Here is a 128,952-nt window from a genome sequence, read left to right on the forward strand (position 1 = left end):
AATGTTGGAATAATAAAATATAGGATCAATATACAGTATATTATTATTAAAACATTAAAATATCGTTATAGTATAATTTTTTAAATAAAAACTTTTATATTGAACCTTTCAGGTTCTACCGAAGATTTCGATTATTTTAATTATTCCTTAATTCAGCGTTTCCCAAAGTGGGTTCCGCAAATATTTGTAAAGTTAGCGAGCAATTATTTATTTGACATCGTCACAATGCCGAGCTGCAATTTTTAATCAATTTAAATTAATATATATGCTTTCCAGCTCAAATTAGTAGTGGCTTGCCACTGTAACTCATACTTTTCCTTTAACAACAGAGTCGTGCCGGTCATCTAACTAATATATTTCTAAAGAAAATATTTGAATTGAAAGAACATGACTTCCGGTTTGCATCGGACGTTAATCGGGGTCTCCTGCCTCTAAGGTTTCCATAACTGGTCTCGTCTTTCATCTATCTAATTCCATTCTCGAGATTAAGGAAAGACAACGGACGAACAAACGACAGTGGTAATTTAAAGGTCTTCAGTTTTTTCAAATGAATCGAATGCGCTATTTGTTTACTTTATAACTACAGTATTTTTAAGTGAAAAATTATTTATTTGAGTCGACCGTACACCTGAGAACAGTAGTTGCCATTTGCCCTTATCAGGCATCATTTGTACAGTGCAACTAATGTTTCATTGAATGATAAATATAAAATAAAGTATACAGTATATAATTGTTTATTAATAAACAGTTGTAAACAATTATATATATTTTAATTTAATAATTCAATGAAATAAGTTTAAAAATTAGTCTGGTGGCCTCATTCGTTCTTTCAGTTGTACAAATTTATAGGAAAAGATGCCAATGAATTGCGAGTGCTCCGCAAAATATGATCCTTGCTTAACGGCTCCACTTTACCAAGCTGTTTGGGAAATGCTACCTTAATTAACTTAGCGGGGTTTTGTTTGATGGGATAAGGAAACACAAGTCTTCCTGGCGGTACCTCCCAGGAAGACTTTCTATGAGAAACAAGCCCCTGTTTAGGAAATAGACGTGAAAAAATCCGGAAAACTCCGCACGGCCAGCCCGTTGGTCGGGCAGAAACCTGCGACCAACTTACTACGGTTTAGTGAATTTACCCACTTGGCCACTGTCGAGCAACTTCCTGGTGTACTTATAGTGTGCGCAATTAATTCGAAGTCCAGAAGTACCGAATTAAGTGTAGATAAAACAGACGGCTGTCTAAAGTTTTGTGCCTAGGAGAAATGTTTATAGTACTCAAACTTTTCACATTCCAGATTAACATTTTCACTTCTCTAGATACAGAACGGTAACTGAATCTGTATTCAATTAATCTTAATGAATCGAAATTAATTTAATTAGTTTATTTCTACAGATGAAAATTATATAACAGTGGACAACAAATTTTAACTTTTATAATTTTTCTTGATCTTTTGTACATAATTTCGTTTTCTCTGTTATTTCTCATGATTAAACTAAAAATAAAATATATCTATCACATCATACAATAAAGCCAATTTGTTTAATATTAATTTAATTGCATTCTAATAATAATAAAAAATATATATAAAATTAATAATACTTTTGTAACTTTTAAATCTGAATAATGATTTAACTTGCCAATATTAGTAAATTAATTCTAATCTACAGATTATTGCATGTGTTATTTGAATTCTACCAGTACATTAAACAACAAAGATGTATTTGATTTTTATGACAGTTTTAAGCTCTTGTAAGTTGAACATTTTCAGCTATATCGTAAATGATTAGCCTACATCGTATTGAACCGTCAGTCTAATAAAATTTTTACCCTTTCTTCCATTCAATCTTTACTGGTTTAATTGTAACAAAAAAAATTAATTCTTTACTGTAGTTTTGTGGTGTTATAATTTCTGGGTAACTGCTGGGCTATATCCCGTGTCTACGCGTTACTAAACTCATTTTTTATTATCTAAACACATTTATTTTACAGTACATGTTTATTTATTGCAATTAATTCTAATATTACTTGTCCCGAAATACAGCGTACTTCGAACGCTAAATTCGACAAAAATTCGCTTCGGAGTTCGAATTGCGTGCGCAGTGTATGTATGTATGTACTGTATGTACGTATGTATAACTTATATATATATAGTGTGTTAATTGTCGGGTTTTAACAATTTCTTCTGGCAATTTTTCTGCATCAACAGCTTTGGACGCCCCTAACGTTTTGTATCTTTTAGTTCAAAATTTCCCGAATGGAACTTTTAACCACACTTGACATGGAAGTTTGGGAGCACCTTCTCCACACACATTAAAAAAACTAAAAAAAAAAAGTTTCATAATGTTCGGCGTTATATCTTTTCCGAAATTCTTAAAGCATAATATGTCTGATATCCTTTTATCTGCAGATATTTGAATTTATTTAAACAAAATGTAAAGTGAAGTTTAAAATAAGCTTCTGAACAAAGAATACAATCTCATATTAGCAATGTGTTAAATTTCGCAACTGTTATAATTAAATCAAACATCTATGTTAAGTAACGACAGCTGTTGAAAATACGCAAAACCTTTCTGTTAAACTTAATTAACCATGGCATCCGAGAAGTTTGTGGAAGCAACGAAGTCTAAGAATAGATTGGAATATCGATGATTAAGATGAAAAAGGAACTTATCACGAAGCATGCATAAGTCTCACGGATCCGTCGGCCATATTTAAAATGCCAAAGTCGACGGTGTGTGACCAGTAAATGCAATTTTCAGTTTATTATATAGCATTTACATATTTTATTTATAGCTTTCGTGTTTTAATTTATTATTAGGGCATACTGCTATATAATTGTTGCATATTTTATGTAACAATTAAAAATTAGAAATTAAGTAATTTGGTACTAGAGGTAGACGTTCGGCGCCATCTAATTATTAATTGTTACATAAAAAAGCTTGATTAATTAAGGCTGTCACTTGGTTTGGTATTAATACATCGGGCTTTGGGATGTTATATATTTGTAAAACATCTTTTTGGTATTAATTTTAGTAAATACATTGTTTTTGGAGTTTTTTCATCTTTTTGATATCACCAGAAACATTCATTGGAAAGAGACTTTTGTGGACTGTTTTGGAGATTACTGCCCAAAGTGACCCAGGTCTGAAGGTAAGCAAGGATAAAATCACATTAGTGTTGCCACCAGGCCAGTTTTCACCTGGACAAGCCTGTTTTTAAATTCATGGTCCGGATTAATTATTAATTTGTATGGTTTTTGTAGAAATTGTGATAAAACAAATTAAATTTATAAAAACATTTGCTATTTTATTTTAACGGCTAAAGACTAACTTCACACCCCCACCCAAAGTTATCTCCATCTTATCTCTAGGCTGAGTGACAGAAAATGTACTTTTAAAATTCTAATTTGCAAATATTAGGTTTATTACAACACAAGTCCCTAACTGGTTTAAAACTAGCATATGCATTGTTCAGTTCTTGGCTGTAAAATGAAATTGCGCATGCCTGGTATAGTTTCAAATTCAAACCAGTTAGGGACTTGTGTTAGAACAAACCTATTGTAAAGCTAATGTGACAGTTTCAGTTTACAAGTTTATAATTTCTATTGTAATTATTTAATATGACAACTCAAGAAATTGAAAGCCCTAAAAAAAAAGGAAGCAAACTTGTAAATTTAATAAAGATTGGCTGGCACAAAACAAATTTCAAAAATGGTTATGACCTGTTCAAGACAATGTTGCCAATTTTTATAAATTTCTGACTCTGTCCGGGTCAACAATTTTGAAAAGGTGGCAACACACAACACTAAATCACATTCATGTCAACGCAACCAGAATACACGTTTGAATTGCTAGTCATTGGTAAAGCTAAAAATCCTAGAGCTTTAAAAATGCTACAGCTAAAAAATACTAGCTTTTTTACTTGCAAGTATGCTACAAAAATCAGTCAAAAAGTTCAGTCATTATGGAAGATTTTAGTGATATGTTCTATGAGTTCATTCCAGGTGTAGAATGTTTATGAAAATTAATAAATTACCTGAAAAGACTCTCTTGGTATTGGATAATACCTCTGACCATCCAAATGAAGTTTATCTCAAATCTAGTGATGGTATTGTTCAAGCAATGTTTTTGCCACTCAACTGCACACCATTATTTCAACTAATAATCAAAATGTCATACAAATGGTAAAAAGTTGTTACAAAAAGAAACTTCTATTGGACATAATCACTAAAGTTGGAGACATTAAGTTAGATCTTAACAAATTAAATTTGAAAATGCAGTTTTCTCTGATTCTTTGAACTCTATTCTTTCCAGTGAGATCAGGTCTTAATGGAAGAAACTGGCCAAACATAGATATGTTAACATAACATGCTAATGATAGTCTATTCATTATTGATTTGATGGAAGATTAAGACAACCACCTCAAAAAAGCAAACAAGAAATGAGAGATTGGTTGACAAGACACACTAAGGAGAATAATCAATCTATGACAGATAATGAAATATGTGAAGATCATTCAGCTGTATGTGAAACTGATACACCAAGTTCTATAATCATTAAACCAGATGTTGCCTTAAAAAGCTTTAATAATTGTGAAATCTAGATATAAGAAAATAGAGTTCCTGCTGAAGAAGCCATGCTTTTACAAAGATTATGAAAAGGTATTTAAGGCTAGGATAGTTGCAAAGAGACAAACATATATTGAAAACTGTATTTCTAAGCAATAACTTTTTTGATACAAAATACATAATAGCATATAAATGTACACTTTAACCTTAGAATACTGTATGAAGTTTTCTGTAATTAATTACTGTATATTAAAAGATTTAATAATACAGGTTATGGCAATTTGCATGTAATACATGTTTTTAATAAAAAGTAAAATACATCACAAATGGATACGAGTCCAATTTTGCTTGCCATGTCCAATTACCAGGAACAACTATTTCTATTGCAGAGACAACCTTTCTTTAGAGGCTATGCCTCTGCACGAATATGCAAAACAGTTTAAAATGTCCACAGGTGACAATCCCAACACAATTAAAAATATAATATAATATAATTATAAATTGTAATTCTGCCAGCCCTTTTCTACAAGACATACATGTTTTATTTACTTACTCTACACCTAAATTTCAGTAATCTTTCAATAGCTGGTTTATACTAGTGCCAGATTAGTAAGATTCTATTGTACTTGGTTTTCTATATATTTATGAATGTGTAATACACATTTTGTAGTTTTAGTCTACTTCAAAATCACTTTGCTCTTAAATTATTAAAAATTCAATTTGTACTTTGTATTGGAACTGTTAATTTATTTTTTTTGCATAAATTTTTTCATTTTAGAAGTAATGGAATAGATGAAAATACATTCATTTTTATTTTTACTTTAATCATAATTCAAGATCTAAACAACATTTTTCTAAAATGAAATTTTCAAAATAAGAAATTATTATTTAAAGAATATTTGCTTAAATCCGTCGGCCATATTTAAAATGCCAAAGTCGACGGTGTGTGACCAGTAAATGCAATTTTCAGTTTATTATATAGCATTTACATATTTTATTTATAGCTTTCGTGTTTTAATTTATTATTAGGGCATACTGCTATATAATTGTTGCATATTTTATGTAACAATTAAAAATTAGAAATTAAGTAATTTGGTACTAGAGGTAGACGTTCGGCGCCATCTAATTATTAATTGTTACATAAAAAAGCTTGATTAATTAAGGCTGTCACTTGGTTTGGTATTAATACATCGGGCTTTGGGATGTTATATATTTGTAAAACATCTTTTTGGTATTAATTTTAGTAAATACATTGTTTTTGGAGTTTTTTCATCTTTTTGATATCACCAGAAACATTCATTGGAAAGAGACTTTTGTGGACTGTTTTGGAGATTACTGCCCAAAGTGACCCAGGTCTGAAGGTAAGCAAGGATAAAATCACATTAGTGTTGCCACCAGGCCAGTTTTCACCTGGACAAGCCTGTTTTTAAATTCATGGTCCGGATTAATTATTAATTTGTATGGTTTTTGTAGAAATTGTGATAAAACAAATTAAATTTATAAAAACATTTGCTATTTTATTTTAACGGCTAAAGACTAACTTCACACCCCCACCCAAAGTTATCTCCATCTTATCTCTAGGCTGAGTGACAGAAAATGTACTTTTAAAATTCTAATTTGCAAATATTAGGTTTATTACAACACAAGTCCCTAACTGGTTTAAAACTAGCATATGCATTGTTCAGTTCTTGGCTGTAAAATGAAATTGCGCATGCCTGGTATAGTTTCAAATTCAAACCAGTTAGGGACTTGTGTTAGAACAAACCTATTGTAAAGCTAATGTGACAGTTTCAGTTTACAAGTTTATAATTTCTATTGTAATTATTTAATATGACAACTCAAGAAATTGAAAGCCCTAAAAAAAAAGGAAGCAAACTTGTAAATTTAATAAAGATTGGCTGGCACAAAACAAATTTCAAAAATGGTTATGACCTGTTCAAGACAATGTTGCCAATTTTTATAAATTTCTGACTCTGTCCGGGTCAACAATTTTGAAAAGGTGGCAACACACAACACTAAATCACATTCATGTCAACGCAACCAGAATACACGTTTGAATTGCTAGTCATTGGTAAAGCTAAAAATCCTAGAGCTTTAAAAATGCTACAGCTAAAAAATACTAGCTTTTTTACTTGCAAGTATGCTACAAAAATCAGTCAAAAAGTTCAGTCATTATGGAAGATTTTAGTGATATGTTCTATGAGTTCATTCCAGGTGTAGAATGTTTATGAAAATTAATAAATTACCTGAAAAGACTCTCTTGGTATTGGATAATACCTCTGACCATCCAAATGAAGTTTATCTCAAATCTAGTGATGGTATTGTTCAAGCAATGTTTTTGCCACTCAACTGCACACCATTATTTCAACTAATAATCAAAATGTCATACAAATGGTAAAAAGTTGTTACAAAAAGAAACTTCTATTGGACATAATCACTAAAGTTGGAGACATTAAGTTAGATCTTAACAAATTAAATTTGAAAATGCAGTTTTCTCTGATTCTTTGAACTCTATTCTTTCCAGTGAGATCAGGTCTTAATGGAAGAAACTGGCCAAACATAGATATGTTAACATAACATGCTAATGATAGTTTATTCATTATTGATTTGATGGAAGATTAAGACAACCACCTCAAAAAAGCAAACAAGAAATGAGAGATTGGTTGACAAGACACACTAAGGAGAATAATCAATCTATGACAGATAATGAAATATGTGAAGATCATTCAGCTGTATGTGAAACTGATACACCAAGTTCTATAATCATTAAACCAGATGTTGCCTTAAAAAGCTTTAATAATTGTGAAATCTAGATATAAGAAAATAGAGTTCCTGCTGAAGAAGCCATGCTTTTACAAAGATTATGAAAAGGTATTTAAGGCTAGGATAGTTGCAAAGAGACAAACATATATTGAAAACTGTATTTCTAAGCAATAACTTTTTTGATACAAAATACATAATAGCATATAAATGTACACTTTAACCTTAGAATACTGTATGAAGTTTTCTGTAATTAATTACTGTATATTAAAAGATTTAATAATACAGGTTATGGCAATTTGCATGTAATACATGTTTTTAATAAAAAGTAAAATACATCACAAATGGATACGAGTCCAATTTTGCTTGCCATGTCCAATTACCAGGAACAACTATTTCTATTGCAGAGACAACCTTTCTTTAGAGGCTATGCCTCTGCACGAATATGCAAAACAGTTTAAAATGTCCACAGGTGACAATCCCAACACAATTAAAAATATAATATAATATAATTATAAATTGTAATTCTGCCAGCCCTTTTCTACAAGACATACATGTTTTATTTACTTACTCTACACCTAAATTTCAGTAATCTTTCAATAGCTGGTTTATACTAGTGCCAGATTAGTAAGATTCTATTGTACTTGGTTTTCTATATATTTATGAATGTGTAATACACATTTTGTAGTTTTAGTCTACTTCAAAATCACTTTGCTCTTAAATTATTAAAAATTCAATTTGTACTTTGTATTGGAACTGTTAATTTATTTTTTTTGCATAAATTTTTTCATTTTAGAAGTAATGGAATAGATGAAAATACATTCATTTTTATTTTTACTTTAATCATAATTCAAGATCTAAACAACATTTTTCTAAAATGAAATTTTCAAAATAAGAAATTATTATTTAAAGAATATTTGCTTAAGAAACTGTAAATAGTGTTTATTTATTATTGTTTTAAATATTTTTATTTTCAAACACAATTATTTATTTAAAAAATACAATTTAATAATTAAAAACATTTTACAATTATTATTAACAAAATATATTATTCTGTTTAAAAATATAAATATTTTCAAAATATTATATTCTATTATATTTTTCAAATTACAATTACATATATAAAATTAATATTTTGAAGTAATATTATTAGACATTGCTACACCATTTTTCAGGAACTGTTTTATGTCATCGTCATTGTATCCGATTTTGGTTAATATGTCGATAGTGTGCTCACCATATAATGGCTCTTTTTCAGCTACAACACCAGGTGTCCTGGACAAAATGGGAGCAGGCTGAGGAAAATAATTCTGCCCATCTAAACTTGTGAAAGATTTACGTGCATCGTTATGAAAATGAAAAGGGGCTTCTTTCATTGAAAGAACTGGAGTTACACAAGCATCTTTATAATCAAATATTTTACACCATTCTTCTTGTGTTTTTGATTCAAATATTTCTGTAAACTTCTTTTGACTTTTTTCCCAGCTGCCAAATTGAGGATAATCACATTCTAATAGATTCAAACCTGTAAAATGAAATGAAAGATACAAAATAATTTTGCTGTTGAACTTTAAATTTAGACAAAGTGAACTAAAACAAAATTTTAGTTTAAATTTCAAGATATACACACTAAATATACAGGCTTAAACCTGCACACAGACTGTAAATATCCAAAATATACACATCAAAACAAGTAAGGAAAACTACACTCCCTAAATACACACAAACATTACCAAAACACATTCAACCAGAATCAATACTTTCAGACATGCATATATTAGTGTATTCTAATACAATCACTGTAGTTATAGTACATATCATGGCTGCTTGTGAGTGTAGTTTAAACTACATTCACAAACAGGCACAGTCAAAACAAATACAAATCATAAGCCAGCAGGGCAAAGAAGACTAGAAACACAAATACAAAACATTAGAAAGGCAGGTTGATACAATACACTAAAAACAACATAACACCAAACTTAATAATGAAAGAGATTAAGAAAATAATCAGGAAAATTAAAATAAACACACAACACAAACAACACAATGTGCCTATACAGGAATACATTGACATGCTCAAACTAGCAGCTAAGTCACAAAGACTGAAATGGTACAAAGCCCAAATGCTACAAAAACAATAAAATAAATTACAGTGGGTGATCGGTTAACGAACAGATCGGATAACGAACACTTTCGCGAAAGATTTTTATGATCGGACAACGAACATGTGATCAGATAACGAACACCCCACAGAACAAGAAGAAGCGACGTAAAATAATGAATATCGATTGGTCTTCCCTTGTCTTCGGGCAACAATTCGAAACTTTTCGGAGTGTGGGAGACGTCGAAATCGACGCTCAAGCCGGTATATACCAATTGGATAGCATTTCTTCGAACTTTGAAACTCTCCCTTGTAATTCCAGCCTTTTATTTTTCTGACAAAACAATTCTTTTATGTATTTGCGAGACTGTCGGGTAGGCACACGTTAAGTTTTGCATCTGTTTTTCTTTTCGAAAGGTGAGTATAATAGCAAAGGTAGAAAGTGGGCAGAAGATACCTAATGTTGCTGGGCAGTTTGGCGTGAACAGGTCTACAATAGGTTGCAGTTCAATCTTATCTAAGAAAAATACTGTATAATCAAGAAGACTCAAGCAGCTAAAGGAGTAACAAAAATCACATCTGAGAAATAAAGAACATCGAAGAGTTCATAATGGAACCGGAAACGGATCTGACGACAGAAGAACGCCAAGAACTCTTGAATGAAAAACACTAAGAAACTCGGCGAGATATACTTTCTTCTGAAAAAGAGGATTAATGACGATATCTGTTATTAATTAAAGATCCTTTGAAGAAGTGGGAGGATGTCAGAACAACGGTGTTAGAATGGCATCCAAACCAGGTTGAGGGTTGGGGATTTCTACAATTGCAATTACTTACGAAAAATCCTGAAGAAGAGATAAAAGCAATCGACATTAGACAGATTCAAACAGAAAAAAACATGACTAATAAAAACACAAGACTGTGTATGCATGTATTTTTATTATTACATATAAATAAACGTAGTAAGAAAGTATATATTTTTTTATTTTTGGGGGTCTCTAGAACGAATTAATTAAATTCGCATTAAAACCTATGGTAAATCGATAATCGGTTAACGAACAATTCGCATAGCGAACAAAGTCTTGGAACGGATTATGTTCGTTAACCGATCACCCACTGTATTCACAAACAATGAAAACAAATTCCACTTTTCTACAGACAACTACATACCAAACCCACCACATAATAACAGATCAATGGCACAACAATAGAAAAACAACTGACTATATGTCTGCTCTTTGATACAATCCACAAATAGTAAAAAGAATACAGAGTTGGAAGAAATCAGGTGCAGACAATATTCACAATTTTTAGTAAGAAAAGTTTATATTTCTGCAACAAGAACTAGCTAAACATTTCACACACACAATCAATAACCATAAGACATGCCAAAATTTCTTACGTGGGGCATCATATACATGAAACAAAAAATGACATCATCAAAGACCATAACAATATAGACCAGTGTTTCTCAACCTGTAACGAATCGTCACTCCCTTCAACGTAGTATCGCCCCCTTCACTTCAAAATTCCGATGCCGAGGGCTAAGGCTAATGCCAAATTCGTACTACATTGAATAGACTAGTGACTAGTATAATGTTATTTGTTTAATTATTGTACGATATAACGAATAAAATATCTAATTATTCTTAATATAATGTTTTACTATATCGCCCAGAAAATTGTTTTTCACCACCCAAAATATAAATTGTTACAAATCGCCCCCTCAACATGGAAAAATGCCCACATGGGGGCTATATCGCCCCCATTGAGAAACACTGATATAGACCAATCACATGCCTTCCTACACTCTACAAAATATTTACTTTATGCATCACAAATGAAATATACAATCCCAGTAAATAGAAATTTACACAGAGATACAGTACAACTAAAATATTAAGTATGGAATATTGTTTGAATAAACTACAATGCAAAATACACAAATTATATATATATTTTAAACCTGTCACTTCTTGTATATGATTAGTTTAAAGCAAATAAATCTAGTATATAAATAATAATTACATGAATACATTGACACTGAACAAATCACACAGGTTTGAGTCATTAGTTTCATATGACTATGAAAGGGAAAAATCATATTTTGTTATATTACTAAATATTTTAAAACTACAGTTTTAAGTTTATACTTATTTGGTGACCGACTTTAATTTTTGTATACAGGTAAATGTAAAAGTAATTTCAGTTTTAAAAAAAGGAACAAGGGAACAATTTTTTGCAACAATTTACAAGGGAACAATTTTTTGCAACAATTGCAAAAAATTGTTCCCTTGTAATCCCTGGCTATCACTGTACTGTCACATAGAGCAACACAACATTTGACTGTCACAGAATAACAAAAAGGCTGTCACAGAAGCTAAATGGGATGCAAACAACAATTATTCACAGATTTAGTCATTCTTCAACAAATACACAAACAACACAGAAACTTATATATGGATTATAGGAAGGCATTTGATAGCATCATACACTCATGGTTATTGCATACATTACCTCCATACAAAATACATCCAACATTATATTTTTAGAAGACATTAAGCAATACTAGAAAACAACACTACACATAAATATAAACGACTTTACTAAATCCAATACATTGCAATAACACACCATCAACTGCCATAAATCATCAGGCTACAATTTGGCAATAATAATAAATTACAAATAAATTTGGGCCTAGAGAGAAGCATTAGGCGCCATCTCATATTAAATTATAATTATTAAATTTAATACAAGATGGTGCCTAATGCCTCCCTCTAGGACCAAATTTATTTGTAATTTATTATTATTATTGCCAAATTATAGCCCAATGATTTATGGCAGTTGGTGTTACAACACTATACCTCAGACTTCACAGCACATGCATCAAAACAAACCAAATACACATAAGGCAAGGCATTTTCCAAGAAGATTCATTAAGATCACTTTAGTTTTGTCTGGCCATTGTTTAAATAATTGGTTAAATAATGCTAAATACAGTTACAACATCAAACACAACAGAACAACACAACACATATCTCATCTCATGTACTGTATATGGATGACAAACTACTGTGGTCGTTCATTATGTGACATAACATCCGTGAGGGAGACGTACAAAAGAAAGGACACACAAAAACTTCCTATTTTTATACAATCTTTTCTTTATTATTTTCTTTTTTAGGAATTCCAACTGTTCTTGTAAACTATACAAAGACCAAGGTACTGTACATCACGTAAGGATTCTTGTTTGGTAAACAAATTGGGAATATATTAGTAATTCACACACAGAATAGTCGTGTAACAATTTTTTTTTTTTTTTTTTTTTTTATGGAAGTTTACAGTCACCTGGGATTTGTTCTGTCATCTGCGCCGATATGCTCTTTGGGTAGGAGCTCTTTCAGAGGTTATTGTTCCTGCCGTCTTGATGATTCCTTTGGTGATCTCAGGATTCTTGAGTATCGGATCCTCTTTTCCAATTCAATGTCTAGGTACGATTCTTTCCCCGTACCAAACTATACAGTTTTCTTAGATTCTTAAAGGCGTCCTTGGGCTTTTCGCTAATGTAAGTTCCTTCTACACCTTCTTTCTTAACAGTCTTTGTCTTCTCATTCTTCTTGTTGAAATCTCTCTTATACCTTCTTAACAATACCTCTGACTCCTTCGGTCTCCAGTCTAAAACTGATCCATTCACCAGTTGTTTTTCCACCCAGTCACCTTATCTCCTATTGTTCTCTCCTTGTTCCTGGAATGGCTAATCCTACCCAAAGGCAATAATGGTCGTCCTGGAAAGTTCCAGAACAGAATAGAAGAAAGAAATAGAAATAGAATAGAATTACGACTATATACAAATATACATGTTTCAATATATACATATACAGTAATACCCCAAATTTATGCGATAGGTGGGACCAAACAATAACCGTGTAAGTTGAATTTGCATATGTCGGGGTATAATTTCGCAATGTATGTAAAATCCAAGTCGGATGTATGTAAGCTAATAAATGTTCTCGTTAATCTTATCTCGTCTTTTGATTCGTTCATTGTTACAAGAAATCACCACACAGAGTCTCTCGAGTCTCCGTAGATATAACAAACACAGAAATAGCTACAATTTATTTTGTGTTATTTATGTGTCAATTCTGCATGACATGTCCGAACATGTAAGTTGAACAATAGTGTGGAGGGAATGAGTAATCAAGAGTTGCGTGGTGCTCAAACAAAAGACGAATCGACGAGATTTGAAAATCGCATAAGTCGGGGTAGCGTAAGTCGAGGTATCACTGTATATATATGGCTGCCGGTCACACTACACATCCACACAAGCACAGCTAAATCACCTATTAGAATTTACATACATTTATGAGTTTGATCTAGGATCAGGGCTTAAACTTTTCCCATTCACAACCTCATTTGCCTGAGAACATTTTATGCAATCCCAAATATATATCATAGATACATAAAATAAATCTATACATATAAAATTACATGTCCTGACTGACTGACTGACTGATTCATCATTGCCCAGAGAAAACCGCTGAACCTAAAGAACTGCAATTTGGTACACAGTTAAGGTATGTCATGAAAATGCACACTAAGAAGGGATTTTTCGAAATTCCTCCCATACGAAGAGGGAAAGGATTAAGGCTTAACCAGAAGAACAGCTTCTACTGTACTATTTTAGATACAATTTTTTGTTTTTAACTACGTTTTAGTAGGGTATGTCATGAGAATGCACACTGAGAAGGGATTTTCAGAAATTCCTCCTGTGGGGGAGAGGGAGAGAGTTAAGGATTACCCCAAAGAACTCAGCTTTTACTGTACTATTTTAGATGCCATTTTTTTTTTTAATTTTTGCGGGAAATCAAACATATTTTTATCCTTCTAAAAATTCTCAACAATATTTAGTGTTCCATCGTATTTAAAGTTGACATGGGGAGTACATGTGCATAAGTTTGCTGTATTCAAACTTTTCGTCTTAATGTTTGATTTTATGTTCAAATTTATATTTATGAATGATTCTGAAAGTTCCAGCTTATTTTTGGAATTAATTAAACCTGAAGAAGAACTCAGAAGGGGTTACGGAAACGTTTGTTATCCATTATTTAGTGGTACTATGAACCAGTTAGTGGTTGCAGTGAGCCTTAATCATCATTATTCCAGTGTGGTAAGCAGACATCTAAAAATTCCCTAATTAGTCTCAGAAGAGGAGAGACCTAATTCTTGCACCCAGTGAAAATGATCATCTATAATCTAATAATCTTAATCTTTGCTATCGTTACTTTTTGCCTGAGCAACACTGGGCTCATCTGCTAGTATACAAATAAGACATTAACTGATAATGAATCAAATAAATTTAATTCCAAACAATTCTTTGTTACAGTTATAATTTTACTACTTATTGCAATTTATTTGAACAAAAACAAATATTCATATTAATGGGATGGATGTGCTTATTTATTTTTTCATAATGAGTTAAACCTTGGATGAATATTTGATATAGCAGAACTCAGGACATCTTTAATGCTTTTCAGGCTTGATTGATATTTTGATTTTATAATTGTCAATGATGAAAATGTCACTTCTATAAATATATAGTACAAAATGGCAGAAGTGTGTTTAGGGCCATTTCAGAAATTATTGGAAATTCTGTCCTAACACAATGCCTTTTTTTTTAATCTGCAAGAATCAGTGGAATAGCTAGGGGGTGTGGTCCAGGGTGGTCCAAGCCTATGGGGTTATACCCGATAACAGTTACTGATCTTACAACAGGTAGGTGCGGTCTGCACTAGGCCCCTGGAAAGCGATAGGCCCATGGGGGTCCCAAAATCACAGGAAAAAAAAGAACTGAAAATTTTTTTCATGGCAATCAGAACAAAGCAAAATTTGGCATTTGGCTGACCAAGCTGCTGTGACCCCTATTACACAGGAAAACATCAACTCAACTCTAATCTAGTTATACACTATATAAAACACTACACAAAAATATTTTAGTCCATTTGCAGGGGCCTACAAATCTGGTTCTGCACCTGGCCTGGAGAACCCTAGCTATGCCACTGGCATGAATTTACAAAATGCCCTTTATATATGGATTTTGTGAGATTTCACAAAATCCATATATATATATTTATNCGGGCCCTTCCGCAAGTATGGTCGGAGGGCCTCCTACTTTGTTGTTGATTATAATAATAATAAAAAAAAAACACATACAAAAATTTTTATTCGAGTTCTGCCTGTCCTACAATGGAGGTGGTCCGGGATAGGTCGTCCTCGAAACAATGAAAAATTACACAGACCACGCAGATGAAAATTATAATAGTAATAATTACAATTCAAATTGTTAAAGATTTATTTCAACTTTTAATAACAACTTAACTTTTCCTTTTATTTCTGAATCATCTTCATAACAATTACAAATCTACATATTTACAAAATTACTTATACAATTAGAATTAATTGAAAATCATAATAGTAAAAATAAAATTAATCTGTTACAGGAAAAAATTAAATTATATATCAAATGCTTTTTTTATAGCATCTTTTGCACTTTTCATGAAGATACAATGCAAGCATACTCTTAGTTGTTTTATAACCTGATGATGAATGGAACAAATGCTCAAAAGATTCTATAATATGAATGAATTTATTTGAATAATGAACTAACTCCATAACATAAATGAAACATTATCTTTCTGTTTACAGGAGTCACTAATAGTCCTTTAAAACAAGGAAAGTTTAAGTGCTTTCAGGTGCTTAGTCTTTTATAACAAGAAAAGTTGTTTAGTGACTTTGTTCTTTACTAATATCATAGTAGTCTTTACTCATTCTTTACAAAGGACTATGTCATTGCTAATGCAATCATTTATAGTAAACAACAAGGAGAGTTAGATGATGAACCATTTCAGGATGAGTACAAACACAATTAGATCCGAATTTTGAAGGGCTTTTCCAAATATGGTAGAACATTCAAATTAGAATTTGGTAGATTTTTTGGATTCTGAAGTTGGACAGATAAAGTCCAAAAGGAAAGATTTTTCAATAACTTCTGTAAGCAGAATGGTAATAAATTTATTCATATATGCAAATCTTCTGATGTATGATTCATGATTAAGGTAATGGACATAATTTTAATTTGAATTTAAAATGATTTCCAAAAACAAAACATGGTTTATGAAACAATGTTTAATTCAATAATAATATTTAAAAAAATTAAAGTCTTATTAATATTTACATTGAATTTTCCAAAACATTGTTAAAGTGTAAGCTATTGTATCAATACAATGATGAATATATCTTAATTAATAATTTTGCTACATGAAAAATCAACTTAATAAAGTATAAAATAAGTTTTACTTATAAAACTATATCAAATTATGTCTAATTTACTCAACTAATTACTGCATCTTTAACATTGGGATATTAGAACATCGTTTTCAAACCAGTTAATGAGTCATCCTCAGATTTTGGAAGTCAAAACTGGCATTCTTCTAAGATCCCACTGTTGGTCCAGTTAGTTATCACAGTGGCTAGTATATCATCTTCATAATTAATATTTTTCTTATATTCATATTATTGAAATTTTAATGATTATATATTATATTAAATTTTCTTTAACATGAATAACACATCTGAATTTTTATAACAATTTCAATATTGAACTATCATACACATATAACAATTCAAAACAAAACACTAAAAACTTTTTTGATGCTCACTTATTTATTTTAATAACTTGTAAATAGGAACCAAGGATTATACATTGTATCCTCAGACTGGATTAAAAGTTTTCAATTATTATTATTATTATTATTTTTAAATTAGAAAACACTAAATAAAATATATTTATGTTAAACACTAGTTATCTATAAAAATAGTTGCGATTTAACAGAAGAGCAAACATTATAGTGAATTATAAATTATTAATTTATTTGAATATCCTGTCAGGTTAGAGTATTGATTAACAGACTTCCAGCATTGTAATAAAGTAATTGAAAAATGACAACACTATTTTATACTATATTATTATTATATATGTATTTGGTTCATATAAAATAAGACAACATTTTATCCTACCTGGTTAATATCCCATAGGACAACGATCGCTCCCAACTTTGAAAATTGTAAGGCTAACTCTTTTCCTAAACCATGTGCCGATCCGGTAATTAAGACGATTTCATCATTTACCGATTTTCTCGCAGTGGGAATGACAAATCTTATTAAACCACGAATTGTAATTAACAAGGATTTAAAAAGTAAGTCAATAACTTCGAATATTAAAGCGAATGCATCTCTCAGACCCATCTCAGATGCTCGATAGCCAACGTGTAACGCAAGTTGCCAAGTTTATGGATGAATCTTTCGGAGTAATGACCTTCGAAGTTTATGACCTATATTTACTTCCTCGATTGTTATTTGTTTACAAAATGGAAACGTAATATATTATTTTCAATATGGTGTAACTTGAAGTTCGTTCGCGTAATTTGAGTTAATGATAATAAGTCGATAAGATTATAACGAAATATATTTAGAAAATTTCAAGCTTAAAAATATTAATTTATGCATCATTTTAAGATTAAAACATAACTAAATTCAGATATAAATTTGTTTAATATAAAACTGCATGTACAATATATAGATATAATAAACTACAATTAGAGTTTTGAACATTTGAGAATTTTCGTGTAAATGCCGGTAATTTATTTTTGAATTTAGTTCCATTGAAATAAAATGTCAAAGGATCCAATTGTTATTTGTTAAAAGTAGACGAAATTTTAGTCTTATAGAATGTTATGTCGTAAGTAATTTTAGCAATTTTTAAAGATAAATTATTATTTTTTTTATGAAATATTCGTAGGAGAATTATCTCTTTTACATTAAAAGAAAGAGAAATCAGAATTATCGCTCAAATATGTATTTTATATAAAAGTAATTGCTAATTTTGTAATCAATTTGCGTCGATCTAATGTTGGAATAATAAAATATAGGATCAATATACAGTATATTATTATTAAAACATTAAAATATCGTTATAGTATAATTTTTTAAATAAAAACTTTTATATTGAACCTTTCAGGTTCTACCGAAGATTTCGATTATTTTAATTATTCCTTAATTCAGCGTTTCCCAAAGTGGGTTCCGCAAATATTTGTAAAGTTAGCGAGCAATTATTTATTTGACATCGTCACAATGCCGAGCTGCAATTTTTAATCAATTTAAATTAATATATATGCTTTCCAGCTCAAATTAGTAGTGGCTTGCCACTGTAACTCATACTTTTCCTTTAACAACAGAGTCGTGCCGGTCATCTAACTAATATATTTCTAAAGAAAATATTTGAATTGAAAGAACATGACTTCCGGTTTGCATCGGACGTTAATCGGGGTCTCCTGCCTCTAAGGTTTCCATAACTGGTCTCGTCTTTCATCTATCTAATTCCATTCTCGAGATTAAGGAAAGACAACGGACGAACAAACGACAGTGGTAATTTAAAGGTCTTCAGTTTTTTCAAATGAATCGAATGCGCTATTTGTTTACTTTATAACTACAGTATTTTTAAGTGAAAAATTATTTATTTGAGTCGACCGTACACCTGAGAACAGTAGTTGCCATTTGCCCTTATCAGGCATCATTTGTACAGTGCAACTAATGTTTCATTGAATGATAAATATAAAATAAAGTATACAGTATATAATTGTTTATTAATAAACAGTTGTAAACAATTATATATATTTTAATTTAATAATTCAATGAAATAAGTTTAAAAATTAGTCTGGTGGCCTCATTCGTTCTTTCAGTTGTACAAATTTATAGGAAAAGATGCCAATGAATTGCGAGTGCTCCGCAAAATATGATCCTTGCTTAACGGCTCCACTTTACCAAGCTGTTTGGGAAATGCTACCTTAATTAACTTAGCGGGGTTTTGTTTGATGGGATAAGGAAACACAAGTCTTCCTGGCGGTACCTCCCAGGAAGACTTTCTATGAGAAACAAGCCCCTGTTTAGGAAATAGACGTGAAAAAATCCGGAAAACTCCGCACGGCCAGCCCGTTGGTCGGGCAGAAACCTGCGACCAACTTACTACGGTTTAGTGAATTTACCCACTTGGCCACTGTCGAGCAACTTCCTGGTGTACTTATAGTGTGCGCAATTAATTCGAAGTCCAGAAGTACCGAATTAAGTGTAGATAAAACAGACGGCTGTCTAAAGTTTTGTGCCTAGGAGAAATGTTTATAGTACTCAAACTTTTCACATTCCAGATTAACATTTTCACTTCTCTAGATACAGAACGGTAACTGAATCTGTATTCAATTAATCTTAATGAATCGAAATTAATTTAATTAGTTTATTTCTACAGATGAAAATTATATAACAGTGGACAACAAATTTTAACTTTTATAATTTTTCTTGATCTTTTGTACATAATTTCGTTTTCTCTGTTATTTCTCATGATTAAACTAAAAATAAAATATATCTATCACATCATACAATAAAGCCAATTTGTTTAATATTAATTTAATTGCATTCTAATAATAATAAAAAATATATATAAAATTAATAATACTTTTGTAACTTTTAAATCTGAATAATGATTTAACTTGCCAATATTAGTAAATTAATTCTAATCTACAGATTATTGCATGTGTTATTTGAATTCTACCAGTACATTAAACAACAAAGATGTATTTGATTTTTATGACAGTTTTAAGCTCTTGTAAGTTGAACATTTTCAGCTATATCGTAAATGATTAGCCTACATCGTATTGAACCTTCAGTCTAATAAAATTTTTACCCTTTCTTCCATTCAATCTTTACTGGTTTAATTGTAACAAAAAAAATTAATTCTTTACTGTAGTTTTGTGGTGTTATAATTTCTGGGTAACTGCTGGGCTATATCCCGTGTCTACGCGTTACTAAACTCATTTTTTATTATCTAAACACATTTATTTTACAGTACATGTTTATTTATTGCAATTAATTCTAATATTACTTGTCCCGAAATACAGCGTACTTCGAACGCTAAATTCGACAAAAATTCGCTTCGGAGTTCGAATTGCGTGCGCAGTGTATGTATGTATGTACTGTATGTACGTATGTATAACTTATATATATATAGTGTGTTAATTGTCGGGTTTTAACAATTTCTTCTGGCAATTTTTCTGCATCAACAGCTTTGGACGCCCCTAACGTTTTGTATCTTTTAGTTCAAAATTTCCCGAATGGAACTTTTAACCACACTTGACATGGAAGTTTGGGAGCACCTTCTCCACACACATTAAAAAAACTAAAAAAAAAAGTTTCATAATGTTCGGCGTTATATCTTTTCCGAAATTCTTAAAGCATAATATGTCTGATATCCTTTTATCTGCAGATATTTGAATTTATTTAAACAAAATGTAAAGTGAAGTTTAAAATAAGCTTCTGAACAAAGAATACAATCTCATATTAGCAATGTGTTAAATTTCGCAACTGTTATAATTAAATCAAACATCTATGTTAAGTAACGACAGCTGTTGAAAATACGCAAAACCTTTCTGTTAAACTTAATTAACCATGGCATCCGAGAAGTTTGTGGAAGCAACGAAGTCTAAGAATAGATTGGAATATCGATGATTAAGATGAAAAAGGAACTTATCACGAAGCATGCATAAGTCTCACGGATCCGTCGGCCATATTTAAAATGCCAAAGTCGACGGTGTGTGACCAGTAAATGCAATTTTCAGTTTATTATATAGCATTTACATATTTTATTTATAGCTTTCGTGTTTTAATTTATTATTAGGGCATACTGCTATATAATTGTTGCATATTTTATGTAACAATTAAAAATTAGAAATTAAGTAATTTGGTACTAGAGGTAGACGTTCGGCGCCATCTAATTATTCTAATTATTAATTGTTACATAAAAAAGCTTGATTAATTAAGGCTGTCACTTGGTTTGGTATTAATACATCGGGCTTTGGGATGTTATATATTTGTAAAACATCTTTTTGGTATTAATTTTAGTAAATACATTGTTTTTGGAGTTTTTTCATCTTTTTGATATCACCAGAAACATTCATTGGAAAGAGACTTTTGTGGACTGTTTTGGAGATTACTGCCCAAAGTGACCCAGGTCTGAAGGTAAGCAAGGATAAAATCACATTAGTGTTGCCACCAGGCCAGTTTTCACCTGGACAAGCCTGTTTTTAAATTCATGGTCCGGATTAATTATTAATTTGTATGGTTTTTGTAGAAATTGTGATAAAACAAATTAAATTTATAAAAACATTTGCTATTTTATTTTAACGGCTAAAGACTAACTTCACACCCCCACCCAAAGTTATCTCCATCTTATCTCTAGGCTGAGTGACAGAAAATGTACTTTTAAAATTCTAATTTGCAAATATTAGGTTTATTACAACACAAGTCCCTAACTGGTTTAAAACTAGCATATGCATTGTTCAGTTCTTGGCTGTAAAATGAAATTGCGCATGCCTGGTATAGTTTCAAATTCAAACCAGTTAGGGACTTGTGTTAGAACAAACCTATTGTAAAGCTAATGTGACAGTTTCAGTTTACAAGTTTATAATTTCTATTGTAATTATTTAATATGACAACTCAAGAAATTGAAAGCCCTAAAAAAAAAGGAAGCAAACTTGTAAATTTAATAAAGATTGGCTGGCACAAAACAAATTTCAAAAATGGTTATGACCTGTTCAAGACAATGTTGCCAATTTTTATAAATTTCTGACTCTGTCCGGGTCAACAATTTTGAAAAGGTGGCAACACACAACACTAAATCACATTCATGTCAACGCAACCAGAATACACGTTTGAATTGCTAGTCATTGGTAAAGCTAAAAATCCTAGAGCTTTAAAAATGCTACAGCTAAAAAATACTAGCTTTTTTACTTGCAAGTATGCTACAAAAATCAGTCAAAAAGTTCAGTCATTATGGAAGATTTTAGTGATATGTTCTATGAGTTCATTCCAGGTGTAGAATGTTTATGAAAATTAATAAATTACCTGAAAAGACTCTCTTGGTATTGGATAATACCTCTGACCATCCAAATGAAGTTTATCTCAAATCTAGTGATGGTATTGTTCAAGCAATGTTTTTGCCACTCAACTGCACACCATTATTTCAACTAATAATCAAAATGTCATACAAATGGTAAAAAGTTGTTACAAAAAGAAACTTCTATTGGACATAATCACTAAAGTTGGAGACATTAAGTTAGATCTTAACAAATTAAATTTGAAAATGCAGTTTTCTCTGATTCTTTGAACTCTATTCTTTCCAGTGAGATCAGGTCTTAATGGAAGAAACTGGCCAAACATAGATATGTTAACATAACATGCTAATGATAGTTTATTCATTATTGATTTGATGGAAGATTAAGACAACCACCTCAAAAAAGCAAACAAGAAATGAGAGATTGGTTGACAAGACACACTAAGGAGAATAATCAATCTATGACAGATAATGAAATATGTGAAGATCATTCAGCTGTATGTGAAACTGATACACCAAGTTCTATAATCATTAAACCAGATGTTGCCTTAAAAAGCTTTAATAATTGTGAAATCTAGATATAAGAAAATAGAGTTCCTGCTGAAGAAGCCATGCTTTTACAAAGATTATGAAAAGGTATTTAAGGCTAGGATAGTTGCAAAGAGACAAACATATATTGAAAACTGTATTTCTAAGCAATAACTTTTTTGATACAAAATACATAATAGCATATAAATGTACACTTTAACCTTAGAATACTGTATGAAGTTTTCTGTAATTAATTACTGTATATTAAAAGATTTAATAATACAGGTTATGGCAATTTGCATGTAATACATGTTTTTAATAAAAAGTAAAATACATCACAAATGGATACGAGTCCAATTTTGCTTGCCATGTCCAATTACCAGGAACAACTATTTCTATTGCAGAGACAACCTTTCTTTAGAGGCTATGCCTCTGCACGAATATGCAAAACAGTTTAAAATGTCCACAGGTGACAATCCCAACACAATTAAAAATATAATATAATATAATTATAAATTGTAATTCTGCCAGCCCTTTTCTACAAGACATACATGTTTTATTTACTTACTCTACACCTAAATTTCAGTAATCTTTCAATAGCTGGTTTATACTAGTGCCAGATTAGTAAGATTCTATTGTACTTGGTTTTCTATATATTTATGAATGTGTAATACACATTTTGTAGTTTTAGTCTACTTCAAAATCACTTTGCTCTTAAATTATTAAAAATTCAATTTGTACTTTGTATTGGAACTGTTAATTTATTTTTTTTGCATAAATTTTTTCATTTTAGAAGTAATGGAATAGATGAAAATACATTCATTTTTATTTTTACTTTAATCATAATTCAAGATCTAAACAACATTTTTCTAAAATGAAATTTTCAAAATAAGAAATTATTATTTAAAGAATATTTGCTTAAGAAACTGTAAATAGTGTTTATTTATTATTGTTTTAAATATTTTTATTTTCAAACACAATTATTTATTTAAAAAATACAATTTAATAATTAAAAACATTTTACAATTATTATTAACAAAATATATTATTCTGTTTAAAAATATAAATATTTTCAAAATATTATATTCTATTATATTTTTCAAATTACAATTACATATATAAAATTAATATTTTGAAGTAATATTATTAGACATTGCTACACCATTTTTCAGGAACTGTTTTATGTCATCGTCATTGTATCCGATTTTGGTTAATATGTCGATAGTGTGCTCACCATATAATGGCTCTTTTTCAGCTACAACACCAGGTGTCCTGGACAAAATGGGAGCAGGCTGAGGAAAATAATTCTGCCCATCTAAACTTGTGAAAGATTTACGTGCATCGTTATGAAAATGAAAAGGGGCTTCTTTCATTGAAAGAACTGGAGTTACACAAGCATCTTTATAATCAAATATTTTACACCATTCTTCTTGTGTTTTTGATTCAAATATTTCTGTAAACTTCTTTTGACTTTTTTCCCAGCTGCCAAATTGAGGATAATCACATTCTAATAGATTCAAACCTGTAAAATGAAATGAAAGATACAAAATAATTTTGCTGTTGAACTTTAAATTTAGACAAAGTGAACTAAAACAAAATTTTAGTTTAAATTTCAAGATATACACACTAAATATACAGGCTTAAACCTGCACACAGACTGTAAATATCCAAAATATACACATCAAAACAAGTAAGGAAAACTACACTCCCTAAATACACACAAACATTACCAAAACACATTCAACCAGAATCAATACTTTCAGACATGCATATATTAGTGTATTCTAATACAATCACTGTAGTTATAGTACATATCATGGCTGCTTGTGAGTGTAGTTTAAACTACATTCACAAACAGGCACAGTCAAAACAAATACAAATCATAAGCCAGCAGGGCAAAGAAGACTAGAAACACAAATACAAAACATTAGAAAGGCAGGTTGATACAATACACTAAAAACAACATAACACCAAACTTAATAATGAAAGAGATTAAGAAAATAATCAGGAAAATTAAAATAAACACACAACACAAACAACACAATGTGCCTATACAGGAATACATTGACATGCTCAAACTAGCAGCTAAGTCACAAAGACTGAAATGGTACAAAGCCCAAATGCTACAAAAACAATAAAATAAATTACAGTGGGTGATCGGTTAACGAACAGATCGGATAACGAACACTTTCGCGAAAGATTTTTATGATCGGACAACGAACATGTGATCAGATAACGAACACCCCACAGAACAAGAAGAAGCGACGTAAAATAATGAATATCGATTGGTCTTCCCTTGTCTTCGGGCAACAATTCGAAACTTTTCGGAGTGTGGGAGACGTCGAAATCGACGCTCAAGCCGGTATATACCAATTGGATAGCATTTCTTCGAACTTTGAAACTCTCCCTTGTAATTCCAGCCTTTTATTTTTCTGACAAAACAATTCTTTTATGTATTTGCGAGACTGTCGGGTAGGCACACGTTAAGTTTTGCATCTGTTTTTCTTTTCGAAAGGTGAGTATAATAGCAAAGGTAGAAAGTGGGCAGAAGATACCTAATGTTGCTGGGCAGTTTGGCGTGAACAGGTCTACAATAGGTTGCAGTTCAATCTTATCTAAGAAAAATACTGTATAATCAAGAAGACTCAAGCAGCTAAAGGAGTAACAAAAATCACATCTGAGAAATAAAGAACATCGAAGAGTTCATAATGGAACCGGAAACGGATCTGACGACAGAAGAACGCCAAGAACTCTTGAATGAAAAACACTAAGAAACTCGGNTTGCTGATTTTTTCAAAAAAAAAAAAAAGGTTATTGTCCCATGTGTGACTCACCTAAAATTTTTAAATTCTTAATTTGCTCGAGATAGACTAAAGGTTGGGGAATGCGGACATAGACCATTTGAGAAAGCATTGCCCACATATTTTCTATGGGATTTAAGTCTGGACTACGTGATGGCCAGTCCATTACATCTATTTTTAGTTATTTAAACCAGTTTTTGTTGGATTTAGATACATGACAGAAAACATTGTCTTGCTGAAATATCAACTCATTTCCTCAATTAGTGGGCCAAATGGAATAAGTTGTTCAAATAACATATTTTGATATTTTCCGAAGTTATTTTATCATTAATTAATTAATTATGATAATATCTGTTTTTGTCATTAAAAGCAAATGCTGACCAAACCATGATTCCACCACCTCCCACTTGTCTGCTAAAATGTCCCTTTGGTTGCTTTCTTAAATCATTCCAATAATACCTATTACCATCTAGTCCATCCAGATTAACTTTTTTCATCTGAAAGCATTGCATTTTTCCAACTCATTGCTGATTTTGCCCATTCTAATCTGTTTTGTTTGAGGTCATTTGTAAGCTTAGGTTTTGCCTTGAGTTTATCATAGGCAACATTATCATTATTTTTGAAAACATTAGTTACTGTCTAATGAGACATTTTTTATGACAAACTAGCAGCAATGGCATTGGTAGACTTTCCTTGCCCATGATACAAAAAGATTTTTCTCACTTCTTTTCCTTGTGGCATTTTGTAAAAACTTAAGTCATAATGATACAATTATTATGTGAAAGAGCATAAATGGGCATTTTAATTTGCACATTGCTTATTAAGTATACTCAATTATATGTAATACACACTGTATGTATAATTATTTTACAACAGATCTGGTTGCAATTGTATTAATTCATCACTCAGAAATTTAAATATTTTTATTTATGAATATGATGTATTTAAGTAATTATTTATTATAATGAGTTTACTAATTGTTAAATTAGTATCAATAAATATTATGTGAAGTTATACACTAATTTCAAGTGTATGTATAATTTCTTTACAGACTTTATTAATGTATAAACAATGCAATTATCAAAATTTCTGTTTAAATTTAAAAACTCTTTTATTAGAATAAATTTTAAAGAAATTCTTCATATAATACTAGGGAAAAAGCTTCAGAAATAAATTATTGATATAATATTTAGGAAGCTAAAATTTAGAAAGTTTAGAATGTTTTCAGGACATTTAAGGCTGGTTCAACTTCATGAGAATGGAAAAGAGAGGAGAATGTGTGTCTTTTTTTTTCTATTATTCTCTTATAAGCATTCATCCTTCAAAAGAACAAAAGAGAAATGTACATATATTTTTGGTATCTGCAGTTTAAAATAAAATATTTGAAAGCTTATCTGAGTAACAAGTCTTTAAAACTGATAGTATATGTGATTTATTAATTTGAGAAGTAGAGAGTGCAGAGTTCTTTGGGATCATCGTCTTTAATTTCTTTTTAAAGTGAGTTATTTTTTAGGCAAGTTTTAATTTTAAATATATATAAATGTCAATATAATATCTATTTGGATTTGATTAACATAAAATATATAAATGATAAACTATGATTCATCAAAAATAATTCTGCTCTAGTTCTAATCATTTCAATTTTAGCAATCTCCATGTTGAAGGATGCAAAGGATTGTGAACTACCACCAAAGATAAAAGTAGAACTTCTGTCAACTTTTTTTTTCTAACCAAAAGAGAACAGAAGTATGTCACTAGTAATGTGCAAAAAGTGTTACATACTAAATCTATTTGATGTCATTTTCTCTTCTCTTCTCTGTTTTCTTGAAGTAAGAACCAGCCTTTAAATTTCGAACTTCAACTTATGGACCACAGATTAGCTTGACACTGTAATGTTTTATCTTGTTCACACACAGAACAGCATTACTTTCTGCCATTTTACAAATAAAATTGAAACTAAAAGACTGATATGTTAAGTCTTGAGATACTGTTTTGTCTTAACAAGACCAAAACATTTCTATGACATACTAATATTTTGGCCTCATCTTGATTTTGTGTGTATCTCAGTCTTGTCTTAGTCTTACTAGAAGTATCTTGTATTGATCTGCATTACTTTTTTTTAAGTATTTGGCATTTTATATCATTTTGTAACATTATAGATCTCTTTGGTACAAATGTTTTCCTAAAATGAAATTTATCTTGAATGTTTTAATCTAATCATAAGGAAAATAAAACATTTCTTATAGAGATTATAAATATTTTCAAACAAATTAATATTTGTTATTATTTTAGTTTTATAAATAATCAGTGCTAAAGAAATGGATTTTTTGTTGATCTGGTCATACAGAGAGCAGTCTAGTGTGGCAGTACTTTCCATCTTGACTTAATTATTTCTGAAGAAAAGTGTCTACTTTTCACAATAAAGTGTTTCTTTTTTATATAGTCTTTTTTGCTCTGTAAATTATATTTTATATATGGATTTTGTGAAATCTCACAAAATCCATATATAAAATATAATTTACAGAGCAAAAAAGACTATATAAAAAAGAAACACTTTATTGTGAAAAGTAGACACTTTTCTTCAGAAATAATTAAGTCAAGATGGAAAGTACTGCCACACTAGACTGCTCTCTGTATGACCAGATCAACAAAAAATCCATTTCTTTAGCACTGATTATTTATAAAACTAAAATAATAACAAATATTAATTTGTTTGAAAATATTTATAATCTCTATAAGAAATGTTTTATTTTCCTTATGATTAGATTAAAACATTCAAGATAAATTTCATTTTAGGAAAACATTTGTACCAAAGAGATCTATAATGTTACAAAATGATATAAAATGCCAAATACTTAAAAAAAAGTAATGCAGATCAATACAAGATACTTCTAGTAAGACTAAGACAAGACTGAGATACACACAAAATCAAGATGAGGCCAAAATATTAGTATGTCATAGAAATGTTTTGGTCTTGTTAAGACAAAACAGTATCTCAAGACTTAACATATCAGTCTTTTAGTTTCAATTTTATTTGTAAAATGGCAGAAAGTAATGCTGTTCTGTGTGTGAACAAGATAAAACATTACAGTGTCAAGCTAATCTGTGGTCCATAAGTTGAAGTTCGAAATTTAAAGGCTGGTTCTTACTTCAAGAAAACAGAGAAGAGAAGAGAAAATGACATCAAATAGATTTAGTATGTAACACTTTTTGCACATTACTAGTGACATACTTCTGTTCTCTTTTGGTTAGAAAAAAAAAGTTGACAGAAGTTCTACTTTTATCTTTGGTGGTAGTTCACAATCCTTTGCATCCTTCAACATGGAGATTGCTAAAATTGAAATGATTAGAACTAGAGCAGAATTATTTTTGATGAATCATAGTTTATCATTTATATATTTTATGTTAATCAAATCCAAATAGATATTATATTGACATTTATATATATTTAAAATTAAAACTTGCCTAAAAAATAACTCACTTTAAAAAGAAATTAAAGACGATGATCCCAAAGAACTCTGCACTCTCTACTTCTCAAATTAATAAATCACATATACTATCAGTTTTAAAGACTTGTTACTCAGATAAGCTTTCAAATATTTTATTTTAAACTGCAGATACCAAAAATATATGTACATTTCTCTTTTGTTCTTTTGAAGGATGAATGCTTATAAGAGAATAATAGAAAAAAAAAGACACACATTCTCCTCTCTTTTCCATTCTCATGAAGTTGAACCAGCCTTAAATGTCCTGAAAACATTCTAAACTTTCTAAATTTTAGCTTCCTAAATATTATATCAATAATTTATTTCTGAAGCTTTTTCCCTAGTATTATATGAAGAATTTCTTTAAAATTTATTCTAATAAAAGAGTTTTTAAATTTAAACAGAAATTTTGATAATTGCATTGTTTATACATTAATAAAGTCTGTAAAGAAATTATACATACACTTGAAATTAGTGTATAACTTCACATAATATTTATTGATACTAATTTAACAATTAGTAAACTCATTATAATAAATAATTACTTAAATACATCATATTCATAAATAAAAATATTTAAATTTCTGAGTGATGAATTAATACAATTGCAACCAGATCTGTTGTAAAATAATTATACATACAGTGTGTATTACATATAATTGAGTATACTTAATAAGCAATGTGCAAATTAAAATGCCCATTTATGCTCTTTCACATAATAATTGTATCATTATGACTTAAGTTTTTACAAAATGCCACAAGGAAAAGAAGTGAGAAAAATCTTTTTGTATCATGGGCAAGGAAAGTCTACCAATGCCATTGCTGCTAGTTTGTCATAAAAAATGTCTCATTAGACAGTAACTAATGTTTTCAAAAATAATGATAATGTTGCCTATGATAAACTCAAGGCAAAACCTAAGCTTACAAATGACCTCAAACAAAACAGATTAGAATGGGCAAAATCAGCAATGAGTTGGAAAAATGCAATGCTTTCAGATGAAAAAAGTTAATCTGGATGGACTAGATGGTAATAGGTATTATTGGAATGATTTAAGAAAGCAACCAAAGGGACATTTTAGCAGACAAGTGGGAGGTGGTGGAATCATGGTTTGGTCAGCATTTGCTTTTAATGACAAAAACAGATATTATCATAATTAATTAATTAATGATAAAATAACTTCGGAAAATATCAAAATATGTTATTTGAACAACTTATTCCATTTGGCCCACTAATTGAGGAAATGAGTTGATATTTCAGCAAGACAATGTTTTCTGTCATGTATCTAAATCCAACAAAAACTGGTTTAAATAACTAAAAATAGATGTAATGGACTGGCCATCACGTAGTCCAGACTTAAATCCCATAGAAAATATGTGGGCAATGCTTTCTCAAATGGTCTATGTCCGCATTCCCCAACCTTTAGTCTATCTCGAGCAAATTAAGAATTTAAAAATTTTAGGTGAGTCACACATGGGACAATAACCTTTTTTTTTTTTTTGAAAAAATCAGCAATAATATTTAAAAGAAAACAATACTATTACACTACTACTGTTTATTACTATTAGTAATATACTACAAATTAAATACAATACAGGACAAACAAAACTTATTAATAATCAATGTGAAGACTGACATTGCATGTCTTTGGCCAGTTTATTGTACTCTGATATATAAAGTGTTACAGCAAGAGTCATACAACCTTTCAGATGTTCATTTGTATTCTGGATCTGAACTTTGATTTAAAAAATTTCATTGTCAAAAAGCTGCTTTCACAAAGGTAAGTTGATCTAAAGCAGGAGCTTAACCTTTGAAACGTTTCTTTTATAAGTGAATATTTTCTCTCATCAACAAGTGTCTCAAAAATCAGTTTGTGATACTCTTCTTTTTAATTGTAGGTCAGATTGAAAATCAATTATTTCCATTTCTAAAATACTGACATTTTTACTTAACATACTTGCAATTTTTTGCAATATTTCATAAACATTATCAACAAATGGATTTAAAATGAATGAAACAATTTGATGAATTTTACGAAAATCATCAAATCTAATTTCGAAATTATTTTTAAGTTCAGCGAGATTTTTAGAATATTTATCTAATTCAATTTCCTTATTTATGATTTATATTTATTTTCAATTTCCTTATTTATGATTTATGTTTATTTTCAATTTCCTTATTTATGATTTATGTTTATTTTCAATTTCCTTATATTTATGATTATAGTTCTCTAGATTTGGAAAATGGTGAAGTTACATTCCTTAATTTGGATATCCACAAATTTAATTTTGACTGAAATGCATTTACACTTCCTATTAATTCAAAAAGAGTTCTTTGTTTCCCCTGAAGTTCAAGATTTGAGTTTATTCATTTTGGCTGTTATATCAGTAAGAAAGGATAAATCTGACAACCAGCCATGATAATTAAGTTCTTCATACATTTCGTTTCTGGATTCTACAAACAGTTTTATCTCTGGAAGAAACTCTACAAATTGTTGTAGGACTTTTCTCTCACTAAGCCATCTAACTTCAGAATGTAACATTAAAGTTCCATACTCAGCATCAAGTTTATCAGTCAATATTTTGAATAATCTGCTCTGAAGTGGTCTGGCTAGAATAGAATTTACAATTTTTAGAACAACTTTCATGAATGTTCATAATGCAATACTTTTGTACATAATGCCTGTTGATGAATGAATGATGCAGTGATAATGAAAAAAAATTTGGAAACTTTATTCTTATATAATGTAATGAAGTAAACTCCAGAACCAATCATGGCAGATGCTCCATCAGTTGTTATGGACACAAGTTTTTGAAGGGGCAAATTTCTTTAAATTAGTTTTCAATAACTTGGTATATGTCCTTTCCACGTGTATTTCCTTGTAGTGGCAAAACTGAGAGTATGTCTTCTTTTACTGAGCAATTGTTAAAGACCATCTTTATAAAAATATTTATTTGAGCAATATTGCAGATGTCTGTTGATTCATCACATTGTAAACTTAGAAAAATGTGTTTTTTTTTTTGTAATTTTATATTTTCAGACATTGCTTCTATTCTATGAGTGATTGAATTTCTTGATAACTAAACATCTTCAATAGCTGATACAATTTCCTTCTTATTTTTAAGTTCTTAAAATAATGTTTCTGATGCAGCAAGTATTGATTCTTTAATTATGTTGCAGTTGTCAAAGGGTTTTTTGTGCATTGCAAGTATATGTGCAATCTTAAATGAAGCAATTGTAGCAGCTCTTGATTTAGTCACAAACTTAATAAATATAGATTGTTGGACAACTAATGTGGTTTTCAATTCTTTCACTTCAGATTTTCTTAAACTACTGTTAATAGGATATTCAGTGTCATATTTTTTATAAAATGTCATTCTACATATCACTTTCTTCCAATAGCAACTGTTGAACAGCAAATCAAACAAATACATTTGTTGTTAAAATAAAAAAATATTTCTCTTCCCAATCTTCTTGAGAACTGTAAGTGTATGTCCATTTTTTTCTTTTTCTCCAGCTCATATTTAGACATAATTAGGATAACTATAGGATAAATATAATTGTCAGTATATAATATTAACCCTTAAAATAAATCAAACATATTTTTATTCCTGGTGAAAACCATCCATCAGTTCGTACACAAATTCAAAGTTCGCTCCGTGTAACTATAGAAACGTGTTAAATAGTACGAAAATAAAAACATACAACCACTATCAAAACTATATATACACTGCTCTCGCAGCCAATGATAACTTGCTGCATTAAAGGGGAAGGAGAGAGATGGTAGGTGTCAAGTGCACATCATTCAAGGCCAGCCAATTGTTAGGTGTCTCACTTGGGCTGAAAGAGATGTAGGACCTAAATGGCCACTAATAAAAATTAATTAATTTATATATATATATTTATATATTTATGTATAACTTTCTAAACTATTTTATTTTTAATAAATGTGATGAATCTGAATATGTGAGCAGCAAGCCACATGAAAACAATATATGAACAATGTGTTGGGTACAGTGAGTGTAATGTAGCGACAAACAATACACAATACACAGCTGGTGAGTTGACAGTTGCAATTTGTTGGGATAAAATAAACTTACATGAATTGTAGCACTTTCAGAATCAATGCCTAAGAAGATTTACAAACTAATTCAAAAGAAAGGATATTATATTAATTATTAAACCTTTATGTAAAAGGGTAAATTTACTATTGTATGTATAAGTATATTTACAGCAGATTTAGTTGCAATTTTATATTAAATCATCACTCAGAAATTTGAATATTTTTATTTTTGAATATGATGTATTTGTGCTGTATTTATAATAATGAGCTTATTAATTTTGAAATTGGTATAAATAAACATTATGTGAAATTATACATGAATTTCAAGTGTATGTATAATTTCTTTACAGACCTTAAATTTAAAAATCACTTTAAGTTAAAACATTAATTCATCATTAATAAAAATTTTTCTGTGATTGCAATCATTTAATATTAAAAATATAAGATTTGGCAATTAAGTTCTAAGACACCAGTTCATTGGAAACATTAAATAACATATGGTTTATGCTATATACTGTAATGCAAATTTTAACACATGGCAATATTATTTTGCTAGAGTGAAAAAACTCTAGCAAAATAAATAGACAACTGGCAGTAAATGATACATCTGTGAACTAACAAAAATTTTTTGAGATTTAGCCATTTTTTCACTCACTCCTTCATATATACAAATTTGTAATATCAAACAAACATCCAGATTTATTGGGCTATTAAGATGAAATAATTACTAAGTAATTTGGCAGGAAGTAGGCAGTTAGGCTGCCATCTCTTGTTAAATTTAATAATTATAAATAAATTAATTTAATTTTAGAATATTCTGAAAGAAAAGATGGGCCCAGAGCAGATTCGGATACACAACTCCTGTTTACTATGCAGAAACGTTGCAGATGTAGATTCAGGTAGCATAACTGGTAATACATCTGTACAGAAAGCAGGAGTTGTGGATCTGAGCCCTACCCCAGGTGACCTTTCCTTCAAAATATTCTAAAATTAAATTTTATTTATTTATTTATAATTATTAAATTTAATAAAAGACAATAGCCTTCCAGCCAAATTACTTAGTAATTATTTAATCTTAACAGCACAATAAAGTAATCTGGCTGTTCATTTGATATTTGAAGTAATTATGGGGTTGGTTGTATTTAATATACAAAACTGTAAAAAAAAAATTACAGATTTTTTTGAGATATTTTTACTAAATTATATACAACATTTTGTTTTTTACTATTTAGTAATAAAAATTTAAACATTTTAAAAATTATAAAGTTGTTATGATGGCACCATAATTTAACTACTAAGAAACTGAACAATTGTAAAAAATTGAGAAAAGATTACTGAAAATTTAATGTCATAAAGTCGAAATTTCTATTATAATTATGAGTTTAAAACATATTTATAATCATATCAAATGCCTAGACTTTGAATTTATTCATCCACAAAACGATCTATATTTACAAAGAACAATAAGTTAGCAAGCAATACTGTTTGCTAGTGAGTGAACTGTAGCAATTAACCAGTCAGAAGGAGATTCATGGCATGTGACAAGTTAGAATTGCTTTCAAAGCACCAACATTCATCTTAAAATTTCATATTTATTTCCACATTTTTATAAATATAGTGAAAAACAAGCTTACTTATATGCCCAATTATTATTTTTTTTTATCAAAAGTAAATCTAAAATATAATTTCCATTGGAAATATAATTTTCTGGTTAATTAGACTTATTCTAATGGGCTTTATCTGAAACAGATGCAACAAACCAAAAATACAAATAAAAAATTATTTATACTTGCCTACTATCAAAATAAAACAACTAAAACTGGTTTCATTATCAAATGCAAGTAACGTTTATTTGTAATTTTACACATTTTATAATGATGTAGTACAGTAAAACCTGTGTTAACCTGACTTGCATGGTACTGAATGTTTTTTCCAGTTTGGCAGATTCTGTTTTGAACAGGTTTTCTTTAACACAGAAAACTGATCTGTACTGAAGAATTCTTTCCTCTTAAGTTTCTATTTTATTAAGGTTCCATTTTAAACAGGTTTTACTGTATATATTAGTATGATATCAGTATACTTTTTATAATGTCGAAAATTTTTTGCATTTATGCAAATATTTAAAAAAAATTGTGCAATTTATGGAATCATACTGATTTTGCATAGTAATGTCAAAACTAAAAATTAACCAGTTTCATCCAATATAAATAAAAGCGACTAATTTATATAAAAAAATCAACTACAATTTGTTATCAGGACAGTTATTCAAACAACCATTTCCAATCAGAAGCATCAGTTATCTGCCACAAAAACCTGCTGTGGTCATGCAATCAAGCTACAAAGCTTCCTAAAAAATAAAATCAAAGTATGTTATAAAAGAAATAAAGCAAAAATGAAACACAAAATTTCAGTTTTGTTTTTGATAGTCATAAAACTGCAAGTACACTTTCCAGAACATAAGTGAAAAATGTAAGGAAACCTACTTCTCCTGGCTTAATATACAGTGGGTGATCGGTTAACGAACAGATCGGATAACGAACACTTTTGCGAAAGATTTTTATGTTCGGACAACGAACACATGATCGGATAACGAACACCCCACAGAACAAACACAAGAAGAAGCAACGTAAAATAACGAATACCGATTGGACATTCCTTGTCTTCGGGCAACAATTCGAAACTTTTCAGAGTGTGGGAGACGTCGAAATCTATACTCAAGCCGGTATATACCGATCGGATAGTATTCCTCCAAACTTTAAAACTCCCCCTTATAATTCCAGCATTTTATTTTTATGAGAAAATAATTCTTTTATGTATTCGTGAGACTGTCGGGTAGGCACTCGTTAAGTTTTGCGTCTGTTTTTTTTTTTGAAAGGTCAGAGTATAATAGCAAAGTAGAGAGTGGGCAGAAGATGCCTAATGTTTCTGGGCAGTATGGCGTGAACAGGTCTACAGTAGGCCGCAGTTCAATCTTATTTAAGAAAAATACTGTATAATCAAGAAGACTCAAGCAGCTAAAGGAGTAACAAAAATCACATCTGAGAAATAAAGAACATCGAAGAGTTCATAATGGAACCTGAAACGGATCTGACGACAGAAGAACGCCAAGAACTCTTGAATGAAGAACACCAAGAAACTCGGCGAGATATGTTTTCTTCTGAAAAAGAGGATTAATGCCGATATCTGTTATTAAAGATCCTTTGAAGAAGTGTGAGGATGTCAGAACAACGGTCTTAGAATGGCATACAAACCAGGTTGAGGCTTGGGGATTTCTACAATTGCAATGCTATTAATTACTTATGAAAAATCCTAAAGAAGAGAGAAAAGCAATCGACATTAAACAGATTCTTTAACCCTTTCAAACTGAAAAAACATGACTAATAAAAACACAAGACTGTGTACGTGTGTATTTTTATTATTATATATAAATAAATGTAGTAAGAAAGTATATATTTTTTATTTTGAGGAGTCTCCAGAACAAATTAATTAAATTTCCATTAAAACCTATGGTAAATCGATAATCGGTTAACGAACAATTCGGATAGCGAACAAAGCCTGGAAACGGATTATGTTCGTTAACCGATCACCCACTGTATATGCTGGGCAACATTCTACCTGGCACATAGGACATTGTCTCAATTTTGCTCTAGAATTTGTATTAATTTCATTTTTATTGATACTGACAGAAGCTGCTGCACATCTTATAAAAATCTAAGTAATTATCATACCTTTCAAAAATTCTTTATAAAACTGTGTTTCCACTGCTCCAACAGCCATAAATTTTCCATCTTTTGTTCTGTATGTTTGATAAAAAGGAGCACCTCCATCCAACAAATTTTCCCCTGGTGGATTTCCCCAAATTGGAAGATTAGATGAAGGATCTTGAGTCTTCCATATCCAGCTGCTTAGATATGAAGAACCTTCTACCTTAATTTTTAAAAATTATTTAACATATATAAAAAGTAAATACAGATTTTATAAGAAATCATTTTATGATTTATTGTAATTTTGTTAACAAATAAAAATTTCATTAACCATGTTTGCATCAATCACTTGTCCCTTGCCTGAAGAATTTCTTTCTATTATTGCTAAACATATTCCAAGAGCACATAACATTCCACCTCCAGCAAAATCAGCCAGTAAATTAATAGGAGGATATGGTTTTTCATTTTTTCTGCCAATCATATAAAGAACACCTAAATATGAAATTATTATAAACAAAAACATATAATAAAAAGTTTCATTTTAAATTTTGCATTCATTTTTATTTATAATTAATAATTATAATAAAAATGAATATATTATAATTAATAATAAAAATAAATGCAAGTCTATAATTAGAGAGCTGAGTCCACTTAATAGAGCATCAGACTTAATAAGATAGCACTCTTCCTTGTTCGCAATATTCCCCTATGTTTTATGTGTATTAGGACTTCTGTTAACAGAGCACTGAAAAGTAGAGCAGTTAATAATAAATAGTTCTATTATTTTTATATTTATAATTATATGCATCTATATTTTTAATGAAACTGAAACTAAATAATCATTGCTGTTATTTTTAACAATATTTTGATATTTTTTCTGTTGTATTGAAGTATAATATGCATTACATTAATAAAAAGTGATTTTTTAAATTTGTAACAGACTAATGAAAGGCTTATCCAAAAGGTGCCATATTTAAGTTAGCCCCTAGTACTAAATGCTCTAGCCATTGCCCTGAATTATTGTAATAAAATTTGATAGAAAATAACTTTATTCTTGCAGCACTATACTTATTTATTTTTTACTGTATGTCACATTTGGTCCAGTGCAAACTATGAGATATTTCAGTAAACTGGCTGGAGGCAGTGTCAAATGAAACTTATTCAATCATCGTAAGATCATCCATCAATTGCCTGGTTATTGGCTCAACATCACTCTGTCATACTCTTCCCTGACTCTCAGACCCAACTTGAAATTTTTGAGTAATGATCAGAGAAGTTGAAACACATTTGAAAGTTTGTGAGAAAGGAACATGTGCTGTAGGTCACAAAAGTCTTGCACATGTTTTGTGCTGTGATCTTTGTCACATTTCAGCCATGTCTTTGCTATGCTGGGAACAGAACAGAAAATTGTTTGATAGATTTTCATAGATGTGTGAGAATCTAAACAGGCAATATATTTTTATAATGGAAATTAATTATATTTAAATTAAATAACCCTACATCCATAATTTAAAATGAAAAATCATATTTTATTTTATTAATATTTTGTTGACTTGATTTAATAAAATATTAAATTAAGGCAACTTCCTGTCAAAAAGATGACACTTTTTCACTTTTATGGCAAGAGGGGAAATCTAAACTTCCTTTCACTAAAGCTTATCTTGATTTTTCCCAAACATCTGGTCATTTGACACACCAGTTCATCCCGTCAGATGATACAGATCTCAGATTGTGATTGGAGGAATTTGCATATAAAAAGAGCAATTTCCCATCATTTGAGGAAGTTTTTGCCGTTCCTGTTCAGACATCGAACTACCATTCCTCTACATTTTCCTGTCGATACCCTATTCCTGCCATCTCCTCTCTATCCCAGAGATATTAACTGTATATCAGTAGCAAGCCATAGAGGGATAGATGAAATGTTCATTGCTTCTTTAGAACTATGTCATGAGTGATATCACAAGGAGCAACATCACCAGATCATTGAAGGAAAATAGTCACATGACCATAGACCATAAAAATCACCTCTGATATCATGTCAAAGCAATGGAATCAACTAGTTTGTGCCAAGATTTAGAGAGCATTCAGAAAGTTTGAGCTAAGGGTGTTCACATCTTTTCAGCCAGGCCTACAACAATATTTCTGGGAAGAAGTGAAAATAATCTTATGGTTATTTATGTGTGTATTTATTGGTTATTTGATAAGTACAGTAAAATTATGTGATGGATTTGAATACTTCTGAGCTCATTATAAGTTATATAGAACTAAGACATGAAGTGATGGAGAGATTTGAATATGTCAATGCCCTGGGTGGTCTTGTTACTTTGTATAAAGGAGAAGTCCAGATAAGAGAGCATGATGCAGCAATCCCGAGGGTACTCTCTCAAGTGGGCTCAAGTATTTAAATCTGATTTATAAACATTTAATATTCCAATTCACATTCAAATATACACTACTTAATGGAGTTAAATGGAACAAAACTAAAACTGAAGTAAAAAACATTTCAAAGCAAAACTGAAATTTTATTTAATACTTTACTTAATTGCAATTCAAATAATAATTACCAGTGACAGTTTTATTTACTAGAATGCATTAGAGATAAATAATACTCTTGTTGTCTATGACTTCCTTGCCGTGAACTGAAATTAGATGTCTGAACTTTCAAGGATTTCCAAGTAGTCACATTTATCTTTGAAACATGCATATCACAAGAATATATGTGTACAACATAGATATCACACTTGATGTATAAATGTTACTCTCTCAATTGCCCTTTTATTAATCAAATTCTGCTTGAAAGTAGAATTTTTTTCTCCATAGAAATTTCATGACAGTGGGATTATTAACACAGTTTAATAATCCCACTGTCATTTAAATAAATCATATTTAAAATATATTTTAAATCACCAATATCAAAATGTAGCAATCACAAATCATATCACAATCAAAAATTTACAGCTTAACTCATCACCAATTTGTAATTAATAATATTTTTAAAATTTATATTAATAAAATCAAATTTTTAATTGAAAGAATAAAACTTATTCATTGTAAAGTTAATGTGGACTATGTAAACATACCTGAAAGTGCAATGTAATTAATATCATGACCAGCCATCTTAGAAAATGGCCCATTTTGACCAAATCCAGTTAATCTTGCATAAATCAATTTTTCATTCAAAGAGAGTAATCTGCTTGGTCCTAACTCTAATTTTTCCATAACACCTGTATCAAAATGGTAATATATCATTTCAGAAATCTTTAATAAATCTTCAGAAATAATAAAATGTTATTTTTAAATATACTGTATCTCAAGTTTGTATCAATTTTGGATCAAACAACTTTTTATTCTGAACATTTAAAATATATTGAAATTGTCATGGGGTCTGGCTGGAGGAAACTTGTTGGGATTGGAAGCTGATATGCAAATAAGATTTTTTGTTTCATAAAATTTCCTAAGAATGATATAAGCATTGTAAGGCCACTCTAATTGTCCTAAGATATTTTCTTGGAACAGTTCTGTAGAATGATATTTACTGTATAATGTTTTCTTTGTATTATTTTATTTATTAAAAGTATATTGACCATACCCTTGTTTAGTTATATTTTTCCTTCTACATAACCCTTGGGTATTCACATATTAATAAATTTTTCATAAAAATATTTTATTTGAATCATATCATAATGTATCAATATAAAGTATATACTGTATGTTTTAAATTGCGAAAACAGATTTTCAATTTAGCCAATGAACATGTATTTGTAATCAAAGACTATAATACACTTATCATCTAATAGTAAGATTTCATTTAAATTTTTTGATTAATAACAGTGCTTTAATTAGAAATAATTACAAGGAATATCCTAAAATGAATGGCAACAGTCGAATCTCAAAATGCCTCTACCAAAGAAATCAAAAACTAGGAAAGGATTGTGTTGTTTGCATGGTGTGTGTTTACCTGCAATAGGTATTTGATTAGGCAATTATAGTAATCTTAGAATCTGCTAAAGTTGACAGAGCAACAAAAACTGCAGAGGAATATTTAAGTAACAGGAATGATGAAATTTTATAAAAATCCAGGTAATGCATGATTGGTGTATGGCAAGGATTTATACCAGAGTAAAGGAAGCTTGCAAGAATAAAGTCTTGACCTATAAAACTGTAGTCAAGTGAGCAAAAGCATTTTGCAACAGAGAGAAACATCATTTAATAGGAGCTGGTCATTCCCTCAGTGCTATCAAAAAATCAATGTGCAGGCAGCCAAGGCCTTACTAGATGTTGACCAAAGATAGTTACATGAGAAACTGTCTGCAAAGATAGGTGTTTCTATGGAAACAGGTGTGTATATTCTAAGGGATATTCTTTGTAAATGGAAAGTTGTATTGACATCGGTTCCACACTTTGTCAGATACACGTCAGTAGCAATGCTATATGACTACAGTATAACAGTACATCTTGAGCATTATCAATGGGAAAGAGTAGCTTCCCTAAGATACATCTTAATCATAGCTGTAATATATGCACAAGTCTATCAAACCAAACTGAAGTAACAACAATCATGTGGCATGTATGATCCTCAGAGACCAAGAAAATTTAAACAAGAGCCTGTAGATGCTAAAGTCCTGAATATTGTAATGACAATGAAGGTGTAATCTTGTCCACACTGTACCAGATGAAACTACTATAAGTGTACAGAATTAGATTCCATGGGTAATCATTTTTACTCTGTAATCCACTAAAACTGATCAAAGTTGCTTTGCAGAAAATCATCACTTGCAGGATAATGTCATCTGTGACTTTGGCTTATTTCTAATAAAAAATTGTATGAAAGGAAGGTGTTTTTCCAGCAATGACAAGCACCTAGCAGTATGGGATCAAGAGTGTGCTGATTTTCCGGAAGAAAAATGGAAATGGTTTGATGATATTTTCAACATATGGCAAGATGTATTGAGTGTGGTGGAGAGTATTTTGAAAGACTATTAAAAGTAAGCCTAGAGGACAAAACTTTCCAAGTGATCCACATAAAGGTCTGTAACAGAAATAACATAATAAAACAATATACATGTAATAATGTGTTACTGTTGTCATTAATTTTTGAATTCTCTTCATATGCAATACCCTGTTTGTCTTACACACTCTTATTTCTGAAAATGAGTTTCTCCCACTTGACATCACCTCTTTCCTTTGAGGTGCCTTCCTCATGAGGACAGATTATATTTATCCTGTGTACAGTGGAACCCCGGTTAACGAACGTAATCCGTTCCACGAGTCCGTTCGTTAACCGAATTGTTCGTTAACCGAAGCAATTTTTCCCATAGAAATTAATGCAAATACAATTAATCCGTTCTAGCCGTCAGTATTTTTGTAATTTTATTTGTAAAATGGGTTTTCTTTAATGAAAATATAAGAAAACGTGCTCATAAACAGTCGATCTAGGTTAAATTTTCGGATAAGGGGGAAGATTTGACGGGTATAAAAACATCCCACACGATCGTTAAAGTTTTAAAATGACAGATAGCAGAAACAATAGGCTAAATTATGAGCGAAAGGCTTATAGGTTTATCAACAATCTCTGATCAGAGTCGACGAACAGGTGTCAAATAACTCCTCGGAACAAACCTTTCTCGTGACCTGATCTGGTTTCGGTTTTCACCTGGAGACAAAGAAGTAAACAATCGGGAAGCGATGAATGGGACGCAGGACTAATCATAAGATAATTCAAGGAAAAAATACTATAAAAACCCCGAATCTCAAGGTCAAAACGCAGTTTTCCTAAAAATTCTATGGCGATTAATCTGTGTCGTCTTCATCTGGATTAAGCCTGAAGTCGTGCCCGCTAAAATTTGTGTTGTGTCTCACGGACCGCTCCAGTCGTTGCAGCTCTGTCACCTACCATCGCTTCTGTAACCAAGCGAACCCATCTCGTCTGCTCTGGGGCTACGACTGATCAGCTTGCACTATCGTAGGACCAGCGATACGCCACTCCTCAGTGCTGAGAGAAAATACTGTAGATAAGCCATTTCCAACTACCTCAAATATGTAAGCATCTTCCCGTTCTAATAAACGATTTTCACTGTAAAATACTTGTCATCTTTGTCTCCTCTGCCACCACCAACGTACGAATGGACCCTAGATCATCACCGACACACGATTAACTGATTTTCCCTAAAAGTCAGCAAGCTTACAAATTTGACACAAAAAGCCGTTAAGTTCGTTATCCGAGACAAAATTTTTGCAAAATAATAGTTCGTTAACCGATTTGGTCGTTAACCAGGACGTTCGTTAACCGGGATTCCACTGTATATATTTAAATTATGGCTTTGAAAATGTTAGAATACTAAAATAAATCTTTGCCTATTTAGTATTTAGTATTAATATTTAGATTTACTCTTATTTGAAGATTACTTATTGATATTTTATATTCTCTAATGATGTTTATTTATAAAAAGCAGCTTTAAACATTCTAAGGTTTAAATAAAAGTGATAATGACATCATATTTTTGTTCCTTGCTGGGATAATGTAAATACCAATTCACCATTTGAAATGTAGAGGATGTTTGTCATTTCTGAGTAATAGTTTAACATTAAACAAATTAATAAAATTACACAGGAATTAATAATATACAGTGGTACCTCAGGATACGAAATTAATCCGTTCTGAAACTGAGATCGTATCATGAAAATGTCGTAAGGTGAATCATTTTTTCCCATACGATTACATGTAAAACCAAATAATTCGTTCCAACACTAAAAACACACTCAAATTAAAGCTAAGTTGTACATTAAAAAAAATAACTGTAGTAAGGAAAACACTGAAAAATGCATTTTGTAGTTGTAAATGTATAAATAACCATAATAGAATAATAATTGATTTAAAAAAATGTAGTTTTATTTGCACTTTACTTTTGAGGATAGACGATGGTGGAGGTGTAAACTGGTGGTGGAGGAGAGGGAGAAGGGAAATGATACTAAAACTTAACTTACATAACATAATGTAACAATAACTTAAAAATAACTTAGAAAAGATTAAAAAAATTTAGTGTTGTTTTATATATATATTTTTAAATTTTTATTCACTGCTTTTTGCTTTCTTTCCTTCACTTCCACCAGTACTTTCACTGGATAGAGGTCGCTTGGTAAAATATCTCTCCAAAGAGATTTGGCTTTGCCTACTTTTTAAAATGTTTCTAAAATGACTTAGGCAAATGTCATTAAACTGAGCAGCAATATGGCCAGTGTGAACCTTTTTGGGATGTTTCTTTTAAATAAAATCAGTCACTTTCTGATAATACCTCAAGATTTCTTTTATCGAGTGAGATCCTTCCATGACAAAGCAAACACGCGGACTGAGACCGATGAACAGAAGTAAATAAAAAATGGCGCTGCAAACTAATGTAACGTCGTATAGTGAGTTTTTGTTCATATCGTGGAGCAAAAATATGTTCGAATTTCATGTCGTCTCCTGAAAATTTCGTATGCTGGGGCGTTCATATCCTGAGGTACCACTGTAAAATTACTATACTATATATACAGTATATTTTTATGTAATTAGTAAGGGTATTGATTATTATGTTATTTAATATGAAGTTACGATGATATAATTTTCTTGAACTCATCAACTATTTTACTTTTTGGGTTTTACATTGTTTAATTATTATCATATTGGATAGAATAAATACTGAGTTACACTAAGATTTAGCACTGATTTGATGTTTGTTAGAATTAAATATTGATTTTACATTAGTTATGATGTAGATGCTACATTAAATTCTACATTAAGGCTTAAGCCTTACATAAAAAAAAGTAAGTAATTATTGGTACAGCAAATATTTCAAAATTAGAAAATTCAAATACAAATCAAAATAAAAAGATAAAAAACCAACATATTAAAATTATTCTGGCAAGTATTTTTAATGAACAAAAGCATTTTGAATTGAACATAAAAAATTTAAATCAAATTCTATTCAATTAAAATTTTGTGTTTGATTACTGTTGAATATTTTATAAAACTGATGACAATCTATCCACTGGGTCAAAAACATTTTTGTTCATTGGAAACACTTGCTAGAGTAATTTTAAGATAAAATATCAAAGATGTTGATATTTTTATCTTTCAGTTCTTTCTCCAGTTCCTCAAGTGATTTCTTTACAAATCAAAATAGAGTGTAACTTAACAAAATAACAAAAATTTTGTTTAGAAATTATTTTAAGTTATACAGTATTGTATCTGAATCATTTTAACTCATTTAATGCTTTAGAGTTGTATTTGATCTCAACTATTTTAGATTTTTAAAGTACCATTTGAATTTCAAATGTTTTTGCCTGAAGATGACAAATATGAAAACTGTCAAAAGTTCTTGTGTAATTTTGTAAATTTTTTCAATATAACTGTTAAACATATTGAAAGTTAGTTATTCTGTTAGTTATATCTTGTTTGATGTGGCATGCTATTGGTGTTAACTTTATGTTAAACTATTAATAATCTTGGATTATTGGATATTTAATTTACATTATAATAGCAACTTTATTTACACATATTAATTTAAAAATTCTCATCTTAATCTATTTTGAATGTTTATTTTTATTCCAAAAGGGTGGTTCAACTTCTGTCTGGAATTTCAGTAATGACAATGGAACTGTGTGTGTTACATAGTCCCAATTTTTTTTTTAATTATATTCTTCCTTGTTCTATCTGTGGAATAGCTTCTTTACCTGAGGAAGGCTCCTCAATGCTGCCGAAAATGTTTAAATGCTATCTGCTGGAGTAAATACATACAATGTTTGTGTCAGTGTCAATTAAAAGTATGATTTTTTGACTGGTGTTGGAACCACTACACGATGAACTCTCTTAACTTCAGAGAGTGGCTCTTCTCCTAAGGCTTCCTTTAAAGGGCCAGACATTTGTGATAATCAAATGATGGCAGATCTGGATTGCAGGCAAGGTGATCCAGAATTTCCTAACCAAGTCTATTGATTTCATCAGACACAGAGTTATGCTTTGACACTAGTCAAAATACTTTTATTCTCAGGCATGCCATCATTGTCAAAACAATGGGAGAAGCATCAGTGTGTGGAAGGGAAGTATCTAGGAAACAAAAACAAATTAGAACTATGTAACATGTACTGTACAGTTCATTCACAATTAATGAAATTCTGGATTGAAGTTTGGTTGTCCTTGTATTTACAATTATTTTGATTTAAGATGAAAATGTATAAATGTTAAGTAATTTTGATTAAGTAAAGGCAGATGATTAAATTACTATCTTGTATTATACTTAATCCTTAAAATTAAATAATTAATCTAAATTATTCCAAAAGGAAAGATCTTTAATGGGACATGAACAACAACCTCTGCTTACCATACAGGTGTGTTATCAATTATGCTACCTATCAATAGATCTCTGTTCAATTTTCACTTCCAGACAAATTAATGCATTTGTACAGAAAGCAGAAGTTACAGGCTCATGCCCACTCCAGATCAATCTTTTCTTCCAGGATAACCTGAAAATGTTCATTTAAGTAATTTTTGCTGGACTAGAAAGCGCACTTATATATGAGGCATATAGTTTCAAAAACAGTCAACTCCATTTTTTCTGCGTCTGGAACATAAGGGTTGTGAATGCAACTGATTTTGAAACTAACTTCCAACTTTCCTCCTTTTTATCCCTTCTTTCTGTTTTTTACTAGTTAAGAAATAACAATCGTCACTGAAGTAAGCAAAAAATACATAAGATCAAATGCTTAGTTAATGTTTTTAAAAGATGGACTTAGCTGTTTTTGAAACTACAGGTAACCCCCGTATAACACGGTACTTCTATAGCACGGATTCACTCTAACACGGTTAGAGAATTGGTACCATCCCCCGTAAACACGGTACTTTTATAGCACGGATTCACTCTGACACGGTTTGAGAATTGGGTAAAACCCTCGTACAACAGGAAATGTAATAAATTTTTACATACTTAAGTACTAATAGTTCACGAAAATTATTAGGACTTAAGTATGTAAATTTTCTCTTCTCATCTTCTGTCGATACACGTGGTCCTTCTCGAAACTTGTTTCAATGTTGCCAGATCGCGACGCTTCTGCTTCTGATGTTGCCGAATGTTTTTCCCTTATTCCATACTTGCTTTATTCTTCATAAGTGCTTAGCACCATATAAGGAAATTTATAAAGACCTTTTAACTAGAAGCAAGCAATCTAAAATTACACTTTTTGCAAAAGGTAAAGCATGGATCTGAAGATAATGCAGAAAAATGCTCAGAAAATAAGGATAACTTGCCAAAAAGAAAATGCTCTCGGTTAATTAATAGTGTTTTTAGTGATGACGAAGAAAACATTGTTTAATTTATATTAATATGTATCACTTAAAAAAATTTTAATGAAGATATTTATCTTAATTATAAAAATATACTAGCATGATTTTTAATTTTTGGAACCTAACCCTCCTTTTCGTATTAGTTCTTTGTTTCGTATAACACAGATTCGCATAACACGGCAATTTTTTGGAACGTAACTACCGTGTTATACGGGGGTTACCTGTATATGCTTCATATATTTATTAAATTAAAGTTATTTACTGTTTTATAATTCAATTAATAAAAAGGAAATTTATTAATTACTAAATAACAATACAAAAATATTTTTGTATGTTCTTAAATCAATATCAAGATATTTAAAAAAAATAAACTTTTAATTTTTTATACCTTTTAATTAATAGAGCCATAATACATAGTGTAGAGAATAATACATACATATCAGAAAACACTTAGAATTTATATTCTTACATACAATGTATTAATGATTAATGATGTTTTTCTATGTATATAACAACCTACCTTTACGAAATGGCTCTAACAAGACATCTGCAGTTTTGCATAACCGTTCTAATATTTTAACTCCATCTTTCTGTCGAAGATCCAATACAATAGACTGTTTTCCTCTAGACAATTTATCACTAACAACTGGAGAATTTGGCTATTAAAATACCAACAAATAAGTAAATACAACACACACATTTATGGATGTACATATCATAGTTTATACAGTAAAACCTGTAAAAACCAGAACTTCATAGCATGCTATAAACTTTCAGCTTAATCAGGTTTTCTAATTAGGCTAAAAGTTTATAGCATGTTTTCCATTGGCTTGTTTGTAGATTCCACATCAAACAGGCTATTTTGTAGAAAAAATTTTACTGTGATGCTAGCTAAAATTTTCTGGCTTTCACAAGTTTCCATCTTACAAGTTAGAGAAGTTCCATTCCTCACAAGTTTTACTATATAAATAATTTGAAAATGATGATAATTTAACTAATTATTTAATAAACCAAATTAAATTGAAAGATACAATATTTTAAAATTTTTATAAACTCAGTATAAGGATTTTAAAAATAAGAATTTATTGTTATATTTGTTACATCTGGAACATAAGGGTTGTGAATGCAACTGATACATCTATTCAAATGAAAGAAATAGATCATCAATAACTTCTAGGACACCTGAAGTTATTGACAGTTTCATGCTTGGAATAAAGAGGTTTCTTTGAAAAAATTTGTAGATTCAGTAAAGCAAAACCTTTACAATCCAGTAAATAATTTTAATGTAAAATACAACAAACATTTCCAATCTTACACAAGATCTGTCTCAGGTCAACAACATTCTAAATTCATTTCCAATCTAAATCAGTTATTTCGTAGATTAAAAATTCATAAAATTTAACTTTAAAACAATAATAAAAATGGCTTCTGAATAGTAATTATTCCACAGACTCAAATAGTACAATTTAGAAAAGATATAAATATACTGCTTAAAAATCCAGTGATAAAATTTTATATAAATGCTTCGATCTGTTTTCAAAACATCTTCAAGATTCATACAGAGAAAATGAAAATTTCTATTAAATGCTTTGAAAATGATCTCATTTTAAAACTAACATTTTCAAATGAAAGAAAATTCAGAAATTTTTTATATTATTATTATAGATTTAAAATAATAGAAAAATTAAAAACTCAGTTTACAATATTTAACTAAAAATTCAATATTTTAATAACCAATGTGACATCTATATTAAATACTCTTAAAATTTATGATGTTTGATCTGTCTACAATCAACAACACTAATCTTATTGGCTCATTCACATAACCATCACTGATATTTTTTTTCTTTTTCTTTTATACAATGGTTAATATGGAGTGTGCAGCTCATGTAGGCTATTTACTCCAAGAACAAGAATATGGAAGAATATGGACACATGCATCCGATTAGCCGGCCTTATAGACAGAATGGCCATACCTGCATGGGGGAAATAATTCCGGGAGGTCTTTTAAGGAAAACGGGCCCCTATTCAGGCGTTACAGACATGGAGAAAATCTGGAAAACTCCTGGCCAGCCCATCCAAGCAAGGCGCAAACCCATGACCAAACTCCCAGTGTTCAGGGACAAAGACCACTTGGCCACTGGCAGGCCTACTGACATTTTTAGCTCTCATCATCTGCTGTGTTAATTATTTTTTTGGCTAAATTTTTCTAAAAACACAATGCAATATGATCATCTTCAAATTTATTTACTTAAGAACTTTTCAAAAATGTTTCTATAAATAGATTGTATAACAGTAGGTGTCCAGATATTAATTGACTTATCGTCTCCAATATAACAAAATACTTCAAAAATAATATATGCCGTAAATGACCGGCTGAATAGCTCATATCTCTAGGAATAAAATTCTGCTATTATTAACCAGATAAGTTATAAAATTTACTTTGTCAACTCTAATAACGGATGCTCCAAAATCGCTGAGGATCATTCCACAGAAGGGAGCGGGTGCTAATCCTGCTAATTCGATGACTTTGATACCTCGTAGAGCCATTGCTGTACTTTGCAGTTTTATTTCCTTTGTTGATAACTAATTACGGATAACTTGTTCTAGATTTTTAACGTTATATTTCCTCCTTTATTCGATATATATTCTCGTCTCAACCACTAGAATGTAGCATCGATTTTATCTTTCAATCATGTGTTCTTTTTTATCGAAAGATTAAATCGTTTATTGACACGATTTAATCTTTCGATAACAAATTTAAGTATATGTATCTACAGTAGTGAATTTTTAAAAAAATATTCTTGCCACCTTGCTTAATCATTACATTATAAAATAATGTGATCTAAATTTTGACTTGTTTATAGAGGACGCTAGATGAGACATTTTAGTGGTGCCCTCTAAGCACATATTTAAATCTGTGCCTATAAGCGAATAAAAATATAATTCTCTATTAATTTCGTACTTCATTTTTATATTTTACTTGTAAAATAAAATACTGTATACTATACTTGCTTGATTATTATCTATAAAGTCACTTTTTTTGTTTTTTTTTTAAGAATGAACGATAATTTCTTGAGCTGCAACTTGTGAATCTGAACTTAGTGGCTGACGGCCGGATGGCCGAGCGGTTAAGGTGGCAGCCTACCGCTCTGGTGACCCGGAATCGATTCCGGACGGGTTTTCCGGAGGAATTTTCCGACATATCCGGGTTCCGGGTGGTGATGGACGGGGATCCGACATATCCGGATCCCCGTCCATCACCACCCGGACGCCCCATTGTGGGTTTGGTCGAACCCATAATGGACTTGCTAAAAAGACGCCCTCTTAGGGCCCACAGGGCAAAGGCGGATAGAGCAAAATAAAAAAAAAGAACTCTGACTGATGGTCAAGCTGTTAGGGTGGCAGCCTACCGCTCCGGAAGACAAACGTCTAGACTCTAAAGTCTAGACCCAAGGACAGATATGAAAACCTTTCTTGTTGAATAAAACTATAAGTATTTACAGACAGTGAAAAAGACAAAAGTGGCCTGTAGACCAAGATAATGCAGAGTGACAAAGGTTATTAAAGTACTGTCACATTACCACATGGGCTCAATGCTTGCAGTTAAGTTTGCGTGGTTACAATGTTAGATAACAGGAAAAGAGCGCGTTGCCAGTAAATTTTAAATCGCGTAGTTACAAATGGTTAAGTTTCGGTGCCTGCCAGTGATGCAAATACAAAAGATCGCGAATACAAATTACAAAGTTGTATGCGTTTACATGATCCATAAGTAGAGGTGATTAGCGTCTGCTGGCGAGATGCTGACGGTAGATGTCATTGCTAACCTAACACGGTCACTCACCATCAATTTTTTCATTAATCTAGTGTACTTAATGTTGATTTTGAGGCGGCGAAAAGTTGTTTCGTTTTGATGGTCGTAGCCCCAACGGCTCCGACCACTGATGGTGGTAAACTTGTGTATACAACTTCGGCGCTGGCGTGCTGTGGAAAGTTCATCCATCGCTTGACGGCCCGTTTGAAACACTTGTCGATTTTATCTAGGGATGACTTTGGTGTTGTACCTAGAGTTAAAGTAAAAGTCAATTTAGGGATTATGAATGTGTTGAGTGCCTCTATTTTTTGCCAGGGGGCAAGATTAGAGGCATCGAGCTTGTTGATCTCGTCGAGCACTTGATCGATGACTGAGGATGCTGTGTTGCACCTGGAAAAACCAGTAGGCACACCCAGATGCTTAAAAGCATCGTCATAGGAGCGGGTTGGGATGTTCTACCGTGGAGGGAGAAACGGTCTTTTCTTGTTGTATGTGTTTTACTAGATACCAAGAGGGTTGCGACGTTGAAGGCAATTCCATGTTTACATGCTTTTTTGCCCATGAAAAGCTAGTCTTGAGTTGATCCTTCAAGCCATTCGCCAAATTACTAATATACTAAAAGTATAGCCAGATTCCTATTCTATAATACAATCTTAGCCAGATGCGAAGTTATTGACGTCGGCACGAGACCTGTCTGCTTTGCTTAAGTATAGCAGCTTATGCATGTGTTTAATTTTTACTTTTATATTCGTCCAATTTTGTGATTAACGAAGTTGATTTATGTTAATATTTCTGCAATTGTTTATTTGTCTAATTTGTGTTGTGTAAGATGATTAAAATACAAATCATTAAATATTTAAAGCTATATTTTTATGTTAGGTGAAGGATAAAATGGTACAAGAATATGCGGCCCACCAGTGACTAACGGTTCCGTTCCTTGAACACTGGTAGTTCGTCGCCAGGACGGGTTGCCACTCGCCTCGCCAAGACAGGTTGGCCACATGGAATCTTCCGGGTTTTCTCCACGTCTGTAACGCCAGTTGCCCTTAATTAATTTAAAAAGACCTCCCTGAAGGCACCCTCTAGGCAGATCGCCTAAGTGTTGCGTTGCCGTAACTTAACAAAACAAACAAACTTTAAAAAAGAGTAAAAAGAAAGATTGTATTTTTCGTAAATTATTTATTGACACAAAATAATTTCTAATAAATAGATAATAATTAAAAATGTTATTTATTTTTCGGTTTATTATAATTGGACATTTAATGAGATATCTAATCTAAGAAAAACAATTAATATTAAGTCTTAATTTTTATTTAAAAAACGCTTGGTGGCGCAGCCTGGCCTATGTGGCCCTTGCGCCAAAAAACCTTTAATAACCAACCAACCAACCAAAAAGGCATGATAATTAATTGTCTTTAGAAACCTGCCCAATGTCCCGCTATTTCTAACTTGTAAGTTAAAATAAGTTGAAATAAATATGGACAATTATAGATACATTTTTGATTTAAAGAAAATTTCGTTTTAAATGAAATAACCCGGTGTTATGCACATATAATTTTGCTTATGAATATACATTTTTACTACATTATGTATATATTTATTTATTATAACAATGAAAAACTCGTATGATCAATTTAAAGAGGTTTTAATTTCTACATGCATACTTATTGTTCTTTAGACTTCTTTCGAAAATAATTTATTTAATAACCTTAAAAAATTTCCGCGGCACACCGATTGAAAATCGCTAGCTTTGCCCTGAGCTAGTATTAGTTGTAAATTATGTCGCTGCGGCAAACAGGCAATAGCGGAAGCTCGATTTGTGGTATTTTCTGATCATAATTACAAATTACGAATGTTTATTCGTAATTACTAGTAGTTAAAACTGGAAATAAGTTAAGCCCTGGTCACACTATGCGATTTCTAGCCGCGCAGGCGACTGCAACTGCAACAAGCGCGAGTCGCGCGCGTCTTCTCGTGGTCACACATTGTTCGTTGACGTTGCAACTCGGAAACACGTGACTCTATAATAAACCAATAAAATTACAGTAGCTTGTTTTTGACTACTTTCGTGAGTTTGCCGATATTTTACGTTCTACTTCAGAGTATTTACGGAATTTTAGCCACTTTTCTTATTAAAATAGCAAGTAGTTCTTTTCTGGAATGAATAAAAGAAAAAAGGCGATTATTTTAATAGAGCTGGCGAAAATACATGAAAAGATAAAATCTTCGATAAAACGAAGAATTGAAATCCCACAGGTATTCGTGAGCCTGAATAAGCTCGATCAATCTCGATTCTGTAAAAGTATTAATCCTCTGACTATCCGCCATGATGATGAACTATTTTCAATGTTGTCACTGTATGACGTGGCACAAAGGCGTTTGTTGATTGGATGCGCGTTTGCAATCGTCGCGAGTAAAACAAACTTTTTGTTTCTAGTTGCGATTGCAGTCGCACCGGTTTTCGAGGGGGGATTACTAGTTAACGGGAACAGCCGTCGCGGTTGCAGTCGCCTGCGCGGCTGGAAATCGCATAGTGTGACCAGGGCTTTAAACTTTTAGATAGACACCTTACTTATAAATGAATGATTTTTCCATAAAAAAAATTAATACAGTAATGTTTAGAACGGAATGCTCTAACTCATATGCCTCACCAACGGACTGGCCACGTGGAGTTTTTTGGATTTTTTTATGTGCGACGTATCTAACACATAAACAGGGGCCAGTTTTCCATAGTCCTCCTTGGAGGCACCCCTCTTAGCAGATCATCCAAGTGTCGCGTTATTCTTTCATCCAATCTCTTGTTTCAAGGTGCCTAGTGTCAAGTTATGTGAGTAACAACCTGAACGTGTTGAGAGTATCAAATGATAGAAAGTCGTACAGTAAGACCATTCACTGAAAGCTATTTATATTATGACGTTAAAATTTGTTTTGTAACTCATAATTATCAAAATGTTAAATTATTGATGGCAAATAACAATAGGATGGTTTAAAATGGCGGCATACTGTAGATGTATTGTGCGACTGTAGAGCATCTTTAAGGTTGAAGAGAGAAGTATACATATATTCCAACCATTAACGTTTTGTATTCTTCATCAGTGGACAGGCCGCTTTTCCTTTTTTTCAGCATTTTTAAAGAATTTGATATTTTCACATAAACACTCTATTTAACGAGTCTAATACCAACATATGCCAATATATATGCCAAAGATATTGTATGTACTGTATTTTATTACAAAGGACTGAAGCAAACCAAAACGATGTTCTCAGATTCGTTCAATTGGGAAAGAACCAAGATTGACATTTTTATATATGTATGTTGGTATACGTATGAAAATTTTAGCTCAAATATGATACAGTAATTTTAAATGGCAGATATAATAAATTGCATCTACAGTCTGGCAACGTTAGTGTCATCGCGTTGGCGTTTAAATCAACTATGGTCGACTAATCAGCGGAAGGAAACGAGTTACTTCAGTTACTTTTACAGTTAGACCAAATTATTGAGCAGCGCTACAATTTCTCAGTCCAAAATGAAGAAACATCTGATTCCTTACTTCAGAATATACAGGACATATGATATGAACTTTCTCAAAACACAGAAACCAGACGGTTCTTTGAGATTTGTGAGATTTTACAAAGATTTGTAAAATAGTAAGGCTGATGATGATTTTGCCACATAGCATTGCAAGGCCTCCCCTGTATTGCCATGTAGTGAAAGGAAAAGATATTCAATATGATAAGAAAAAATAAGAAGAGCAAATCACAACCATAAAAATCAATGTCCTTAATAATTGCAGTGAAAGGTAATAAACTGACTGATAGTAACAGTCACAAGTAGATTACACTTTAACAAAAATTATTAACTAAGCAAAACATCGCATAAAGGCTTATAACGGGAGGCACTCATCAAGCAGTATCAAGACTCATGACATGTCAAGATAGAACACATGATAAATGTAGGTATGGATATATGAAGTATCCCGTAAAATACTTCACCATTTATAAATTGTGATGTTAAAGATGATTGTAAAGCTCATGTAAAGCTATTGACATACTTTTGACAGTGTATGGCAATAGCTTTACATGATGTCGTATGAAGAGATAAAATTAAATTTTGTTTATTAAAAGTATTTAACATAAGCATTGTGCAATATCAATGTTAATAAAGAATTTTCTAGCATTTTATGCTGTCAACGTTTTTATTCAAAAAGCAGCGTTTTTCTACCAACGTCTCATCTATTCCTCATTCTAAAGGTTGGCAAGTATGAGTATATAAAACTCTAGAGCCCCAGCTATGCTGTATGGCTCCAGAGTGCTGGGCAGTAAAGAAGTCAGAACAGAAATTACATACTACTAAGATGAGGATGTTACGATGGATGTGTGGTATCTCCAGGAAAGACAAAATTAGGAATGAATTGATCCTTGGAACACAAAATTAATATTAATATCAATAAAGGAAAAATTGCAGGAAAGCCGGTTGGAGTGGTTTGAACAGAGGAGACCGACTCTGTTGCACACCAAGTGGAAAGACTAGAAATGGATGGTAGAAGAGCACGTAGACCAAGAAAGAAGTGGAGAGACTGCATAAAAGATGATGTGTAACAGTGCAAGGTAGCTGAAGATTTGAATTTGGATAGACAACTTTGGAGAAAAGTAATCAGAAAAGCTGACTGCAGTTAACTGGGAAAAGGGGAGGGAGAAGAAGAATATTTAATCTATACAAATAAAATAATTAGCAGTATTTCTGTAATGAATTTATTTTTATCAAAATTTATTTAAATATTTTAAGGCTTTAAATTATTAGTTTATTATTTAAAGAGAGAGAGAGAGAAATAAAACAATTTTATTTCTAAAAATTATATTTATACTTAAAATATTATGATTTATATTACATGTTGCAATCTCTGCTAAATATTTTCTTTATTTGAAATTTTAACTTGTATATTAGTATAACTTGTAACTTATTTTAACAAGGAAATTGTATTACTTTAAAGAAATAAAATTTTAAATAAATTTGTAAATGAAACATTAAGGAAATTACTATTGCTATTAAAGATATACATAAATCATTAAAGAATAATTTTTTCGGTCAATAATGACGTAACAAATGTTTATTGTTACTTTATTTCCAATAGTTTACCAAAGTAAACAAATGTATTTATAGTTTAGTGACATTCGCGACGGCGAAAAATAAAATGAAAGATAATGGAATATTGAGTAATAAAAAAAGTTGCTGAAAGATATAAAATTTTCAAAAGACGAAAAGAAATTTTGGATAAAGTTACAAGATAAATATAACATAATTTTAGTTGTCAGCATCAAACGAATCACTCAATAAAAAGTATAAGGAGTAAATTTGAGATATTTGTACAAAGAATATTTATGTAATGAAAATACACTTTTATGAGCAAATGAAGGTTACTAAATATTTTCTTTAACAGTATTAATAAAGTATTATTTCGAACAATTGTTTACTTTGTTCTCCAAAGTAAACAACTGTTCGAAATAATACTTTATTAAGTCAACTGAGATGATAGTAAATTACAAATATGTTTATCATTGTACTGTTTCTTTTTTCAAATAATTTATTATATAGGTTTATTTATTTATTTACTTTCTATTCTAATTGAGTTTCCTGTGTGTAATTAATTTGATGAAGTTACGTATTGGATTCATTTTAATCTGACTTATCAAGTGTATCAAATATTATTACATCCAATCTTTCAATTTGTATTGCAGGATTGGATTCGATTGATGGACTAAACAACGCAGCACTTTAGCTAAGGAACGATGCATTCCAAGAGGCCCTTATTTCAGTGTAGACATATGAAGAAAATCCGGAAAACTCCACATGACCAGCCTATTGGGGAGGCTCGAACCCGTGACCAACTACTAGTGCTCAGTGCTTTTATCCACTCGATCACTTGTCGGCGTTATGTATTAAAGAAAATAAACTTTATTTGTTTATCTATTTTAAATTAAATGTTATTATTTAAAATTTTAACGCTGTGGTATGTTTTTAATATACCAAGGGCCCCGAAAAGTTACGTAACTCGTGTCTATTTTGACTTTTAACAGACCTTAAATTTATTTTTCACATTTCCATTATTCCAAGATATCAGCAGAAACAGTTTGCTTTTCATAAATCGCATTTATAATTTTTAAATTGGAATTTCTTTGTTTTTCATTTATGAATTAAAAACAATTAGGCCTATATTATTTATTAATATTATATTTTTATATTTTACCTAAACATTTCACTCACACCTCATATCATAATATAAATAATATCATTTATATTAAAGAAATTGTGAGGATCGACTGTATAAATTATTTCCGGTATTATTTTAAAGAATATGAATCCGTTATTGAAATAATTTTCCATTTTTTTCAATAATAAATATAATTAATAAATTACTTGTTGGTAATTAACAAAATAATAGTTAACCGGGAAAAATTCGTCGAAATTTTTCTCAGATTAATTTATAATTATTAATTAATTAAAATAAAAAAACACTCAAATTTTGATACCAGGAAAAAATTGTATTTACCCACATTAATTTTAAATGTTAAAAAATTGTATATGAAGTCATTTATCAATTAAATTAATACTCTGCAGGTAAAATAGGAGAGATCATCAATAATTAAAAATTGTTCTTTTCAATTACTTTAGTTATGAAAATTTTTTAAAAAATAAAATTTTAAATTGGAGAGATGAAACAGCTTAAGTAATTTTTCTTAATAAAAAGAATAAAGATGCGATAGATTTTAATTAAAGTCCAATTAGAAAAGAACACAATTTCATCTACTGTTTTATAATTAGTGTAAAAATAATTTAAGAAATAAGCTTTAGTGGGATAAAATTTTATCCGAAAATTCTTATTTTTTAAATAATTAATTTATGATGATTTTTCGGTGTTTCAGTAATGCCCTATGATTGTTTTAATAGGATTAGGGCGAGATAATTGATAAAAGCACGAGTTAAACAAGAAATTTGACATATAAAAAAAGAAAAAATTACTTAAATGTTTGCATAACTTACTGTCATTTTGTTATTAGGCCTATTAATAAAAATAATTTGACATGAGACGTTCTGTTTAGGATAGAGCTCAGTTAAGTTATTGTAAAAATCAATTAGGGCCGTAAGAAGCATTATATTAATGGCCGTATTCACAACTAAGAATCAGGAATTTAATTGATTTGATGAAATAAGACCTGGAACAACACCTGGCGATCTGCCAAGGGGGACTTTCTATGAGAAACTACTCATACTTAAGTGTTAGACACGTGAAGAAAATCCGGAAAACTCTACATAGTTAGTTTGTTGGAGAGGTGCGAACCCACGATTAACCACCACTGTTCAGTGGTTTTATCCACTCGGCCACTGGTGGACAGAATCGGGAGTTAGAAGTTGACCGTTACCATTCACTTTATTTTCAGTCATGAACGCTTATTAACATTCTAACTCTCGATCGTTGATTGTGAATACGGGCTTAATTGATGGCCAGGTGCGGAGATGGTTAAGGAGCTCTGAATCCAGACGAGAAATCCCAGGAATTTTTCGGGTTGTGGTCTGTTCTGGATATGTCAGACTCCGTCACCCAACCATTGTGGGCCTGGCCGAACCCACGATAGCGCTGAAAAAGGTGCTCATAGTGTCCATAGAAAGGAAAGAGTAAAAATAAGAGAAAACAGGTTTTAAATCATTATAATTTATCAAATACAGAGAATTTATCAACATTTTTATTGAGGAAAAAGATGGAATAAATTGATTTCAAATTTTCCTTATAATTTTCTTAAAATAAATAAATATATTATTTAAATCTGTATCATCAGTAAGCAAACAATTTTAAAACTAAATTATAATTAACGTTTCTAGTTTCTATATACAGTATATATATTTAACAATTACGCTACTTGTTGATCTCCATTTTAGTACGAATTATTTGATTTTCTTTTTATAAATAAAAGTGTTTCTGTTAAAAATATACAACAGATTGCATTGAAAAATTATAATTTTTCATTAAATAAAATACAAGATGCTTAAAAAAGTGTTAACACTAATATTGAAATAACTTGTTATATAGAATTTGCAGCGGCAGGCTGCCCTCTGCAAGGGCTAAACTTAGGGCCCACCAGTGGCCGAATGGACGACACTGGTTCATACGTTCGAACCCTGACCAACGAGCTGGCCACATGGAGTTTTCCAGGTGTTTAACACATAAATTATACCCCGTTCGCACACAATCCACGACTCACTTCGATCTCGATTTACCCACAATCTGGATTGTGACTGTCGCCAGTGGAACGTCGTGCTGTTCGCACAGGTAACTCGCTTGAGAAGAACCCGGCTATTACACGCGATGATAAAATTGACATAACTACGCGGTAAGTCACGAACACCAACAAACAAAATGGAAGTTTTGGTTAGAAATAAATACTTTTTCTTGCCGTATATCTAATAATAAACAGATGTCATCGTCTCTCCAGATGTCTTTTTTATTTTTCTGTCGATAACCGGACACGTGTTCAGCAGCCATCTTGTATTTTCTCGCGCGCGTGGGATTGTGGGATCTCTCTTATAACTGGATCTAGTTTCGAGAACTCTCTCCAGTCGATCGCGATTTAGCCTCGTTTCAGTCGAGATTGAAACGGTCGAGAGCGTTCGCACCGCGGAACTCTCTCCGACTTAAGCCACAATCTAGATCGAAATGCTCGGTGCGAACGGGGTATTAGGGCCAATTTCCCATAGAAGTCCTTCCGGAATATATGATACGTTGCTTTATTCCATCAATCAATCCAGGGCTGAAATTTTGTTGTAGTCCTAATCTATTACATATAACAGGCCGTTATTCTATATCAAATAATGATACATGAAAAATATGAGGCCGTGTAGACTTAAAGACTCTTAACGCGAGGCTTTAAGCTACAACTTATTCAGCTTATACACAAATCTGGCTATGTACTCTGCATAGTTCTCTGTCATGTACAAGTAATCACCACATAATTGTGGAGTTCTCAAAGAAATTACGGTCCTGCATTCATTGTCGCAATGGCTGCGCAACTCCATACTTTGAAGTAACCTGTATATCTGTTAACTTATGTGTAGATTATTTTTCGATCTTCCAGGAATTTGTAGGGGAAAAAATGATTTTAAGAAGGTTAAAACTGAATTTTAAAACTGTACTTGCTAGAATTAATTTAATTATACCTCAAAATGCAGGTCTCTACAGTTTACTTGTGTGTTTATTGTTTTTATGATACAACAATAACAATAATTTCTTTTATATCTATACTATATTATTAACTGGTACCACAGTGTTTCGGTTGTTTCATCCATTCTCCTCCTTTGTACGTGCCACCCACTGGTACCATAATCTTTTAGTGCTAGTGTGTGCCATTCCACATTTACACCAGTACACATGCAAACTGGTACTCTGTATGTGACACTGATACCACAGTGTTTCGGTGGTTTCATCCATTCTCCTCCTCTGTACGCGCNCGTTGCTTTATTCCATCAATCAATCCAGGGCTGAAATTTTGTTGTAGTCCTAATCTATTACATATAACAGGCCGTTATTCTATATCAAATAATGATACATGAAAAATATGAGGCCGTGTAGACTTAAAGACTCTTAACGCGAGGCTTTAAGCTACAACTTATTCAGCTTATACACAAATCTGGCTATGTACTCTGCATAGTTCTCTGTCATGTACAAGTAATCACCACATAATTGTGGAGTTCTCAAAGAAATTACGGTCCTGCATTCATTGTCGCAATGGCTGCGCAACTCCATACTTTGAAGTAACCTGTATATCTGTTAACTTATGTGTAGATTATTTTTCGATCTTCCAGGAATTTGTAGGGGAAAAAATGATTTTAAGAAGGTTAAAACTGAATTTTAAAACTGTACTTGCTAGAATTAATTTAATTATACCTCAAAATGCAGGTCTCTACAGTTTACTTGTGTGTTTATTGTTTTTATGATACAACAATAACAATAATTTCTTTTATATCTATACTATATTATTATTTTGAAAAAATACATAGAAAATAGACTAAAATGTCTTGATTATTATTATTATTATTATTTATACGATTTTAATTATTTTGAAGACTTCAAACAAACAGTAATGATTAAATTTTTAACTAAATAAACAATAGTTATGTAATATAATTTATATTATTAATTCTGGCAGTTTTCAGCAGATGGCAGCTCCTGTCAGAAACATTACAGCGACCTTTTATAAGTATTTTATAATTTAAACTTTATGGTGTTTTAATATTAATGGTTAATTATTTAACAGTGTAACTGGAAGAGACTTTATCTAAATTTATCGTCCGAAATGAGTCTTGTGATTATTTGAACTTTGAAATTTGATAACATCGGCAAACAATAATATAAATTATAATGGAATGAAACAACTAATTTATTATAAGTAATCGTACGGCAGCTTCATACAAATCTGAATAAGATCGTTAAATATCATTAATGATCTGGCTTCTATGCATTGCAATGAAATTAAAAGGTGTTTAGTATATCGAAAATGGAAACATTTCACCTAACACTGCCTAATTTATATTTAAAAAACATGTTTAAAAGAATTTTTATGTTAATTCTAGGCCCACTAGTGGATGAGTGGATAATAAGTTGGGTTCCCGCCTCACCGCTTGTAGTTTACCGAATTTTCTCCACATTCCTGTTCCTATTTTCTGCAGAAAGTCTCCTCTTTGACAGATCTTCCGAGTGTTGCATTACCTTCTTCCATCACTCCAATCCATTAATTCTAATGTTTAAATTTATGTAAACAGCAGAAATTGCATTTGCATAAATTTCAACAAGTTTGTTTTTTCTGTTTTACTTTTTTTTTTTGGTCCAATTAAGGGGTTAGAGTGCACCAATAACTGATGCAGAATAATCAACAATCAATTTTTGTTTGCAAGTAACAAAGCAAAAAAAAAAAAATGTCATGTAGATGATCAATTTTCACGGAAGGGCGATTTTTATTCCAACCGCCTATTAGTTATCGTGTAGTTATTAGTTATTAGTTATCGTATATTATAATAAACAAAAGGTTTTACTTATCAAAGTTTTCAAAAATGTAAATAATTCAAGTTACTTATTTACATTTCTTATTTCATATAGTGCTGCAAGTATTTGCGTTTTACAGATACAAGCGGATGATTTCAGTCTATACCCTTTCAAAAAATAGAAAGTAAAATATGTTTACAGTATATTTTAGAATAAAATATTCATATAAAAATGTACAGATATTCAAAACATTTATAAATATTTTAACATATTGTGGATTCATAATTAATTTCACTTACAAAAAAAGAATTATGTCTATGTCAATGTTATAAAATTTAAATTATCTCCATTGACTTTTTATATATAATACAGTTCAAAATATCTAAAATTTTTAAGTCATGCATTAAATATTTGAAATAATTCTAGAAATATAGAATAAAATCGGGGCGAATCCTAAAATTTATCTCTTATACGTCACAATTCTTTATAACTGACATAAATACCGAATGCACCTTAAATTTTTTTTTGTGTGTTTGAACACAATAAAGTTTATTGTACGCTATCTCTTTGCCGCACAACGTTTTCCTGAAAAACTAAGTTTAGAAAAACAAACCATAAAATCTCTTATAATTTAAAAAAATATATATAGTACGTTCTCGCTAATCCGGCCTCTCAGTTATCCAACATACCTCCCATTATAATACTGTATATTTCTGTCTTATTCGTGTTTTTTAAAATACATAATATATAGCAAACTTTTAAAATTAAATTTAATACAGTTAAATTCTTATCACTTTACTGCACGTAATGTTGAAATGAAAAAGCGCAACACAGGTCATACCATTCTTTGTCTGTAGACGGGTTTAGGTTTACGAACTCTCAGTAATCTGGCCATTCCTTGTACAGAGAGGGCGCCAGATTAGCGAGAGTCTGTTGTATATATTTTAAACAGAGAAATTTATTATTAACGATAAGAGCTTCTGTTCAGAAACAAACATAAAATCGATTTATTTCCTTTTATATCAGAAAATTTAATTATTTTCCATTTTAGCTAAATTAATTTTATATATACACATATTTTTTTTTCTTATCAACTAAAATTCAAGCTTTATAAATATTAATATTCGCTTAATAAGAATGAATAACGATAAAACTCAATTGAAACATATAAATAAATAATTAAAATCTCCCAGACAGAATAAAAAACAATAAAAATCCGCTCATGATTTATTCCATTTAGCTTAAAGTAAGTAATTAATGGAGTATTTGATTTAAGTTATCTCTTGATAATACAAATGTTAATTAGGTACTGTTTGGGTTGTTTACTAAATTGCTTCGGTTCCTGTAAATCCGCTTTTCTGGTCAAACTTTGGTGTTTGTATTATAAACCGCATACAAAAGAAAATCGCATTTATTATTAAGAAATTAAAATTTTAATTAAATACACTTAAACATTTTCAAGGAAAAGATTAGCTTTACAGCATTTATATATTCCCAAAAACTGAAAATTAAAAATACTATAATACACTGGATAAGATGCCAAACTAGATAAATGGCTTAAGACGGTTATAAACATTTATATTGTATATTATACAAAGTAATCTGATATTTAAGTAGCTTATCTTATTACAGTTGCGTGTATTGCGTAAACAACATTATTTGTATGTGACACATTCAAACAGGTGATGTGTTGTGCACCACCCTTTAACAGAATGGATGGAGCCGCATCGAAGTGACTGAACTGTTCAGACGTCGTCTTATAAGCGAGCTGTTCGGGTGCTGCAAATAGTCCTGTTTCTTTTATAATGTACGACTGTTGTGTGTATTGAAATGAACACTTCTGTGCTTATTGATACTTACCCCTTGTATACGACCATGTGCACATTTCTTACTAATTCAGGTAATTTCTTCTCTTCTTCGTTTCTTTAATTACTTTATAGCAGCACTTGTAATCAATGCAGTTTTTAATTATTTAAATGATTAAATTAAAATTTTAATAGAATATATTTAAAATTATAATTTAATGTGAAAGCGAATTTTTAGATATTCATTATTTAATTATCATTTTTATGAACACGAAAAATTTCTGATTTTAAAATTTGTAATTTAAATTGTAGATTTACTTTTAAATGAAAATAATTATATTCGAGATATTTATACATTTAAATTGTAAATATACCTCAAAATTAAGGATTTTATTCGAGTGTAACTATTAATAATGATGCATTGAACTCGGCTGAAACGACTTAACATCGTTTTCTTTATATTTATAATATAAAAATATTTATGTATTTTTTAAAGTTAATATCTATAAATTGGAAGAAGAAATTTTATTTTTAAAATTGTAAGACAACTTCCTTAAATTACACGTAAAAATTTCACACCAACATAATTCTGGTAATTCTTTATTCTTTTATTACTTTCTCCAAACTTCAGCTTTCAATTTAAACCCATGCATAACTTCCATTTGCATATAAAGATCGTAGAATCTTTTTCTTTCGAAAGGCGAAGAGAATACTGATTGGTAATTTACAGAAAAACGATCTGAAAACATAAAGTATAGTCAGATTTTACAGGTTAAAAATAAAAGAATGCCATACGAGAGCAGATGCAAACGTCAACTTAACGCATGATAATATTGCATACAACACTATTTTTTACGCGCAAGGCTTTCAAGCGTAAAACACGTGCGGTATACAGCATTGTATGCGGGGTAGAGCGGTCCACAGGGTAAAATCTCCAGCTCCCCCCTCTTCACGGCCCCGCTTACGCGTGTTAATTTTATTTAAATATTTTGAATTCTTTCTAACAAAATTATATTTAAGTGTATTTATTTTAAAGCCGAGACGATATATTTTTCAGTTTTGCGTATTAATACGTTCAGACACAATAGAGTAACACGCAAACGAATGTTAATGAATCTTTTCTGATTCTATGCAAATGTACAGTAATAAGATTTTACGATCAATTAAAATTTTAGTCCGTTTATTAACAAACCAGACCTATAAAGATACGAAAATAGATAAGAGAAAATTACACACACAGATGCATATTTACAAATATATGTATGTAGCCTGTATATACGATATGTAAACATTACGGATAATTATCTCTTATTTATTTATATTATCGCTGAATTTTATTCTAAAATACAATTTTGATAAGAGTTACAGAAAATAATAAAAGTTAAATGAGTGATTATATCAGCAGCATTCCTGTTTTTTGAGATAATAGTAAATTTTTCATGTGTTTTGTCCAATTTGAAAATTTTCTAAGAGAAACGAAGCGCTGTATAAATAGAATTTCTAGAAAAATAAGAAAGAAAAAAAAGAAATGCTTGTATATAAAACTATTACAACAAACAAGCTTTTCTTTTCTTTTTCTTCATTTTATTATTACTTGTTCAGAATTATTAGACTAACGTAAAAGATAACAAAGTAAAAGAGGAGCATTTTACTCGGAATAAAATTGAAAATAAAACTGAAAACAAAGCGAAGTTTAAATGTATTTACTTAACTTATAAACATTCGCCTTTGCATTAGACAGCCGGGTAAACGAGACATTTATGACGTCATCCTACTCCTCTCTTGGATAGCGAGATCGAATTTTGGATGATGAAAAACCGAAGGATTTTTAAAGGGGTATGTCGAATCCTATCCTTCGTCACCCAGCCGCACCCATCACGAGCCTAGTCCAATGGCGGATCTACTATGAAGCTTAAGGTTCAGGCCTCCTAATGCCTGAAGGATTCCGAAGCAACTTCTTTTGAATGTTGACTTAATGCTGTTTGTTGCGAAGGAGACCTCATAACGGTTCAAGCTTCATGGTACTGCCACAGCGCCACTGGCCTAGCCAAATCCACGATGGACTTGAAAAAGGTCTTCTTAGTGCCCCACTCAAAGAAAAGAGCCGAAAATGAATAAAAACCTCTTTATTTCTTATTTTACTTATATAATGTTCTTGAGTAATATTGGAATTTAATTTTTAAAACTTGCCTTCGAAAATTCGTATTTTTGTTTATTTTTTTTACGATCGTCGCCTCCTTTTTTTTTCATTTTAGTTTTAACAAATGCTATCGAAATTGTCTGCTAAAACTTCCGAAATTTCCCTAGACTTCGGTTGCTCAATCAGTCACGTGATCCGCAGGGAATAGCGTGGTTATATCCAAGGTTCACACGATCAAAAAGAACAAGTAAAGTTGCTAGGTCGAAAGACGTGGAAAAAAAAAGATATTTTCTCCCATATCTTATTATTATTCCATTTAAAGCTTCTAGTGTTTTTTCATCGATAGTCTCCTTCCTTTTTATAGTTTATATATATTTTTAAGGATATTTCCTAAGGGGGAAAATGCAATCAGACTTTTAATGCAACGAAAGTTTATAAACAAAATAAAAAAAATTACACGATTAAATTCTATAATACAGTATTTTAAAAATTTATGTTCTGTCTATCATATTTAATGTAAAATTTAAATAATTCGTTACGGTTTTAAGCTCAAATTTTTTTTTTTGAAATTTATTTTTGTTTACTTCTAAGCGAACGTAAAAAATAAATAAATACCGAAAAACCTGTCAAAAAACAAAACTTGAATAAAACGAAAACATGCCTAAACGGAAAAAATTCATCGGAACGGAGCGATTTTCTATGTTAAAAAAAACCTGTTCAAAACGGAAACTTGCCAAGCCAATATTCGATATCGTGCAATTCCGGTTTACACAGGTTTTACTTTACTAAATATTGAAATTTATAAAATGTTTTAATATTTTATATTATCGTGTCTGACGCGTTTGAATTTTTTACACGAAAAAATTTAAATAATAAAAAGGTTGAAATATCAGAAAAATCCGGTCAGAATATTCTAGTTTAGATGACATTCTTTCAAAACATCATGTTGTTTTTTCGTTTTTCCGGAGTGTGTGGATCACATACATAAAGGCAGAGCAGTATCGAACCGAATAGTTTTCTGTATTCTCCTTCGATTGTAATTCAACCCATTGTATGTCTCCAGTGCTTAATAACTTAAAAAGAAAACCCTTCGAGTTTCTAAATGTAAAAAAAAAAAAAGTTTGATGATTTAACGGTTAAACGAGAGGATAATTATCCAGAATTTTGATACTAATTATCCTTTTTTTTTTTTTTTTTTTTGTAGATGGACGTAATGGATCGCCATCAGTGCTTTCGTGGCTCCGTCCGACGGAACTGTGAAAATGGACGAAGTTAATTGCAAGTTAGTGTTGGTGGGAGATAGCCAATGCGGTAAAACAGCTCTCATTCAACGCTTCATTACTGATAACTTCACCGAGGTTAGTGTTGCCTTTTACTGTTAGCTACAAATTATCCAATTAATTAATTAACGTGTTCGATCGGAAAACTTATTTGCTTTACCATTCTGAATATTTATCAGCCTATTGACTTTCATTGGAAGGAAATCAATGGGAAGTTTTGTCACCCGTATGTAGTCATGGAAACCGGACTAGCACCAATCACGTGATTGTCGCCCCCGTACCAATAAAACCCCCCTCGTGTGACCGCATCAGGCAAATGTGATTGCTGGATACTCTCGATGGATCAATAGGAGCAGCAGGTTGGAGCGAGTGGCCGATTTTTTTTTTTATCCAAGGAGACTGGATTTAGGCAAACACTTTTTCTTTTTTTTACTTCTTTTTAAGTCAAAAGGATGACGAACCCAATCCCCAGTCTAACGTTTGTTATTGCGATTTTCGTGAGTTTCGCAGTGCCTGCTTAACTTAATAGGAATTTTTTTTTTTAAATCCAAGTAAACTTTCACAGTAACCTTAGATTTCATTAAAATTGACTTATTTTCTTGTTACGAGTAATTTTGTTAATTACTTTTTTCTCGGCCACTCGGAGGAATTTAATCACATTCGTGCCTAGCAGCATATTTGTTCTCCGTAATACAACAGAAAAGAAGTTTAGTTTGAAGATTGAAGTTATTCGTAAACAATGAATCGGTCAACATCCGCCATAATGCGGTTTTTGCATACCCGTAACCAATCGATTCCTCAAACAAACGATCTCTAATTACTCGCATACGAAGAAGATTCCGGTTAATTTTTCGCATTTGTTTGATAAGATCAATAATCTCTCTACCCGTCGATCGATAAACGATCGGAATTACTATCGAAGTTCATCCAAAACAAGCCAAAAAAGAAGATTCTGATGGTACGGAAATGGAAAGACATCAACCCTCCTTCCGTATCTGGAATCATTATGAGCATATATCCATCGGTAATATCGCGATAGATTTTGGAGGATGCTCTTAGCTAGATCAGAACCCACACGCAAATTCCTACTTAAACCACTCTGTGTCAATCTAATTGTTGCAGCAATCTCGTTTCCTAAATAATCAGCGTTATTTGTTGTCTTCTTTTCGTCAAACCCATTTACTTAAACAGATTATTTTCTTTTCTTCTTCTTTTCTTTTCTTAAAAAAATTAAACTGCATAAAACCTAATGAAGAAATTGTCCTCTTCTTAGGTGTATTCGCCAACTGGTTTCGAACGTTACACGGCTTCCTATGAAGTGAGTGACTACAGAATTAACTTTACTCTTTGGGATACCTCAGGTAAGAAAATAAAAAAAAATCGTATAAATGGATTTTTTTAATAAGTGAAAAGCCAATAAAATAAAAAAAAAACGCATTAAGTTTCTAAGCACGTATTTGCTTTACGATCCGAATACAGCATTTGTCATTTTTATATCTTAATATTTATTTTCGATTTAGATTGATTTGCCGCTATAAAAAGTGATTATAAATTTTATGAGAGGGTAATCTGTTCGTTTCGAAGTTTTATTTCATTTTATTTTTCAGAGGTTAATCTCGTTTTCGGAATATGCGAGGCCTTCTATTCCCATGGAAACATAATGGAATATCATTATTTCTACCCGTAATCTCTAGGATGAAAGCGTAGATGCGAAAACTGTTTAACTGCTCCCCAGACCGGTCTATTCTCATATTCTGAGATCTCACCAGCTCTAGTTGACACGTCGAGCATTCCTATCTAACAACTCCCTCCAGTGTCACCATACAATTCTACATAGGAGGCCATAAATTACATCCGACTCCTCGTAAGGTTATATTCTTCTAAGCCCCGAGACATAAATTATCGAAGAAGCTTATGACTTGATAAAAACCCCCCCCCTCTAAATTCGAATAATAATAATTTTTATGGGTATACCCATTATATGAATTTTATTGTCTGTAATATGATAATATACGTATTAAAATTCTTTCCCCTTTAATGCGTATTTTATAACTCTTAAATAGCGATATAAACAATTTTTGGTGGGTTTTAAACGATGGCCCCGTTCCAATAATCGCGTTAATATAGTTCTAGGAGATATAAAAGCCTGGTTTATAGTACGATAAGTTATGTATGAAGACCGTCCTTATCTGAAAGAGGGGTGATTATCGAAACTCGAATCGAATATGGCGTCACGCTCCTAATATTCTTCACGTTTATGATATTTCGAAAAGGAGATATATGCGCATATTCAATACCCCCTTTTTTTCGATATCCAGAAGCTGGTCATTTTTCCTATTCGGTGTATTGGGAACGTTCGTCGATGTCGTGACAAACATTCTATTCATCCAGCTCAACTTTGACGTCACAATGACAGATAGTCTTAACTTCCGGACATGGAAAGATGACAGATGGTGGCTTGTCTATCTGACCATTTCCAAAGAATTTGTCGTCAGTCCAAATGGAAGAGTTTTTGTTGAAATGCTTTTTCTCTTCCCCCTGCTTCTATTCTTCGAGTTTATAAAAAATATTCCACTTTTTAAGATCAGATTTCAATTAAGTCTGGATAATTGGAACAATGAAAACTCATTTCTATCTACTTAAAACAATGTTTTTGTAACGAGTAAGATAATAACGGCAAACAATAACATAATCGTCTATCATAACAATTAATCAAAGAGGGGATTTCATATTTCAATATTTAATAATCTTCCGACCAGCTTGTTGTTGAAGGTTATTAAATCCTTTCTTTAATGACGACATTAATTCCACTTCGGCGAGTCGACCAATACATTATCTGCTTATAAAACGTGATAAACATAAAATGCTCCAGTATAAATTATTATTATTTTTACTTTTAAATCTTAAATGTTCAAAATAAGAGCATAGGAACCATTCAAGTATTACGTCAGCAGTTTATGGGGGGTCTTTGATGACGTCAAATTGTAACGGTCGTTTATTTTTCTACCCGATTTTCATATTAAAATAATTCCTGTGTATTTGCGAATGATTTAAACTTCTGGTCTGATGACATAATTGGCTTGATTTCTAATGAGTGGTGATAATGGGGAGGGGGGATCAAAAAAGGGCAAATTTTTGCTGATGTAATACTTGAAAATTCCTTCAATCCTTTAATGCTATCGACTGAATAATTAAGTAGATTGGTGACGTATATTAATAAGGATATTCTCCCTCTTAATCCATCAAATCGGGCTAAAAGCATACTTTTTGTTACCTAACTTTCCGGATTTTAACCAATCAATAAATGTCATCCAACTTGTCAAACTTTTCCGCCCGATATCCCTGATCTGTCTGACGATGTTAAAACACCGAAAATACTTTACAAAATGGATAAAAAAAATAGGGGAAAAAACTGCAGAAAAATTCTTTTTTGCGCCTTGCTCGATACGAGAATAAAATAAATAAAAATTTGGAATAGTCGAGGAAATTTTTTCTTCCAAAAAGTTTGAATTTGATAGAATTCCACTCCGGCTTTGATTCTAGTCAAAGTATTTTTTACGACTTTCATGACAAAAATAATGATTTAGAGAATAAAAAAAAATATAAAAGAGAAGTAAAATTTTGGTGTTTTTTAATAGAAAGTTTTGACATTGAAACCGAACGCTAGAGGTTAAATAAATGCTTTTTTAACATAATTTATAATTTATGCAAAAGATTTTTCACTAACGCCCAAGAAATCCATTAGGAAAATCATATATTTTAGTATTTTTCTGCCACTTATTAAGAAATTCTTATTTGCTGAAGCTTTAGACAAATATTTGACGAACGATAAAACAGAAGAATTTGTAAAACAATTTATTTTTATAGGGGAATAGAAGTTAGAAAATTTCTTTCTTTAGAAAGTTTTTTCCCTCTTTTACTGTAGGATAAAAAATGTTTATTCGCTTCCATTTGGACGAAACAAATCTGTTCGAGACACGAAACAGCGTTTCACTCGCACTTGTTTCTCTTTATGCATCATTTTGTTACCGAGATATGGGAGAATTGAAGTTTACAAGAGCGGAAATTATCGTTAATCTGATCGGTTTTTGCACTTTCTCCACTTTACCAGATTACCATTCGTCTACGAGTCTACAAAAGCTTAAATCTGGACACCTTAAAAATAGCTCCCGACGGAGCCATGGCAAAAAAAAAAAACAAAAAATCTTTGGGGTTGCAGCGTATCGGTAAAGAATTCGAGATTTTAAACCCGAATATTCTAGGCCCAACTTACTAAAAACTGCTTTTTGGTCAAATCCGATTATTAGTCTATGAGTGGGTTGTTCAGAAACTTAGTCTTCGAGTCACGGTTTTAACTTGAAAATATAAGCTACACCAATGCAATTTTTATGTAAAACCTGTATTTTGCACTTTCGAGTCTTGGTTCCTTTCATAAATTTATACTATTTCAGTTTTGCATGTTAACATTTATAGCAATAATGATAATCTTTCTGCTCCTTTGAAATTTAACAAAGAATTGCTTCTCTATTTATGTATCTCTTTCAAAAATATATACCTAAAAATTTATTTCTTATCTAATTTTTTTCGAAAAATTTACCATTTTCTGACCAGCGGTAATACTTTAACACACTATAATTTGAATTTACATGGAATAATGTTACGTTATATAAATTGATGTCATTAATGATGAAATTACTACGTTTTATCGGCATTACTTGCATACGATTCGAGATAAATTGAGTAAAATCTTAAATTGCAACTTAGAAAAATGAAGTCGGTCAATCTCGTAAAGCCAAAAATTATCTTTTATGTTAAATAATTTAGTAGACGACCATTACTATGATAATATCGCTACACAATTACCATTATCGATCGGCGATGATGAAAATTTGAATTCATAATCTTTGCTGCAAGTGTCTAAAAGACTGCGTCAACAAGTCATTTCCATTTCTTTAACATTTTCTTCTTCGTGTTGTTCTTGCTGTTGTTGTTTTTCTTGTTTTTCTTCAAATTACTCATCGGTTCTTCGATGTATACTATTTTTCGAATCGATTTTCTTTGATAGGTATTCTACTTTAACTGAATTTTTAAAGGATTTCTTTTTACATTTTACAAGAAAATAACTGTCGAAAGATAATATCGAAAGTGGAAACAATTTAAATTCTGAAAAGGATGCATTTATCATCAAAAGTTTAAGTGAAAAGATGTAAATCGCGCACATTGCTGCAATCAGAAACAGGAGAGATTGCTATATTAAAATATCTATATTATGAAATGCGATCGAAATGATAATATATGTACATCTAGTTCCTTCGAAAAATATATTAACTAGATATATATAAATAAAAGGAAATGGTAATACAGCTTTTACGCAATAAAATCGAGCATTTCATTAGACGATGACATTTAGAAAGGCTATAAAAAGGTAAATTTAAAGGGCGAAAAATGTTTGAATTTATAAAAATAACCATTAAAACTAACTATTATTCTTGTTTTTATATAAATTACAAAACATTAAATTCTCATTTATTAAAAAAAGATGAAAAAGCAATAAGATTTTAATGCATCAACGCGATTAACTTCCGCTTTTACGGAATTAATTTGGAGAATTCGTGTTATTTTTATTACTTATATTCTACAAAATTACAGAAAAAAGAGTAAGGAAGTGATTAAAAAACTTAGCGGATAGCAATTTTTTCCCCTTTTTTGCGGCAGCTCTCTGGAAAATAAACAAATCAAAATTGCAGCCAACGCTCAAATTACGTTTCTGGTCACGTCTTGTTTTGATCGATTAGAAGATGAGCAACCAATCACGTGTTACTATATTAATTGATATAATGGGAACATAGAAAAGAGATATAGAGATTTTAGCTACAAAATACGAATAGACCCGGGTGAAAGTTATTCTCTCAAAGAAATCCGGACATGATTTTTTTTTTGTATTTCGTTCATCGTCGATAATAAATGACTGAGCCAAACAATTATTAGCTAAGTTGGCCATAAACAAAAGGTGAATTTCAGCATCATTTGGGAATTTCACAAAGTTGCCTTTAAGGGAAAATTTTGTGAATAAAGCTCGGGGGAGTTACAACTTGGTTTCATTTCCTACCTATTTATTATGGTGTCTTGAGACCAGATGTCTGTGACGGTGTTAGAAGATAAGTCTGCAACTAATCAGTTCTGGTTGGAAACCTGCACACTCGCTGATTTTATATTTACAGTTCAGTTACCCGTATACCAAAACATTTCAGACTTTTTAAAAAGTTAGATAAGGGGTTTAATCAATCTTTTACAGAAACTTTTCCACCAAAAATAAGCGAAGAAATCACTTTATTTACCAATTTCAATGGGGAATAGAACCACCAATGACGATTGGATAAAACCACCGAATACTGGAGTTGGTCGCGGGTTCGCACATCACCAACAGGCTGGCTGCGTAGAGTTTTCCGAGTTTTCTTCACGTGTCTAACTCATAAATAGGAGACAGTTTCTCATAGAAAGTCTTTTTGAGAGCCATTCCTCCCCACGTGTTGCGTTGCCGTATTCCATCGAACCAAATCAAACCAATGAAGAAGAAGTGATTTGGCAAGCTCACGTAAGAAAATTCAAAACAAAAAAAGCTATTTTTTAAAAGTCAGATCGGAATTTTTGCCCCATAATATATGTTATCCAAATATTTTTGACAGAAATTGAATTTTTCTAACATTTTCTTTCAAACTTCATAATTCATGGTTTTCGGACGTGTCTCGGTGCAATCAAGTAGACTGTATTCCGCATTTCTATAAATTTTGCACCACTTAGTTCCAAAAATAATCGATATTTTGGATTTGTATAGTCTAAATTCATGATATCAGATTCATATTTTACGGATAAAAGAAATATTCCTAATGAAAACTTAATAGAAAATAAAAAATTTCAATGAAAATTTGAAATAATACTTAGTTTAATCTATTCACGTATATTTCCCTTAGGAAATCTATATATATATATATATATATNTATCTCGATTGGTAGTTGCATTTGCAAGTTTTATTATCCGGTGGCGAGTGAAGAAGCATTAAGGAATGCAAATGCTTTTAAACATGACACCTTTGTCGAACGCATATTACAATATCGATTAAGCGTTTGCAAAATACCTTATGTTACTTTGGATCGACTTTCTCTTTTCGAACAAGTCCTAAAGTTAAATTGCATTCTAATAAATATTTGAAGTTTCTATAAGTAAAGGCTATTTTATTCATCCAATACTCGACAACCACGCGACCGAATTGATGCATTGCGTCAGATTTGCGATTTTAATATGGATATATTCATCCAATATATTATACTTACGATAACAAAACTATTTTTATCCGTTGAAATATTTGAAATTAGTTTAACTAAACTAAAAAAAACTATTGATACTTTTTTAATAATAAAAAATAAAGGTGAAGAAATGCTCTTGTTAAATAAATGGAAGTTTATTAATTTTCCCCGAAAATCTCGCAACATATTGGATTGAATGACATTAGCCGTGGGTTCGCGTGAAGTTTTCGGGTTTTCTTCACATGTCTAATACCTAAATAGGTCCAGTTTACCATAGAAAGTTCTTCCGGGATACATCTTCTTGACAAATTGCCCATGTGTTGCGTTGCCTTATTCAATCAATCTAATTCAGTTCAATGCAGGGATAAGGCAATGCAACACATGGGCAATCTGACAAAGGGATGCCTCCCAAGAGGACTTTCTATAGAATATTGGCCCTATTTATGTGTTAGACACGTGAATAAAACTGGAAAACTCCACGCAGTCAGCTCGTTGGAGAGGCATGAACCCGCGACTAACTACCGGTGTTCGGTAGTTTTATCCACTCAGCCACCAGTGAAGTTCACAACAAATATTAATATATACTCAAGTATAAAAAAAAGGCTGTAAATTTTGTTCAAGAAGAAAAATATCTTCGTATAAATTTCCGAAAATAATAGACTCTTTAAATATTCTTTTATTTATTTAATTTTTATTACATTATCATTTCTTTAAAAATAAAATAATTTAATTTAATTTATAATTAAATAATGTCAATACTTTTGTAATTAAATTTAGATAATTGTGCATGCAGTCTTTTCAAATATTTTAATCTGGAAATATTATCAAAATGATTAGTTTAATGTAGTTTAGTGCGTTTAGAATTTTCAATAGAAAATATGCATGGTGAATGTAAATTATCTTTATTGATTCGTTTATATGTTTATAATTTCAATATATTTCTTTATCAAAATCAAATTGTCAAAAATTATATCTAACAAGTCTAAATGTGTACAGCGGTAAGTTTATGTCTTAACCAGCTACAGCTGTAGATTCAATTATAAACCTACCGATATAGGGAACCTGTTTTCGAATTCGGGGATTGTAACACTCTAGAATTTTTTCACGGGCCCGTCTCTCACCACCCGACAAGACCGTCGACAGGGATAAACTGATGATTTTTTCCTGGGCCCAAGAAAATTTAAGAGGCCCCTAGTGATTCCATAATTTAAAATGTATGCTCTCGATTTTAGTAGTCTCTTGCCCCTGTACATCATGCTTTTCCTGTTAACATAGAGTCATATCGATCATCTATCTAACTCCGTTCTGGAGAAAATTTTTGAATTGAAATAACGTGACTTCCGTTCCAAACTATAAGTTTATATATAGTTAATCGGGGTCCCTGATCTGCCCTAAGCTTTCCATATCGGGTCTCGACTTTTATCTAACTCTGTTCTCAAGATTAAGGATGGACGACAGACAGTCAGTTAGATAGACAGACTGACAGACGAACGCCAGTGGGAATTTATAGTTCTGCAATTTAAAAATTACAGCTGAAAAAAATGGCGAAAGGAGTTCACTCTACTCCATACAGCCCTCAACACTACTGCCATTTCGACACTCCATTATGGGTCAGGCCATTGTGGTCTTTTAATTATAATCATCGAAAAGGACTTTTTAATTATAATCAAAAAGCTCTCTTACGCCCACAGGGTGGGAAGAACCACTTTTTGGTTCACTATTCCCTCACATATTCCCCCACTATATACTGTATATATAAACACATACATAGAATAAAAAAGTAAATATTGAAATTTATTATTTAATTAATAAATAGCTTAAAAAGAAATTAAATATCTCTCGCTCTATTTTTTATAAACTTATACTCATTTAAATAAGAATAAATAAATTGTAACTAAATATAAATATTCATCAATTTTTTCCTATATGGGTTATATAAATTTAACATTTAAAAATATTTTAAAAATGTTAAATGCTTTCGAATTTATTCAATGACTTGGAAATTTTTCGTAATTTTTATTATAAAGAAATAAATATATCAAAATGCCAGGAATCAAATACATTTAAACTAAAATATTTTACTAGAATATATATTTGAATATTCGTCAAAATTATTAATTTATCGTGTCTTAATGTATCTTTTTAATTATGCTCAATTAATTTTCGTGTTTAATCTCTTCGTATGTTTATATCAGTTGTAATTATTTATTTGATATTAAAATATTCATTTAATTATTTAATAATATCCTCCATCCAGTCGACATACCTTGATTTCTTTCTTTCTTAACATGCCATTCTTCCTCGATTCTAAATCGTGCAATTATCTTTTCTTGACGATTCACTTAGCCTGTTGGTAATTTAAGTAAGTTATTTCACAGCTTGAACTCGTTTTTTTAAACTATTATTTATGTATAGGACAAGGATATTCAATGTATATTGTGAGCAGGATTGTAGGATTAATGGGATAAGGCAATGCAACTCGTGGGCGATTTGCCAAGGGGGAATATCTTCCGGGAGGATTTTTTATGAGAAAACTGTGAACACTGGTATTTGGTCGCGGGTTCGCGCCTCGCCAACTGGTCGCGTGAAGTTTTCTGGATTTTCTTGATAGAATACCCGAATAGGAATCAGTTTTCCATAGAAAGTCTCCCGGGAGGCATCCCTCTTCGCAGTTCGTCTATGTGTTGCGTTTCCGTATCCCACCAAACTAAACAATGGGAAAACATGTCCCTATTCAGGTGTTAGACAGGTGAACAAAAAATCCAGAAAACCCGTTGGTGAAGCGTGGATCTTCGACCAACTAACAGTGTTCAGTGGTTTTACATAGTATGATTATACTGTAGTATATAATAAGTTACTAGTAGTTTACTTCAATTATTTATCGGTAGATTAAAAAGTAGACACGATCATTTGGTATAATTACAATTTTAATTACTTAAAATTATGTTATGACAAGTGTTTTTAACTTCGTACCGAGCTTAAATTGCGTACAATCGTACGTGCTGACGAATAAAGACGATCCTACTTAAGATTCCATTAAGGAGAAAAGAATTCTTAATTTATCTGCAGATGTTTAATGAAATTCCTGATAAATTGCAGAGAGCAACAAGTTTCTATAACGCGTACAAGAGAATGCAGAAAACTCGTTATCTATAGTCAATATATCAGAACGAGGATCATGGGAAACGTTATTAATGGAACAGTTGCGGATGATAACAATGCACCCTTCTCCTGTGCTCTCCATAAGGTATTATACATGTTAAGCAAGTTTCTCTATTGTAGTAATACCCACAAGAAATATTACGGAAGAAAAGCTATAGTTGATTTTTTAAATCGTGATATTATGAATACGTTTAAAACAAAATTTCTTAAATATGAGCTTTATTTTATGTTCTATAAATAAATAATATTTGAAAATATAATATTTCGAAATGACCTTCGACATTTGAACAAATTGCAGACTTCGAAAAATTCTCTTTGGATTTCTTTTCATATTTTAATACAAACATTTGAAAATATTTTCAAGTAAACTACAAAAATTTGATTTTTTTAAAGTAAATATTTTCAAGTATTCTGGTAAGTCTATTTGTTTAGAAATTCATCGAATCAATTGTGAAAAATTATATTCTATATCTTGTATAATTTATGAAATTGTCTTATGAGCAAAAATAAAAATAATTCGGCATTTCCTTAATTAATTCCGATCTTTCTGCTATTTTAATAAAATGTGTGCGTGTGTGTTAGCCAATAATAAAGGAGAGAAATCAACGTTGTTTAAGCGAATTTTTAATGTAAATATTATAGCCGAAAAGAGAAAATTATATATATTGTTAATATAATTTTACACCTTATCCTCATCTTCCCATACATCCTATGATTTCACACCTTATCTTAAAAAGATCAAAATTACCGCGCTTATTCATTTAGAACAGAGGAATGTTTCAAGAGCATTTTTCAAAATTTAATGGATATGTTCAAATTTAATTTAGCTCCATACAATATTGTTATTATTCTAACCTAAAATTAAATGAAATAATATTCATTTAATTATTTAATAATATCCTCCATCCAGTCGACATACCTTGATTTCTTTCTTTCTTAACATGCCATTCTTCCTCGATTCTAAATCGTGCAATTATCTTTTCTTGACGATTCACTTAGCCTGTTGGTAATTTAAGTAAGTTATTTCACAGCTTGAACTCGTTTTTTTAAACTATTATTTATGTATAGGACAAGGATATTCAATGTATATTGTGAGCAGGATTGTAGGATTAATGGGATAAGGCAATGCAACTCGTGGGCGATTTGCCAAGGGGGAATATCTTCCGGGAGGATTTTTTATGAGAAAACTGTGAACACTGGTATTTGGTCGCGGGTTCGCGCCTCGCCAACTGGTCGCGTGAATTTTTCTGGATTTTCTTGATAGAATACCCGAATAGGAATCAGTTTTCCATAGAAAGTCTCCCGGGAGGCATCCCTCTTCGCAGTTCGTCTATGTGTTGCGTTTCCGTATCCCACCAAACTAAACAATGGGAAAACATGTCCCTATTCAGGTGTTAGACAGGTGAACAAAAAATCCAGAAAACCCGTTGGTGAAGCGTGGATCTTCGACCAACTAACAGTGTTCAGTGGTTTTACATAGTATGATTATACTGTAGTATATAATAAGTTACTAGTAGTTTACTTCAATTATTTATCGGTAGATTAAAAAGTAGACACGATCATTTGGTATAATTACAATTTTAATTACTTAAAATTATGTTATGACAAGTGTTTTTAACTTCGTACCGAGCTTAAATTGCGTACAATCGTACGTGCTGACGAATAAAGACGATCCTACTTAAGATTCCATTAAGGAGAAAAGAATTCTTAATTTATCTGCAGATGTTTAATGAAATTCCTGATAAATTGCAGAGAGCAACAAGTTTCTATAACGCGTACAAGAGAATGCAGAAAACTCGTTATCTATAGTCAATATATCAGAACGAGGATCATGGGAAACGTTATTAATGGAACAGTTGCGGATGATAACAATGCACCCTTCTCCTGTGCTCTCCATAAGGTATTATACATGTTAAGCAAGTTTCTCTATTGTAGTAATACCCACAAGAAATATTACGGAAGAAAAGCTATAGTTGATTTTTTAAATCGTGATATTATGAATACGTTTAAAACAAAATTTCTTAAATATGAGCTTTATTTTATGTTCTATAAATAAATAATATTTGAAAATATAATATTTCGAAATGACCTTCGACATTTGAACAAATTGCAGACTTCGAAAAATTCTCTTTGGATTTCTTTTCATATTTTAATACAAACATTTGAAAATATTTTCAAGTAAACTACAAAAATTTGATTTTTTTAAAGTAAATATTTTCAAGTATTCTGGTAAGTCTATTTGTTTAGAAATTCATCGAATCAATTGTGAAAAATTATATTCTATATCTTGTATAATTTATGAAATTGTCTTATGAGCAAAAATAAAAATAATTCGGCATTTCCATAATTAATTCCGATCTTTCTGCTATTTTAATAAAATGTGTGCGTGTGTGTTAGCCAATAATAAAGGAGAGAAATCAACGTTGTTTAAGCGAATTTTTAATGTAAATATTATAGCCGAAAAGAGAAAATTATATATATTGTTAATATAATTTTACACCTTATCCTCATCTTCCCATACATCCTATGATTTCACACCTTATCTTAAAAAGATCAAAATTACCGCGCTTATTCATTTAGAACAGAGGAATGTTTCAAGAGCATTTTTCAAAATTTAATGGATATGTTCAAATTTAATTTAGCTCCATACAATATTGTTATTATTCTAACCTAAAATTAAATGAAATTTTTAAAAAGTAAAGGAAAAATTTCAAAATACTATCGAGAACTTAACTGGTCGTATCTTCTGTCGAATGAATTTTCAGTTGTTAAAATTTTTTAATATCAAGTTTATGTTTTTTTAAAAAAAAGTTTAATAAAATGTCTAGAGAAGCATAACAAAGTCGTTTTGGCAAGTGTTCAACCAGTGCCAAATAATACACAGCGAACTCATTTCTTTGTGTTTTGTTAAATGTTCTATAGGATACAGTCGAGTGATTTTTCTCTTTGTTACTCGAAAATCGAAATTATGAAGTTTAAAAGTATGTTCGTTCTAAATCGATGATTATCTGCGATCTGCAAAAAAAGTATTATAAACGAGAAGAAAAGAGACTAAACGTGAACGAATATTCTTTTGATATTACCGGGCAAAGCTGAAAATGATTATTTGTTTGTAGGTGCCTCCGCGTACGATACAGTACGTCCATTGTCATATCAAGATGCTAAAGTGTTTCTTCTGTGTTTCCACATTTGTCATTCAAATTCTCTAGATAATACAGTTAACAAGGTAAGTAAGTAGATTATTTTATCCCCTCTTCTTTAGTCTTTTGTTTGAAAATAATGTAGTTATTATTATGATCAATAAACAAATTTGCATTTTTATGTCGAATCCCATAATTTGCATATTTTGAAAGATGGTGATGTGGGAATGCTTCATTTAAATTGTGTCAATGTTTTAACTAGGAGAAGACTGTGATAAATGATGTTTCTCATACCGTAACAATAGGTAATTCATTTTTCTCCTCCAAAGAATTTTCTTGATACCAACGTCGATTTGTATCCGTGATAAATCTTTGATGTTTGTTCGGAAAAATTTTTACTCTAGGAAACAAGAAAAATGATAAAAATTTAAGTAAATATGACAGAATTAAATATATATTTTGATAATTAGTCACCTTAATTTTATGTTCTTTACAGTAACATCAAAGTGTACTCGTCGGTGATTCATTGAAAGAAAAAGAAAAACTACAAAGAATTGAGCAATTCAACATATCCAAACTTTTCAATTTATTTCATAAAATTATTTCTATTTTTATTCGTCTTTTAAGTCAATTTTTTTCATTCTTCTCCTCAATTTTTAACTTACAAAAAGATTATCTACAATCAAAAAGATTAAATAAAACTCTTAAAATCACATCAGTTTTATGAAACTCCAAAACGAATTTTCACTTAGTTTTTGCTTTTGAATTTTTCACTTATAGTTTCTAGCCTTATAAAATATTTAATTTAATTGTGAATAATTTATATACAGTAAAAATCTAATTTCATTTTAAATGTATAGAAATATTTATTTTGTCATTAAAATTCAGACATTACAAGAATTTTAGTACAACGTTCGCGACAGAAAGGTAATTAAGCAGTTAGACTAATTAAAATATCAAACAGGCAATCAGCTGGGCTGATATTTATATTAATTATATTTTTTTCCTGTAATCGAATCGATAAAATTTATCACTTTTAGTCTAATTATATTATTTAGTACTCGAGTATTCAATAAACAATCAAGGAAGCGATGTTTGTCTCCTTTACTTCTACACCATAATTTTCCGCTTCCACCCAACAATGCGTAAAAGCAAGATTTAAATCTGTATTTCTATGAAACGTATAGGATTATACGGTAATAATATAAATCTGTTAGAATGTAAAGATGTTCAACGAACTTTAATTTGAAATATTCCTTCAGGACAAGAAGTAAAAATATATTGATCGATTCTTTTTACGTTAAAGAACCAAATAAATCAAATGCGGGTGCATAGTTACGAAGGAAGCTTTTTAAATAATTTAATTTAATTTTTAAGTGGGATTCATTCGAGCAGAAATTATTAATTTTATAATTCTTAAATGTTTATTATTAATATATATATATATATATATATTTTAAATTTAGTTAAATTTGCGATTTTTATCTTTGTTTTTCGTGTATAAATGGCATTTAATTTGCTTCTCTGAATATGATTTCTTTTAAAAATCGTTACTAAATAATTTAAAAAACTGTTAAAATTAGAAATATTTATATTTTAAAATATATGATTTATAACCGTTAAATTTTTATTTATGCTTATTTACTAAATCTGCTGGGTTTTTATTGGGTCATATTATGGTTAATTAATAATCAGATACAAAGCAATTTGGCTAGAGGTAGGCTACCTATTACCGAATTTATTTGTATGTGATTATTAATTAGCCATAATATATTCCAATAAAAATCCAGCAGATCATTTATTAATACAATTTGTATATATTATTATTTAAAAAATTTTTTTTATTTAGTAGTAAAGTGAGGGTGAAAATTTTTTGTGTAGTGGAATAAAAGAGTTGTCCAATTGTTATTCTTTAGAAGAAAACATCTTCATTGTCGCTATTAACAGTGTTGCTAAGGTGATAAGAAAAATAGTCGTAAAAATTCTGCAGTTTCTAGTCATAAAAGAGCCAGTTGATAGCTGACGGTCAACTAGATTAAGTCGGTGGACGGAACTAAAGCCATTTTGATTATTGTTCGTTTCCGCTTTAGCTTCATTTTTTTTTCCTTTTCTGTTTTTGTTTTAGTGGTGCCCGGAAGTGCGTCAGCATTCGCCAAATGTTCCCATCATTCTTTGTGGTTGCCAGAGCGATCTGAGGACGGATAGGGAAACTCTATGCGACCTCGGAAAAGGCAAAAAATCGCCGGTAACTTCTGAACAGGTTGGTTACGAATATATTCGAATTTTGGTAAGATTTTCTTTTCTTTTTTTTAATCAGTTAAAATGCTCGCATTTCGCGATTTTCTTAGACATCCAACACATTGATGGGATCGAAGAAAGTAATCAAACGATTGAGTGTGACAGACAGTAAGCAGACAGGCTACAAAATGCTATCATTCAATGTCACTCTACACTAAATGACACCGCACCATCCTGGGATTGAAAAGACTATCTTGTTTTTACCACTTTCCTTTCATCTCTAATCTCAAAGTTCCACACAAAAAAGAATTCTTTACACAAACAGCACGATGGATCAAGGTTGGATCTTCATCAGTGTTGTTAAAGAATCTCGGAAAATAATATAAAATCTTATCAATTTGAATGAGGGGAAACATTTAATCGATTAAAATAATATCAGATATTTAGTTTCCTCCATTAGTTTCACTCGGTGGGCTGAAACGAACTGTGAAACCACCAAAAGCGATAAATTCATTTTACTCGATATCGATCCACCCTTTTCTTTATACTCGCTTTTTTTCTCCTCCCCCCCTTTATATTCATAGAGTTAAGCTATATAAAAATTTGAATCAATATTCTAATTTCTTACAGGCTCTGGCGGTGTCTAGACAGATCGGAGCCACCACTTACGTAGAAACATCTTCCAAGTCTTGCAGCAGAAGCGTTCGAGATGCATTCGAAGTGGCTGCTTTGGCGGCTCTTGGTAAATTAAACAAGAACCACGTGACCAGACCGTATTTAAAAGTGAATTGCATGAGCAAAATCGACTTAAAGGACGAGCTGAGAGAAAAAGCCAGACATTGCGTCGTTATGTGAACGAGTATCCTATGGGAATCGATGGGGAGTGTTACAGTTATATAGGATTTTAAAAAAAGAGTTTGTCACGTTAACGGGCGTGTCCTGATCAAAAAGCCTTACCGCGTTGGACACAAGTTTTATATATATATAATATATATAAAAAATATATATCTTCTGTCTTGTTACTTCGTTGCTTAGCCTGCATCGTGTTCACTATGAAGAAAAAACAAAGAAAAAAAGAAAAAAAATGTTGAAAATGAAATCGTTATCTGGTGATAAAAAAATGTCAAAAAAATCTTTTTATAATTAAACAGATGATGAAGCATTTCCTTTATCTTTTTTCCTATTTTTTTCCTAATTAAGTTAATATCTAAATCGGGATTAAGACGGATTTCTTTATTCGCATTTTCATTTAAAAAAGGAAATAAAATAAATAAAGACTTCATTCGGTCGTGTAATTTTATAACCTTAACACACAAAGGTTACTTAATGAGGTGGGTGTAAAAAAAGGAACGTTTCTTTTCCCCTTTTCCGGATTTCTTATGTACAGATTTTAAGTTTAAAAAACAATATCGTTCGCATTTATCGCAATTAATTTAACGCTTTCTTTTATTACAATCAGCTAACAAATTTCGTTTAATAACTTTAGAAAGAAGATTAAAAAGCGGCGTGTTCGATTCTCTTTTTTGCTCGTTAACCTGCAATTAAACACACAAATCTGTGCTTTCTGACCTTTTTCTATATTAAAACTGCTACATTTAATTAAAAAAAAAAGGAGCCACTTTTGTTAATAGAACTCAAGAGATTAAACGAATCTTACCCCCAAAAAAAGTGAAAAAATTCCTTTCCATTAATTCTTTACGACTGCAATTATAATCTGTAATCATTTGAATAATCCAAGATAAATTATTTTAACCGATTAAGTTTTTAGGAAATTTCTTTAATTATTTTTCATACACTTGCTTCTTGAAAGACGTAAAAACAAACAACAGTTCTTTAACGTTACGGAGACTCTCCGGAGATGAAGTCCATTAGTCCAACAGCATTTTGACTAGAGAAGGGATGATCGGTGACGTGTGACATGTTCGATAGCATCGGGAATTGTCAGACACGTGACGTATTGACAGAACTCATTTCTCGAAAGTTTACATTGCGTAACGGATGGGACGACGATGCGAGCAACGATTTATGGAAACACAAGACAATGCAATTCTATATCTGTGGCATTATTTAATCGGTTATAATTTTGAAATTCGGTTAGCTACTAACCGAATACCGAATATTTTAAATATGCGTATACTATTCTAAAATATTGCCCACTGGTGCCCGGTAGATAAAAACCACTGAACTGACAACAACTGGCTGCGGTTCGCCCCCCGATCAACGGGCTGGCCATGTGGGATTTTCCATATTTTCTTCAAGTGTCTAACACCTGAATAGGGCCAGTTTCCCATTGAAAGTTCTCCCGGTAGGCATCCTCCTTGGCCGATCGTTCAAGTGTTGCGTTGCCTTGTTCCATCAAACCTATCCTATTCTAAAATATGCTATTAAAATTTTATTAAAATGCAATTAGAAGGAAATTGCATAGCACACAATCTTCTCATTTGCTTTTGTTTGGGGTCACGCTAGCTACTTTCTTTGTCTTAATGACTGAAATTTTATTTTCCCGAACTAATTACCTCAACTATCTTAAATCGATCGTCAGACCAGCAACCGATTATTCTGCGAATACTTGAAATCTAACTTGAACATTTGATCTTTGTTTTAATTAATTGCTTCACATTTACTCGGCGTTGATGAGATGGCAAGAATTGGTTCTGAAGTAATTATTGACCTCAACGTTAGTAACAGTTGGTAAGACGTATTATTACGAAGATTTAATTCAAACTTGATATATATACATAGGCCTATATCAAGTTTGAATATATCAATATATATATAGGCTATATATCTTATACATAATTAAATGTTTAATCTGAAAAATTGCCATTTGAAAAAATTGAATGAGGTAATTAACAACTATTTTCATATCTCTGAAGTGTTATGTTCATTTTTTCCATTATGACGTTTCGCATATTTTCAGGACTGGGCTTAGATTTGTTATTGCTCCAAAGTAGTGGTTTTCAACTTGGGTGCTGCAACGATACTTCGACTGGGAAACACTGTGCCGATATATTTCGCAGTCTGATATATGTGAGCAACACCATAACACTTCATATGTGTATCACTAAAACTACACCATAGCAATAACTCTACATTGATAAAGTAGGGTGTCGCAAGAAAAAATTACCAAATTGGAGTGCTGATATTAGAAAGATCTAAAAACACTGCTCTAAGCTATAACATATAACGGGCCCTTTTCATCCATTAAATAATGGCACACATCAAAATGTGAGACCCTAAGCTACAGACCCGTAATAAACTCTGTATACTTATTTGCATCCGTTTCTTGCTTTATATGTAATTTTTATGGGTATTTTTTGTAAATTTAGATTTTGTTTTACATTCAATAATTATCTAAACTTTGTAGCTTGGTTTGTATCTCGTTTATATACCGAATAAATTGTAAGTAGCTTAAATTCGATACTTTTATGAGACGATAGAAAATTAGGTAAACTATTACTGTAAATATACATTATCTCTAAGTTTATATGTGAGATATTACGCATGATTTAAATGAAAATTAAGTCGGAAATTTGATTGTCCTAAAATGATTAGATGAAATGTATAAATAGGCAAAAGTAAATGAATCTTCATTGATCTTCAATTTATTTGGCAAAATATCGTTAAGAAAACAATAATCATAACTTATCTTCTGTCAGTTTTTGTTCTAGTCCTTAAAATTTTGCTATTTTACTATACAGAAATAAGAATTGATGGACAGGATCGCGAGAGTTTATTGGGGCCTGGGGTAGAGCGGGACCTTTTAGTCCTTTGAGCAAATGAAATACGTAGAATGTTTATTTATTAATAAAAAAAGCAGCCTTAAAGATTCTGTTTTTTGTTAGTAAAAATAACATTAATTTTATAATGGTAGGAACCGCTATGAACCCTAAGTTTTCTCCGGGCCCAGGAAAAAATTCCCAGCTCACTCCTCTCGACGACCCTGTTGATGGGATAAGACAAGGCAACATATGAATGATCTGTCAATGCCTCCCAGGACTTTCTATGGAAAACTGGTCCCTATTTAGGTGTTAGAAACGTGAAAAAACACGGAAAACTTTATGTAGCCCGTTGGAGAGGCGCGGGAACAGCGACCAATTAATTACCACTGTTCAGAGGTTCAGTTGTTGTTGTTTGTTAAGTTATGACAACACAACACTTGGGCGATCTACCTAGGGGGATGCCTTCCGCGAAACTCACCCCTATTTAGGCGTTATAGACGTGGAGAAGCCCGGAAAACTCCATTGTGGCCAGCCCGTCCGAGTGAGGCGCGAACTCACGACCAAACTCCCAGTGTTTAGGGTACGAAGACCGCTTGGCCACTGGTGACCCGTTCAGAGGTATATGTTTCCTTTACTCAAGTGTTCAGATTATTTTACTTAATTACGGTTTATATATTAAACTATATTATTTATCTCTTGTTTTTTACAATTTTTATTTTAGTTAAAGCTTGAATTTAATTACAGTATAAAACAATTTTAAAATCTGAGGTATGCAATTAACTCTACACGTAATTTACTGTATTCTTCAGCCTACAGATTCTTCATTCACGAAATTTCCAATACAGAATTTGCTAATAATAATCAGAGTTAGTATGTAATTTATAATAGTTATTGTCCCGTACGTCATTCATTCTATACAAAATGATGAAATGTGGATATTGAATTGGAAGTGGGGAGATGCAGTATCCATCGAGTAATATAATTTAGAACAATACGGTGAGTGATACGATTATTATCTTTGCGTGTCATCAACTATCTTATTAACAAGTTTTATTAGAAGAAATTCCGTGCAAAATTAGAATTTTGCTCCCAAAAATTAAGTCAGTAAATGACGTTTTTAGTTGATGCAGCTAAGTTACGCTTTAATATTCCACATTCTGTCTCATTATTATTGCTCCAGTTGGCTGGAGTTGCCTTTTGTGAAGAAGATATTTAAATTAATGGAAAATTTACTGGAATTTCTTTTATAACCTATCATATTCGTTAACTCTGTCAATGGATTAAATTATATTAAAAAAATAATAATAAGAAGAAATTCTCGAAGAAACAAAAGGCTACGCGTAATCTGAAATTGGAATTAAGAGTCACGATGTGTAATTTTTTTCAGCTTCAAGATCGATGATCTCGCTATAACTTTACAGCAGCAGATGGTTAAAAATTTAATTTACAATCGAAGAATATTCTTGCCTAATGAAACTTATTCGAAATTTTGACATTCCGATTTAATTTGATTAATTATTTTATTACTTTTCCAGCTTTTTAAAAAAATTCAGCAAATTCTTTTCCTATATATCATCGGGTTTTACATTAATTTCTAGAATTTCATGTAACTTGCATCGAGATTCGAGTTTAGAAATGATTTAAGTAAGAAACGAATATATTGTTAATCTATATACGGAAATATTTAATTACATTTAGTTAATTAATGAAGAAATCGATTAGAAAAGTGAATTTTAATCCGTTAAATTATATTAATTAGGTTTAAACAGTTAAATTATTAAGTTAAAAGGAAATTTTAGATTTAATGCAATATACGAGATAATTTTTACCGTAATTGCCTTTGATGTCTTGTTATTTATTAAATAAAGATTATATCGATTTAGATCGTACTCATATATGTGCCTAAATGTCTGCCAATTAAATATGGCGGACATCGATGCTGTTAAAGCTTCAACCTACCACTCTGGGGGCCCGGCATCGAATCCGGACGAGCAACTCCACAGGAGTTTTTTGGCAGGTGCTCTGTCCCGGATATGTCGGGCCCATCCCTCACAACTCCAGCCGAACCCACGATGTAGTTGGTTTGATGAGATACGGCAATGTAACACCTGGGCGATCTGCCAAGGTGTGAAACTGTCTATTCAGGTGTTAGACACACAAAGGAAACCTAGAAAATTCCCGTTGGTAAGACACGAACCAGTGTTCAATGGTTTTATCAACTCTACCTCTGGTGGGCTCACGAAGAACTTGAAAAAAAGGCCCTTTTAGTACTCATAGGCTGGAAAAAGTTGTAAAAAAGCCATTTGGGCATACATTAAATTTAATATCGCACCGCTAAGTTAAATGTTAAATGAACTGAAAAGTGTTTGATATCATTAATTGTGTTTAACATTAGAAATTGAAAATTAACACGGGAACATAAAGACTATAAAAAATAATGGTTTCTTATATATTTTATCTCGATCAAAAGAACTGTTTCTGATGCTGTTCCGAATCTTTTTGACGAGATGAAAGCGTAAGAAATCTTGAATATTTGAATTTATTATTTTTGAATATTTATGCCTTGTTAAATGTAAAAGTTCGAAGAATTTTATTAATTACAAGAACTTAGTGAGTAATATTTATAGAATATAACAAGCACTAAGTGAAATATAATCGTAAAAAATTAATCAAAGTTTCAGGTATGCATTCATTTAAGGATCTTTTCTTGTTTTCAAGCTTGGAATGCTTTCGAGTGTGATCCAAGATGGGTTTAATGACTCGCATATTCATGAGTTATTAGTCTGTCGAGCGAAGGTGATGAAGTCGTCGCTGCTGTCGTAATAAGTATTCTCGATTTAAACACTAATTTTATATTCGTAGAAGTCGTGGCTGACCTTTAATAATCCAACATTTTGTCAGCATCTTGTTTCGGATTAAATTAAATACGCATCTGGTTTGGGGTTAATGAATTGTCGGTTGAACAAATTTTCAGCATGCTGATTTAATTTGTAATATTTTATTCGCATTAAATAAATTTAAACAATAAAGAAGAAAGAATTCTAGTTCTGTTTAAAACTATTATTTATTTTATGTATTTTATATATAACGCAAGCTCGAGATATATATTCTATATAAAGTTATATATAAATTGCTAAGTTCTTTACAGCAACTGGTCTTGGATAAGGAAATCCTGTTCCTGTTTCTCCTGTTGGTACTTTGACTTTTAGATAAATGGATAAAGTTTGAAAGTATACACATTGAATACTAAGTTCTGTTTCCTTAGAAAAGAAACTTGGATACCAAATTTGGAATAAGCAACTTATTTATTCGTGGTTAGACTAGTTACGAAAGATTAAAAAATTAATGTAATATTAATTTAAATAGTTTGCCTATTGTTTAACGTGGCCGAAGAATTATATTTTTAATCAATTATATAAGGTTGAATTGAAAGTGACAGGTTCCCCGTACAGACTATTTATAATCTTCCAATTTATAAAATGTTGAAGTTTGGTGAAATTGTCTCCTTCTCCATTTTTCTTTAAATCAATAAACACGGAAAATACATCTTGCCCCGAGTCTTTTATTATTGATCACAATCCTTGAATTCAGTCCACATAAACTATTTAATTCTCTCATTGTTTGTAAAGATGATTCAATCATCTATGATCCCATTTTTTCTCTTTTAAAAATAACAAAATAACAAACAGTTAAAAATATAAGCCTAAGCGATAATTCATAAACTAAGTTTTTTCTATTCCCCATTTTTGGCACTTTTCATCCTGTGGGCATTAAGAGGGAATTTTCCTCATAATCATTGTGGATTCAACAAAGAAGATGACCTGGTGGTGAGGGATTGATAGAATAAGGCAACGCATACATGGGCGATTTGCCAATTTCTCCCTCCTTGGACTCAAGGGTGCCCAATGACACCTCAGTTTAGGTGTTAGACACAATGTGGCCAGCCCGTTGGTAAGGCGCAAGCCTCAACCACAGCAACAGGCATTGGCTTTATCCACTCACCTATTGGTGACACATGGACCACCCATAAAATTCTTGGGTTTTTTCAACTGGCCAAATTCGATTCCGAGTCCCCAAAGAAGTAGGCTGAAGTAGGAACCGATTCATTCGTCTAACAAAGTTCTGTTAAGAAATAGTTTTTCTTTCGAATTATTCGGTTCGTTTCCCAAAAAATCGATATAAGATAATCAAGTTAGATATTCGTACATTATTTTATAAATATCTATTGAAGCAATTTATTTAATAGAATTTGTGATGAAAGAATTGAAAAATAAATACATCGTTTCGATTCCTAAGTTAATTTTATCTCGTGTATGAAGGTAAGTTAGTATTTATTAAAAATGTATATAGCAGTTGTAACAAGAAACAAATTTAATATAGATGTAATTGAATATAAAGTTCGTGTTACATGTGACAACTTAATTATAAGCACCGTAGCTGTCAGAAATATATTTATATATAATATTCGAATTACACAAATAGAAAACTATTTTCCAATTCTAATTTATTCAAAGCATCAATCTAAAAACTAAACGATAGTTAGAGTGTTAAATATTTTTTTAAATAAAAAAAAACAGATTTTTTAAAATTATTTTTAATCTACAAAAATAAATTCAGTAAAAATTAAATTTCAATTCAAAATATAATTATTATAGATATTTATTTTCAAAATTAAATATGTTCGACACTCGTAAAAGTTAATAAAACTCAAATTAGTGCCCATCAATGGCCGAATGAATAAAATCGCTGAACATTGGTAGTGGGTTCGTACCTCAGAATGTCCACTAGTGGCCGAGTGGATGAAATCACTGAACACTGGTAGTTGGTCGCCGGTTGGCGCCTCTCCAACGTGCTGACCACGTTGAGTTTCCGCGTTTTCTTCAAGTGTCTAACACTTAAATAGGTGCCAGTTTTCTTTAGGAAGCCCTCTCGAGAGGCACCTCCTTGGCAGATTACTCATATGTTGCGTTAGTCTATTCAATCCAATTCAAAATTTCAATTTTGTTTTTATCAATCCAAAGAAATGATCTAAAACTGTGAAAAAGATAATGGATACGAACTTAATATAAGATAATATTGTTAAAAATTTAAATCACACTATCTACAAATTTTCTTAACGTTTTTCAAAATTCAAAAGTTTAAATCAATCACGTTTATAGTTGCTGTCAAATAAAGCTAACATTTCCATTCATTGAGAGAAGATGTCACCTTGATAATAGTATTGGTAGGATCAATGAAAAAGGTTGCAACAATGGCTCGGATCAAGTGGCTCTTTTTCAACAATAGATACTTCAGTTTGACCGATGAGTTACTCAATTGCATTGTTATCCATTTAAAAGAATAATCTTGTTAAAATAATGGATCTTTTCTATAAAATAGCTTCAATTCACAATAAATACACATATTACAAAATAAAGCTTCTGTCACTTTTAGTCTGGAACTAGTTTGACCTAATATAAAAATTTTCAAAGAAGTAAATTGATTAGTTGGGAAACGACAGCCTGCCCAATAACCGAGTAGATAAAACCATACAGCAGGTCGCGAGTTCTCACCTCACTAACGATTTTATTCACGTGTGATTTTAACACACAAATAGGTATCAGTTTACCATAAAATTCCTCCCGGGAACCATCGCCCTTGGCAGATCGCCCACGTGTTGCGTTGCATTATCCCATCAAACAACACAGATTGATATAAAATATCGAATCCGGATTAATATCCTTTTGAATTAATGTCTGATTGTATTGAATTGATTAAATAAGGCAACACGACATGTGAACGATCTGCCAAGAGGGATGCCTCCCGGGAATACTTTCTATAGGAAAGTGACTCTTATTTAGATGTAGGATACGCGAAGAAAGCCTGAAAAAATTCACATCGTTAGCCCATTGGTCAGGCGCGAACCCGAGACCTATGTTCAGTGTTTGGCCACTGGTGGGCTGATTAATGTCTGATGCACGCTGTCAGACATTAATGCTGTTATAATAGTTACATACTGTGTTGAGAAATAAAATCTCGTTTATTCTATGTAAATTTTATGAATTTTAGTTGAAATATTCTCAATTCTTTCTCGTCTGTCTTCTCAAAGATAGCGATACGTCCTCAAAATGATAAATTAAATTCACAACAGAAAATTTTGTCTTGTAGAAATAAATTGCAAATATTTCAACCATTAAATCTATTTTATTACAGAAGAATACAGAATTATAAAAGCATAAATATTGATGCGGTATTTAGCAATTTATATAACATTTGAACAATAATCATTTACATTGATTATAATAGAAATGCTGAATTTCAAAGAAGGGTTTTCTATTTATTCGGCTTTACTTATAAAAAAATAATTATCGAACTATTCCTTATGTCGATTAATAATTCAACTTTCCCAACTTTATTGGTTTGACAGGAATTTTGAATTTTTTTAAATAATATTAATAAAATTCTATGTCATAAATATAAAAATCTATAAATATTTAAAACAAACTTAATATTTTTCAATATACAACAGTCAAAATTAAAAAATCAAAATAGAAGTTTAATAAATCATATATTTAAAACCTATTAAAAAATTATGATTACTTCTCAACTTATATATCTGATATAACATACAATTATTTTTCTCCATAAAATGTATCTTTTTAATTTATTTTTATTGGTAAAAAATTCCATTAAAAGTTTAAAAAAATTGCAATATTTATTTTTTTAAATATAGACTTTTTCTTACATTCCTTAAGTAAATAAATTAAAGTTATTTATTTACTTTTTAATGTATCAAAATAACGTTGAACGTCTATAAAAGTAATAATAAAGATATGAACATAAACGTCAACATAAGTATTAAACAGTGGCAAAGTGGACAAAACCACTGAACACAGGTCACAAGTTCTTATCTAACAAGTAAATAGAATAACTAGTTGGCCAAGCGGTTAACGTCGAAGTATCGCTCTAGGGGGTCCTGGATCGTATCTAAACGAGTCAAAAAGCCCCAGAAATTTTTCAGGAGTAATCCGTCTGGATATATCGTGTCCCGTCTCTCACTACCAGCCTCCCTATCCTGGGTTTGCTTAAAAAAATCTACAAGGCGAAAAGGAAATTTGCTTAAGGACTAAAAAACACGTAAATAGGGACCATTTTCTATAAGGTCATGGGTTTGCATCTGACCAAAGGACTGGCTGCCTGGAATTTTCCAAGTTGTCATCTCCTGTCTAACACCTAAATAGGGCCAGTTTTCTAAAGAAAGTCCCCTCAGGACGCATCCCCTTTGGTATATCGTCTATGCGTTGTTTTGCCTTCAATTCAATCCAAGTATTAAACATTTTCTATTTTTGTATTCATTGTTGGATTGAAATATTCTAATTCAATGGCGGTACCAAGTTTTTCAAAATTATGCATGTTTTTAATCCGAAAACTCATTTTCTTGCATCTTAATGCTAACGTTTTTCTCCATTGCGTAATTAACATCAGCAAGAAAAACAGCATAAAATTCTTATGTTATACTTTATTCGTGAATATTATTTTAATCATTTCTAAAAATTAATTTATATAAGCTCATTTTGCAGTTCATTTAAATGTCTCCACGTTTCATTACAAGAATTTAAGTAAACTCAGTTGATTAGATAAAACAAAAATAAAACTCCAAAGACAGATTTTTGTTATATTATACCTCGTAAATTATAGAATTTCCATTCAGTAGCGTAACTAGAACCGATATTATAACAAATTAGAACGTGGATTGGCTTGATGGAATACAGCGACCTGACAAGAGGATGCCTTTCGGGACGACTTTCTATGGAGAACTGCCCTTATTTAGATGTTAGACGCGTGAAGAAAACCCGAAAAACTCAGGTGAGCAGCTCGTCAATTAGGTTCGAACCCGCGATCAATATTCAGTGGTGTATCCATTCTGTCACGGTTGACGAATTAGAACGTGCAAACCTGTACCTATTTCTAACTTTTTTAAATTTATTTATTTATAAAAATAAGGGGATCCCGGCATTCCCTTGCCTTTGTAACCTACTGTTTCTATTAAAGTTTAAATTAAATTAAATTTGATTTAGTCTATTTTCGATAATATGACAATTCGCAATTGATAAGATTCCCTTTGGAAGATTTCCTCTACTTGCATTCAAAGATAGCCCAAAGCTAAGGCGAATACTGCCCACGGCTTTATCATGTGACTAGTATATTTTAAAATCGATGAACAATTCTAAATTTAGTAAACCAGCGAAATTTCCTGAAATAAACATTTTGAAAAAAACGACAGCTTAAGATATCTTCGCTTGGGATTTTGCTAACATTTTAAAATCCATATCTAGATTCATTTATCCTCTTATAAATGTCACACGAGTTATTTTGACATCATTTTGACAATATTTGATGTAATAAAACGTTTTCTCTTAAATAAAATATTTTTTAATACACCTTAAAAAATTTTAGTATAATTTAAATTGTCATATATAATTATATAGCTAATTCCGTTGGTTTCATCGTCATTATCTAATACTTTATGGGCCTAAAGGTAAAATGTAAATCGAAGTAGATCGAATCAAGAAAAAAATAAATGTAGACAATTCAACGTTATGACAGAATAATATAGTTAAACGGAGTATTTTCTACATCATACTCCACATAAAATAGCTAGAGACTTTGAAATAATGGAGAAATAGACCTACTTTCAGCTAAAAATGAAGGAAATTAATAAAAAGAAAGTTTATAGAAAGACATCATTAACTCAATTTGCAATGTAAAACTAATGAACACTGCTAGTTGGTCGCGGGTTCGCACCCAACCAACGAGCTGATGGCGTGTTTTCCAGATTTTCTTCACGTGTCTAACACATAAATAGGGACTAATTTCCCATAAATACTCAAATAGGAGCCAGTTTTTAATAGAAAGTTCTCCCATTTGTTGCGTGACCTTCCCACCAATCCTATAATCCTATATTTTGTAATCAACGATAAACATAACAGCTCAGAAGTATTTGATATACTATATCAAATAGCCGGATACATATTTATTAATAATTATAAATATAATTATTTATATTAATTCGCTACAAAAATAAAAATGTTACTTTTCAATATAAACAACATACCTTTGGCATTTTATAAAAGGCTAAACAAGTCATTTACTAGTGTACAATCATAAAAAGGAATAAAAGTTTTAAACGAGATTAAATAAAACTTAATAAATTGTATTCAATAAAAAATAATAACAACATATCGGCTTTGAAAACGTTATCAGGAAAATCTGCAGATGTTGACATTGAAGAAGAAATATTCCCCTCCCCCAGAGATAGATGCAACGTAGACATTTCGCTTCTTATTTCGTCAAACTTATCCAAGAAATATTCTATTTATGCTCACACAACTTACCTATTCATTTCAAAGAAGATGCTCCAGGCAACAAAATCATAAGAGTGTATTATTAACAGCGAATGCGCTTTTACAAAGAAAAGACAAAATTTCACTGGAAACTTAGAAATGTCATTGAAGTAAAGTTAAGAACGCAATTAATGCTTGAAGTGCAGTATTTTGCTGTCGAATCTGTTTAGAAGTTAGCAGATTAATGAAATCTTATTACAAATGGAAGCTTGTTACTGTAAAAAATAACGAGCAAAAATTATTGTGATGGCGGGCTGCAATTTTTAATCATAATTTTAATTTATTATAATTTAATGTATATGATCTGGATCTCAAGTTATTACTGTCTTGCCCCTGTACATCATACTTTTCCTGACAACAACAGAGTCATGCCGGTCATCTATATAACTTCGTACCAGGGAAAATATTTCAATTAAAATCACGTGAAGTTCGTATATAGTTAATTGAGATCTCCTGCCCTTAAGATTTCCATATCCGGTTTCGATTTTTACCTAACACCTTTCTCTAGGTTAAGGAAGAACAAACAATCGCGACTGTCTGTCTGTCCTTCCAGACAGACAGCATTTATATATCTATATATGCGCACAATAGTGGATCCAGAAATGTTTAGAGGGGATGTAGAAAGAAAACAATACGCATTACGAAATTTTTTACTACCTGAGGTATCCGGTATCTGGCTTTTCCACCCCCTAAATCCGTCCCTGTATGGGCATTAGTTTAAAATTACTATTGCGCCTCACTAAGTATAATAATTGTTTTTTATGCCTTCAACCGGTCATTTGTCAATATTAAACACTCGAATGGAAACACGGATAAAACAGAAATTGTATTTAGAAGAAAAATCTCACTTTAAAAATCAACTGTTGTTCTGATTTATGGATGTTTTCATTTCCGTTCTTTTCCCTGGGAATTAAGAAAGATCTAGGCGTTAAAATATTTAAATAAATATAACACACAATAAACAGCCAGACACTCTGAATCGATATTATGATATTCCTACCGAATATTTTATTGTTAAAGATATACTTTATATAGTTTTTAATGTAAATTTCCGTATTTATGGCGATTTTCATCGATCGCTTTATCTGGATTGCATAAAATTCATATTGTAATATGTAGTTTATGCCTGTAAATTGCCTATTTAATACAACTTACTTTAAGAAGTAGACTCTAGGGTAATTGTCACACTTTCCTTTTCCTTAGACTATATTATTCAACTGTTTCCACAAGTACGAAATAATTATTGATTAATTAGCATGCATCGCAATTCAAAGAATAATTTTTTTATTGAGATATGGCAATGCAACACGTGGGCGATCTGCCAAGATTCTCATACGCTTGCTATAACTTGTCCCTCTTTAAGTGTTAAGCCCCGTTCTCACTTGAAAAAATCATTACGGAAAAGTATCGAGGAAAAAGAATACAGAAAAATAATTTTGCCCGGAATAAACATCACATTCTCTTTAGATCCGAAAAAAAGAAATTTAAAGTATCAAGTAGCGGTTATTATCGTAAAGACATCACAACTCATATGGTCAACATGGAGGAAGAAGCGATTGCAACATTTCGTTCGTATAGTAGACGATTTATTTCTCTGTGCACCATAGATGAGGATATTTTTCGAATCTCTCCTATAAACGATTCGATAAAAATCCCGATTTCTCTTTCTCTTTTCTCCTCCATTTTCTTACAAAATTCTTGATATGTACTGTACATCCTCAAGTCGATTGCTATTGGTTTAAGAAATTCCTTTTCCGGATTCCGTAGGGAAAAGTTAGAACTTGCCCAACTCGATTTTCTGCACGTTTTTTTACTACGGAAAAGGAAAATTTCTCTAAATTATTTTCCGGATTACTTTTCCTTAAGTGAGAACGAAACTTTAGACATCTGAAAGACCTCCACATGGACACGTTGGTGAGGCGCGAACCCACGACATCGGTGTCCAGTGGTTTAAGCCATTCTGCCACTGGCGGATCATGAAAGAAAGAAGAAATTCAATTAAATTTGAAATATTTAAGGATAGGAATAAAGTATTTCGAGTTTTTCACGAAAGAAAAGTGTATATAGTATATCTTTCAATCAGACTCTTCTTTTTGATAGCAGACTAAAGACGGTCGTGGAGAATTATTTATTTGGCGATGCCAGAGAAAGAAATGCTTTCTTCTTAAAACTTTGCGATCATCTCTAACTTTATCGCTCAACAAGAATGGCGAAAGAAACATTGAAAAGTTAATATTTATTTTCTTCGTAGCTTCGCCGCAATAAATAATCGCCAAGACTATTTTTCAACTAACAGCTCCCTCCGGAGATAACGCACTCAGATAAAGAGAGAGATTTCTTTTGTTCGTCGATCTCAAATTTATATTGTTTTTTTTTTTTTAAATAGAATAATTAAGGAAAAGGTAAAGTGTAATTTAAATTTCCTTCTAAATTAAAAATAATTAGTAATTCTTTTAATATAAAGTAGAAAATTTTCTTTTTGTAATCGTGACGCATCTCGCCATATAAAATAAGATTATTAAAGTTGTTTATTGCCAGAGGGTGCAGTATCACTATCCTTTGGTTTAAAAGATGAATTTTAAAAAAAAGAAATTCTTTCAATTTTTTAAAATAAAAATATAAAATAAATTAAAATTATTGGAAGAATATAACATCAAATTTTGCAATTATTCTATTAAAATATTGCAAAAAATTCAACGTTTTCTGTATTGAGTTTCCTAAGTAGTAGTCAGCAGTAAAGCATCAGTATCAATCACCCGTGCAAATAAAAATTCTAGACTTACTGTAAAATGACCCAGTGTTTGCCGAACAAGTTTATAAGAAAAACGAAAGAAAATTATTTTGGCAAACAGGAAAAAAAGAGCCAGTGATACCGGAACTTGTAATTTTTCCATACTTAAGCAAGATACCCGACTAGTTGGTTCGTTTTCTGTTCTATTTTGATACAGAACTGGGAGTAAAGGCTCTGTAAAACCGGGACTGCATTCCTATCCAGCATCCGTTGGGACTTTGTCTATTTACTGGATTGATAGCCTTCCCTTGGGTTATGTTTTCGTTTGACTTTGAAAATCTATTTGCCGTCTTGTTTTCCGATTCCCCTGCAAGATGAGGAATCTGACAAGTAATAATATTTGGCCGTCGAAAATAGATTTAGATCGAATATTCCAGTTTAAATCTGTTCTCTTATTCAATCTATCGAAAAGAAGTAACCTATAATAAATAGGCTACTGTAAAAGAATCTATTTAAATAGAAAAAATTAACAATAAAATCTTAATTAGCTGAAAGATTGAACGGAAAGTAAAAATATTACGCTGTCAAACTTGCGAACAACGGAATAAAACAAAAATGGCGCCGTTGAGAGATGGCTATAATTGGAAATTTGACTATATTATTTTGTTTTAATAATAAATACACGATACAAAGATTACTCAGAAAGATATCTCCTGAAATTTAGTCTATGCTCTTTTTTTTTTTTTTTTTTGAGTTACATGTAACAAAATTTAAGGTTATATAGCCTTCGGGTATATAAACATTCTCTATTTTTTCTGCCTGGTTATATTTAATAAGTCAATCTACAACAACATATTGTTTATTATCTCGTGTGAATAGAAAAAAATATATATATTATCACCACTCAAGTGTAATATAGATAAAATGCTTTGCCTTCTTTAATTTGGTAATAGACAGAACAGAAAATAACTTATTTTATTTTTTTGTTTTCCTTCAGGCAATTATTAAAATTGAGAATTCACGGCGAAAATAATAAGATTTTTTTTTCCTCTTTTTTTCAGCTAAGTAAACATTGTTTAAGAAAATTACCACATTAAATAAAAGGAAAATTGTAAACAGTGGAAATGATTAACTAGAAATTGGAAACTGGAAACAGTTAACTGTTTTTAAATTATCGCCGCTTTTAGCCATTTTATTAAACCTAAAAAATATTTGCTACTAAATATTATAAGAGTATTAAATGAGGGAATTTAGTATGCTTTTCTTACATTTCAGGCTGGAGTGAGGTGGAGAATGGAATAAAGCAACGCAATATATGCCTCCCGGGAGAGTTTTCTATGGGGAACTGGTCCTTATTCAGATATTAGACACGCAAAGAAAACTCAGAAAACTCCATGCTGCTGAAGTTCGAACCCGCGACTAGCTACCAGTGTACAGTAGTTTTATCCACTCGACCGACCACTGGTGGACATTTTCGGGAACGATATAAGCCTATTGTATTTACGTACTTTTGTTTACAGTTCTAATGATAATACGTTTTTCCTTTTAGAGAAAGTTTTACTACAGTATTTGAATACAGGACCTTGGAAAAGCAGGGGCAAAGGAAGCACATGCCCAGGGGTGGGGGCAAAAATTCCAAAATTGTTACATGGGCAAAGTAATAAATTCATAGAAAACTGCCAGACACAAATATGAAAAATTATATTAACATAAAGTATTTTTTTATGAGTTTTGAATTTGTAACAGACTAATGAAAGGCTTATCCAAAGAGCACCATATTTAAGTTTGACCATGTTACCAAATGCTGTAGCCTGGCCCTGCTTAAATATATAGCTTTATTGAGGATATTTATTTATATATTACACTGAAAGCTTTTACAAAATTCTGTATAAACAGATGTCAAATGTAGGTGATGAAGAAATTAAGTGTATCTCTACGTTAAGATTGGATTAATTTTTTAAAAAAATTCAAATTTATTTTTGATATATGGAATAAGCTTATTTTAAATATATATTTTATAGAGAATAAAATATTCTAGTGGTATTCTGTTAAGTCTTGTTTCAGCCACATGGATTTATGTAGCCTGCATCTAAAATGGAAGGCCACTAGACGAATCGTTCTAAAATACAGAAATTTATTTATATAGTGGAAGTTTCTCGTTCCAGTTGCACTTAAATCATTCGAAAAAGTCCAAAGCATTGTTGAAAATGGAATGAATGAATATATCAATCTAATTGAATGTTGTGATACGTCATAACGTCACTATTTCGCATTACAATAAATCAAAGAGATTGAACGTATTCTCAAACTTTCAAGTTTTATCGCTTACAGAACTCCATCGATTTTTTCCTTTCTTTTTTAAAGCAACTATCTACCTAATCTGGAAGCATCAACCTGCCCGAGGCGGACACCAAAATACCTCAAAATTATTAGGTTTTATTCTATTTTTTGTTACATTTTTAAATATAATTCAACATATAGGATACGTCGGTTGACATTTTAATAGTTTATTTTCTCATCTAAAAATACATTTCTTATTTGGACATTTTCCAAAAGAAAATATCTCTTGATAAAGACCAAAGGAAGCAAAAAAACAAGAAAAAGGGGGGAAATACTAATAAACCGAATTGAGAAACAACTTTCTTATTCGCTACATTTCACATTTTGGACTAACGCCATGATTTTGGTTGAAATATTGCAATATTTTGGGCATTTGCAATGGATGTCCTTTGAATTTATATTGCTCTGATGGAGTGGATATCATTTCTTTATGTTGGCTGTAATGTAAAAATTATGCAAGAAGGGTAATTTTCCATCTGACAAATCTTACTATATATTTTTTAAATTTTAAACACGCTTAATTTTAAAAAATCTCATAAAACAGATTGACGAATGGGAAAGAAATTAGCATAAAAATAATTCTTGACGCCACGATTAAAAAATATTACACAATTATGTTAATTAAACAGCAAAATTTTTAAATTTAGTATATTAAATTTATCTTAAATTAATTATATTTGTTAACATTTATACAAAATGATTATTAGATGAATGATTAAATATTTTTAGAGCGTATAAGAAAAAGTTAATTGCTTATCTAATCTGATGATCCTATCTTTAATTTTGTTTCAAATGTTTAAATCAAAGTAAATTGAATAAATTAAAACGTTTCTAGTTTGTTAAGTTTTGTAATTATTTAAACGTAAAAAGCATCTTTCGCCATTGTTTAGAGTATTCTAATTAATGTAAACGATTTTCTCTGGCACCAAACCTTCAGAGAATACAATCATTACTATCAGTGGCGTAACTAAGATTTTGCTCTGTGGATGACTAGGAGAATGATAAAAAAAAAAAAAAAAATTACAATGAGAACAAAGAAAAATTAAGTGTTCCTTATCCCTCGCTGCTGAAAAATGAGCGCCCCTTATATACCTGCTAGACAAATGTTCTAGAATGTTCCCATACATCTAGAAGGAAACTTTGAGAACAAACTCGATATCCGAATTACGATCTTTCTTCTAGAATATCCACAGTCGCATGCGATTGATAACCAAGCAGTCATTTTTTTTCTTTGATCATAATAAGAAATGAAATATTGTAATTGATTGATACTGAAATATTCATTAATAAAATGTAATTTTAGATTTCTTGCTTAAGACGAATTTTTTTTAAATTTAAATTTTATTCCTAAAGCCTCTGGGGAAGGATCCAACACCTACATCACACCCCATAAATACGCTACGGATTACTAAACATTTTATTATTTTTCAACGTTTTTTCTGACTTGATATATTAAAATCTATATTTTCCTTCTCCCATAAGAAAATTATTTAGATTAATTTAATCTCCGGATTTGCCAATTAGGCATATTACATGTTAATATTACATGTGTATTACCAATTATGGATTTAGGGTGCTAGGCGTCCTGGACCCAGTAGGCTTTGGCACCTCTTCATTTAGGTTTCAAGACATTCAAATTACTGTATATTACTTTATTACAACTTGAGTTAATTCTTCAATGGATTTAAAATGTTTAATTATTCAGTTGCTAATTTATTATAAATGAGTACACTAAATAAGACATTAGTTTCAAACTTTTGCGGCCCACCAGCGGAAGAGTGCATAAAGCCCCTGTACACTGATAGTGAGTTCGCGCCTCACCAACCGGTTGGCCGTTTGTTCCGGGTTTTCTTCACCTGCCGAACACCTAAATAAGGGGCCAGTTTCCCCATAGAAAGTCCTCCCGAGAGGTATCCCTCTCTGGCAGATGCCCAGATGCCTTATTCCTTCAAGCAATCAGCCAACCAAAACTTTGCACTGTGTGAGGGGGATTTTTCCCCGGACCTGAAGAAAACTTAGAAAAAACAATATCAATAAATTAATGTTATTTTTACTAACAAAAAATAAAATCTTTAAGACTATGTTTTATTAATAAAGAAACATTCTATGTATTTCATTTGTTTAAATAGGGCCCGATCTACCACCGGACCCCATACAAGCTTTCGACGGCCTTGGCGAGGGGATTGCCCACAAATTACGTAATGCAGATATGGGTGGAAGAGTATGCAGGTAATCGTTACGATATGTTTGAAGAGAATGAAGATGTTTACAAAAACGTGACGTAATGCCAAAATTACGTAACAAGGATAAGCGTTACGAATTTTTGGGGGTAGGTATGTGCGACGATGTTACAGAGCGTTACGAGGTGGGATGATAATCGAAAAGTATAAAAATAGTGTTACGTAATTTATGGACGCAATACAATGCCCAGTGAGCCCATTTATAAATCCAGCATTGCGTATCACAGGATTAAAAAAAAATGATTTTTTTCTACATATATATTTTATTTATTAAAAATAAAAAATTATTTAACAGCTTTTTTTCCTTCATTCAATTTTTAAAATTTTATATAAATATATAAAATATTTAAAATATTAAACTTATATATTATTTACGATTATTATTTCTCTACAAAGAAAATGGCTTAAAATGTTACGAATTAATTATTATATAGTATCAATTTGTTTAAAAGTAATAAATTTACTAATTAAAAAGATATTTTTTCCTTTATTTAAATACTTTGTAAAATAAATATAATTAAAGATTTGTTATATTTTCTATAATTTTAATCATAGAATTATAGAATTAATAGTATAATTGCAGGAAATATGGCAAAATATAATTTATATTTTAACAGTAACGTTCTTATTCTGCGCTTAAAATAATATTTTATTATTTACCGAACTCATAAATAAATATTACGACTCATAAAAACTATAAATATTCTGGAAATTTTTCTTTGACATCTCGTTGAACGTAGAAGGAAAAAAAATACGTGAAAAATTACAATTGGTTCTTTAGAGGAGATTTTAATCCCTACTTTGCGACCACCAATGATTCCGGCAAGTGGTCTTTACGAGCGGGTGGTCGCTTTGAAGGGGTGGCCTTTTAGAGAGGTTATACCGTATATTATTATTATTATTATTATTATTATTATTATCTTGAAATGTATCGCCGTATAAATTTTATTATGAGGAAAAATGTATTTTTGGCAACGTAAAGAAGTCTTCAGACCAAAATACAATAGAAGAATTCTTCAAGCAGGTTGTTCCTGTCGCGATACAAATGACTTTGGATGAATTGACTCAAGAAAATAAATGACTGAAGTCAAGATACAGAAATTCCCAAAGTTTGCCCATTAACTAGTAACATTTTGGCTTCAGTCAATCATAATGTCAAGATATAACTTGGGATAATTAATGAATTCTCTCTCTCCCTATAGACTTTTAGGTGATTTTATCAATCTAATAACATCGTTCGAACCATTGGGAATTACTATTATAATCGATTAATTAAGTTTAATTACTTTAATCATTTAAAATCGAGTTTTTAAATAAAAGATTTTGATCGATTTCTAGAAAAATTATGGCAATATTTTACAAAAAATTAAAAATAATTGGACAAGAACATGTTAACTCAATTAACTCCTGGGACAGATAGGATTTCCAAACTCACAACCCATAATTTCTCATAGACTGGCCTATCAACCTTTAACATAATTAATTAATCACCTGTGACCTATTCTAAATATAGGGAAGATTCCAGAAGGTCTTCAATTAAAATGAATAATTAGTTATATAAAATATAATTACAATCTTTAAATTAAATCTTTATATAAATATAATTATTATTTGAATAACTTAAATATAATAGTAATAATGGGATTTGAAGTTTTGGATGTATTGAATGGATTTTTTTCCATATAGATTAGATAAGAATAAAAAAAGGTTCTATTAAAGATGTTTGGAGATGATCCAAATTAATTTTCTCACTCCTGATATATTCATTCAAATGAGAAATCTTATTTCACTCTTTCTTATTCGTCGCGTTTAAAAATAAAATGGAAATTAACACTTTCATTTTTTGTTTTTCCAAATATAGCGGAGCGGTCTTCGTTTTAATATTCGATAAGGAAATGACAAATTAAATTTTTAATGTATCTCAATTTAAAAAAAATAAAAAAACAACTTTATACAGACGTTACCTACCGCTCTTGGGGACCCGAAGCTCACCAGTGCCCGAGTGAATAAAATCAATAAGCACTGGTAGTTGCGGATTCGAACCTAACCAACGAGTTGGCCACGCGAAGTTTTCTGGGTTCTCTTTACATTTCTAACACCTAAATAGGGGGCCATTGTCCCATAATAAATACTGGTAGCTGGTGCGGTTTCACGCCACACAAGTACAGTAGAGCATCGATTATCCGACTCAATTGGGGACTCAGGTTGGTCGGATAACTGAAAAATCGGATAACCGAAAAGAAGAAAAAAAAATACATTATTAGTATAGTATATTATGATATTAGTATATCCCATGTAATTAGTTTATTAGTATATCGCTATTAACCAACTACGCGTTGAATTTTCATCGATGTTAAGCCTAACAAATTTTTTTAAAAATAATAATCGTCGCTATTGTATCGTTAAAAAATTATTTTTAAATTATTTTATTGCTCACGAAACAAACAACCACTCATAATTAGAAAATTAAGTCTCGTTTAAATATTGGCCTCCCTTCAATGGTCGAGCGGTTGATGCCAGCTAAAACACGCAAATATTTAACAAAAATAATATTAAAGTAGCCAAGATATAGCCAAATATTGTAATGCCACATCACTAGCGGACATTTGAAATTTGCTGACTAGAATGGTCGATTAACCGATGTGACGGTTAATCGGGGGTCGGATAATCGATGCACTACTGTATTCTCATCGACGAATTGGTCACATGGAGTTTTCTTATTATTATAATACCCAAGTAAGGGCCTGTTTCCTCATTAAAAGTCCTCCCGGGAAGCATACCCTTTGGCAGATCTCCCGTGTGTCTACGTGTTGCACTGCCTTATTCTATCAATCCTATCCTATTCTGGATCAGATTCGAATCCGAGCAGTTGAAAAACTCTAGAAAACTTTCGGGGATGTCGTGTCCGTCCCTCGCCACACCTATTGTAGGCCTGGCCGAACCACGATGAGTATAATTAAAAGGCCCTCTTAATGCTCACAGAAAAGTTAAAATAATAATAATAAATTATACATATAAAGTACAGTCAAAACTTTTTGAACAAAGACCACTGGAGGAAACACAAAAAATGGCCGTTGTTGGAGATTCGCTTGTATTTATCTTTTTTCTTTTTATCACGACAAACATATCCTCTCATTTGAAATTCATCTTATGTAATTCTATATTTAGTAATATACTTGCTTAATATTTTATTTCTCAGGAAGAATTTAATATCTATTCTCTTATAGAACATATTAAAAAGAGAGAATTTACTATATGTCTGTAAATCTCTTCTTTATAATTCTATATAAATCACATAGATCCATAAACCTGCGTATTTAAACTCAATTAATTAAATAATTTCTCGTTTCGTCAATAGATGGAAGCATTGATAAAAAAGACAAAAATAAAGTATTTAGCTATTTTAATTTTTTATATCCAATAAAAATATTTTAATAGCAACACACTTATTGATTGAACCATAAGAAACTTTTTTTAATAAAAAGTTAACCATCGGAAAATAAGACGGATGATAAATGATGGTCTCGGCTAATATTAAATTATTCCTATTCGTGTAGAATCAACGGTCTTAACAAAGTGCCCCCTAGAGAGAAAAAGCATTCGCTCGTTATGACGTCAGAAAGATTTAAAAATGTTTTTCGATCGGTCGCGGATGAATTTTTCTTCTTCAAGTTTAGGAAAAAAATATGCAAAAAAGAAAAAAAAAACAGCTTTTGTAACTGAAAGAAAATAATATGTCTGCTAAAATGATTTCTGACAGTTTAAAAAGTTTTCAAGAATTTTTTAAATAATTGTTAAATCTTTTATAATTTATTCTACTTAAAAAATTCAATAAATGAAATTAATTCATTTTTAAACAAAACTTGTTTTATCTTTATAAGATTTCTTAACTATAATATTTAGCCAATAACCTAATTTTCGCTGGCCGAAGCAACTCGGGGGCTCCTCCGAATAGCCTCGGCCAGCGAAAATTAAGCTAATTGGATCCAAGAGGACGAAAAGACTTCTGAAAGTTTCCGGGGTGATGCCTTCCGAATAAGTAGGGCCTCGTCCCTTACTACGTGGTCGCCCTCGTGTGGGCTTGGCCAAACCCACGATGAATACGTAAAAAGACCCTGTTAATGGTTGGATTGATAGGATGAGGCATACGCAATCCTTGGGCGATCCCGCCTTCCGGGAAGACTTTCTATAGGAAACTGGCCCCTATTCATGTGTTTGATACGTGAAGAAAACCCAGAAAACTTCACAGCCCGTAGTCAGGTGCAAACTTGCGACCAACTAGCAGTCTTCAGTGGTTTTATCCACTCTGCCACTGGCGAGCGTCTTCTTAATATCCCCAGAGTGAAAAGAATATAACAAATAGAAGTTAATTTTCAAGTAAAATTTTTAAATAGTTAACAGTTTCTTATAATTATTTCAGATAGTTTAAAATTTTCTAACTCCTCAAAACAATATTCCTTATTCAACTACCATTTTTGTCAAGCATGAAGAATGTTTTTAGGTGATTCGTCTTATAGAAATCTTAGAAATTTTGGGTTGCCAGACGTGAGGAGCTATCTAGTATAAATTTTAACATCTACCTAGAAATATTTATGTCTTTGTGCGTTGTTTATGTGTGGCGTTTGATGCTATATAAATTGAATCACAGTTTCCCTGTCAAAGAGGAGGAGGAAGATTCATTATAAATGTGAAAGTCAGAAGATGATTTTTTTCACTGAAATACCAATTCACCAGAAATCCCAGATAAATAAAATAAGAACTGATATTATTTTCATTCATATGCTTTAAATTGCTTTAAACGGTATAACGGGTTCATGTTATAGCCTATATAAAATGGAAAACTATAATCTTTCATTCGCGTAATAAAAAGTATGAAAAAAGTATTTTCAAAAAATTTATCAAAATCTATTATATATCAATCATTATAATAAAACTTCGGAAATAAGGCTTCTGAAATGTGTTCTGGGTGATCAAAAGTTTCTTATCTTTAGATGAGGCATCTAAAGGAGGTATTCTTAAATGAGGTTTTTTTCTAGATCTTTAATTTAAGCGAGGTATATTCAAATGGGGCTTTTCCTAGATCTTTGGATGAGGTATTCTTTAAATCACGCTTTATCTAAAGTTTTAGATGCTTTATAATATTTATCCTATCTAGAATTGAATTTAGTTCGATAAAGATTTTCTTGTTAATTACACGCTTGAATTTTCTCTAAATTTCACTGTCTTAATCGGACTATCAGCAAGAAATCATTTTGCTATATACAACATATACGCACGAAACTAAACACAATGCAGAAGGCATTAAACATAGTGTTCCATAAGTCTGGTACCATAGGAGTTATGCTTATCTTTGTTTATATTTTAACAAGCAAAGCTCAGCGCTGAGTAAAGGAGGAACAAAATCAAGCTATTTTGGTGGTTTAACAGACTGCATCTAGACTTCCCATACACATCGATCTGGATGCAGTTTATTAAACTCTGGCAATTTCACGCTGATTGAGAGTCCTATTATCAAAATAACTTAATTAAAATTATTCTTTACTCAGCGCCATCGTTTACTTGTTAAGAATAAACAAAGATTAACACAACTCCTACGGTTCCAGACTTCAGAGACATTCTATTCTATATAGGCCTATATATATATAGCAAAACATAGGCCAATCACACCTTATTGATGAAAGAGGTTGGTGAAAGCTGTATAGTATTGTGCAAAGAAACAGGAGGGCTATTGTGGTACAAATCTCACTGTTTCAATAGTGATGATGGATGAGAACGTTGAAACATACNGTACAGCTGAAGATTGGCATTCAACGTTTTAATAAAAGATGACATCCTATAACGACGTGTTAAATCATTAAAGACCAAATTGGCGGAGTAAAAGAAGGGGGTTGAAAACACATCACGCTTTATCTTAACAAAGAAATCAACTTAAGACACTCGGTGATCGATGACATCACACTTTAACAGTTTCCAAACACGTATCCTGCTCGCTGGAGATAAGGTAAAGTTACTGTTGGCACATTCCACACAGAGGACCATGTTGTGGTCACGTGGAAAAGAGATTGTTTACGGCCTCCCCCGATGACATTTTTATACATTTTTTTTTTTTTGTTAGCTTGTATCAGATTTTTTTTATTCTTACCAACGAAAATATAAAATGTTACGAAATATTTACGTTGCCTTTATCGATATTTTCAATGAAAAGTTTTCTTATACTGTAAGATATTACATGGATTTTATATATATATATATATAAATGCTATTTTTAGTACGTAATATATTGAATTATAACGTTACCCTTTATGTATGTTAGATTTCTATTTAGTTTATATTTGAATTATAAATTCTGCAAAATAAAATATTTTAATTATAAATTTTAAAATATAGATTTTAATAAACGAAATAACAATATAAAATTGTATTGTAATATAATTATATGTACTCGGTAACAGGGCTGTCAAGACCTGGTATGGGGTCCAGGTGTAGACGGCCCCCCTTTTTTTTGGAACAAGTGAAATATGCTTAATGTTTCTGTTACTAACAAAACGCGGTCTTAAAATATTTTTTGTTAGTAAAAACAGCATTACTTTATAGGTGTAGGGACCTGTAGTGGTTTCTGAGTTTTCTCCGGGCCCAGGGAAAAGTCTCCACCGCCTTCCTTTTGACGGTCTACTCAGTAAACGTCTCGACAATCAATTATTAAGCAAAAATAATTGTCAGATGCCTGAGCGGTTAAAGAATCAGCACACTACTCTGGGGACCAAGGATCGAATCCAGATGGTACGTTCCCTCACCATCCGGTTTTTCCTATTATGAGCCTGGCAAATCCACGATGAGCTTGAAAAGGGGCCCTCTTAGTGCCCACATAGCAAAAGAAATAAAATTAATAATTAGCAACTTTCTTTAAATCAAGTCATTTTTGAAGCGAATCTTCAATAAAATATTGAAAATTCCTTTTCTTTTTATTCAGTTCAATCTCAATTGCTGGGGTTTAGACAAAATGCCGTCATTATTGACTTAAAGTCCAAAAGCATTTCTATTGGTTCATAGAACAGGTGTAAGTTCACGCGAAACACGCAAAGGTAAAATATTGACGAAGGTGCAGCTGATGCATTGGCACCGAAATGTCCAGATGGAGTATCACAACAGCAGATTTATTTGATTTCTTTCTCCATTTCACCTGTCAACTATGTGAAAGGGCCAATTACACCGACTTATTTTTTTACATCTCCTTTCACGCCATTATTTTTCCGAAAAAAATGGCTGAATAACTTGAAGAAAAATTTTGAAATTAATTGTTTCTGTATGTGTTTACTGATACGAAAGCATTTCTCAATTAAATTAATATTTAAAAAATTAATTAAAATGTTTATAGGCCTATTTATTGCATAATCGTGTTTCTTTCAGTAAATTCTTTATTTTAAAAGTATTAAATCAAAATGTACAGCTTTATAACTTACTAATTTCTATATTTAGATTGTTTCCAAACAATCAAGGAATGCTGTTCGACTTGTTGGGGTAGTGAACGTATTACTTCAGTTTTACAATGAAAATTCTAAACAATTACATAAAACTGCACAATTCTAACCAATCGAACGAGCCTTATATTTCGTTAAAAGCATATTCGATGTAATTTTCTAAGCTAATATTTTAAAAATATGGTTACATTTTAATGCTATTTTTAAAATAATTATATTTAANGTGTATAAAGTAATTTTGCAGAGAGAGAGAGAGAGAGAAATAAACAGCAAGATGGGAGAGAGAGATTAAAGAGAGAGAGATGAAGAGAGCGAGATGAGAGAAATAAGACAGATAAATATGAGAGAGAGAGAGAGAGAGAGAGAGAGAGAGAGAGAGAGAATAATTTTTGTGAAGTCGGATTAATACAATTAAACAAATTATAATCGAAGCCATTTTCTCTAATCACAATTCTATCAAATCAAATACTTTGTAATCCAAACCAAATCGAAATCAACTAAACCCCTAACTGAACTAAATCAAACATAATATAAGCCAATCATATCTATTTCACGGTTCTAAATCAATCAAACAAAACAATCAAAAGTACGAAACCCAATCTAACTCGACTCCTTCCAATAAAGTCCGCAGAACACAATACAGGATTAACTATCCACAAAAGCATCCATTTTCCCTACGATTAATACTAATCGTTTTCTCGACAGAAACAAAAAATACATATATAAGTTATAAATCCACCTTCTAAATTTAAATAACTCAATCTGTTTACGTATTGGTTCTTGATTAATAATTTCTTCGAGTGGTACTTTAAGCATAAAATTTATCAATCGAGAATCTTTCTTGATTCCTTTCGTTGTACGAATTTTTACGTCAATTTGACGTCATCTCTTCAGTTTTAAAACAAAACAAAAATTGTAAAAAGTGACGTCAAATTTACGTAAAAATGCAGTGTTTTAACCAATCGAACGGACCTAAAGTGAATATTAATTTGCATTCAAAGCCAAATTTTCCATTCTCGGTTAGTCGAAAAAATATTTGAACGTAAGGCACTGTTTCTTCTATTCGAAAATCTCTTTTAAGAATATGTTTGCTATGTTTTGTTGAGGTTTGTTGTCGATGGAGCTATACAAAATGTATGACTCGAGTTAAATAAAAAAAATAGAGGAGACATCAATTATCCGAAACGTCAAATGTCTGAATTGAACAAAGATCGCCATATTTTCTAAACTGTCTTAAGTTTCTCCAGTTTATACAGCATTCTTTAATGGTTTTTTTTTAAAGAAAGATTTTTATATTGTTGACGTATAAAGGAATTTCTCAGAGCACCCTCACCAGAAAGCAACGAACCGAAATACTTCTTTTTTTTTTCTTACTTCATTTTTTGAAATGGTATTCTGAAAGAACTTCCGTTCGTAGAAAATATTCTGTGCTGCTAGATAACTCTTTAAAGAGGACAATATAATCTTTAAAACGAGGCTTTCATGTGAGCAGTGCTCTAACAGTTAATGAGATTAATCTATTATAAATTATATAATAGAAATATCATAGACAGAAATGCATAATCATGTGCTTATTATAATAAATATAAATAATTAAATATTAAAATTTGAACTATAAAGATAAGATAGCTGCCGGAGAATTGATTTTAACTAGAATTATCTACATTATCTCCTACATAATGAGGTTCTAGTAGAACCCATTAATATTATATAAATTACCTAGGATAGATTCTAATCATTAAAATGAACAACATATGATGACTCTATACATTTAATAAAGCGATATTTCTGTTTGTTTACGTTATAGAATAAAAGTTATGTGCTAAAGTTGCATTCTCGGAAATTAATAATGGAATCAAATAATTATAATTCCGATATTCGAAGGAAAAAAATTCTATTGCTTCTAACAGGGGGCAACTACTCTCTGTGAAACCCAGGAAAAAACTAAGATCGCAACGCCCTCTTACCTGACTCAGATGAATTATCCCTTATAATTTATTTTTCAAATGATTTAAGTAATTCAAATAACTAAACACGTCTCTTCCCTGCTCCATATTTGCGTCCTTCTTTTAATGACATTTTTAAGAAACGATCGGTCTAATCAATGCCATTGATATCGTTACAGAACAGAGAATACCGTGCTGTGTGTTCAATGTGCAGCATATATGCCTACTGTACAGTATCTATGCACGAATACTAAAGTAATTAATATTGCTTTTCTTACGTTAATTGCATAATATTTTAATTCTTATTAATAAACGTATAAAATTATTAATCGTTTTCTATAATAATCGACAGTAACACATCTAATGTATATATGCAATATCTAGTACATATTCGTGTTAATAAGTTTAACTAAACTCATTAATGTTAGGCTAAATGATGGAAAATTATATAATTTGGCGAATCGCTTAATTTTAATTACTTCTCTCTCTTAAAATAATTTACGATTTTTTTTGCTCCCCTTTCGTTCCTGCGGGAACTATAAGGCCTTTCTTTGTGTTCTGTCAGGCCCAAAACGGGGGAATGGATAGTGAGGGACGGAGCTCTCCATTAAAAATTTTGTGTATGCTCGCCTGGATTCGATTCAGAGTCTCTCTGAGCAATAGTTTGATTTAATTAGATGGGGTAAGGCAGTGCAATACTGTGGCAACCTGCCAAAGGGGTGCCTCACGGAAGAACTTTCTATAAAAAACTGACCCGATTAGGTGTTGGACACGTGAAAACTCTATGCGGCGCCTCCCCAACCATCTGGCTTGTTCATTCGGCTACTGGTGGGCCTCCAGAGCAATATGATAACTCAACCGCCTCAGCCATTAGGTAACATTTATTTATTACGTATTAAAATGTTCTAAAAAAATATTGATTAAAAATGTACCGTACATCAACATTCAAAAGGTACAAAAATAAAATTATATTAATTTAAATTTTCGTGATTTATCTGTAATTTCAAATATGGCTTATAATAAACATGAAAATGTATTAAAATTTACAATTATTTCTTCAGATAAAAGCAGTTTTTCATAAATATAAGTATATAGAATCAAGATAAATATAGGAAAAATGGAATCTTTCCACTCTATTATGATTATTACATTTACTGTTTGTCTAAAGTTTTAATTAGTTCTTAATAAAATTAAACATTTAAGTCATTTCAAAACATATTTAATCAAAATTAATTTATTAAATATTTATATATTAATAATCAACTTATTATAATGCTAAATTATGTTAGTAAAATGGTATATTTCATGCTGATAAAATTAATTAATCCCTCAATTTCTCTCTCGTCAAAATTTATTTATTTGGACATAAGTAACACATCTTTTAAATATAAATTTCGGATAAATTAACATTTATTTTTAATGATTTTATATAAATATTAAATTTAATATTTGAATTTCTAATAAAATCCAAAGAAAATTAATAAAATAATTAACTAAATCATATAAATTTCAAAATTAATGAGACTAAATGATCATCGAGTTAGATTCTATTAATAATTAACAATATTTAACTAACTGATTTGTAATTTAATGCTTTACACTATTTTCCTTTTCCAAGAGTCCTTCCAGCGGATGAGTGGATAAAACCACTAGACACTGGCAGTTGGTCGCGGGTTCGCACCACACTAACGGACCACTGGAGTTTACCAGATTTTCTTCACGTGCCTACCACCCAAATAGGATCGATAAAATAAGGCAAACGCAACACTTGAACGATCTGTCAAGAGAAGGTTTGGGAGGACTTTCTATACGAAACTGGTCCTCTATTTAGGTGGTATGCACCACTCGGCCACCGGTGCATACCACCTAAATAGGGGACCAGGTTCGTTTAGAAAGTCCTCCCTGGAGACAACTTCCATTAGCAGATCGCCCACGTGTTGCGTTGCCTTATCCCACCAATCCAATCTTTTTCCAAAAAAAAAAAAAAAGCAAGGGATGCCTCTTTCATTAACAAAAAAATTGATCATAGAATTGACATTTCACTTCATCTTTCTTTTTATAAAAGAAATTGATATTTAATAATTTATAATTTATCAGTTTGAACTTTCATCCATCATCAAATACGTCCACCATTCCATAAATCGATTTTGTAACAATGTATTTGAGCGGGTGGTCGTGTATGTATGTTAACAGTGACGTATGATTGATATCAGTTGTATTGTTGGCGAAAGATGATCAAAAATAAAATAAGAAAAACAAACGTTTATACGTGACCTAACTCTGATTCTTTCTGTATATCTCCACAGGGAGAAGTTGAAAATCATTTGTCCTACTCAGAACATGAGTCACGTCATTTCAATGACAACTCCATTGGACGTCATCGCATTTATTTGCTTCCGCGATTATTTGGGAACAATAAGGCTATTTTGTAAATATAAGAGTTTGTAAACTTTATTTTTTATTTTCTTCACTAATTTATAGGACAAAGTTTTATTTTGAAAAAAAAAATAATACTACTAAAATAAATTTCTCGACTGATACGAATTTATAACAATTACTTTTCTTTTCCCCCTTCCCTCGTAATAAAATCATATTTTAAATTATGTTAAACACTGCTAAAAAATCTCCATTTAAAACGTATTTAAGTTAAAGAAAAACACTGACATTAGCTCAAAGGCTCAAAGTTAAAATTGTGTGTGGCGCCATCTGTTACTACTCGTAGATGTTACTGTAATATAACTTTTATATTATTATTATAAAAAGCAAAAAGGGCTTAATTTTGAGGATAGAGACGCGTTTTAAAAAATATTGTAAATGCCAACAAGTAAAATTTTCATTAAGTCCGACCCCCTCTATCTCCCAACCCGTCGAATTCCGTACTCCAAAATTTAATAGCATCTATTCCCTTATATATACAAATTTCTTAATCTTAACCCCATCCTGAGATAGTAAATGAAACACAAACACACAATCTCCACTTTTTGACTATTTTGGGTTCAGGAGGTATCAAAATGTCGAATTTGACAGAACGCCCGGAGGGCCAAATCTAACACGAAACTCAAGAAAGTGTTGTAAAGTAAAACAGGAAAGTAAAATTACTTTAATTTAGAAGTAATTTTATTCCCCTGCTAATTTTACGCGGTAAGTTTTCCATCAATACCGTTTTCTTTAATCTATAAATTAGTTTTTAATTTAAATAACATTAAATTTTAAGTACGGAAATTTCTACGCTGTTTCGATTTTTAATTTAGTCAACCCCCAAACAACGACTACTGACGGAAATATATAACGGCCGTTGTTGGGAGGTTACTTTTATGCATTATTTGTTCAATGTTCCTGAAAAAGTGGCCGCCGTTTAGAGGTTCAAATGCACATAAATCGTTGGTTGGCTTTATATTGTATCGCAACAACATATAATTTAAGAACAACTGAATGAAAATGTATCAATGCTCGAAATTTTTAATTTCGATCAATTTAAATTTACAGCAGAACCTGCGTAAACCGGAATTGTACGTTACCGAATATTTTTCCAGTTTGGCAGGTTTCCATTTTCGACAATTTTATTGTTTTATTAAGCATTATCAAATTTTCTTAAGTATTAAAATTCGAATAACTCTAATTACTTATGCAATATTCTACGAATATTAATAAATACAAAATAATTATTACCCTAGGATAAGTTAACTATTTTTTAAAAAAATACTTCCAATAAACTAAAATGTATTATTTTATTACTACCAATTTACTTGTTTTTTTATGCAATAAAAAAAAATACACACAGTAAAACCTGTCCAAAACGGAAAAAATTCTGTACCGGTTTATCCAGGTTTTACTATGTATATATTATTCAACATCATCTATGTTAAATTGGAAATTATAATTAATTAAAATGGATGAGATTTTATTAAGAAGTTTAAATCTAATTAATTTCAGTCTTTTATAATTTCGAAAGTGAAACTATAATTAATTTTTATTTTCTAGACACCAATTGAATTTAGTGAATAATAAAATTTATAGTAAAGCATTTGCAAACGAGAAAAATATTTATCTAAATTCCAAGCTNAACTAAATTGAATTCGTCCCAGGCAGCGCCCGTCGCGAGTCGTGTCCCATAGGGATAAGGCTAAATGATAGCCTAAAGTTTTAACTTCATAATTTTATATAGTTTTTCCCTCTTACAAAATCGCACTTTAAACTACTAAAACAATGTAATCTTCACGTAACTATCTAACAACTAATTTATACAGATTATTATTATGTATTTATATGAAGTTCAGTATCATAAAATTCTCTATTTTATTATTATTTTTGGATTTTTTTTAATAATACTTTTTATATTCAGATTTTTCACAAAATTACAAAAATTTATTTTTAATGCTTAAATAAGTATATATCGAAACATACTTATTTAAGTATTAAAACATCATATCAAAAAATCAACAATATTTAAAATATGAAAAACTAACCACCACTCAGCCTTCTGGCCATCTAACTTTTTTCCATATTTCAACTTAATTTCCAGATTAATATGAAGTATATGCATCATATTATGCATTCCTTATATTAGATAAATAATATATTACATATATTAGATAATATTATATATATAATAGAGAAAATTAAAATTTTTTTTAATAATAATAATTATAAAAATCAGACCAACAGATTGATATAGGTACAGTACTGTATACCATACAATTACTGCAGCATTTTTCACTTTTAGTGTTTCCTTTTATGGGGGCACTAATACATATAGGTGTATAAGATGTTTACATTAAGTAGATAGACATTAATGAAAATCTTATAAATTAAGAAAACTAAACTTTGAAAAATTGTCTTTTTGTCGAGCAATGGTTCACAAATGCTGCTTGTTTCTTTGTGGAGCACCAGTTGAGAAACACTTCACTACTAAATGATCTTACAGAATTGTAATTCAAATGTAATTGTAAAAAGTTTTAAGCTTAACTAAATATGTAACTCATTCTCAGTATCCATATAGATTTTACAATTTTTACACTATTGGTAAGCATCATTGTTTTCTCAATACATATATGTACTGTAGTGTACATTTAATGGCAGATATATTCTCAGAAATTGGTTTAAATATTTTGTCATTAGCAACCATTGCAGTGTACTTAGACAAGCTGTATATGGTATAGTCATACTCATAAAGGTTGTAGGTAACATAGCTGTAATGCAATAAGTATTTATGTATCTAAACATAGAAAAACTTTTCTAAAAACTAAACAGGCAAATTTTTCAGTTCAATTATGATCTTATGAGACCTTTATTGTTAAGCAATGCATGACTAAATGATCTGATCTGTATCATAAAATTGGATCATCAATAGATACATAAACAAATTCTATAAAATGAGTTCAAAAAAACTTTATATTTTCAAATATATGCATTAAAAATAAAATCTAGCAAATTTCTACAAATTAAGTTTATTAAAATACACTTTATAAGTGATTAATAAAAATATATATATAATATTATTTGCTTAAATAAAGATTATTTTCTATCAAAATAATTCAATTAAGCACAAATTCTTATATAATCATCTGGTTATATTTCAAATATAAAATAATACCAAAGTTTTTGAACTTTTATAACAAAAATTTGTTTTTATTCATTGAAACAAAGTATTTAATGATTTTAAAAAAATCAAAATTATTATTAATAACAAATTAAAATATATAATGTACAGTAGAAATTATACATGCTTATAAATATTTTAAAGAATAATATTTACTAAATGCACAAATATTTAAGGAGGAGTTGGAGGGATTGGTGAAAAAAGATCATCACTTCCTTCTTCACTGTCACTAGTTACTACAGTTTCTTCCTCAGTTTGTGCATTTAATGATTTATTTTCACCTTCTGGAATTATATAAACAACATTTAGTATATGTTATGTTAAACATTAAACTTTATTATTGAAACTTACCACAAACTGACGTTTGCAGTTGAATTTCCATTTGACGTATCTGTTCCTTCATCTGTTGTATATCTAGACGTATTTTCTCTCGAATCTATTGAATATAAAATATATATAAATGAGATACTAATTCATATTTTCATAATTCCAATAGTCATAGTTTTAAATTTTATTTAAAATACATACATTTGATTGGTTTGAATATTCTCTTGATGCTGTATTTTCAGAATTTATTGTAAGAGAAACTTGACTAGCTGAAATAATAATAATATATCTTAATGAAAATTTTAAAATAATAATAGCAATAAATTTAATTTATTTCATTAATATTTTAAAATATAAATATTAAATCAGATATTTAACTTACCATTATTTTTTAGCAATGAATTGGTCTGACATATCAAGTTTTTATTCTCTGGGATTATATTTTGTATATTTGTATCTTTTGGTTTACTATCTTCTATTATTTCTTGAGACATATCACTGTCAGATTCACTATTGGAATCTGATATATAAGTTTTTATGCGTTGAAAATTTTTTTGACATTTAAACTTTTCAGGGGTGATCTGTGCTCCCATATCATTTGATACATTAAAGTTCTTTCGTGATGTTAAACTATTTGACAAATGACTATTTACTTTCAAAGAAAATGATTCTTTCTTAGGACTGTCATTAATTTTATTTTTTGTCTTTTTTGCATCATTAAATGTTTTTGAATTATAGAGATCATCTTGATTTATGGTTTCATCTAACTTATTTTTATTTGCATTCTGAATAAATTCATTTTTATCTTGACTAACAGTAAGCTTGACATTCAATGGATGAATACCTTTAATCGAATTTATTTTAGTTGTTTGATTTTGTTTTGGATGTTGTAGATTTTTAAGTGGTGCTACAAGACTTTCAGCAAATATCATATCTGGGTCACTTGAAGGGCAAGACATTTCATTCAAAAATCTTTCTAAGTTTCTATTTGAAGATGTAATCAAAGTATCATTTTGACCTAATATTTGATTAATTTCCTCTGGAGTATCTTCTTGACTTATTCTGTTAATTTTTTCTAATAAATTATTTTTATCATTTTGTAAATTGTTGCATTTATTCGGAATTGAAGAAACTAAAAACTGTTCTGTATCTAACTGTTCTGAAGTTTCATCACTGATTTCAATTACTTGTGAAGTTATTTTTAAATTATTTTTATCATTGTAAGTCTTTCTTCTATTAATTTTATTTGCATTACAGTTTTTTCGTAAATTGGTAAGATCATCTGTATCCAAAGCAGATGTGTTGATTTGAAAATTGTTAATTTCTGTGTCAACTTCATTTATATTACAATTTTCTTCTGATGATACATTTTCAAGTACCTTTTCATTCTCATATTCAGTTTCATTTATGTCAATACAATCAATATTTCTTGTTTGTGTCACTGTTTTAATATCATCATGTAGGTACAGTACTGTATACCATACAATTACTGCAGCATTTTTCACTTTTAGTGTTTCCTTTTATGGGGGCACTAATACATATAGGTGTATAAGATGTTTACATTAAGTAGATAGACATTAATGAAAATCTTATAAATTAAGAAAACTAAACTTTGAAAAATTGTCTTTTTGTCGAGCAATGGTTCACAAATGCTGCTTGTTTCTTTGTGGAGCACCAGTTGAGAAACACTTCACTACTAAATGATCTTACAGAATTGTAATTCAAATGTAATTGTAAAAAGTTTTAAGCTTAACTAAATATGTAACTCATTCTCAGTATCCATATAGATTTTACAATTTTTACACTATTGGTAAGCATCATTGTTTTCTCAATACATATATGTACTGTAGTGTACATTTAATGGCAGATATATTCTCAGAAATTGGTTTAAATATTTTGTCATTAGCAACCATTGCAGTGTACTTAGACAAGCTGTATATGGTATAGTCATACTCATAAAGGTTGTAGGTAACATAGCTGTAATGCAATAAGTATTTATGTATCTAAACATAGAAAAACTTTTCTAAAAACTAAACAGGCAAATTTTTCAGTTCAATTATGATCTTATGAGACCTTTATTGTTAAGCAATGCATGACTAAATGATCTGATCTGTATCATAAAATTGGATCATCAATAGATACATAAACAAATTCTATAAAATGAGTTCAAAAAAACTTTATATTTTCAAATATATGCATTAAAAATAAAATCTAGCAAATTTCTACAAATTAAGTTTATTAAAATACACTTTATAAGTGATTAATAAAAATATATATATAATATTATTTGCTTAAATAAAGATTATTTTCTATCAAAATAATTCAATTAAGCACAAATTCTTATATAATCATCTGGTTATATTTCAAATATAAAATAATACCAAAGTTTTTGAACTTTTATAACAAAAATTTGTTTTTATTCATTGAAACAAAGTATTTAATGATTTTAAAAAAATCAAAATTATTATTAATAACAAATTAAAATATATAATGTACAGTAGAAATTATACATGCTTATAAATATTTTAAAGAATAATATTTACTAAATGCACAAATATTTAAGGAGGAGTTGGAGGGATTGGTGAAAAAAGATCATCACTTCCTTCTTCACTGTCACTAGTTACTACAGTTTCTTCCTCAGTTTGTGCATTTAATGATTTATTTTCACCTTCTGGAATTATATAAACAACATTTAGTATATGTTATGTTAAACATTAAACTTTATTATTGAAACTTACCACAAACTGACGTTTGCAGTTGAATTTCCATTTGACGTATCTGTTCCTTCATCTGTTGTATATCTAGACGTATTTTCTCTCGAATCTATTGAATATAAAATATATATAAATGAGATACTAATTCATATTTTCATAATTCCAATAGTCATAGTTTTAAATTTTATTTAAAATACATACATTTGATTGGTTTGAATATTCTCTTGATGCTGTATTTTCAGAATTTATTGTAAGAGAAACTTGACTAGCTGAAATAATAATAATATATCTTAATGAAAATTTTAAAATAATAATAGCAATAAATTTAATTTATTTCATTAATATTTTAAAATATAAATATTAAATCAGATATTTAACTTACCATTATTTTTTAGCAATGAATTGGTCTGACATATCAAGTTTTTATTCTCTGGGATTATATTTTGTATATTTGTATCTTTTGGTTTACTATCTTCTATTATTTCTTGAGACATATCACTGTCAGATTCACTATTGGAATCTGATATATAAGTTTTTATGCGTTGAAAATTTTTTTGACATTTAAACTTTTCAGGGGTGATCTGTGCTCCCATATCATTTGATACATTAAAGTTCTTTCGTGATGTTAAACTATTTGACAAATGACTATTTACTTTCAAAGAAAATGATTCTTTCTTAGGACTGTCATTAATTTTATTTTTTGTCTTTTTTGCATCATTAAATGTTTTTGAATTATAGAGATCATCTTGATTTATGGTTTCATCTAACTTATTTTTATTTGCATTCTGAATAAATTCATTTTTATCTTGACTAACAGTAAGCTTGACATTCAATGGATGAATACCTTTAATCGAATTTATTTTAGTTGTTTGATTTTGTTTTGGATGTTGTAGATTTTTAAGTGGTGCTACAAGACTTTCAGCAAATATCATATCTGGGTCACTTGAAGGGCAAGACATTTCATTCAAAAATCTTTCTAAGTTTCTATTTGAAGATGTAATCAAAGTATCATTTTGACCTAATATTTGATTAATTTCCTCTGGAGTATCTTCTTGACTTATTCTGTTAATTTTTTCTAATAAATTATTTTTATCATTTTGTAAATTGTTGCATTTATTCGGAATTGAAGAAACTAAAAACTGTTCTGTATCTAACTGTTCTGAAGTTTCATCACTGATTTCAATTACTTGTGAAGTTATTTTTAAATTATTTTTATCATTGTAAGTCTTTCTTCTATTAATTTTATTTGCATTACAGTTTTTTCGTAAATTGGTAAGATCATCTGTATCCAAAGCAGATGTGTTGATTTGAAAATTGTTAATTTCTGTGTCAACTTCATTTATATTACAATTTTCTTCTGATGATACATTTTCAAGTACCTTTTCATTCTCATATTCAGTTTCATTTATGTCAATACAATCAATATTTCTTGTTTGTGTCACTGTTTTAATATCATCATGATCTCTATAAACTTCTTGTTTATTTTCTTCAGATAACTCGTAAATTTCTGAATGATTTATTTTATTTTTTACATTTTTCATAATTTCTTTGTTTACATTTGCAAGCAGATCTGAATCTGTAGTTATTGTACTGGTTTGAAATTTATCACTACTATTATGAATCTTTTCAGTATCATTGGCATCATATTTTTTATCCAAAGATGTATTTTCACAACTAATTTTGTTTACATTATCAAGATTAATTTTGTTCCTTTCTGAAGATATTTTAGAATTATCACTTAGACATCCATGAATTGATTCTTTGTCAATTTCATTTTCTTCATTAATCTCTGAATAATATATTTTATTTTTAATTGTTGTATCTAGAGAGATCTCTTTATTTAGATCAGCAAGAAGATCCTCTGAATATGATATTGGTGAATTTTTGCAAATCTTGTAATCCAAATTTTTATTTAATTTATCGATTTTAATACTTTCTAATTGTGTAAATCTATTCTCATTATTAGAAACACAAGATATAGTTTTCTCTTTATCCCAATGAAATTCTTCATTGAAATTTCCAATTACTGCATTTTCATTTTGAATTGTTGTTTTCTGCATTTCATTTATAATGCTAGGACTCAACTGACAATCTTGTTTATTTTCAATGTCAACAGATCTGTGATTTTCTGTTTGCACTTCTCCACTATTTTTAATGAAAGTAATTATTAAATTATTCTCATTCTTCTTTATATCAATTTTGCACTGACATCCTGGACAATTTGTTTCAATGAATCTATTTTCTGTTTTTGTAATTTCCATTAAATTATCTAATGGAATAGTAATATTAACAGTTTGTGTATCTTTAGAAAACTCTTTAAAAATGCCAGATTTTCTAGTTTCTAATGATAATGTGGGAGTTGAACTTGAAAGAGTTTTGTGCATGCCAATACTTTGAGTGCTAGGTTCTTCATGAAGCTGAAATAAATTACCTGTATTTTCAGAAATATTTTTATCAAAATTTATTAACTGTTCACATGTTTTCTCACATTCAGTCATAATTTCATTTTGAGGGAAATTTGAATAATTTTTGCCTTCTTTAAATTCAGATTTTCTAATTAATTCCAGATCTGTTTTGTTTGCACTATCTAAAGTTTTACAAATATTTTGTGTCTCATTTATTGTACTTTTAATTTCATCAGGTAAATGATCTGATTTCTTATTACTATTGGCAAATTCTGAGCATACTTCAGTTAATAAGTCAAGAGTATTTCGATACTCAACTAATTCTTTTAAATCTTGTGTTTCAATTTCAAGACAAAAAGTTTTTCTTTTTGGTTTATCAGAGTTTATCTTTGGTGTGTATAAAATTTCATCTTCTGAATCATCACCACCATCATTATTATTTGTTGTTGTTACAGTTATATCAGTAAAATTTTTTGATCTATTACATTCATTAGATAAATTAAAACTGGAGAAATTAACTGCTGAATCCATTTGTTTCTGAGCAACTGTAATATTTTTGTCTTCAGTAATAAATGATTTTTTATTTGAAGAAACAATTGGTTGTAAAGTTTCTGGAACTGTAGGAGGAGGAAAACTTTCTTCCAAATTTACTTTATCAGAAATTAAAGTAGTGGTTTTACTTGAAATTTTATTTATTTCATTTTCTTGAATATTCTTTAGAAAAAAAGTGTGATTAGTATTTTCTTCAACTTTGGCATTTTCATTGTTGTTTTTACAAATACTTTTGTCAGTTTGAAATTCATCATTTATAAGACATTTTTCAGTTTCAGATTTAGATAATTTCTCATTTAAAAATACTTCAGAAGAAAAAATAATTTTATCATCATTAAAATTGTTTTCATTTTTTAATATATTATTGACTTCAATTTTTGAAGAAAGTTCATTTTTCTGAGAATTAGATTCATTTCCATAATTAGTTTCAATATCAGAAGTTTTATTTCCTGGAACAGTAGGAATTTTTTGTAATTCAACATGTGTACTTGCTTTCTGTGTTGAAAGATTTTTATTTATTTCATCAGTTTCAATACTTTCTAATTGTGTAAAATTAGAAACATCAGAAATAGCCCCCTTTGTGCTTAAATCAAATTCTTCATTGAAATTTCCAATTACTACATTTTTACTTTGAATAATCATTCTCTGCGTTTCATTTATTACACTTGGACTCAATTGACAATCTCGTTTATTTTCACAATTTGTTTCATTTTTTATAACTAAAGCATGTGATTCTGCCATTGAAATCTCTTCGATCCAATCTATATAATTCTCTTCTGAATATGATGTTTGACTTTTTAAGCTATTCTTTCTTCTCTTGACACTTCTAGTTTCCATTTTGGATAAGCTAATGGATAAATCCTTTTTTTTACTTTTTAATTGTTCAATATTCAAAGCTGGTGTCAAAAATAAATCACAATCACTATTTTCATTATGATTTTTGTCATTACTATTAGTTGAAATTTTATCTTGCACTTTGCAATTGTCATCTACAATGATACATGAATCAATGCTGTTAATAGATTTATTATTTAATTTATTATAAGATTTTATATCTGATTTTTGTAAATCAGAATTTTTATCATTTGAAATTAAAATTTTTGATTTAAAGTTTTTTTTCTTTTGTTTTTTGGGTGAATTTTGACTAGCTATGAATATATACGGATCTTCAGTTTCTTCTACAAAAAGTTCTGAAACATCAGCAGAATCAATAGATTCATTTTTTGATGTAAAAACTTTCATTTCTTTTTGTGAATATATAGTTGATTTATCTAAATTATAAGATTTTTGTTCTTTGGGTATTAGTTTAGACACTCTTCTTTTAAATATTGTATCTGGGAAACATGGACTAGCAGATACTTCAGAAACTTTTTTTTTCTGAATTTTTCTTTTGGGTAGGGTATGCCTGTGTGCATTTTTAGTATTCTGTTTATTATTTGAAGTTGGAGTGGAATAATTATAAAAAATGTTTTCTTTACAATGTAATGTTCTTGAAGAATTTTCATCTTGATCATCAGTTATTTTCTTTCTTTCTAAATTGGAAACTTTTAAACTTTTGTCTAAATATTTTTCTATTGTAAAAAAGTTTGTTCTTCTTCTAAGTCTTTTAATTGCACTTCTAGAAAGAACAAAAAAATTAAATGATAATTATATTTTTCCAGGTTTTATTCGTAAGTTTTATTCGTATAAATTAGTTAAAATTTTACCGGTTATGGGCCGTTTTAAGCGCTTTCGAAGCCCCGACCCAGTTTTTAAGGAGAATTAAACGCGTAGATATACACAAAAGTATCGGCATTGAGAAGAGGTCTAATATTATCGTTACGTCACATAAAGTTATATAAATGGGGCCGTACGGGTGGCCTAAAATTGCCCAACCTAAAGCCGCCACTGTGTATAATTAGCGCTTAATCCAGGCGTTCTTACTTCCAATAGGAGAAAAGGGTTTTAAAAAATTTCTTATTTGTAGAATGAAGCGAACGTCGATTGGTTTTGCCCATCGCCCCTTACTTTTTATTAAAAGAATCATTTTTTTAAATATGAAATTTTCTAAAAATTCAATTTTAAATTAATCTAGAAAGTTCATTTTTATCTTCTAATTTAAAAAAAATTAATAATTTTTACTATAAAAAATTTAGAATTGATTTTTAATCCAAAAATACGCGAGTTTAAGCCAGGCGTTGCTTTTCTGGCCAACAAAAAATTGCGTAAAAACTGATGGAACCGGGTTGAAAAGTAAAGCTCAGCAAAAACATCTAAATAAAGGAAACTTTTGAAAGCAGTGGCGTAGAAAACTAGAACCAGATTCAACAGTAAGATTAACGTGTGAATAAAGTGCGCGTTGCATTACACAGACTGCGCGTGCCTTAAAGTGCCTTCGCTAATATCGCTTAATGATGCGCTAAAGTTTGGCCAAATTATCGTAATTGCAACGAATTTAAGTCAGAAAGTAAAACTTAAAGCCTTTATTTTCTGTGACAATGCTCGTTTTCTCGATTTATTATCTCGGTGACATCGCTTCGTCCAAAACTTTCTCTTGTAGTCTGTGTAACGCGCTTTATTCGCACGTTAAGTCTTACTGCCAAATCTGATTCCCGTATTATTATGCCACGACTTTCAAACGTTTTCCTCATTTAATTTTTTCGCCGAGATTTATTTTTAACCCGGTTCCAATAATATTTTTATGGGATTTCGAGTGTTTTTCAGTCATCGGTAACTTCGTAATAATTCTATTTTCACTCGATAGTCACATTTTAGCCTTCAGTACGTTATGTCACGTAATAACAGATTGACGAATAATATGTCGAAATGTAAGAACACGGGCTCTTATTATATAAATAATCGGTATTTTTAAATAAAACCTTCTATAGAGTAAACGGGAGGCGGTCGACTCTCGAACGACTTATTAAACGCAGATTCCTTCTACAGTAGATCGTTCGGCAACTCGGTGTCGCTATTGTAAATCTATGCGACAAAATCCCAATCGCGTAAGTCCGAAACGACCCAACGAATTTATTCAAAATTTAACGCGTCCATAGTACTCGTCGCGGACACTAAATACTTTTAAATTTCATTCGAATCGGTTAGTTGGTCGTGGAGATATTAAGGATCAAAGTTGGCACTTTAACATTACACGCGTGGCCGAACTTTACCGCACCGAGGTACTTGTAAAATGTGCGTGTACGTCTGTTCTCTATACATTTCTAAACCCTTCTTTACCGATCTGCACCAAAATTTTTATAGCAGTTCTATAAAAATATCGGCTACCACTAAGCCCGAAAATCCCATTCTTCCCCCGATTTCGTCCCTTTGATAATTAGTGATAAATATGTATAACAATAACAAGATAAAACGAAGCTTTTAATACGGCTTCCATTTGAATATTTTCTTATTTTCTCCCAGGCAGAGGTGGGTGTATCTGCTAATTGAATATGTAGCGTAAGAACCGCTTTAAATTATCATATGTTTTAAGAAAATCTTCCAGTTATATTTCGTGGCACGCCATAAACTAAAATAACTTTGATAATTAATGTAAATTTTTAAAGAGGCGAGAATTTTTTTATTTATTAAGAATTTTATAGTTGTTAAAAGCTATTATTATTATTATTAAAGTTTTATATTTAAGTATACTCGAACTTTGAATAAAACATCTCACACGAATTACCAACTGCTTTTGATTTAAATTAATGTTATGAACGCGAGCATTTTACGTGTTAAAATATAAAACATTTATTTAAATGATTTGATTATAAATGTTTAATAAATTTGATAATATTTATGTATAAGGTATATATTTTAAAATAATATTTTTGAAATCTCGTACAGTCAAACTTCGATTTAGCAATACCGTTTACACGCCTGCAAAATTCTCATCGAGTATGGTTTTAAAGTGCTCCAAACAATAACATTTATGTTTAATATTGAGATGTACAGAAAAATTTGAATTTCATTTGGTACTATAATTCGCAGATTCGTTCACAAATATTCATTGGCTCTTAATGAGGGGGTGCTGTTTGGGAAGGCGCGTATCGAGATTTGACTGTCAATATAAAACGTTGTGTATAAGTCTTATATATGTATATACAGTGGTTCGGCAATTTAGTAACTCCTAAATGGTGGGACGATTTGTGGCTGAATGAAGGATTCGCGCGATATTTTGCGTCGGTAGGAGTTCACGGCATCCACCCGGAATGGAGAATGGTAAATAAATACAGAATTCTTTTTCTTTCGAACATTTCTTTAAAGAAAAAAAAAATCTTCGTTAGACTCGTTACTCAT

The 128,952-nt window shown here is 30.6% G+C and overlaps 4 protein-coding genes across 6 annotated transcripts; 1 reads left to right on the forward strand and 3 right to left on the reverse strand.

Moving 5' to 3' along the window:
* Window positions 1-8,434: 8,434 nt before the first annotated feature.
* Window positions 8,435-8,971, reverse strand: LOC111631658 (alpha-methylacyl-CoA racemase-like; the record flags this gene model as incomplete). Its single annotated transcript, XM_023375957.1, has 1 exon — window positions 8,435-8,971. A coding segment is annotated over one exon (516 nt), but the record flags the coding sequence as incomplete, so codon positions are not given.
* Window positions 8,972-24,057: 15,086 nt separating this feature from the next.
* Window positions 24,058-50,222, reverse strand: LOC111631650 (alpha-methylacyl-CoA racemase-like). Of its 2 annotated transcripts, none has more exons than XM_023375948.1 (7): window positions 50,135-50,222; window positions 49,766-49,986; window positions 47,844-47,982; window positions 40,086-40,229; window positions 37,337-37,497; window positions 37,030-37,228; window positions 24,058-24,476 (listed from the first exon to the last, which is right to left on the reverse strand). In XM_023375948.1, exons 2-7 carry the CDS (start codon window positions 49,871-49,873, stop codon window positions 24,079-24,081), a joined length of 1,149 nt encoding a protein of 382 aa, XP_023231716.1. In that variant the 5' UTR covers window positions 49,874-49,986; window positions 50,135-50,222; the 3' UTR covers window positions 24,058-24,078. The 2 variants fall into 2 exon arrangements, with proteins under 2 accessions (XP_023231716.1, XP_023231717.1); XM_023375949.1 differs by having other exon boundaries at window positions 50,151-50,168.
* Window positions 50,223-63,933: 13,711 nt separating this feature from the next.
* Window positions 63,934-84,418, forward strand: LOC111631657 (rho-related GTP-binding protein RhoE-like). 2 transcript variants are annotated; one of them, XM_023375955.1, is made up of 6 exons: window positions 63,934-64,070; window positions 67,320-67,473; window positions 68,669-68,756; window positions 80,979-81,088; window positions 83,128-83,289; window positions 83,871-84,418. In XM_023375955.1, the coding sequence occupies exons 2-6, from the start codon at window positions 67,378-67,380 to the stop codon at window positions 84,093-84,095; spliced, it is 681 nt and encodes a 226-aa protein (XP_023231723.1). In that variant the 5' UTR covers window positions 63,934-64,070; window positions 67,320-67,377; the 3' UTR covers window positions 84,096-84,418. The 2 variants fall into 2 exon arrangements, with proteins under 2 accessions (XP_023231723.1, XP_023231724.1); XM_023375956.1 differs by having other exon boundaries at window positions 83,128-83,262.
* A 37,023-nt stretch (window positions 84,419-121,441) lies between these two features.
* On the reverse strand, window positions 121,442-126,295 carry LOC111631656 (putative leucine-rich repeat-containing protein DDB_G0290503; the record flags this gene model as incomplete). The annotated part of the gene is made up of 4 exons (XM_023375954.1): window positions 121,442-121,677; window positions 121,745-121,829; window positions 121,922-121,989; window positions 122,103-126,295. Coding segments are annotated over 4 exons (4,459 nt in total), but the record flags the coding sequence as incomplete, so codon positions are not given.
* Window positions 126,296-128,952: the final 2,657 nt, after the last annotated feature.

This window comes from Centruroides sculpturatus, unplaced genomic scaffold (genome assembly GCF_000671375.1).
Source record: "Centruroides sculpturatus isolate CEXI.00-Female unplaced genomic scaffold, Cexi_2.0 scaffold762, whole genome shotgun sequence".
Classification (NCBI taxonomy): domain Eukaryota; kingdom Metazoa; phylum Arthropoda; class Arachnida; order Scorpiones; family Buthidae; genus Centruroides; species Centruroides sculpturatus.

Coding starts and splice junctions, on each gene's coding strand:
- LOC111631650 (XM_023375948.1), bottom strand. CDS start 49,873: ATGGCTCTACGAGGTATCAAAGTCATCGAATTAGCAGGATTAGCACCC. Junction 47,983..49,765: donor CCGTTATTAGAGTTGACAAA/GTAAATTTTATA, acceptor GTATTTTAATAG/CCAAATTCTCCAGTTGTTAG. Junction 40,230..47,843: donor GTTAGAGCCATTTCGTAAAG/GTAGGTTGTTAT, acceptor ATTTTGATACAG/GTGTTATGGAAAAATTAGAG.
- LOC111631657 (XM_023375955.1), top strand. CDS start 67,378: ATGGACGAAGTTAATTGCAAGTTAGTGTTGGTGGGAGATAGCCAATGC. Junction 67,474..68,668: donor TTACTGATAACTTCACCGAG/GTTAGTGTTGCC, acceptor TCCTCTTCTTAG/GTGTATTCGCCAACTGGTTT. Junction 81,089..83,127: donor TAGATAATACAGTTAACAAG/GTAAGTAAGTAG, acceptor TTTTTGTTTTAG/TGGTGCCCGGAAGTGCGTCA.